Genomic DNA, 144,179 nt, shown 5'->3' on the forward strand with positions numbered 1-144,179 from the left:
GATTTGCATTTCTCTGATAATGAGTGATGTTGAGCATCTTTTCATGTGTTTGTTAGCCATCTGTATGTCTTCTTTGGAGAAATGTCTGTTTAGTTCTTTGGCCCATTTTTTTGATTGGGTCGTTTATTTTTCTGGAATTGAGCTACAGTAGTGGCTTGTATATTTTTCAGATTAATTCCTTGTCAGTTGCTTTGTTTGCTATTATTTTTTCCCATTCTGAAGGCTGTCTTTTCACCTTGCTTATAGTTTCCTTTGTTGTGCAAAAGCTTTTAAGTTTAATTAGGTCCCATTTGTTTATTTTTGCTTTTATTTCCAATATTCTGGGAGGTGGGTCATAGAGGATCCTGCTGTGATTTATGTCGGAGGGTATTTTGCTCATGTTTTCCTCTAGGAGTTTTGTAGTTTCTGGTCTTATGTTTAGATCTTTAATCCATTTTGAGTTTATTTTTGTGTATGGTGTTAGAAAGTGTTCTAGTTTCAGTCTTTTACAAGTGGTTGACCAGTTTCCCCAGCACCACTTGTTAAAGAGATTGTCTTTTCTCCATTGTATATTCTTGCCTCTTTTGTCAAAGATAAGGTGTCCATAGGTGTGTGGATTTATCTCTGGGCTTTCTATTTTGTTCCATTGATCTATATTTCTGTCTTTGTGCCAGTACCATACTGTCTTGATGACTATGGCTTTGTAGTAGAGCCTGAAGTCAGGCAGGTTGATTCCTCTGGTTCCATTCTTCTTTCTCAAGATTGCTTTGGCTATTCAAGGTTTTTTGTATTTCCATACAAATTGTGAAATTATTTGTTCTAGTTCTGTGAAAAATACCGTTGGTAGCTTGATAGGGATTGCATTGAATCTATAGATTGCTTGAGGTGGTATACTCATTTTCACTATATTGATTCTTCCATATCTTCCTTATCCATTTCTTTGTTCATGGGCATATAGGTAGCTTCCATGTCCTGGCTATTGTAAATTGTGTGAGGCAGTATAATCCTTAATTTTAGAAAGACAAGTAATTTAGTTGGGAAGAGACTTTCTCTCTTTTTTAGAAAACAATCTCTAGTAGCATTTAAACAGGAGCTGCTGGTATGTTATTATCTAAATATTCCATGAGAATTTCCAAAAGAGACAACTGACAGCCTAATAATTCAGAGGATTTTGACCGTACCCTGAGATATGAGTCTACATTTTATTCTCACAATATGTTAAAGGATCATCTTCAGGCATTATATAGTAGGACTAGAAAGTCCTACTTCATTAAAAAGTTTTTTTCCAAATGTCTTTGTTCCATTAAAAAAAAAACTCTATCATTTATAGGTCAGTTAAGAAATAAACTTCAAAAACCTCAAACCATATTTTCTCTTTCCTTTTTCTGTTCAGCTTGATACAATCGAACACTGAAGCCTGAGAGGCCGATAAGGTATGTGGGTCAGACAGCCCAAATGGAAATAACTGACCATTAGCAGTTACTGGACTCTGGGTCCATAAGGAAATGATGGTGGTTTTGTGGAAGGCAGTAGAGGATTCTTAGTTTACTGAAACTTGGGTAGGAATTAGCTGCATAACTAAGTAACTGGATCTGTTTCTTTTTCTGTAGTATGAAGAGTATGAAAAGGCCATTTTAATGTTTTCATAGAGTGGCTTCTCTTGGAAAATATCCTCGAACATACCATGGAGCCGTGTCAACTGTAATATAAAATGTCCTAGAAATCTTATAATTTATGAGTTAAATGGCACACCTGAGGATTACAAGGTTTTTTCCATCCACTTGTAACAGCCCAATGACTGATTTAGCAGGGAGGAAGCAAGATGGATAATCCCGGTCACCTCAACCTTTTCCTGTCTTGCTGACTTCAGAGATTTAGGGGTACAGAGTCTGCAGGATTTGTACATCTCTTTGGTGATATTTTAGAGTCAAACTCAAGAGATAAAGAGGAAGTATGGTCCTTAGATTGGTATCCATATTCCATTATTTGCAAATGACTTTATTTTTCAGATAGCAAGCTCTCTGCAGCTTCCTTGTTTTTCACCATCTGCTTGTAAAGATATAAGGGCACTGGACACTGTGTTTTTTCTCTGTTGACACCACTGCCCCGATAACTGAAGAATAAGGGAGCAGCAGAAGGTAGTTTCAGATTCTGGATTACTTCTTAATTTCCCTTTCCAACTCTCAGTTTTGTTTGCTCGTTTTTAAACCTGTAAATGGGAATAATAATCAGAAGAGTACTTTTCCCTTAGGGTTATTGCAAGGATTTTCCTGTAATGATGTAAAGTAGCAGACATATAGCACCACTGACTCAATGGACATGAATTTGAGCAAACCCTGGGAGATAGTAGAAGACAGAGGAGCCTGGCATGCTGAAATCCATGGGGTCACAAAGAGTCAGACATGACTTAGTGACTGAACAACAAAGCAGACATATAGTTAGCATTTGTTGTTTTACTGTACACATAGCTAGTTGTCTCTAGTGCGTTCAATCACTTGAATAAAAATGACATTTAAAATTCAGGTAATGTTCATGCATTGCAATAAAGACTAATCTCTTGTGTGTAGAGACTATATTATCAATTTTATGGGTCTAATGATGCTGAAGCAGTCTTTTCTTATTGATTTTAAGAAATTAAGGTACTTTGCATTGTTTTCTTATTTTTTAAATAGATGCAGTGTCTCTTTGTCTATGCCTCTCAGGACATAAAATTCAGAAGAACAGATGCTGTTGTGATATTTGCATTTTAAAATGTGGTTGTTCCATCTTCGTTACAGCAGCCCCAGTACTGACTCAGACTGTGGAAGAGAAGTCACTTTCTCCCCTTGATTCCAAGATGTATCTCCAGGTGTTTCTGGAGTAACGGACTTAAAAGCAGTGTGCTGGGGTTTAAGTATGAATTTTTTTTGCTGTTGTTGTCTCATAGCCTCTTATTTCACTCAGTTCCAGAGAACACACAGTTTGGGTTGTTCAGCTTGGAACCATTGATGGGTGAGGAAGGATAACTAAGGAAAGCTTGAAAGTATCCATTGTATGAATGTGCCTCCATTATCCTTCACTGTAGGCATGGCTGTAAGGCTTGATACCACACCATAGTTTTCTGTTCTTGTCATACTCTCTTTCCATATTTAAGATGGCAATTAAATTAAATACCCTGAATTTATGTAGTTGGTCTAGCAAATGAACTCTGTGCCATCTGGTGTATCTTTGCGTCACTTTTTTACATGGTGGTACTCAAAACCACCATGGTTGATATTTTGTGAATATCAACCACAGAAAAGACATAGGGAACATGATGGAGCAATTAAGAAAAAAAATAGAAATGTCTAAGTAAAACAGCAATAAAGTATCTTTCTGCCTATTGGTTTGGTATAGATTGGAATATGCGTGTAACAACCAGGGTCAATGAAGTCCAAGGAAAAGAACTCTCTCATACTTCCCATGAGGTATCAACTCACATACATTTCTGGAGAGCAATTTGGCAATGGATATCAGAATCTTAGAAAAAGTGCCAGGTGCAAACATTCTCTTTTAGAAAAAATTTAGTCTATGGTAGTAATCTAAAGGAATATGTAGCTGTTTTACCATAGTTCTGTTTATAGCAGAAAAAAAAAATCTCAAACAATGATATCTCTAACAATAGGGAATTACAACAATGCAGTAGAATATTGTAAAGCCAACAAACTCATTCTACCAAGGAACATAAAATGTTTATGAAATATAAAGGAAAATGTAGTACAGGCTCCAAAACAGTTTGAGCCCACTTTGGCTAAATTTTATATTTCAGTTGAATTTTATGTTTATATTGTATTTTGGAAAGATTTATATTGAAATAACAGTAGCTGTACTTAATGGCAATTTGAGTGATGGTAGTTATCCTTTATCAGAGAAAGCAGTGGCACCCCACTCCAGTACTCTTGCCTGGAGAATCCCATGGATGGAGGAGCCTGGTAGGCTGCAGACAATGGGGTCGCTAAGAGTTGGACACGACTGAGCAACTTCACTTTTACTTTTCATTTTCATGCATTGGAGAAGGAAATGGCAACCCACTTGCCTGGAAAACCCCAGGGATGGGGAAGCCTGGTGGGCTATGGGGTCGCACAGAGTTGACCACGACTGAAGTGACTTAGCAGCAGCAGTTATCCTTTATGATATAATATGTCTTTTTTTTTTTTCAAATTGCTACAGTAAACATGTACTTTTGCAAGATGAGCAAAGAATGGTGCTTTTTTGAGAACAGTAAGGATATTTTATTTTTTCATTCAGGGATTCCAAATTCTCTGGACTTGGATTCAGGTTGTGAAATATCGGCTAACAAACACAATAGATAAATCTAATTGTTATAGCTACTGATTGGTTTCCCAGTTAAGTGGATTGTTTTTCTAATGGAATCTAGATGAATTTCTGAGTAAAGATCAACTCTTTAAAAAACACATCTTTTCCTTTTGCTAAATGAAAACAGTAATACTGATGTGCTTATAAAGGATAGACAAAAATCACAGGGCAATAAACTTAGTTAAGCTTGTTGAGAGAACATTTATGAATACGTTCTTTTCAAAGGGTTTTGACCAACACTGCTTCAAACCATAAATCTTTCTTGTCCTTCTGGGTGTTCTCTGTTTTGAATGAAAAAACAGAAAGACTTAAATAAGAAATCCTCCTCACCATCTCAGGTAGGCACCTTGTCACTTACTGCTCTCTGTAGACTTGTGTCAGTTCCTGGGTTCTAACCAAGAGTTGCTTCTTAAGTATTTGCCTATAATTCAATATTTTTCTTAAAACAAGATAATGGAGACCCAGATGATTTATTCAACGGTGTTACCTAAAAGCCAATTTACTGAGCACAAAGTTCACGTTAGTTGTATTTGTCTGAGAACAGGGCAAGATTTTTCATACCCTGGACATAGGAATTTGGTGAATGATGGGCTAGACCATTGGCCTGAGTTTATTAATATTAGTGGATCTTTTAAAGTTTGGAGTAGCTTATGTTACAATTCTTTTCTAAGGAAATGGAAAAACTTTACCTAACATTTACTGATTGGGGCTCTGATCACCTCCCAGTTCTTGTGTCATTGCAAGGTGGGTAGAAAAGTGTGTTCTGAGCAATCCACCATTTGTTGGAAGAAAAAGACAGCAAAAAAGAAAAAACTCCTTTGTTTGTACTTTGTTCCTTTTAAGGAAGACTGGGAATACCTGAGGGCCCAAGTGGAGGACTCTGCTCCTCTATTTCCCTGCCCTGGAGACCACAGGGGATCCAGTTCTACCAGGTTCTTCTCCTGAGCCTCTTATCTTCGTGCACGTTGCAACCTTTTATATCAAAGTGATGGGCTCTTCACTTAGCACGTGTTGCAACCATCCCAACAAGAATGGATCATTTGCATGATTTATGTGGTTGGGAAATGGTGGGGAGTGCATCTTCCTTGTTCTTTTCTCTGGAAATAAAATTTTGTCTAATATTTGTATTAAGGACGTTGGAGCTTCACTTTATTAAAGTTCTACTTTCCTTAAGAGCTTAAATCACTTGATAGTACAGTTCTAGTCTTTCAAAAACTTAACTGAATTTGTTTAAAGTGTTTTTAAAACCAGCACAAATATGAAACTTTTGTTATAACATAATTTTACCCTTGATTTAAGCCAGTTTTCTAGTGTGTGTGTGTCTCTCTCTCTCTGTCTTCATGAGCTGCCTGAAGGCCATATGTCCTTTCCCCGGGTAGAAAAAATTTTCCACTCATGGTAATAAATATCCAACTTTCAAGCCTAACCTGGAAATGCCATCTTTGACTTATCATTTCTGGCTTGTGTTTCTAAAAAAATACAAAGCAGTTTTCTTAACCATAATTGAAATCATTTAAAAATAGTGTTTTTGGAGCCATGGGTCTGTGAATCTTCTCAAAACTCTTGGTAGAGGCAGCCATGAAAATTCTTGGCAATCTGTGTATTAGGGTTTCCCCTCTTTTTCTCAAGGAACATCTTTAGGCTAATGTCACAGAAAGCTGGGGCAACATTGTTTGAGAGATAGTGAAATAGCTGGAGGAGATGCAGGATTGCAGCCCATAACGTATCCTCTCCTGAGAGTGGAAGAATCTAGAAAAAAAGTTTTTTTTATCACTTATTTTCATGAGACTATCCCTAGAACACGGGCCCTCAAACTGCCCAGGGAGACTCTTTGCTTTGGGAAGATCCCTTGAAAGAACAGCACTCCCCTGAAGCCCACTTTATTTGGGGTTCACCAAGGAGAGCAGCCCCTCCAGGAGTCTCTGACTGGTGGCTCAGAATTTCCACATGTGCTAATCCCTGTTTCGTGGTCCTCACTCCCAGAGCCTACTGGTGACTCATTCTAAGAGTCCAGGTGTGGAGGGAGAGGTCCACAGAGGGAAACACCAGGCTCAGAATTTACGTTTGTCTCAGGCCACATGTTCCCAACGACTTCTGGGCTGCACAGATATTAATCTCTGGGACCATATGTCTGAAACTTTTCATCACTGGGGAACAGCTGAAAGTAGTTGGTGGTGCTTCATGTGCTTCATGTTAGGTGTTAGAAGTATGGCCAGAATAGGACCATGTGTTTCTGGGCTCCAGGGACTGTAAGGAGAAAGGCCTGCGCTTCCTTTTACTTTCGAGCATCATTTCATAGCTGCAGTGGTTAAACTGCAGGTATGTCTATTCTACAAATGTAAGGGTTGGGGTGGATGGAACAGATGCAACTTTTGTGGGGCCATCCTCTGTTTCCCTGCAGAACCTTTATAACCTAGAGCATCATCCATCAGCAAGATTTTTTTTTTTTTTTCAGATTGTGTTTTCCCAAAAGTATAATATGCCAAAGTGTGAAAGAGTTAGTTGCTCAGTTGTGCCTGACTCTTTGTGACTCCATGGACTGTGGTCCACCGAGATCTTCTGTCCATGGGATTTTCCAGACAAGAATTCTGGAGTGGTTTGCCATTCCCTTCTCTAGGGGATCTTTCTGACCCAGGGATTGAACCCGGTCTCCTGCATTGCAGGAAGATTCTTTACTGTCTGAGCCACCAGGCAAGCCCCTACAATATGCCAAAGATAACCCAAAACAAAAAAGAAGTAATGTTCTGTGTCTAGGGGAGTAATCAGAGTTGCTGAATTTCATAAAGATTCAATTATCTTTCTACAGGAGAAAAACACCTTATTTCATAGAGTTAAGAGTAGTAGTTAGTTAATCCAGGTATTTGATTTTGGGTGGTGGACATAAAAATGATACATACAAACCTCTAATATTTTCATTGAACTTAAAGCATCAGACCACATACCCATTTATCCGTCTTTTGATGTAGGGTCAAGCCTTTGCTTTGTGGGTGTGGTGATTGCTTGGAATTCCGTTTTGCCTTTCTTGCAAAGACCACACCCCAAAATATATATTTTCCAGTTTCTGGTTTGGATTTCTCTAAAGTAGAGCAAGAATTGAAAGAGATATGTTTGGGATCATTTTATATTTTTGTGATACATACTTCACCTCAGCATTAATTATTTCAGGCACAACTAAATTGAAGGTGTTTTAATAACTCATTTTAATTCAGTCTATTCAAAGCATTCAACTGAGCACTTATAGATACAATGCTCTCTTTCTTTATTTACTCAAATTTCACCAGTGTGTAATCAGTTCAGTTCAGTTCACTTCAGTCACTCAGTTGTGTCCAACTCTTTGCAACCTCATGGACTGCAGCAGACCAGGCTTCCCTGTCCTTCACCAACTCCCAGAGCTTGCTCAAACTCATGTTCTTCGAGTCAGTGATGCCATCCAACCATCTCATGCTCTGTCGTCCCCTTCTCTCCCAACCTTCAATCTTTCCCAGCATCGAGGTCTTTTCAAATGTCAGTTCTTCACATCAGGTGGCCAAAGTATTGGGGTTTCAGTTCAACATCAGTCCTTCCAGTGAATATTCAGGACTGATTTCCTTTAGGATTGACTGGTAATCAGTGGGTAATACTTAAATGTAATAATGACTACAATTTGTACACAAGTTAACACAACTGATAATTATGAAGTATACAAGCCTACTGGTGGGTACATAGGTCCCAAGGATTGAAGAGGACCTGGATAGATTTGAGGATTCTGTGTGGACATCAGTTAGTGTGTTTAGAGAAAGTAGAATGAGTTAGTTAACTTAGTGAAACCCTCAAGCAAGTAGCAGTGAAGATTCATTACATATGATGGGCTAGGTAAGTTTAAAAAATACTTCCCAATATTTGAAGAACTGCAAATATTCTTCATGGTTTGCAAGAAAAAGTTATAGATTTTTCTCATGTTATGTGAGAAACGGACTTACTGGGGGCTTTTCTGGGGCCTCAGACTGATGGAGTGGCACCATCTGGAGCAGGGCTGGTGGCTGTGATTGGGATCTTTGAGAGCCAAGTACTTGCTCTTAAAATGTCCACCTGGGAGTGACACATTATGACGTCCACTCACATTCCATTGGCCAAAATAAGTCAGTGGCCACATATAACTTTATCAGGGCAAAGAAACATGCCCTGCACTTGGAAGGAAATGGAAATATTTGGTGAATGGCTCTAATGACTGACTTGGACAGCTTTTATTTTAATTCTGACAAATAGTATAGCTCTTTCTTTCAAAGTGCTTACAATCACTATTCTAATTGCATTATTGTCTAACCTCAGGAAATCCTCCAAACCGTGGTATGAGATTGGTGCTATTATGCCAGTTTTATAGATGAGGAAATGAGACAGTCAGAGGAGAGAAATTTGCTAGAGATGTACAAATAATTGTCAGGCTTTCAGCTCAGGAGGCTTCATGGCAGTGTCCACATTCTGGCCACTGACAGCAGCTGCCTCTCAAAGGGAGTGGACTGACGAGTGGACTCAAGTGGACGAGTGTTCGAGGTGATGATGGAGTCTCAGGAATATCAGATCTAGTTTCCTCACACATGACCCCAGAGTCTTCTCTGTAAAGTGGACTGGCATTATTTTTGCTCCACTATTTGCCCTACGGATGGTTTTAGAGCCATTGTCTTATATCTGCAACAAGCCATAAAGCTCAGCTCTGCACTGACCACTATGGCAGCTAGGACCCATATGTTACTACTGAGCACTGGAAATGAGGCTTGTTTGAGTTGAGTTGTGCTGTAACTGTCAAATACACCTAGGATCTCAAAGATAATAAGAAAAAATTTATTTCACTAACATTTTTCACACTGTGTGTTTAAATGATGATATTTCAGATGTGCTTGCTTGGTGCTTGTGCTCAGTCATGCATGACTCTTTGCAACCCCATGGACTATAGCCCGCCATGTTCCTCTGTCCATGGATTCTCCAGGCAAGAATACTGGAGTAGATTGCCATTTCCTTCTCCTGGGGATCTTTCTGACACAGAGATTGGCCTTGCATCTCCTGCATTGGCAGGTGGATTCTTTACCACGGAGCCACCTGATAAAATGTTTTTTTTTTTAAGACTTTCTGAATGTGAATTTAAAATTTTTGAATTATATGTGTAGCTCACATTATATTTCTAATGGACAGTGATGCCCTAGAATCTCAAGTTTGACAAAAGATGGATGGAGTTGACATCAGTTAGTAATTTGTATTTTTTAAGTAGGAAAATTAAAATGTTTTCATGAACAAGTACAAACTTTAATGAAACCACTCAAGAGAAAACAGAAACTAAATGGTGTCCCAGAAAACCCAGAGTCTGCTGAAGGATAGATATTACAGGTTTCTTTAGCACTAAGACTCTTAGAAGGTGAAGTGGTTTTTTTTTTTTTTTTTTTTTAACCTGCTTTAGATGAATTCAGGATCTCTGAATGCATTTTTCACTTGTTAATTAATTCAGCAGCTATTTACTGAGGGTCTGTGTGTTCCCATGAGCAAGAGGCAGGGTCTGCCATGCTATGTCATAGTAACTCACCAGAGAAAGAAAAAGTTGGCTAGCCATAAAGATGTTGGTTCTATGTTCTAACACATGCAATACAAAGGGCTGCTCTCTTGAACGTTAAAAATATTTCACATGGCAGTTCTGAAGATCTCATTGGGTGTAAAAGTACTGAAGTCCACTCCCTACCTGATGGGTCCTGGTGGGTGACAACCAGCCTGGCAGGGCTGTCCTGCTGACCTGCCATGAAGTCTTGGGGACCTCAGCCCTTCTGGAATTCAGGGGCTTTCATTAGCCGGACTCTATCTGCTCCATCTCCTGGTCTATGAATTGGTTATATCAGAATTGCCTGGGAAGTTTCAGGGCTCCACCCCAGACAATCTGATGAATTAAGCTTGAGTCAGGTCTAGGGAATACGTATTTTATGCCTGTCTCCAAGACTCTGCATACCTCCAACACCCTCCTCTAGGGTTTGGAAAACTTTGAGCTGAAAGAGTGGTTTTCAGATATTTTTTTCTTAAGACCCAGAGTAAGAAATGCATTTTACTTTGAGACCTAGTATACAGATGCATAACTGAAACAAAATGTCAAGGCGGTATTTACTTTTTTTCCTATGGGCAAAGTTCTCTGAGATGTTCTACTTTGTTTTTCATTCTGTCTTATTTAACAGTTGTCTGTTGGGATCCGTAAGTTGATCCCACAACTTATAATAGTTTGCAACTTGCCAATTGAAAAAGACTGGAAATTTTGGCTGTTTTCAGCTCTTAGAGATTAAATCAAACTCAGAAATCAGAAACTATGAGCACTCTGAACTCAGAGATGATTATATAAAGCTTTTGGGGCTTTGCCTTCCACTTTGGAATTTCATCTCCTGAGATTCCTCTCTTCACTGGTAGAAGGGCCAATAAGCCTGTCCCAGTTTCTCCATCATGAGAGTAATGATCTCCTAGATTATAATGCATATAAAGTCCACATCAGCTTATCTGGGGTGAAAGTTATGAAGAATTCCATTGAGGCTCTGTGAGAGGTGCTCTGAACCTGGGAGACAGACGGATGCTCTACTTATAGCAGTCTTTGCGTTCAACTCCTTGGCATCTCCTGCTGTATCTCCAGGCCTCTGCCTGAAACTGGCCCTCTTTTCTGTTAGGTAGAGATATCTGGACAAATCTTTCAAATCGATCTGTGCTGGACCCCTCCAGATGGCCAGAGTTTACTACAGAGACTGAGTTCCCCTCTCCTGACTGCCTCCCGCCTGCCCCCCTCTCCTTTCCTCTCAGGAGCAAATGCAGGGCTCCGGTGGACCCCGAGCCTGAGAGAGAAGGGCCCCATCCTTTGTCGCAGTGACACGTTGCCTGGTAAGGATGTCTAGGGTTTCCATGTGCTGTCAGTCTACACAGCAGAGCAAGCTTGCTTTTCAGAACAGGACTTGTCCACCAAAGCCAAACAGCAGCTCTGGTCCTTGTCTGGCTTTTGTGTTTTGAGCCGAATGTTGAATTAACCAGCTGCTTCTTCCACCCCGCTCACACTGTCCATCTTTTGGATAAATCTGTTAGTTCTTCGGACCACACAAGTGAAAAGGGTACTTGCAAATAACTCTTCTGCCCTCTGACTTCACTTTAACAGCCCTCCAAGGAAATAAGGTCGCAAGTTCACTGATGGCAGGAAGGGCCCACTGGTGGCCTGAGCGATCCCACACGTTTACTGTCCCATTCCTAATTCATAAAGAACCCACAGTGCCGGGGGAGACCAACGACTTTTCCATGTGTTTGGTATTTTTAGTTCTAAGCACTGTCTTCAGCGCTCCTCCAACATGTGTTCGAGAAAGACCCAGTGGCCCCATATTAAGATAATTATTTTCACTGCTGTTTTGAAATACCACAGTGGTGCACCAAGAAACTTCTTACCCAGTAACCTGCACAGTTGGTTAAACAAAAATTGATCCCTAGTCAATCCAGTGAATCTAATACGTTGTAGAGAAATACATGATTTCATCACCTACAGTACGAGCACCAAAGGGAGCTTGCTGACCTCAGTGGAGGTGTTGATTCCCTCCGTAATAAATGGATCGGCCGTCAGCTGGTGCTAAGCAATCAATGATCTCACGAGGCTCACTGCTGCAATAAACAGGAACAATATGAGATGAAGCGGCGGCCCGCGGTGGGGGTGGGGTGGGGGGGGGCATGAAATTCTGCCCAGAGCAAGCAGGACTGCCCGGAATCCATCTTAACAGACTCAAACATAAATTAGCCTCTATAAATCTCGAGTTGTTGCTTTCTTGACATATATGTCTTGCCAAAGTATTACGTTCTTATAAGAGCCGTGTAAGTAGATTAAATGGTTTCTGTCCTTGGGAATATGAAAGCCTTTATTTGTTTTGTTAAGACAAATCCTTAGGTTATACGGCACACAGATGTCCAGGGTAAATGCTTCTGACCCATTTCAACATTTCTTAGCTGGAACTGAGGTCCAGTTTCTGCAGCTGGTGTCAAGTTGGACTCACTGGGCAGCACCTGACCAAACCATGAGGCTGGTAATGCTCTATCTGATGGCTCTGTGGTGTGACTTTTAATGGCAGGACTGAGGAAACTGAGATAAATTAAAACCTAATTGGGTATGTTAACAGTTTTAGCAGTCTGCACAGATGGATCCCAGGAGGACACTTGAAAAGATGTTACAGGGGAGCTTCTGTTGTAAGACTTCACTGCAGAATGTGACCTGCACATCCTCTTTCCAATCCATTTCTAGAGGTTGAGTTTTTTTTATATTTTGTATGTTATGTTCCCTGAGTGTAAATGTCAAATTTACCCATCCACCCTAGCCTTGTTCAGTCCATGATGAGGGGTTAGGATGTAAATGTCTCAACTTGAAAGCCAGGGAACATTCATTAGAGAGGGGAAATTTCTCAGGGGGATGGCTCAATGCTAGCAGTGCTCTTCAGGCAGAAATTATAAGGAGTCTCAGTTGCCTTCAAAGTCCTCCATTGCTTCTGCTGTCCACGTAGCCATCACCTGCAAACTGTTTTGCAACTTGAGCTCACCTTCCAGGGTGAAAACTCACTGGGTGCCTCACAAGGAAAACAAAATTAATTCCCCTTAGGTCTTCCACCAAGTCTAGGCTCCATGGTTTTTCTCTCTTTGCTATTGTTCCATTGGCTACTAACTTGGAGCAAGCTGGAGAAAGTGAAGGCTTGGACAAGGGTTTTTTATTTTTTCAGTTTCTTTGAAATAGAGCTCCTTCAATCTCTGAGTAAGAGATTGAATAGCAGCAGGATGATAATGCTGTAAAGAAGGTTGACAAAGAAATCTAAGATTCCGCTTGTTCTTGCAATGGGAGAGAACCTGGGAAGCTACTTCTTGGGGGGTTTGGTGATGTATCCTAAAGAGGCTTTCCCAGGGTGGATAGTGTTATTCAACCCAAGTTTGTAATGCTTGCTGCCTGACAGGCCAATATATTGAGAGATGGACAGCCTACAAGATATTAGTCTCCCAAATATACAAACAGCTCATACAGCTTAACATATATTATACATATATAAACTTAGTATATATATAAACTCAATCAAAAAATGGGAGGAAGACATAAATAGACTTTGCTCCAAAGAAGACATACAGATGGTCGAAAGGCACATGAAAAGATGCTCAACACTGCTGATTATTAGAGAAATGCAAATCAAAACTGCAATGAGCTACCACCCTTCACCAGTCCTAATGGCCATCATTAAAAAGTCTACAAATAAATGTTTGAGAAGATGTGGAGAAAAGGAAACTGTCTTACACTGTTGATGGGAATATGGCATATCAATGGGAGATGTCTGTCTCAATCAATGTACAGCCCAGCTTACCAAGTTTGAATGAATGTCCTTATGGATGAAGATCGCTGACGTCAGCAGTCTCTACTATCTTGTGTTTCCTTTATAAAAGGAAAGGAAACTGTTTCCCCTTTAAAAAAAAATCATTTATTTTAATTGGAGGCTAATTACTTTACAGTATTGTAGTGGTTTTTGCCATACATTGACATGAATCAGCCATGGAGGTACATGTGTCCCCCATCCTGAACACCCCTCCCCATCCCATTCCTCAGGGTCATTTTAAAAAGGACCAATAGTGATCTCTTTTCCCATTTAATGTTCTGCAACCATGCTGGGGCTGGTTGATGTGCTGGAGGGGGATCTTTCCAGTCAAGGCAGTACAGGAAGGAAGTGAAGAGAGAAAGTAACCTGAAACCAGACAAACCTGTCTCTGAAGATGCCATGTGTTCTCAGGCCTGCTCCATTTTGATTGGACTCCAGAGAAGAAGGGAAGGTCCTCACGGAGCCTCCTTTGTAAACCCTCTGTGCATCCTCCCTGCACCTTTACCAGCCCCTTTCCCTTTCTAAAGAGGAACCCCCAGAGGATGCCCATCAGAGTAGGTCTATTGGAGATCAGTCTTGCTGGGCCATGGCTATGGTTTTTAGCCAGCTTATGAGAGAGCGTTTAAGCATGCATGCTAAGTCGCTTCAGTCTTCTCTGATTCTTTGTGACCCCATGAACTATAGCCCACCAGGCTCCTCTGTCCATGGGATTCTCCAGGCAAGAACACTGGAGTGGGTTGCCATGCCCTCTTGCAGGGGTCTTCCTGACTCAAGGATCGACCCATGTTTCTTACATCTCCTGCATTGGCAGATCGGTTCTTTATCTCTAGTGCCACCTGGGAAGCCCGTGTGCATGTGTATGTATGTGAATATGTATGATGTGTATGTGCGTGTGCATGTTGGGGACGGTGAAGAGGATCAGACCCTCATGTAGACTTTTCCTAAATCATGGTTTCCCCTCAGTTCTCACTTATCCACCCCTCTCCACTCACTTGCTTGAGAATTACTGCTAAAATGACACAATTCCTTATGGGATGGGTTATTTCTCTAAAACATGTGCTGGGGAATAAAAAAAAAGGCTGGGAATCACTGCATGCAATCATCTTGAGGAAAGATTGGAGCCCAGAGAAACTCAACGACTCTTCCAAAGTCACACAGCAAATCCAGGGCCAAGCCTGACTCCCCAACTTCCCTTTCAGACTTCGTCCCACCCTATAGCATGGCTAGGATAAGAACAACTTGCCCCAGAAACGGTCATAGCCCCAGGCACATCCGCAGTCAGGTATGAATTCTCATGTTAAAGCACTCAGTTTTATTTCCTTGATACCAAAGGACACATGTACCAAAAAGCAAATACTCCCTTCTAAGTGCATTTTTTCCTTATGTGAGCTGCATGGGTGACAGTTTCTAATAAAGTGTTGCTCCAACCACTCAGATGAGGAAGACGAGGGACGTTGACTTCTGGTGGCTGGGCGAGCATGCTGTTGACTCTGGCTCTGGACGGTGCTGGGCGGGTAGACCCTCTCTACCCACAGAGCTCGCCACTGTTGGGTGGGGCCATCTGGAATCGGTGACTCAGGGTTCTGTGGGGACTGACTCAGTGTAACAACTTTTCCGGGGCTAGGAAGACCACTGATAAGACTTTCCACTGAAGATAAGAAAACAAAAGTGTCATGGGAGATTTTAAGAGTGTGAGTTCTGTACACTTGGGTTTTGGTGTACACACTTTGCTATGTGCCAATAGTACCCATTTGTGGCTATTTTCTTTTTGTCATCGGGAACACATGTAACAATTCATCGGTTGAACATTTGGTGACTTGTGTTAATAACTTTCATTTTTCTTTCTTTAGGATTAAGAGTGCACATGTGTCCACCTGCTCTTGGTGCTTGGTTGGCAGGTGATGGATCATGGTTCATCTGCTTCTCTTGTTCCAGCATCTCAGCACTGAGCCTCCTAATCACCTCCCCACCTTCTGGCTTGCCTGCTTCAATCTACTCTTTCCCTGTAACCAGAAGCATCCTTCTGAGATCAGAATATGCACAGCTTTTCCTCATGCTGGAGCCCTTCATTGGCTCCTACTGACTCTGGGTTGAGACCTAAACTTCTGGCCATGGTTCCCAAGGGCCTGGGTCATCCAGCCATTGGCCCCACCTCAGGCCTCATTCAGCACTGCCCTCTCCTACCCTCTGTGCCCCAGCCTTTCTAAGTGACTTTCTATGCCTTGGACTAACTGTCTTCTCATTGGAACTTCACCTGTAGTTTTCTTTCCTCACTTCCTGGCCATGGCAGACCACTTTGCTGGTCCAATTTCTTCATTCCTCCTACTGTCTATGTGCCTACAATGAGCTTCTTGTGGGCAGAGCAGTCAACTCTGGTCATGACCAGATGACTCACTGTGGCCAATTGCATGTGGATCTGTAGGATGCTTCTCTGGGAGGTGTGGGTGGGAGGAGTCCATCTCAGATCAAGGATCACATCTGGTAGAGGTCAGGATCTCAGGATGTGTTAGAGAGCATTCATTTTATAACAGAGTAAAAAGAGATGAGGTCCATTTCTTTTCTATTAAAGTCATTTTCCAGAAACTGTTTTTTTTCTCATGTTTTTCTTATTTTGTCCTCAAGCCATTAATGTGCATAAGTCAACTGAGTGAAAAAGTCTGTATTCAAAGCTGACCTGAAATAAGTACAGACCAGGAATCACTGTCTGTCCAGGTACCAACTGAGGGCCACCTGCACTATCATTAGTTTTAGGAAAAAGTATCTCCAGCTTCTCATGGGAATGAATAATGGAAATACAACAGGATTTTACTTCCAAAGTCAGGCATTCAGGTGTTGGCACGCCAGTTACCAATGCTGTCGTCCAGGCTAGCCCAGTATATTCTCAGAGCCTATTTCCACATTGGTAGAGAACAAATACCATCAAAGAGAATCACTCTGAGAATTAAATGAATGAATACACAGTGGATACAAACATTTGGTAAACCTTAAGGTGCAATACACATGCTATTTTCTTGCAAATGAGGATGCCCCTCTGTTAACCAGCCTGTTTTTGTTCACAAGCCAACAGGAATCATACCTTACTCTTCTGGAAAGAGCTTATCATGAGATAGATATGTCATTGTTGTTGTCATTGTTTCATTGCTAAATCATGTCCAAATCTTTGTGACACCATGGATTGTAGCTCACCAGGCTCCTCTGTCCATGGGATTCTCCAAGCAAGAATACTAGAGTGGGTTGCCATTCCCTTCCTAACCCAGGATCCAACCTGGGTCTCCTACATTGGCAGGTGGATTCTTTACTACTGAGCCACCAAGGAAGCCCCAGATATTTTCTTACTTTCTCTTAAAAATGTGTGCTTGTGAATAAGTCAGAATCCACAGGACGAACTAGTCAGTATGACGGTAAGATATTGAACAGCTAATTGGAAGTTGTTCGTACTTTACGGTATTTGAGATGTGTTTTCTGCAGCTTGGAATCAGCGATGCTTTTGATTGAATGTGTCCATCTTTTAGCTCTATGTTTTCTGTGCTGTTTTCTATTAGAAAAGTTTCTTTTTTCTCTATGTGGTGCAGAATATGGAGTTCCTGGGAAAAGAGAGAATTACCTATGTCTCCATTTGGAGTTGGTTTCATGGGCAGGAGGCCCCAAATGAACCAGCTCTTACGAAAGAGATGATAAGGTCTCTGAATGCAAAACTAGCCATAGAAAGGACCCTGGCAAGTTCAGCCACACTTAACTATAGGATGTGGTGTGAAAACTGTTTATCTGTTCCAAGAATGTCATCATCTGACCCAAACCAGTGACTCAGGAGGCATAAGTGGTTCTTCAGATAAAGGGGCCTGTACATGTGAACTGAAAAAGTCAGTTCACTCAACTCTACAAAACTCTAGAGCCCAAGTGACCCAGCCATGAAGCCCCCAGAGTGTAATAATCCACTTTCTTGTTGCTGAACTGGCAAGATGCCAGGAATCCTGAGTGGTTGGTGGCCATGCCCACCTTCAGGTGTCTACACTGGGGAAGGGAGTATTTCAGAGACCATAAGCCTGGATTTGTGAGTATGTTGGAAGCACAGAGAGCATCAGTGCTAATAGAGGCTGAATGTCACAAACATTAATTCTCACTGTTGATGTGACCTCAGGGGTACCTGGGAGGCTGGTGAAGCTTACACATATTTGAATCGCATTAGGATTTAGGTTGCTTGTTGTCCAAAACAAAAAGCACCTGAAGAGTTAAACATCCTTTCTTGACTGAGCAAATAGCGTCATCTTAGTCTACGCTTGCCTTTCTTATCAGCGTGTTAGTATGTGTGGATGCCCAGAGGTCCAGGGATGGGTGCCACTACCCTAGGGACCTTGGGGTGACCTGAAGACTGAGTCTTAGGCTGCCATGTCTTGCAGGGGTTTCCCGCCACTGCGGGAAGGAGCCAACAGGTATGCAGTCTAGTCAGAATATGCCTGTGTGACAAGAATTAAAAGCAACTTGAGAGAAGACCTAGAAGTCCAGGCAGCAAGGGCTGAGTTGGAGGTTGGAAGGGAGGCCAATACAAAGCCTTCTGAGGGCACCCAAGGTGGAGATGAGAGTCAGACCCACGCCAGGGAAAGCCAAGAGATTGGGTTCTGCCATGTCTGATGGAGGCTTCACCTTGGGACTTTTTAGGACTTCCCATGAGATCATCAGTTCTTTTTTATTCCTAGTGAAACTTGTTTGTATTTGGTTTCTGAACCCGAAAGAATACTGACAGGATCTGAATGCAGAGTCTCCTGGGGGGCCATGAGCATCAACAAAATGCACTGCAGGAAGAGGGTGGAGTCAGGGCTGCCTCACTCTTGGGTGCCACAGAGTGGCCCCAGGTGGCCTCCACCCGGCAGATGAACATGGATCCCAGCTCTTGTATTGAGACAGTGAGAGGTGGAGGGCTTGGTAGTGGACCTGGAGCTGGGCCTCTGGGTCATAAGGGTTCAGGCTCTTAAGTCTGGAGACCCCTGTGCAGTGGCCATCCTGCTGGGTGGGAGCAGAGGTAGAAGGGGTGGGTCTGGTGAGCCACTGGGGACACGCTTGGCAGATAAAGAAGAAGTAGCACATGTCCCACCCTTGTGCTCCCAAATCTCACCCCCAGGAGTCTCAGCGGGAATCCAGGCCGGGGCTGAGGCTAGAATCATTGTTTCCAGGGACGACTTGTATCTATTTCAGAGCTGATCCCCAAAACTTGATCTGAATTTCATTTATCACCAGGCATTGAACTTCTACTGCATGCCAGCAATAAATTTTCGAAGATTCTCTCAACTTACCTACAATCTAGGCCATGAGTACAGCTAGAAGAATGTGATATTAAGGATGTGATAGAGGCACAATGATTCAACAACTGCTGACTCATCAGAAAGAATGGAGACCAGGAGACAGGGGAACATCTTCAAAGCATCAAAAGGGAAAAAATCAACTATCAAAATAGAATTTCATATCAAGCAAACACATCTTGCAGGAACGCAGGAAAAATAAGAATGTTTTAAGATAAAAGACTCAACCACAACATATCCCTCCAAAAAGGGATTCTTTAGACAGTAGGGAAATAATACCAGATGGACGGTCTCTTCTGTAGGAAGATAAGAATTAATAAATACGTGGGTAAAAATTATTTAAGAGAACAGTTGATATTTCCTTCCTTTATTCAAAATACATATTGCTTTCTAAAGTGAGGACTGGGAAAGTACAGCTTGGGGCCAAATTCAGCCCAATACTTATTTTTGTGATAGTTTAGTTGCTAAGTTGTGTCTGACTCTTTGCAACCCTGTGGATTGGTAGCTTAGTTTTATAAATAAAGCTTTATTGGAACACAGCCATGCCATTCATTTTCCTGTTGTCTGAGCCTGCTTCTGTGATACAACAGCAGAGCTGTGTAGCATAGCATAAATTGAACAGCCACAGAGACTGAAATATTTGGCTCTTCACAGAAAAAGTTTGTCAACTCTTGGTTTAAAGCAAAAATAGTAACACTGGGGGTTATAACATGTGTAGATGTAAGACATATGACCGCCACCTGGACCGCATGGTCGCAAGGCTCTTAGCATCAAAGAAGAGGGACAGTGTTAACACTGATGGATAGATATTGAGGATAGATTCATCTCTAGCACAACTGCTGAACAATAATGCCAAGAAGCATAGCTGTATAGCAAATACACACAGTAAAAATGGAGTCCTAATATTTTAGGACCTTAAATCCATTGTGCTTAACCACCAGTCACGTGTCGATCAGTGTCCCTCATCTTAAGTGGAATCCAGCTTTTGCTGTGCATGCTCCCTGCTCCCAAGATAATTAGCCATAAAAAAGGGGGCCTCTTTGGTTACAGATACAAAATAGCTTTTTAATATACATTTTTAAAAATTGAAATATAGTTGATTTACAATGTTGTGCTAATTTCTGTGTACTGCAAAGTCATTCAGTTACACATGTATATATTCTTTTTTATATTCTTTTTGTTATGGCTTACCACAGGTTACTGAATATAGTTCTCTGTGCTCTACAGTAATTACAAAATGTTTTAATAGAAAATTAACACATTGGTAGAACTGATCTCTTGATGCCCAGGAAACTTTGTTTTTCCCTCCCTGACACTTGGCAAATCTGATAAAGACATCGAGTACCTGCCGGGGTAATTTACTGTCTTCATGTTTGTTTTGGGTTCAGGCCCCAGATGACCCATAAAAAGTTGTGGCACTCCTGGGAGAATGGAATAATAAAGTACAGACTTTCTTGAAGGCTTTTTCTTATTTTTCAAACATGCCTTAGTTATTCGTTATCACCTAAAGCCATGAAATACTTTTTAAAAGATGTGTTCTTTTAAAAGAGAATCTTCCTTTCTCTTTTTGCAAGGATATGCTAGGGCAAGTGCTGTTTATAATTTTAGTTTTTATTTTTAAAATATTTAAAATGTCTCATGCATCCAAAAGTAAGTGAAATAACCTTACATTCCTATTTGATAGCTTTCTTACTAGACTCTCCTAAGTTGTTAGAACATGTTGTAGAAGACTGTTCTATAACAGAAACTCGTAAACTATTTTGAGGTTTCTCCTACTAACAAGAGCTGTGAAAGGGAATCACGGATATTTAAAAAGTAGTCTCTCTGCTCAGATCAGGTGATGCTCTAGTGTCAACTCTGATGGGATTGTCTCCTTGGACACATTGCCCTTTTGCTCCTAAAGTTCAGGATTCAATTTCTCCTTCCTACAAAATGGATTTTTAATAAAAGCTGTATAGTGAAATATCTGATGACTGTTTTCAAGTTAGCCAGCTGTCAGGATTCCTCCTGAACCAGGATAAACCTGGAGGAACCAGGAGGAATCCATGGAACTAGGGCATCCATGGACAGCTTACAAGGAAGCACTTTTAGGTCCTCCTGAAGGGTCCCTGGGAAGACCCTGGCCTTTGTGGTCTTCAGCCCCACAACATCACAAGCTACACAACTCAGGACTTACTGCCCAGCTAGGGCTTATTCAATGTCCCTCAGAATGAATTCTAAACTAGTTTATCCACAAAATCACATGTTTTATACATAAAATATCCAGCTTCCTGTCTCATCAGAAATGATGTCATTTCACAAAGCATGACGTTATATTGTGTAATTTTCCATTCTGTTTCTTAGGAGACATGGCACAGGATGGAGGTGGTTAATTTAGTTAATTGAGGATAGAATTCAAGAGTGAATATTCAGTACAAGGACTTTAGAGAGTGACGTCACTGGCATTGGAGTTGGTTTGCCTTTTCATTTATAATTCAGCCCTTTGGTAGAGGGGAGTCTGAGCTTCATACAAAGCTGAAATAGACACCTGGAGGAAATACCTCTTTGCAAGGCTTTGCTTACAAACCTCGGTCTGCAATAGCCTTGAACTCCCCACCCTGCCATGTGTGGACAGGCTTCAGATGGGCTCACCGGAAGGAATCCAGTGCCTACAACACAAGGAAAAGGCAAGTCTCTCTGGGAAGCACAGGGTATCCGTTTTGCTGCCCTATGGTGTTCAGACTAAAGATTCGAAGGAGTTCCATGGTGCTTCTCTAAGACAAAAGCAGATGTGCTGTCTGGTTGGGGTTAACCGGTATGCAGGCAACTGTAGTTTTCCTTTTTTAAAAATAAATTCCAGAGGTTTCCCAAAACTTCCAATAACATTGCCTGTTAAGGTGAATTAAGCTGCTTCAGACTTTGCCATGTAAATATTTCTAAGCCCTAATAAAGTAACATGACTATTGGCAGATAAACTAGGTACTGGGTAAGAACTATCCAATTTAATCCTTACATCCTTGTCATTGAGACAGTAATATTATCCCTATTTTAAACTGAGGCATGGGGTAATCAAGGAACAGTCCAAGATGACAGAGACTGCAACAGCAATGGGACTTCCATCCAGGAAGCCCGATTCCAGAGCCAACCTTCTTACCCATCATCTAGTCAGCAGGAGCTATGAAACTCTGCAGAGATTAACATCCAAATATTATAAATATTCACTTGCACTGAATGACTGGTTATAAGGCAACTATCAGCAAACCACAGATGACATTGGAGCAAAGAGAACTGCCGTTTGTCATCATCAACTTCTCCACCTCCACTGTGACCGTTTGCTGTCTCAACTACAGTTTGTTGAATGATAATTGAAACTGCAATGGCATTTCCTCAAGAGAGTTCCTGAGATCCACAGTTACAGCTGCTTCCCCATACTGGAAATTCTTCTGTGGTTTACAGAAATTCTCACAATATTTATTGAGCGCCTGTGAAGAATCAGGCATTGTGCTAGGAACTGCAGGAGATCACAAAAAGAATAAGGGCAATCTCCGTCTTTCAGACACTTAGACTCTTGCAGGGAGAGAGAGAAGTTGACTCAAGTGATCACTGAGGTCTAAGTAAAGTGCAAGTGGAGTAGAAAAGAACATGATTGGAATTTCCTGTGGCAATCTGGGGAGCCTACCTGGAGGAGGTGAGATTTGCTCAGGGCTTTGAACAATGGAACAAGTGGAACTTTGAAAAATAAAGTCAGGCAGTGTTGGTAAAATAAGAAAAACATTGGACCAGGAGTGAAAACATAAATTTTAAAAAAATCTAGGCTTACTTATAGTTCTTACAATTACTGAGAATCTTTTGCCAAATCATTCAATTTATTTGTGTGTTAACTTTTCCAGTTGAAAAGTGGAAAACTGCATCATAGGGTTCTAGTAAGAATGAAGTGAGATAGTATATTGAGAATAATTTGTTAATGAAGGGACCATAAAACACTGAATCTTTTTATTTGTTGTTCAGTTTTTAGAAATATTATTTAAGAAAAAAACAACATGAGCAAAGACACATAGCAATTACTTTATAAATTTCTCCCTAGTAAATGCCTGAGAATGTCTATATTGGATACCCATTATTTGCTGGGCACTTTGCACAAATTGTTTCATTTCAACAAAACTTTCTGTCCATTTCATTAGATGTGCTGCTGTTCTTTCCCTGCCTCTGGAGGGTGACAGAACCATGTTTTTTCTCTTTACATTCCAGAGCCTGTAACTCTACTACGAGCTTGGCTCGTAGTAAGTGCACAGGACAAACTCAGTGAATGAAACTTTGGCATTATCTGGCATGTAGTAGGGGTTTTATGAAACTTCAACTGTTCTAAACAAATCGGAGTAGGTGGAAAAATGGATGGATGGCTAGAAACGACCTCTACCCTGGACCATGGGCTCAGAACAGAAATAGCATGTGAAGATACTGTATATCTCAATTCAGTGGACATTTGCATTGAGACACAGTGATGCTTCTTTGCCTCATTTGGAGTGTTTTGCATGTTGAAATGGATGTGCCTTCATCTCTTCCATGCTGTTCTTGGGCACCAGAGCACCAAGCTCACTGCAGCAGCACCCCTCAGTTGTGCATTGCCATGCCCTCTTTGAAGGCAGCAAGTCCCTCTTTGGGAAGTTTCCCCAGTCACCCTCTCCCTAGGCTGGTGCATCTGTGAGCTGCCCACGTGCACCAGAGACTTCGCACCCTTGTCAGATATCACAGCTGGTTTTCCTTCCGAAGTTGTAGCTGCAGCAGTGCTGGTAAATAGGAATGTAAGCCCAGACAAGATTTTGCCTCAGTCTTGATGGCATTGCTTCATCTTGGGGATGGAAGACAGCCAAGAGGAAATATTTCTGTTCCAGGGAATGGCACTATGGGTGACCACCGTGAGGCTAAGGCCAGATGCATAGTCCAACCAATAGCATCACCAGCATCCTGGCAGTTGAACAGCCTGAGAGAGGCAGCTAGAAACATCAGAGTGGTAGTCAAAGATCAGAATTCACAGACCGTCTTCCTAGCTTTCCCAAGCCCTTTGTGAGGGAGACCCAAGAAGAGGAATTAATAAAAAAACAAAACAAAACAGCAGGGGGAGAAATGAAAAGTCAACCTCCTAGATCTTCCTTGTTAACTTCTGTGTTGCAAGACAAAGAGAAGGGGCTTCTAATACCACAAACTGACATAAATAAGACAAATCAGATTAAAGCCAACCTAAAGCAGCTGAGCCTTTTGAGTTTACAGGGGATTAATATGGCACTGGTATTTACGTGTCCTTTTCCCCAGGATGAAGTGACATATTGTCTACCACTGAACCAATGCAATGAAATTGGTCACCATGCTTCACTGGTATTTACAAATGTGTCATACTCACCACTATGGAAGCAGATACAGATGTGTGATAAAAATGATCAAGTGAATGCCCCTTGATAGGGCATCTTGCCATGGCTTCAAGATAAACAGTTTATACGTTTATCATGTGAACACAAAAATCCTCTCTTTTGTTCTTGCTGGTGTAAGTCATCAAGGTCTATTAATGCTTTTCCTGTAATATACACATTTGGAGAGGATTATTTCTTGGAAATGAAAGTAGCTTATTCATAAAATCTTTCCAAATGTGTCAGAGTATCAACACGCAAGGGATAAAAACAAGTGCACCTCTTTGTAACCAGCAATTATAGCCATCAAACGTAATTGCCCTGAGCCGTGGTTGCTGCCACATTTTTGAGTGTGTGTGTCAGCATAACTACAAGGGTAAGTGGTTTCTTGGATGAAAAATTAGTGTGCACAATTTCCAAAACATGTAACATTTATAATTAATCTACATATTTCGCTTCGGTCAAGATGTTGACAGGGAGGTAATGCTGTTGCATTTATGGTGAATTCAAATATGCGATGATGCTTCTAAAGTACCAGAGCTCTGGCCTCCTGTCTGCTCATGAAAGGGGCTCTGCCATACCCCTCTCCCTCCTCTGCAGAGGTAGTTGTTGTTTAGTTGCTAAGTCATGTCTGACTCTTTGCGACCCCATGGACTGTAGTCCACCAGGCTCTTCTGTCCATGGGATTTCCCAGGCAAGAATTATGAGAGTGTGTTGCCGTTTCCCCCTCCAGAGGATCTTCCCAACCCAGGGATCAAACCCAAGTCTCCTGCATTGGCAGGTGGATTCCTTACCATTGAGCCACCAGGGAAGCCCCCCTGTAGAGGTTGCTGCTTTTAAACCCAAGCATGTGTTATCATACCTGCATTCTGAGGCTTGGTGGACTGGCCATTCTGCTAATGAGAGGAAGGTCCCAGGCTCGCTCTCTCATGGACTCAGGTGCTGTACAGAGTAAAAGTCCTTGTCACTATATCGACATCCCTGCCCTGTCTGGGGAAATGTGTCTTTGTCCACAGAAATGGGGGCGCCTGAGTGGGTGGGTCATTATAAACCCAACACAGCTCCTGGAGGACCAATATAATTGGCTGTTTCTGTTGTGGAGGTCTTAACGAGGGCACATTCAGAATGCATTAGTTCCCTGCATGGATTGTCAAGGGCATTCGCTTCTTTACTCGAGTGAATATAAAGAACACTGGAAGCCCGGGGGCAGCTCTGTCTCTCTGAGGACTTCAGTCATCCCTTGCTGTGGCCACCGTCTGGGATTTCTCCACATGGGAACAATGCAGGGGATGCCTCCCTGTCCATCTTGTAACTTCAACTTCAATCATGTTTCCCAGAAGGTCTTGTTCTCCACAGGCACGAGGAGTGAGAAGTAAGGGTTACAACGGGTAAACCATTCATAATGGAAATGAAAAAAAAAAATTATTCAGTTGTTTTCTGGCCAAGCAGGGTCTGTGTGAAACCACACTAATTGCTTTAATCCTGGTTAGAAAGCACTTAGAGAAATTCATTGCTTAACTTAAAGGCAAGAAGAACTTCAGAATTCTCCAACAAAGTTTTCTTCCTGCCCCTTGGCAAATGGGGCTGAGAGTTTTAGGGGTGCAGTAAATGTGCAGAAGGAATGTGTCCTTGTGAAGACTCTACCTGGAAGGTTGTTTGGGATTCTAGTGGCTTAAAAAGTGGAGTGAAGTTATTTTTGAGGACCATCTTTATCAAACTTCTACCACAATTATATCAAACTATATTTAATGCTCTGTTGACTGTATTTATGCCATTATATATGTAGGTTTTGATTTAATGTTAAATCAGCCATCACCGATGATTGAAACTCTACTAATCCCATGCTTCCCCAAGTGGTGAGGGACAAGTTTTTGAGAATGTCTAATCAATCATGGATCCATGTGTGGCCCTATTATACACGACCCTTGTCCACATGACACCACATCCTTGGAAATCAGCGAACTTGTCCGTAGTCATTTCAATGATGAATCTACTGACAACGTATTTCAGTTCAGTTCAGTTCAGTTTAGTTGCTCACTTGTGTCCGACTCTTTATGACCCCATAGACTACAGCACACCAGGCTTCCCCATCCATTACTAACTCCCGGAGCTTGTTCAAACTCATGTCCATTGAGTCAGTGATGCCATCCAGCCATCTCATTCTCTGTCATCCCCTTCTCCTCTTGCCTTCAATCTTTTCCAGCATCAGGGTCTTTGTCAATGAGTCAGTTTTTGCATCAGGTGGCCAAAGTATTGGAGCTTCAGCTTCAGCATCAGTCCTTCCAATGGATATTCAGGACTGATTTCCTTTATGATAGACTGGTTGGATCTCCTTGCAGTCCAAGGGACTCTCAAGAGTCTTCTCCAGCACCACAGTCCAAAAGCATCAATTCTTTGGCTCTCAGATTTCTTTATAGTCCAACTCTCACATCCATACATGACTACTGGAAAAACCATAGCTTTGGCTAGATGGACCTTTGTTGGTAAAGTGATGTCTCTGCTTTTTAATATGTCGTCTAGTTTGGTCATAGCTTTTCTTCCAAAAAGCAATCGTCTTTTAATTTCATGGCTGCAGTCACCATCTGCAGTGATTTTGGAGCCCAGAAAAATAAAGTCAGTCACTGTTTCCACTGTTTTCCCATCTATTTGTCATGAAGTGATGGGACCGGATGCCATGATCTTAGTTTTCTGAGTGTTGAGTTTTAAGCCAACTCAAACAAAACCTTGTGTGCACCAGGAGACCCCACAGAGACTGAACCAGACCTGTCTTTGAGTGTTTGGGTGTCTCCTGTGGAGTTATGGGTCAGCAGTGGACTACCGCAATGGTAGGGGCTCTGGGTGCAGCAGACCTGGGTATGGCATAATCTCTCTTGGAGAATGTAGCCATTAACACCACCATAGAGCCCCCAGAACTTAAGACTGGGGAAACAGACTCTTGGAGGGCACAAACAAAACCTTGTGCACACCAGGACTCAGGAGAAAGGAGCAGTGACGCCACAAGAGACTGACCCAGACTTGCCCATGAGTGTCCAGGAGTCTCTGGCAGAGGTGTGGGTTGGTGGTGGCCTGCTGCAGGGTCAGGGGCACTGAGTGTGGCACTGTGTGCACGGCATCTTTTGAAGGAGGTTGCCATCATCTGCATTATTTCCACCATAGTTTGGCCTCAGGTCAAACAATGGGAGGGAACACAGCCCCATCCATCAGAACAAGACCCAGTTTCCCCTTCAGTCTCTCCCATCAGGAAGCTTCCATAAGCCTCTTATCCTTATCCATCAGAGGGCAGACAAAATGAAAACTGCAATCACAGAAAACGTACTTGGTCGTTGCAATAATGTCAAAGTGCAATATAAATTTCTGCGAGCATCTGGCTTGTGATTTCTCACTTTGCTGCAAACCAATAGCAGGCCAGGTAACAACCTGGCAATGGTTGAAGCCCGCACTTTGAGTGGTGCTGTTCAACCTCCCACTTGCTTGATGTCCTGCAAGCGTTGGGGCAAAGTCCTGGGGGAATTGTGAACTGCAACTGGGCAGAGATGCTGTATTCAGAGTGGTGTTTTCTAAAGATTATTCATCTGGAGGTTGACACGGAGCCTACAGTAAGTTTGAGGGAAGCAGGGAGTTCTCCAACCTAAGGTAAACCAGGTGAGTGTTTACAAAGAGCTAAAGAGCAGAGTGAAAGGAGATGCACAGGGGTCTGTGATCTTCAGTGCGCCAGTTTTGCACGGCGATAGAATAGCACAGGACCATTGAAGGGTTAGAAACCCGACGGCTTCTGGAGGTTTCTCCGGCATCACAGATGGGAGAACAATGCCCATTTATAGGAGATAACACTCAATTCTAGAGAAATCCACTTTTCAAAAACAAAAGAGAGAGAGAGAGAGAAATTCTAACTCTTTATATGGATGCGCCTAATTGCTCAACTATTGCTGCTATTGTTTAGTTGCTAAGTCATATCTGACTCTTTGCCACCCCATGGACTATAGCCTGCCAGGCTCTTTCTGTCCATGGGATTTCCCAGGCAAGAATACTAGAGTGGGTTGCTATCTCCTACAGGAGATCTTCCCAACCCAGAGATCGAATCTATATCTCCTGCATTAACAGCCAGTTTCTTTGCCACTGAACCACCATGGAAGCCCTCAACTATTACTAGCTATCAGCAAATTTAAATCATTTAAAAATCCTGTGTAGCAAAAAGCAAACAAAACCTAACCAACCAACCAACCACCACCACCACCACCACCACCACCAAAGCACATGGCTAGACAGCTGGTATGTGACCCTTGAAAACTCTCTTGAGTTTTCTACTCAGGAAACATATTCTAGCAAGTTCCATGGAATGTTGGAATGCAAAGTTATCTGAAGATAATTCAAAACATAATTTTATATTAACAGGAATAGGAAAATATATAATGACATGAGTAGTGGAATTTCCGACCTGGGGAGTTCATCTTTTAGTGTCCTATCTTTTTGCCTTTTCATACTATTCATGGGGTTCTCAAGGCAAGAATACTGAAGTGGTTTGCCATTCCCTTCTCCAGTGGACCACATTCTGTCAGACCTCTCCACCACAACATGGCCGTCTTGGGTGGCCCCACATGGCATGGCTTAATTTCATTGAGTAAGACAAGGCTGTGGTCCATGTGATCAGATTGGCTAGTTGTCTGTGATTGTAGTTTCAGTCTGTCTGAAAAAGTTGGCTTAAAGCTCAACATTCAGAAAACTAAGATCATGGTATCCGGTCCCATCACTTCATGGCAAATAGATGGGGAAACAGTGGAAACAGTGGCTGGCTTTATTTTTCTGGGCTCCAAGATTGCTGCAGATGGTGATGCAGCCATGAAATTAAAAGACACTTACTCCTTGGAAGGAAAGTTATGACCAGCCTAGACAGCATATTAAAAAGCAGAGACATTACTTTGCCAACAAAGGTCCGTCTAGTCAAGGCTATGGCTTTTCCACTGGTCATGTATGGATGTGAGAGTTGGACTGTGAAGAAAGCTGAGCACTGAAGAATTGATGCTTTTGAACTGTGGTGTTGGAGAAGACTCTTGAGAGTCCCTTGGACTGCAAGGAGATCCAACCAGTCCATCCTAAAGGAGATAAGTCCTGTGTGTTCATTGGAAGGACTGATGTTGAAGCTGAAACCCCAATATTTTGGCCACCTGATGCAAAAAGCTGACTCATTTGAAAAGACCCTGATGCTGGGAAAGATTGAGGGCAGGAGTAGAAGGGGATGACGAAGGATGAGATGGTTGGATGGCATCACTGACTCGATGGACATGGGTTTGGGTGGACTCCGGGAGTTTGTGATGGACAGGCAGGCCTGGCGTGCTGCGGTTCATGGGGTCGCAAAGAGTCGGACACGACTGAGCGACTGAACTGAACTCAGTGAAATTTCCAGATAGTCTTAAGATGCATTAGACTTCAAATAAGTGTCAAAGTTATACTATAGCTTCAGCTATCCAAAACTCAAGAAATTATTTTCCTTTCTGTGTTCCTTGGAGGAATATTCTGAGAAGCAGAATGTTATGTTAATAGTTTTGTTAAAACACCTACAGGGCTTTAAATATATTATTTATAATATTTCATATTAGAATCAAAGTGAGAGTAGAGAGTTTTAAGGAACCTCCACATAGAAATAAATAGCTATATAATTCTGTTATTTCACAGACATCTTGATATAAGTCTCTTCAGAATATCCTTTCCTAAGTGGTTCATCCTTCTGAGAGATCCGTAAAGTTTCTGGGGAAACTTTACACTGAAAATTGGTAAAAAAAAAAAAAAAAAAAAAACTCTTGCCAGATGGGCTTACATTTTTCTCTAGGACATTAACTAGGGGCTGGCATGGCCTCTGTGGCTGCCAGCTGACTGGCTGAGAGATTACATACCTGTGACAGGTGAGTGCATGGACATGGTCACTTTTATATCCTTTCTAACCCATTCCTTGTAGGCAGCCCACCAGCCCATCCTGACCTCCTGCGTGCAAGAGACAGTTTTGTTGCTTCTGAATCAGAAATGAAAGTATATGTGGGAGGTGCCAGGGGTGATGCAGGGGTGTGAACTAAGGCTCTGAGTGGTAGCAGCTGGTGAGTAACATCAGCCAGGAAGAACTGTCTGAGTGGAGACTGGCTCCCAGGCCAGTGGGACCTTTGCTGGGCCCTAAACTCCAAAGGCAGCAGAAGCACAAAGAAAGTCTGAAAAGATCAGGCGGGGCTCTGACCTTTGGGATCAGAGATCCCAAAATTTGGGATATCCCAGAAGGCAAACCTGAGACAAGAATTTGAGTGTGAGCAGTTTATCTGGGCTATGAATGAAATAAGAGCAGGAAAGAAAAGGAAAGCCCCTCAGAGGTGCATCACGAAGCCAGCAGACTGAGCAGCTCAAGCTCAGGCCCTGCGGGAAGCTCTGAGCCTCGGGGTTAGCCCACCTGCCAGGAAAGAGTGGGGGTGTCTCTCCACCCAAGGGCTGGAAAGCCTTAACAAAAGGAAGCAGGTCCTGGCAGAAGGGCGGATGTCTGGGGGGTGCTTTGGAGGGTAAGGGCAAAGGGGACCAGGACACCCCCCAGTATCAGCTGTGGGACTTTCAAAGTCCCTAAAGCCACCAGTGCCTGTGAGGCACAAGGAACCTACTCAAAGGGCCATGCTCACTATGCCCGGTCAGGCATTCAGAGCCTCGACATCCTCCAGTTGCAGATTTCTGGATATGTCCATTGAAATGAAACTTTCTTCTACCACCACCTTCTCTTCCTTTGCTTTTAAAAACCAGCAGGTGCCCTGAGTCCTTTGTTCATCTGCTTCATGTAGTTGATGACTGCTTAAAGAACATAGGAGACGTAGCATAAAGTGACACTGAGGTGGGGACTTCCCTGGCTGTCCTGTGGTTAAGACTTTGCCTTCCAATGGAGGGGGTGAGGGTTTGATCCCTGAGTGGGGAGCTAAGATCCCACATGCCTTGTGGCCAAAAAAACCAAAACATAATATGGAAGCAATATTATGATAAATTCGATAAAGGCTTTAAAAATGGTCCATGTAAAAAAAAAAAGTCTTAAAAAAAAATGACACCAACCTGTCCACTGGACTCGGAAAGTGAAAGTCACTGAGCACTGGCGTGATGGGATGTGATGAGGCAAGGGCTGTGCTAATGACCAGAGTCACCCCAGTAGGGGCTCAGGCTGCCTCTTTAACTGTGTCAGAGCAATCACCTTTTTTTTCTCCTGGAGAGCCACCCTTTCTCCCCCAACACTCTGGCTTGGAGCAAAGGCAGATGACAGCATTTTTTGAGATCTGAAGGTTACCCAGCACCACTCTGAATGTTTTATGTGCAGCTAGCTCATTTTCATCCACACACAGTTTTCTGAGCTCTGGCCTCTTATTCCCTTTATTTTGCAGATGAGGAAACTCGGGCAGCAGAAGCTAGGTGACTTGCCCACAGCCAACACCAGCGTCAATCTGAACTCACATCTTCTGTCTACCGAGGCTGCCCTGAAGCTACCAGCTGCTGGCAGCCCCAGTGAATCACTCACCTGTGAGGGGAGAAAAAACAAAGGTGGTTTTGCTGGCAACAAGTTGCAAAGGTCTCCTCTAGCAGAGATGTCACTGCTGTCTCCCCCTTTGATATCAAAAGCAACATGGGCATTTGCAGATACATTCTCTGTGGGCAATCTGCCCAGAAAACTGGGAGCAGAGTCCTGGATCTGGAGCAGAGGCAGGAAAGAGCCCCTGACGTTTGGAAGGTAAGTGGCTTAGGCAATCAGTCCAGGGCTGGTTGCAGCAGAACGCCTCCTAATACAACACGTTTATTGACCTGGCATCCGGGGACGGTTAGCTTGGAAAGCAGGGAGAACCTTGATATTGATTCTTCTCTCCTTCTTGTGATGGCTCAGCCGTAGGGGTCTGGGTGGATAATAGATTTGGAGAACCTTGGGCAGCATTTAAGTGAAAGGCTTGCACGAACCCAGATGGGAAGGGATTCTGAACCTGGGTCCATGGAGCAGTCTCCTTCCCGTCTGTATTTTACGGTGAAGGTGCTGTGCACATCTTCACCGTCAAAATTCTAAGGATGAATTTTTTAAGAAAAGGAAACACAGTTGACACAGTTCGTTTCGTCCAAAGTTTGCAAAGTAGGTGACAGCTCTCCCTCCCAGGCAGCGACTTCCAGAGAAAGTCAGGAATATCTTCCCACTCAGGGAGTGTGTCCTACCCAAATCTCCCTAGACTTCGGCTCCTAAACTTTGAACTTCTGAATCTTGTTTCTTTTTCTTTCCCCACTGGTCGTTTTTCATCTCCAATTCATTGCCAAGTGATGTTCTGGCCGGTGAGCTTGGAGGGCCCTTTTCATTTCTTCCCTTTTGACTGACCTCAGGCACAATGCTTGTTCTGGGACACACGATATTGATAGAGTGGATTTAAAATTCCTGCAAAGCGAGCTTCTCTCAGTTTTTATATGCGGGAAGAACTGCTATGTGGGCTGGCAATCATTTCAAAGCTAACCTCAGCCTCACAATTAGTGATCCAGAGAAGGACACTGCCTTCTGGACACTGGATCACTAAGGTTCACAACCCACCCTGAGTGTGTAGGATGCTGGTACGTTTCTTTTTGGTTGAACAGCACAGTGTGCCCTAAGAATTGCAGTTTGCCTGCACTGAGTCAAATCCTGAATAAAAAGAAATACTGCCTGCCATCATGTTCTAGAGCCTTTAAACTTCCCTGATGCTCCTGCCACCCCTGGGGTCCGCCTGCATCATCTGTCTGGATGCTCACAAGATGCTGCTTCATTTTCAGGCGCAGATAATTCACCATCTCAAGTCAGCACTATAGAGAGGGCACATCAGAGCAATTTGTTCTAAATTCATTATCATTAACATGCAAGGCAGCTGCAGGAAATTATACAACTGCAAAGCACTTCACAAAAATGTTCCAATGTGATATCCGGACTGTTTGATTCGGAAACAAAGGGAAACGATGATCTTGCTGGCTATAGCCTGACTAAAAAAGATTTTTGCTTTCCTTAATCATCATTTGTCGTCCAAGTTATTTTTATTCCAGTGACACTGGTGCTCGCCAACGATTTTGAGTTGATAATAAGAACCATGTCCATGGGTTGGAAGTGCACAGCCAATATTAGTAAGGATTGCATAACTGCATCCCTTCATGTTTGGAATGACCTCTGAAAACAAGAGTGTGCCAAAAACCCGGATGGAATCATGAAGGAAAAAAAGGAATCTTCTCATCTATAGAATGGAGTGAATAAGGAATACAGTGTGACTGTGTGGAATGAACTAGGGCTGTGTAATCACAGAAAACAAGAGTTACATGGTCTTTGATGTAAAACAATTACCAGGAACTCTGGTTCAGCCCAGAGTATTTGGCGATTCAGTCAAATGACCTTTCTGAGGGAATGTGAGCTTTGTGGGGCTCAGAACTCAGTCCAACTTTCGGGTTTTGAAGTTTTGAAACAACTTGAAACCTTGCACGTTGCCAGTTTTGGATCCATGTGTTTCAAAAATTCTTGATGAAAGGATGGTGGGTTTCTGGGAAAAGGAGCAGTGGAAGATCAGATAAGGGGCCCTGGACCACCGGGATGTCCGACTTCTGCAGGGCCCATCCCTCTCACCCACCTTCTCTACTTTCTCTCCGCATCCCAAATGTGCTCCAGATGTGCAAAAGCAGCATGTGAGGTTGGTTCTGATTTGAGGTTTCTGCTCATCTTGCATCTACTTTCTGATTGTGAGGTACCCAGAGTCACAGAGGGGTGGGGGAAGGTTGGGTTAATTGGCCCTGTCTTTGAGAGCTGCTGATGTGAGATTTAGGAGCTCTGAAAAGTCACTCCTCAGAATTCTTGAAATTCTCATCACTAATAACTCCTCTGTGGTAAAGACTCTGAAAGAATAGAGACACCTCAAGTGAATGTGGGAACTTCCCTGGTGGCTCAGATGGTAAAGAATCTGCCTGCAATGCAATAGACCCTGGTTCGATCCCTGGGTTGGGAAGATTCCCTGGAAGAGGAAATGGCAACTGACTGAAGTATTCTTGCCTGGAGAATTCCATAGACAGAAGAGCCTGGCGGGCCACAGTCCATGAGGTTGCAAAGACTCAGACGTGACTGAGCAACTATGAAAAAAAAAAAAAAATTAAGTAAACATGGAGGGGAGGGTTACCTGTCTCACTGCTGAGTGGCCAACCCTACATCTGGAAACTGAGGCTGTGGGGTTCAGGGAGTCTAAGGGGCTGGGGTTCGTGAGACCTGAGATTCTGGGGGGTCTGGGAGTCTGAGATTCTGGGGGAATTGGATGAAGATGAGCTTATACTGGCATCAGAGGTAGGAGGGACAGTTCTGGGGCTTGGGGAAGCGATGGGAGTTGGAAGGGCTACATTGAATGGGAGGGATGCCTCCAGGGGGAGCTAGGGGCTGTGGAAAGGCAGCAAAATCTTGGAATCAGAGACTGTATAGGAGCCAGACAGTAGGATGTATCTAAAACTCATGCTCTTTAACTCAATTATATTTCTACACCATCTCTAGTTACACCTTTAAGTAGGCTTACTGGCTGCCCTTTCATCTAGCTGCCCATGTATCCATGGACCCCTCTAGAGATTGGCTTTGCTGTTTCTTATACTTCTAACATGAAGAATGGAAGTTGGTGAATACAGGAATTGCATCTCATTTACTTGGATGTTCACCAGTCCCGCCCCTAACGTGTGGGGTGGAGGGGTGGGGTTACAAACAGAGGCACAACTGTTATGAGAGCAATATTCAAAAGTTATAAATTAAACTGGCAAGCTGTTCAGTAAAACAGTTTCTATTCTTCCATACTGACAAATACATCTTCACAATGACAAAATAGAAAACTATGTGTCAATTATGGTTTTTATGTGAAAGAAAGTCAGTAAACTATCAAAGATGATTAAATTTCATTGTAATTGTTCATATGCCAAGTATCTTCTTGTTGTTGTTTAGCCGCTAAGTTGTGTCTGACTCTTTTGGGACCTCATGGACTGCAGCCCACCATGCTCTTTCTGTTTGTGGGATTTCCCAGGCAAGAATACTGGAGTGGGTTACTATTTTCTTCTCTACGGGACCTTCCTTACCCAGGGATCAAACCTGTGTCTCCTGCATTGACAGGGGGGTTCTTTACCATTGAGCTACCAGGGAAGCCCATGCCAGCTATTTAGATGTGTAATAAAACAAAGACGTGCATGATTCATAAATAAGTTATCCATTCTTAAAATTTTCTTTCTGTCATTTCAGCAAAATCACAAATCCTTTTTTTTAAAGTCAAGATTTTTATTTGCGTTTATAGAAATTAATGCTAAGTTGGCAAACTTTTTCCAGTCATCATGGTTCTTCAGTAGTTCCTAAAAACAATTTCAATTTTGAGAGACTTTCTGCTGCTGGGGCCAAGCAAATGGATTTTCAATACAATTCTCATTTTTTTTTTTCTTCAATACAATTCTTCAAGGGACATTTACATGGCATGTCAAATTCAAATACTGTCATGCTGTCACAGATGATATGCTAATGATAATAGCATATTATTTATTTAATATAATTACTAAAATATATTTAATGTTATCATGTAGATTGCTATCACTTTTATAGAAATTTTCACTTTTTTAAGTGATATCTAGATTCATCTCAAGTTCTACTTTCAAATTTTTCAGTGCTGGGATATTACAAAGCAAACCCAAAAGCAATCTATTATTCAATTTATTGAAATCTTTCTTCAAGAAGCTATGAAAGTGAAGGGAAAGTGATAGTTGCTCAGTTGTGTCTAACTCTTTGCAATCCCATAGACTGTAGCTCAACAGGCTCCTCTGTTCATAAAATTCTCCAGGTAAGGATACTGGAGTGTGTAGCCATTTCCTTCTCCAGAGGATCTTCCAGACCCAGGGATTGAACCTGGATCTTCCTTATTGCAGGCAGATTCTTTACCATCTGAACCACCAGGGAAGCCCATCTACAAAATCTTGTCAGTAGACACTTACTTGGGGATGATTTGTACCTGTACCTTCCCTTTCATAATTGTAAATGTTTTCTTTCTTCATTCCAATTTCTCTCCCTTTTATTTTCCTGAGGAATTACTTTGCTACATAGTGTACATATACTTTTATTTTATCTAAAGTTAACAAAAAATGAACCTTCATCAAATAAAATAGCCAAAGAGATTTGTTTCTATTATCATTAACATTAATAGTAACCACAGTTCATACCAAATAGCTTTAGATAGTGCAAATTCAAAATTAAGTCCATTTTCTTTCAAAAGCCATGATTCTCTCTTTGGGCACCTTCTACTTTTCACTGAACTTTTCTGATACCTTTTGCCTTTTGTCTAAATTAAGTCTGATTTCTTTATCAACGTTCAGTCAGCATACTGTTTGTGTGACCAAAGGAAGTCATAAAGTTAGAATTGATAGTGTTTCATCAAGATGTTCTATTTTGGGGCAAGTCCAGAAAATGTCACATACAATTTTGAATTGCTCCAAAGTATATCATTGCTATTGGCCCAGCTGAGACCACGTCTCACAGTAACAAATTCAAACCATGTGCCTCGCATGGCACGAGGAACGCTGCTGGTTTTCAGCCAAATTTATGGCCCTACATCTTTTTCTTTACCAACCATGTCAGCACCATTATCATAGATTTGCCCTGTACAATCTTTTAAATGGTTTGAATAAAGCTGACATTTAATATTGAATTTTGTAAAAATTTAGCCATATGTTTCAAAAATATTTTCATAAAATATAACCAGTCACAATTTTAGCATCTAACTTGATGCTCACCTAACAGCACTTTTGTATGTACAACTTTAAGTTTCATGTGATGTTTTTAAACCCTGCAAAATTCCTCAGCTGCTTCTTGCAACGGTTGCGAAAATGGCTGAACGCACACGCACCTCTGGATCCAGAGGTTGGAATGTGGAGAAGAACAAGAAAACAGATGCTCCCACCATCGGGTTCATTCTGTCTGAGGAAGAATTCTGCAGATTAACTGACTGATTTTTTTTGTCTCCAGCCAAGTGCTTCCGCTACTCAATTTCTCTCTGCTTCTGGGCAGTGTATATTTCTGACTTTGACAACTGCAAGATTCAAAACCTCAATGACTTTTAGGCATAGCTGCTTTTTGTTTTAAATATTCAGGGCAAAGGATGTGAGGTCATCTGATCAAACTCACTGGCTACAATCTGATTGTCTGAGTCACTTTACCTGGGCCAGCTGACCAGATAGAAGACCTGGGCTTGTCCCTGATATTGAGTCCAAGGTGGTGATGCTGAGAGACGTCCTTGTGCTCTCATGGGCCAGGTTTGAAACCGCATGATAAAAGTTTTTCTTTCTTCCTTTTTTGGTTGCATTTATAGGGAACAGTGGCTCATACATACTTAGAACTTGGCAAATACTTGTTGAATACTTGTTGAATAGAAAATACTTGCTGAATAGAAAATAATAACAATGATAATAATTATAATTCCACATCTAAAAGTGAAATTCACTCAATCATGTCCAACTTTTTGCAACTCCATGGACTGTACAGTATTCTCCAGGCCAGAATACTGAAGTGGGTAACTGTTCCCTTTCCCAGGGAGTCTTCCAAATCCAGGATCAAACCCAGGTATCCCGAATTGCAGGCGACTATTTACCACCTGAGATTATATTTGTAAGAGGATTCTGCAGCTAACATGAGAATGTATTCAGCAACTAAAGTGTAGAAAATAATGGAAGACAAACATTTCATTTACAGAGTGATAATCTATTCAAATAAATTGTGGACCTGTAGGCCAAAATCAGAGTCTTCTAGTGGATTCTAAATAACTTACTCTGCTCAGTGGCTGTCGACTATCATGTGAGCATACCCAGATTCAGATTGAAATTCTCCTAGCTTTCTTCTTTTACTTGTCCCATCTGACTATGTCCATGGATGTGGGGGCAATGATGAAGAACAGTAAGCGACGCTTATGAGACTAAGGGGTAAAAGCACATGACAAGGAGAAAGGAAAAGAGAAAGACCATAACTCATGGCAGATGCTGGAGGCAGCTCTAGTTGCCTCAGCTAAGATCAGACTGTTCTCTGGTCTCTCAGTATTATGCTATGGAACATTCAGAAAAGGCTTTCCTGATGGGTCAATGGTAAAGAATCCGCCTGCCAATGCAGGAGACATGAATTTGATCTCTGGGTTGGGAAGATCCCCTAGAGAAGGAAATGGTAACCCACTCCAGTATTCTTTCCTGGGAAATCCCCACGGACAAAGGAGCCTGGTGGGCTATAGTCCACGGGGTCGCAAAGTGTCGGACACAACTGAGAGGCTGAGGAGGAACAGGACACTTCTGAGTGACTGATGGGGTCTGTCTGGGTTGAGCCACATGTGGTTTGGATAATCTGAGTCTAACTCAGATCTCTGGAAACAAAAGAATTAATCTTGAAGAAACACTGTGATACCTATAGGTGAACTTTATGTACTTGTTAATTTAACTACTTATATCATTAAATCCAACAGAGAGAGCTTTCATTTTACTTTGATACTTGTCTTTTCTGCTTTGAACATTGCGGTTCAAGCTTGAACAAGCATCAGAATCCACCGGGTGGTGTGGGGGGTGGTGTTTGTTAACACCCAGCTCCCCAGCCTCTGTCCCCAGAGTTTTTGATCTGCGGGTCCAGGGCTGGGGGAGAGGAGGGGAACAAAGTGTGCATTTTGAACAAACTCCCAGCTGGAGCAGATCCAGGACCACCCTCTGAGGCCACTGCCCTAAAGAATTAGCAGATGCAAAGTCAGTGGTGGTAGCAGTTAAATTCTATTCGTCTTTCTCTTTTTAGAAAAGTGCCACCGATTTTTCTCTAGTCCTTGTCTGTACCTGACTTGCTGAGAGTCTTCCGCTGATGGTGAGGGGCGGGCGTGTGGGCTCTTCTGCAGTTATTTAGCTTCTGTTTCTAATTGACAAGGCTTTCTTGCCACATGTGACCCTGCACTGTCAAACTGTGGTGTGGTCCAGGCAAGGCTGTGGACCTGCCTCAGCCACATGCCACATCTGTGCATTGTAGGGGACACACAGATTTGCACGTGACTTAGACTCTGAAACGAGAGAAGGTGAAGAGGCCCTGGGTCTTTCCTGCCCTGCTCCAAATAAAATACTTCTGCTCTGGAATGTCGTCCCATGACTTTGGACTTCAGTTTTCCTGGTACCTTCCAGGACAGTTGAGTGGGGGAAACAGATGGGGTGTTTCTACCCCTGAAACAGCTGAAGTTTTCCAAAGTGTCTGGTACTCAGGTTAGGACTCTAAGCGAAACCATGACACAGTGGGGAGGAATGGTCACACTCCTCGAAGGTCAGCCCCCCAACCATGATAGCACTGTAACTCTGTCACTTCCGGAACATCTATACTAATTCAAATTGGGGTGAGGGGTGGGGATGACACAACTTATCACTTAATTTAGGAACTAGTTTAGGCATGAGGGCTTCAAATTTCTGGCAAAGTCGTAGTCACTATCTTTTGAATGACTGATTCCAAATGGATCCAGAAAAATAAAAATGCCTATTAATTCAGAAAATTTTGAAAGCGCCAGAGAGATGTCTCTTCAGTAATACAAGATTTGTCGGAATAGAAGACGCACCTTCTGACTGCATTTCCTGGGTTCAGTTAGAGTTTTGCCGACTAAAATCTTTGTCAACTGGAAAAAAAAAAAAAAGCAAAACCTAAAGGTTGAGAATTATGTTTTACTTGGGGACAAAACTGAGAACTTAAGCCTGGGAGACAACCTTTCAGATAGCTCCGAGGGACTGCTCCAAAGAGGTAAGGGAGGAGCCACGATACATAAGAGTTTTTGCAACAAAAGCCAGGTAGTTGGAATATCAAAGACTTCTGTTAATTAAAGACAGCCAATCATCTCAAGTTAATGAATTTAGTACTTTGCTATGACAGATTTTATTTTCTTGGGCTCCAAAATCACTGTAATGGTGACTGCAGCCACAAAATTGAAAGACACTTGCTTTTTTTTGGAAGAAAAGCTATGGCAAATCTCAATAGCATATTAAACAGCAGAGACATCACATAGCCAGCAAAGGTCCATATAGTCAAAGCTATGGTTTTTCCAATGGTCATGTACAGATATGAGTTGGACCGTAAAGAAGGCTGCGCACCAAAGAAATGATGCTTTTGAATTGTGGTGCTGAAGAAGACTCTTGAGAGTATCTTGGATAGTATAGAGATCAAACCAGTCCATCCTAAAGGAAATCAACCCTGAATATGCAGTGTAAGGACTGGTGCTGAAGCTGAAGCTCCAATACTTTGGCCACTTGATGCAAAGGGCCGACTCATTAGAAAAGACCCTGATGCTGGGAAAGATTGAGAGCAGGAGGAGAAGGGAGCAATAGAGGATGAGATGGTTGGATGGCATCACAGACTCAATGGACATGAGTTTGAGCAAACTCCAGGAGATAGTGAAGGACAGGGAAGCCTGGTGTGCTGCAGTTCATGGGGTCACAAAGAGTGAGACACAACTTATTTATTTATCTATTTTTTTGAGACACAACTTATTGACTGAACAACAACTTTTCTACACATGTGGAGATGCAAGAGTCTGGGTTCATTAAAATCATTCCTTTGATATGCACCTTAACTCTCTGGGGCCAGTATCCTGCTTTTCTCCATCCTGAATCCCCTTGGGATACACAGTCTAGCTGCAGTGGCTGAGGTCTTGATGGCTACAACATCCATTGTATACTGATACGGTTGGTGACATTTTCCATTCCCAGCCTTCTGTAATAACAATGTCAGGTCCTACAGATGACCCGTCAGCAGTGTCAAAATGATTAAAGAGGACAATTTAGGTAGTACAGACTTTAATACTCATGAAGCAGGTACTCTCCATTTGCAAGGATTCAGAGAACCATAGAAAAGGATGGAAGGCTTGATATTTTTATGGGATGAAGAATAAGTGACAAGAAGAGAAAAATAGGATGTGAAAGTGGAGCAAGGAGTAATTAAGGAACCAAGACCTGGCTTGGCATCTGGGGATTGGCTGACTGGTCAAGCCAAACACTTATCCGTTCAGTTCAGTTGCTCAAGGACACTTAAAACTTGCATGTTTCAGGGTGCTGAGTAGCACCTTGGGCAGGAATTATTACATCATCAGTGACCATTTCAATCACACCGCTTGTCTTGGCCTGAGCACTTTCTCCCATGGCCAGGGCTGGGTGTTGGAAGCGGAGAGAGCTGGGGAATATCAGCTGCTCCCTGTACTCCAGTGATGGACAGAAGCTGGGATATATATACCTCAACGCTCTCCTCTTGGGGAGAGAATCAGTGGAAACTCTGTCCCCAGGGAGTTGCGTTCTAGCTGCCCCTGGCTGTCCTACTTCCCACTTTGCTGCCTCACATTCTCACCAGGGTCCCTTGCTGTGACCTCCTATTCTCATTTCCCAGCCAGGCTGAGCCCGGATCAAAAAAGAGAGACCTCAGGCAACTCTGGGTTTTTTTTTTTTGTTGTTGTTGTTGTTGCTGGCTACATGATTTCTATCATCTTCTGTCTTGAAAGCAGAGTGAAAAAGATAGGAAAGTCTATGAACTCAAGACCAGACTACTCTTCTGGAGCTCAGTGTGGTTCCAACAGCAAGCTCTTCAATGAAGTCAGTGCTTAAGGAATGCATTGGGCCCTAGATTACTTGCTTTGATGCTCTTATCACTATGTGAGAAGAAAATCTATTTATAAAGACAAAGGAAGGTCTTTGTCTTCAAACATTCCATGTCAACGACCAGGGTATATTATCTATACTTTTAATTTCTTGTTAGGTTAAAAAAAAATCAGTTAACATTTGTCTAACAAACATGACAAAAGAATTTTAAAGCTATTGGGAGAAAACCAATTAGAAATTTTCAAAATTTCCAATTCCTTTGTCAATAAAGACCGTCTTACATTTTTAGCATTTATATCCCCCTTAAGAAAATGGGAGGGCTTCCCTGGTGGTCTGGTGGTTAAGAATCACCTGCCAATGCAGGGGATACTGGTTCCATCACGGGCCTGGAAAGATTCCACATGCTGCAGGCAGTGAACCTGTGTACCACAACAAGAAAAGCCACTGCAATGAGAAGAAGCCTGTGCACCACAACTAGAGAGTAGCCCTGGCTCTCTGCACCTAGAGAAAGCCCACACACAGCAACGAAGACCCAGTGCAACCAAAAATAAATAAATATTTTTAAAAAAGAATTCCACTAATCTCTTAAAAAAAAAAGAGAGTGAGAGAGAATGTGAATCACTTGTTATCAAAGATCAAATATCTCAAAACATTTTCAGAGATTTCATAAAATCACTGATCGGTTGCCTTGGGATTCTTTACCACCCGAAGCTGGATTAAATCAGAGGGTGATTGGCTAAGCTTGGCCACCATTCTAAAACTGCAGTTTTTCACTAGGATAATATTTATTAAAATGGGCTAGGTCCTACAGATAATATTAGTAATACTCTAAACCTTCAGAAGGCCCTTCCTTTCTCCAGGGGTCTTTCTAACCCAGGGATCGAACCTGGGTTGCCAGCACCGCAGATAGATTCTTTACCATCTGAGCCACCAGGGAAGACCCTCAGAAGGCCTTAGGGAGCTGGAAATAGAACATTTTCTTAGGCAAAATCCATGGTAAGGATAGGCAAAGCTGGCATCAGGCCAACCGTATCAAACCATGCATCAAACTTCTGAGGTCAGGCAAAATTGAAAACACATTCATAGAAGTTAATTCCCCTTAATTTTGAAACCCATGTGTATTTCAAGGGAAATTTAATCCGTGTGTTTCTAATTCATTTACACTCAACTCATCAAAATGCTATTTTGAAAGAATTATTTCATTTTCGTATCCTGGAAATACTATGAATCTCTTTAACAAGATTCTTGAAGGCTTGAAAGAAGTGTCTTTTGGTTAAGTAGTCGTGTTTGGGCTGCCCTAAGCAGGACTTATAAACAGAGGTAGGGGAAAGCTGTGTCTTTCTAAAGCCCCCCACCCGCCATGTTCCAGCCACTGTATGTCTTGACATATTAGATGCTGTTGGTTAAGAGTGCCATGTAATTTTTGATTTCACCTCCTTTTCCACCGTTTTAACAAGGAGTTCCTCAGGGGCCTGTTATAGATGACATAGAGTTGACCCTTAGCTTTGGTTTTCCTTAGGGGATGGAAGTATATGTTGATAGACTCCAAGGGTTAAGGTATTGATATGGGTTGGATATGACAGAGACTATGATTTTCCTTATTCTATTAAGAAGAGCCCAGAGATGCTGAATCTTGCTAAGCAAGAGAAACCCTGGGAAAAAGGGGACAAAGGAAGTGAGCAATTTTGCATAATTAATTTAATTTGTCAAGAAACCTAGTGGATGGGATTAGTTATAATTTTACATACAATTTCTGGGACGAGAAACAAAAACACTTTTATGAGATCAAAGCCTGGAAAAGCAGCAGATAAAACGTTAGTCTGAAACATGGGAGAAAAGAGAATTAATTTTCCTTGTTTCTGTTTCTAAAATATGACAATTAGTAGAAGGCTCCAAGTCAAAATGTGTTTGCAGCTCCTGATGAAGTCAGTGTGTGGTGAGAATTCCCCTCAGTTCCTGAGAGCAAAGGAAAAAATCTGTGCTGTTCTTGAGGGTTTGATTTATAACCAGTTTGGGAAACAGAATTGTCTGAGCTTCCCTACTTGGGGGGAGGGTGGGGTTGCCAAGCTGTGGTGGCCAAGCTAAGGATCTTGAGTGATGATCTACTGAGAACCCCAGCTCTGCCAGCCATCATTTACCACCTGCACATTTTCAGTAGTGCTTGGAAAGCCCTCAGGTAGCAGGAGCTCTTGTGAGAGGCTCAGGAGTGAATTAGCAGGCAGGCTTTCTTTGCATTTAATTTGCGGCATGACAGGAAGTCCCTGGGTCTTATGAGCTCTGTAACAAGAAGCTACAGCAGGTGATAGCAGTTGGTGGCAGCCAGCTTCCTGTTATAGGCCCCAAGGCGTCAGTGAAGGTCCCTAAAGAGGTCTGTGGTCTCTTTCTCACTCCTCATAGTAAATGCTAATTTTTCTCACTCCTCATAGTAAATGCTAATTTTTCTCACTCCTCATAGTAAATGCTAGTTTTTCTCACTCCTCATAGTAAATGCTAATTTAATTTCTTTTTTTTTTCCCCTCTGGAGTTGGTAGAGGTTCTGAAGGCCGGTTCTTCTTGAGGAGGTTAATACAAGCATTGGTTTGGTTTGCGAGCTCCCTGTGGCGCCAGAGAAGCTCACCAAGTCCATGTGGAAGGCTACGTTGATTCTAAAGATCTGGTACCAGTCTGGGTGGAGGGAAGCATGACCTTCAAGTGACCATATCCATATGTTCCTTTGCCTTAAGTTGGGGAAATGTCACCCAACTCAGGAAACCTTCTGAAAGCCTGAGGAAGACTGCTAATGCTTCTCTGTTCACCGTTAATACTTTTCTGGGTAGAATGGTGGGAAAGTTCCCCAGATACCACATGACAGGAAAATTTAAAGATCCCTGGTTCCTTCTTGGAGATGATAACTCAAACTGGTATGAAAGTGAAAGTGTAAGTTGCTCAGTCATGTCTGACTCTTTGTGACCCCGTGGACTGTAGAGTCCATGGAATTCTCCAGGCCAGAATACTAGAGTGGGTAGCCTTTCCCTTCTTCAGGGGATCGTCACAACCCAGGGATTGAACCCAGGTCCCCCTCATTGCAGGCAGATTCTTTACCAGCTGAGTCACAAGGGAAGCCCCGAATTGGTATACCAGTACAGTTTATGAATTCCAGTCATTCAGTGAGTGTCTCTGGCAATTTCAGTGGAAATAAATATGAAGGAAAACTGCCCTTAAAATCCTAAAGTTCAAAAAAAAATCCTAAAGTTCATTTACCCACAGAAACATCTTTCCTTTGTCCATTTTTTTCTAAAGTGTAGAAGTATCATGATGATGAAGGTTTTTTTTTTTTTTAAGATAGTATTGTTTCATTTAAAAATTTTTCATATTTATATTTATTTATTTATTTAGTTTGGCTGCACTGGATCTTAGTTGGGGCATGCGAGCTCTTAGTTGCCGTGTGTGGGATCTAGTTCCCCAACCAGGGATCAAACCCAGGTCCCCTGCATTGGGAGTTTGAAGTCTTAGCCAGTGGACCACAAGGGAAGCCCTGATAATGAAAATTTTAATTGCAATGGCCCCTCTTCATACATAACCTAGTTTTCTTTCTTTCCTTTTTTTAAAATTATCTGTTTATTTATCTATATATGCTGGGTCTTTGTTGCTGAGTGCAGGCTTTCTGTAGTTGGGGTGAGTAGGGGCTGCTCTCTGGCTGCAAGGCTTGGGCTTCTCATTGTGGGCTCTCTTGCTGCAGAGAACATGCTCTGTGGTGCTTGGGCTTCAGTAGTTGTGGTGCACAGACTTAGTTGCCCTGTGGCATGTGGAATCTTCCTGGACCAGGGATGGAACCTGTATCCCCTGCATTAGCAGGCATATTCTTAACCACTGGACCACCAGGGAAGTCCTTGTTTTCTTATATAGATAATGATTATAATTTTAAATGGTGATGCCAATATATTTCTTCAGATATGATGAAATATGAACTTTATCCATGGTAGGTTCTATAGAGAGCCAGCACAGAGCCCAGAAGACACTCAGGAAATGTTAACTGCATCTCACCTATGTGGATACACAGATTTTTGAACTCGCTGTATTTTTGAACAGCTCGTATTATGTTTCGTCTTATTATGTGCTGGTTTTGAAAGGTAATTCTGTGTTAATGACTTGGTGCTCAATTCAGTCTCAAAAATGCCTTCTTCCAAATTCAAATTTAATCATAAACATATGGCCTGCTTCTTATTTAACATTATAAAGGAATGAGTGTATGATCATAGGTTTATATTTTTGGAACATGCTCTGGTGGCCATTACAATCAGAATAATTTCTGAATCTTTTTTTGCACATCTGCTTCTGAAGAATTGATTGGAAGTAATGAAATGCCCTTGTTGATCTTTGTTTTATTCAGATTTGATTACCTTATTAAAATTGAGAATGTGATTTTTATTCTCTTCATAAAGCACCACAACTGTGTAGCATGGGCGGTTATAAAAAGAAATAAAATGCAGATTTGATGCTAAGTCAGGTCCTGCTGCTCATGTGGATTCCCCAGATGCAAGGTTCCTGCGAAAATTCATGAGTACTCCAGGGGTGGGGTTGGGGGAGGTCATGGGGAGGGAGTCTGCTTAACGTAGGAGCAGTGATGCCATTTTGTCATGGTGCCCAGGTTGGGAATCTGCAGCTGAATGAATGTGACATTATGGAGTTCCTTAAAATCACCAAGCAGGTGTCCTTGATGGGAAGGAAGGGAGCTAAGCCTTGCTGGGAGCCCTGGCTCTGCTCTCAGGAGATGGCTCTGGGCTAGCAACCCAATTCCCCCTACTTCCTTTGCATTCTCCTTCCTCGGCCACTGACCTTTTCCTTCTTAAGGAGACTTGCTCACCTGTAGGCTCTAATCTCTTTGAGGTTTTGTGCTGGGCACACAAACCTGCCCGCCACTGGTGCCCAGCTGAAACTCCCAATGGCAGCCTCTGGAGAGAGGCTCCATACTCACACTTCCAGTTCCTGTTTCCTCACAGAGATTCCTCACTGTGTTGGCTTGTATGAGTATGAGACTGGTGCCACTTAAGATCATAGCTCCTTACTGGCACACAGATGAGTGAGTGGCCCACAATCTCTGCAGTGAAGGCTATCACATCTTTAAAAAGCACTGATGGAGAAATGTCTGTTTAGTTCTTTGGCCCATTTTTTGATTGGGTCATTTATTTTTCTGGAATTGTGCTGCAGGAGTTGCTTGTATATTTTTGAGATTAATCCTTTGTCTGTTGCTTTGTTTGCTATTATTTTCTCCCAATCTGAGGGCTGTCTTTTCACCTTGCTTATAGTTTCCTTTGTTGTGCAAAAGCTTTTAAGTTTAATTAGGTCCCATTTGTCTATTTTTGCTTTTATTTCCAATATTCTGGGAGGTGGGTTATAGAGGATCCTGCTTTGATTTATGTCAGAGAGTGTTTTGCCTATGTTCTCCTCTAGGAGTTTTATAGTCTCTGGTCTTACATTTAGATCTTTAATCCATTTTGAGTTTATTATCTGGGCATACACACCGAGGAAACCAGATCTGAAAGAGACATGTGCATCCCAATATTCATCGCAGCACTGTTTATAATAGCTAGGACATGAAAGCAACCTAGATGCCCATCAGCAGACGAATGGATAAGGAAGCTATGGTACACATACACCATGGAATATTACTCAGCCATTAAAAAGAATTCATTTGAATCAGTTCTAATGAGATGGATGAATCTGGAGCCCATCATACAGAGTGAAGTAATCCAGAAAGATAAAGACCAATACAGTATACTAACGCATATGTATGGAATTTAGGAAGATGGTAACGATAATCCTATATGCAAAACAGAAAAAGAGACACAGATGTACAGAACAGAATTTTGGACTCTATGGGAGAAGGCAAGGGTGGGATGTTTCGAGAGAACAGCATCGAAACATGTATATTATCTAGGGTGAAACAGATCACCAGCCCAGGCTGGATGCATGAGACAAGTGCTCGGGGCTGGTGCACTGGGAAGACCCGGAGGAATCGGGTGGAGAGGGAGGTGGGAGGGGGGATCGGGATGGGGAACACATGTATATCCATGGCTGATTCATGTCAATGTATGACAAAAACCCCTAGAATATTGTAAAGTAAGTAGCCTCCAACTAATAAAAATAAAGGAAAAAAATAAAAATAAAAAGGACTGATGCCTGGTCTTGCTCCCGGAGATGTTCAACTATGGATCTGAGAATGTAACTCTGGCTGGGGAGATTTCATGGCTTCCTAGATGATTCTGTTGTGCAGTCAGAATTGAGAATCACCGAGCTCATTGTCTTAATATCTGAAATACATCACTTCTAATTAAAAACCCAAACTCTTTAGCTGTTGGACAGGGTCCTTCAGACCTGATTCTCTCTCTGCCATTTCCAGGCCCCCAGACTTTCAGCTGCGCTGAACTCCAGCCAAACTCTTGCCCCCTACTGGTTTCTCCAAACTCCTCCATCCTGGGAACAAGCCCACGGCAACCTGACAACACTCAACAGATTCTCTCTGTCTCCCTCGTTCCTGTGACACTGAAAAATTTCCATCCGTCTGCAAAGTTTCTTCTAATTTCTACATGAGTTTCCCAGATGGTGGCTAATATGTTCTTCTAATTACCCTCCCCCAGTAGATGGTGGTTTTCTAGAGGGAAGGGGCTGTGTCTTTTCCAGAGGAATATTGTTGGTACTTCCTTGCAATTGCTGACTCTGAATATGTGTTGAATACGTGAATACATTATGAGTGAGTGAATGAGTGCATAAGTGAAATAATGAGTGAATGAATGAATGAATTTATGAATGAACACCACACAGCCACAATTTCATGCTGCCAAGTCCACCATTGAGCTTTGCTATTGTTCTCCTTGTACAGATTTCAGACTGCTTACTCATGATGACTCCTAGAGGGGAGTGTGTGTGTATATGTGGTGTGTCTACGCATGTGTAGGTGTGTATATTTGTGAGTGCATGTGTGTTGGGGGCGGTGCATGGACCAAGCTTGTGAACCTTCCCTCCTTGTCCCTGAAGATGTCCACCCCACAGATGACTTCTGTTCAGGTGACCCGGCTAGTCCTCTGCGCACATTGAGCGGCTGGGGTGTCCGAGCTCCGCCTGGAGGTGGAACCCTGGCTGGTGCTGCTTGCTTGTAGCCTCAGATGGGGTCAGGTTGAGAACTGGCAGAACCTTCAGGAGGCGTTTCCTTCTGGATGTTCCTGGTGGGGGCTGCCTTCTGAAAAGATGACATTCCAGACTGGGGACTGAACCCTCCCCACAGACACCTGAAGGAGGCACTGCTCACCCCATTGGTGAGTTGGCATCTCCTTCTCATTTTGAAAGACAGACTTCAGGAGTCCTCCTGAAGTGCAATGCTGGGCATGGGATGGCTCTTAGTAAGCATCACACTGAAAAGTGAAAATCGCTCAGTTGTGTCCAACTCTTTGTGACCCCATGGACTATACAGTCCATGGAATTGTCCAGGCCAGAATACTGAAGTGGATAGCCTTTCCCTTCTCCGGGGGATCTTCCCAACCCAGGGATTGAACCCACGTTTCCCACATTGCAGGAGGATTCTTTACCAGCTGAGCCACAAACATCACATTAATCTATAACAAATTAGTGACTAATAGATTGATTGACAGATTGAATAATCCATAGCCTGATAGTGAACATTTGGTGATTTTGCCCTGGGAGAGCTGCATTTCGGATGGGGATCACTGTCCATAATTCAGAAACTAGAGACAATTGATCTTCTGTTTGTCATGCGTGGTCCCTGCATGAACATCCCTTCAGAGGAAGGTCACTGGAATCCACGTAGAAGGTTCTGAAGGCCGGGAAGTCTCTTGTCAATGCCCAACCTGCTCAAGGCACCAGCTGCTAGCTTTGTGGGGCTGTGAGCAGTTGAAATGTGGTTAGTGTGATTGAGCAACTAAGTTTGCAATTTTGTTTAATTTTAATTATTTATTTTCAAATTTAAGTTTAAGCACGGATATTGAGCTCAGTTCTTGGAAGACAACTTAGGTGGGCAAATCTACCTCTACAACTGTCAATTTTATGAACTCTCAGTATACTCCAAACATTTCTGGTGAAACTTTATCATCCTTCTTGAGATGAGCAGTAAAGGTCAAGGACTCACTGGATTTCCAAGACTCAGTAGGAGAACAAGAAGGTGAGAATGCAGAATACCACTAATAATTGGGAGTGGGAGAGGGTGTTGGTTACATGTCGAGGTGGTAATATTTGATATATTGAGTTCCATATAACAAATCATAAATTCATTATACCTGTTTCCTTTCACTTTTAGTAATGTGGCTACTGGAAAAGTTGCTATTGCCTTTGTGGCTCACATTGTGTGTCTATGAGACAGGCTGGCATAGGACTTGCAGGAGTCAACTGTGTTCTGAGCTCACCCTAGTAGATTTAAGGGGTGACTTTGTCTCCACCCCAGAGCATCTGTAGTGGAAACTTTGCTTTGAAAGAAGCAGGAAGTGTCCCGGGTGGACTCTGAGGATTTGCTTAACGCTTGTGTATTCAGTGGCAACTAGGATGGTGTTAACCTTGAGCTGTCTGAAGCGTGACACTCACATTTTCAACGTTATGAGTGGAGATTAAGTGTTAAAGATGATGTGGCTGATGTGGTGGTTAATTTATGTGTTGATTTGACTGGCTTGAGGGATGCCCAGAGACTGGTACAGTGTGATTTCTGGCTGTATCTGGGGCAGAGGGTTAATGAAAAGATTAGCATTAACTCAGTCTCAGGTGGCTCAGTGGGTAAAGTATCTGCCTGCAGTGCTGGAGACGAAGCAGTCATGAGTTCGATCCCTGGGTCAGGAAGATCCCCTGGAAGAGGTCATGGCAACCCACTCCAGGATTCTTGCTTGGAGAATTCTATGAGCAGAGGAGCCTGGCGGGCTTCAGTCCATGGGGTCACAAACAGTCAGACAAGGCTGAAGCAACTGAACATGTATTCATGCAGCAGATGGAGTCAAGATTGCCCTCATCACTGTTGGAGGCGTTATTTAATTCTTTGGGGCCCTGAATGGAACCAAAAGGCTATGAAAGAACAAATTCTCTCTTCCTGAGCTAGGATGTCCACCTCCTCCTTCTCTTGGACACTGTGGCTCCTGGTACTTGGACCTTGGACTTGGAGTGAATTACAGCCCTGACTTTCCTGGGTCTCCAGCTTGCTGATGGAAGACCAGGGGACTTCTCGGCCTCCATCACCATGTGAGCCAATTCCTGTAATAAAATCTCCTCATAAGTACTTGTATGAATATTTCTATATGTCCCAATTGCTCTGTTTTTCTGGACAACCATGTCTAATGCATCCAGGCATTTTGCCAGGGGTTTTAGGTTCAGTATACCGTCACGTCCTGTCAGCAATAAGCTGACAAGGTAGCTTCTGTTATTATCTCATTTTACAGAGAGGGAAACAGAGACTCAGAGTAGTTAAATGACTCAAAGCCATAATTTGAATATAAATTTGTCTAGTCCAAATCCTTCCTCTTTCATATGCTAAGTTGACCTAAGTTGTTTCAGTTGTGTCCAACTCTTTGTGACCCTATCGACTGTAGCCCGCCAGTTTCCTCTGTCCGTGGGATTTTCCAGGTAAGAATGCTGGAGTGGGTTGCCATGCCCTCCTCCATGGGATCCTCCTGACCCAATATTCTGTTTTACCCAAGCTGACTAAGATAGACAGGTTTTGTGTGTGTGTGTGTGTGTGTGTGTGTGTGTGTAAGTATGAATGTATGTTAATGTGATTTTTAAAAAACTTTCATTTATTTGGCTGTGTCTGGTCTTAGCATGTGGGATTTTTGATTGCAGTGTGAGGACTCAGTAGTTGCCCCTTGGTATGTGGGGTTTTAGTTCTTCGAGCAGGGATCAAACCCCCATCCCCTGCATTGCAAGGTGGATTCTTAACCACTGAACCACCCAAGAAGTCCCGTTTATGTGAGTTTTGAGCCATTTGAAATTAAGGTAGAGGTAACATGCCCTTCAGTCTATATTTCCTAAGATAAAGGATATTCTTTTATGTAACCATAATCTAGTTATCACAGTCAGCACATTTAGCGTTGAAACAGTACTGTTGTTCAATCCATATTGTGTGCTCAGTCGCTCAGCTGTGTTTGACTCCTTGTGACCCCATGGATTGTAGCCCACCTGCCAGGCTCTGTTGACCATGGAATTTTCCAGGCAAGAATACTGGGTGAGCTGCCATTTCCTACTCCAGGGGATCTTTCCGACCCAGGGATAGAACCTGTGTTTCCTGCATCTCCTGCATTGGCAGGTGGATTCTTTACCACTGTGCCACCTGGGAAGCACTGTTCAATCCATAGACCACTTTTAAATTCTGTCAGTTCGCCCATGAAGTAATGTCTTTAGAGGAATTCTCTTTTTGGTTTTCTTTAATTTTGGACAGCTCCTCAGTCTTTTTGCATGATGTGACATTGGCATATCTGAGGAGTACAGGCCAATTTATTTTATAGAATCTTTATCCAATGGGTTTTGATCCTTTGAGCATCTAAATAAAGAGCGAGAGAGTCTGGTCCTAGGGAAGGTGGAGGAAGTCCACTCCTCTCCATTTCTCCCTCCGAAACCTGGACAAGTGCCCAGGCCAGCTCACCAGGGATCCTGAGAAGCAAATTGTGGAAGCTGCTCAGGATATGAGCTACCTTGGGCTGTGGGGAAGTAACTGTCACTCTTTATCTCTGTGCTTTTCTCACGGCCCTGACTCAGGTGCAAGTGCAAAAGAGTGCATCAGAGCAGAGTAACCAGGAGCTGAAAAATGCTGGTGACATGGGGGGAAGGGCTGAGGACGGTGACCCATAGAGTCACAAGGGTCTTGCGTAATAAGTGCAGGAGTATGCTGAGAGCTGACAGGAGATGGAGTTTGGCCCAGTCCTGGACTAGCCTCGGGGAGGAGGGAGTGAAATGACACTGCCAAGGCTTTTTGTTGCCTTCTGAGTTTATTTTTCTAATTATCAGACTTTATTTTTAGAGCACTTCTAGGCTTACAGAAATTTGAACAGATGGTACAGAGAGTGTCCATATCCCCCCTCCACACCCCCCAACTCCCCCTGTTATTAGCATCCTGCATTGGTGTGGAACATTGGTTACAGATGAGAAACCAACACTAACATATTAACTCAAGTCCATAGTTCACATTAGGGTTCACTCTTGGGGCTGAGCATTCTGTGGGTTTGGACAAAAGTATCATGACACATACACATCATGACAGCATCACACAGAAGAGTCCGCTGTACTCCACCTAGTCATCCCTCCCCATTCCCTTTAACCTTAGACAACTCCATCTTTTTATTATCTCCATAGTTTTACTTTTTTCAGAACGTCATGTAGTTGGAATCCTATAGTATGTAGCTTTTTCAGATTGGCTTCTTCCACTTAGTAATGTTCATTTAAAGTTCTTCCAGTCTTTTCTTAACTTTATGAATCATTTCATTACCAAATAGCATTCCATTGTGTGGATATGCTATTTGGTGATAGCATTTACTGTTTATCTAGTTATCTTTTGAAGGACATCTTGGCTGCATCAAGACTTTGGCAATAATGAATAAAGCTGCTATCAACATTCATGGGCAGGTGTTTGTATGTATGTACATGTCAAGCTTATTTGGGTATATACTAAGGACTGGGACTGCAGAATGATATGATAACGCAAATTTTAGTTTTGTAAGAAACTGCCAAACTGTCTTCCAAAGTGTCTGTACCATTTTGCATTCTCATTGACAATAAACAAGAGTTCTTGTTACCCCACATCCTGGCCAACATTTAGTATTGTTGGTTTTATAAAAGTTTTTAGTCATTCTAATAAGTGTGTAATAAATGGTACTTCTTCACTGCTTTAATGTGCAATTCCTTACTGACATATGTATGATGTTGAACCCTTTTATCAGACATGTGTTTTGCAAATAATTTCTCCTAGTCTTCAGTTTTTCTCTTATTTTTTTCTTATTTTCAGTTTTCTCTTATTTTCTGTTCTTTTGTAGAACAGAAGTTTTTCATTTTAATAAAGTCCAATTTGTCAGTTTCTTTCTGGCATTGTACTTTTGGTATTGTTCCTAAAATTTCATTGCCAAAGTCAAGATCACCTAGATTTATCTACATTATCTTCTAGAAATTTTATAGTTTTGCATTTTGCCTTTAGGTCTATGAACATTTTGTGAAAACTCAGTGTCTAGATTATTTTTTTTCCTCACATGTGATGTCCAACTGTGCCAGCACTGTTTGTTGAAAAACTATCCTTTCTCCATGGAATTGCCCTACAAAACTTTGAAAACTGAACTGACATTGAAACCACAAGCCCACAGAAGACAAATTGGAATCTAACCAGGTCAAACGCTGCTAAAATAAAAACATCGACATTCTCTATGGGATGAAAGCAAGATCCAAAGTTTTGCAACAAAATGAATATGATGTTTAAAATATGCTTCAAAATTACTCAGTACATAAACAGCTGGGAAAACCTCTGCTGTGTGAGCAAAGACAATCAATAGATGACAACACATAGAGATGCTGGATTTGTCCGACAAAGATTTGAAAGCAGCTATGGAGAATTGTTGCCCCAAAGCAACTGTGAATGCTCTTCAAATGAATGGAAAAAGGGAACGTCCCAGCAAACAGTAGTTACAAAGAAGACATGGGGGCTTCCTTGGCAGTCCAATGGTTAAGACTTTGTCTCCCAATGCAGTGGGTATGAATTCGATCATTGATCAGAGAGCTAAAAATCCCACCTGCCTCGTGGCCAAAAAAAACCAAAACATAAAACAAAAGCAATATTGTAACAAATTCAATAAAAAGACTTAAAAAGTGGTTCACATAAAAAAAATCTTTAAAAAGAATATATGAACTCAGTTCAGTTCAGTTCATTTGCTCGGTCATGTCCGACTCTTTGCGACCCCATGATCTGCAGCACACCAGGCCTCCTTGTACATCACCAACTCCTGGAGTCCACCCAAACCCATGTCCCTTGAGTCAGTGATGCCATCCAACCATCTCATCCTCTGCTGTCCCCTTCTCCTCCTGCCCTCAATCTTTCCCAGTATCAGGGTCTTTTCAAATGAGTCAACTCTTCACATCAGGTGGCCAAAGTATTGGAGTTTCAGCTTCAACATCAGTCCTTCCAATGAACACCCAGGACTGATCTCCTTTAGGATGGACTGGTTGGATCTCCTTATAGTCCAAGGGACTCTTGAACTCAGTAGACGTATTTAATAACAATAAAAAGATGAAGGAGAAAAGAATCATTAAAACTGAAGAGAAATCAATATGTTAACTGCCTCTTGCTCAGAAAGCTACCTGTTAAACAACATTCTTTGAGAAATTCTCCTGGAAGTTTCAGAATTCTTTGCAGAACAGTCACCCCGGGCTTGTATCTTACATACCAGGCTTTACTTTTAAGAAAAATGCATTGCCAGTGCTCTCAATGACCTGTCTCCCCAGCCAGACCCCAGGAGTGAGTGGGGCATTTCATACAAGGGAGGTTACCTGGTTGTGATGCAGCCCAACATGAACAAGAAGGCAAAGAACAATAGATTCTCGAAAGGCAGAGTCCCGGGGGTTTAAGTGATTTAATATTGCGTCCTGGCAGCACCAGGCTCCAGAGAGTTGGTGAACATGAGATCCAGCTGCAGAGAGAATCGGGCAACCTGCATAGGCCGGTGGCAGGGCTGCCTTGTGCAGCCTTGTTCAACCGGTTCACTGTCAGGTTCCCGGGACCTTCCTCATGTCTGCAGCCCCAGCCTGGCCAGGCCCGCTCCGCCCACTGCCTGGACATCCAGGAAACCTCCCCATTAATGTCAGTGTACTCTCAAGCTGACTCTCCCTTCCCCATGCATCTACTACCATCTGGGACAACTTAGCCATTGTCTGTTACGGCCTTTGAAGCTTGATTATAGGAGAAAGGGAAACATCAGTTACAACAGAGTCGTCTGCCCTCCTTGGGACAGTAGTCCCAACTTCTTCCTTTCTCTCTCTCTCTCTTTTTTAATCCGAATATTTTTGATCATCACGGAGGGCAGTGGAACGGATTCTAGAATTCTTTCTCTTGAATGGAATGAACCCCATGACTATTTTCTGGTTGCCACAAAAACAGTTTTACAAGCACGATCATGTGGATGGAAGACTTATTCCAGTTCTCTCACCCCATTTTCCCTCACTGAGTGCAGAAGGAAGCTAAGACGTGAAAGCGGCAGTCGGATCGTAAATGTGGATGGTATCATTTTCCCACTCGCTTAGTGCTGGGTCTCCACCCCACCTCCAGCACTATTTCCTTGAGAAACAGTCATGGGGATAAATAAAGCTTGTTCTCAATGGTTAATTTTCCATGTTCAATTAATAAGATTAAAAAAACCCCACATCCTTATGATGGTCTATTATGATAGATACTAGCAGTGTTTCTGCAGAAACATTGTTGTGCTCAAATGAACTGAATCTTCACTGTAGTGTTAAGTGGTGATGCCGAAGGCTAGGTTACAAAGTCATATCCATTTTGTGAAGGCTCAGGGTAGATGCTGGGCTATCTTAGACACAAAAGGCTATTGCTACCAAGCATGATGCCACTCTGTTAAATGGATTCCAAACCTTTTGCTCTCATCAGACCCCCTTTTTTGGAATCATGATAGAACATTAGACTATAGAATTCCAGGCATGTCTAAAATTCCCAAGTTGACTTTAGCTAAGCTTTGTTCACATGGGGTTAAAACAGGCAGGTCAGACACCTCCCCAACCCGGAAGTGAACATCTTAATGAACTGGGTTTCCCTGGTTTTTCCTGCACAAGATACAGCTGGAGTTTCTAGCTCTTATCTAAATCCCTCGGTGATGGAATCTAGGTATCATCTATCTCTGTCCTCTGTGTCTTGGGGTCTGCCAGGGTGTGAGGGGTGCCCACCATCCCAGATACAGGGGTCCCAGAGCTGTTGTGAAGATTTCCACACAAACATGCTCTCTCTGGGCTCATATCGACTCACCTGAGTGCCTGTCTTGTCTCTTCCAAAACAGCCTTGCCCCTTCCTCCTCCCTCCTTTCTTCTTACCCACAAGGGACTCCTTTTCCTGATCATTAAATTTCTCTGTTTAGATCACAGGCCAGGTTACACCCTTTGGGCCACCAGACAAGGGAGCAGAATTACTTTTCTTTTCCCTGTCCCGTGTGATGGGCAGGGACATGGGGGTGGTTCCTTACCATCCTGCTTTGAAGTTTCTACTGCCCTTTTGACTCTCAGTCCCTTTCTCTCCTCACTTGAGCAACCTATGTGACTTCCATTCTGTAGATTTCTGCAGTGTGGAAAATTTATGGCCTTTGCTCACTCAAAACCACAATTTGATGTGTGTAATTTTTCATGTGTTGACTCTGGTGGTTTGAATGGGTGGGCTTGTTATTGCACAGATGGCTGGACCCCTATCCCATGGTTTCTGCAGGTCTTGGATGGAACCCCAGAAGGCACACTTCTAACAGATTCCTGGTGGACTGCAGGATCATGTGGTGAGAACAACCGGGCCGAAACACCCCTGTCATGAGAACACCTTCATGCTTTGTTGTCATGTGGGAATTTCTCCAATGTGTCCTAGTATCTTGGGGCTCCTCTTCTGTTTCAGCGACGTTTGGATGGCATGTGGAGGGAAGATATTGTTGCTGGGGTGTGGAGAGGAGACAGGACAGTTGTGGTGTCAGGGATATAGTTAGCATGGGGGACTCAGCAAGGTTGATAGGACTGCAACAACCCTCTCCTCAGAGCCTCCCAGGGAGCTCAAGCAGCACAGCCATTAGGTAAAAATCGTTAGGAAACATTGACATTGGATCCCCACTCAATGTTTGTTCTACAAACTTGGAATGCTCGCTCCATCCAGAAACCTCAAAATTACTCTGCCATTAACACCTGTGGTGAGTGGCAGGGCTTGCATCACTAAAATGACCGGAGAAACATGCTGCCTCCGTTTGAATGGAGAAGGTATTCAAAGTTCATGAGGCACCAGCGCTCACAGTCCATGAAGCCTCTCTTGCTCGCCTCCACTTTCTGCAATGCCTCCACCAATCTCTTTACGGAAGATGCTTTCAACGGCCAAATGTCAACTGTAGGGCTGTGGAAGTCCCCAGGAAACAGGGAGGGGAAAGGAGTTCGCACTGTTGGCTGAGCATCATGGACACACGACACGCTTTATGCATTTTATTTGAGGGATCAGACCACACAGCGTTTAAACTCCATCTTTCTGTTAAGTGAGTCAGATTGGATGGAAAGGATAATCTTTTGGAGTGGAAGGGTCAGTGGCTCTGAAAGCAGCTGTTAGTGACTGAGGACAGCGGGGGTTATGGGCAGCCTCGGGACTGGTGTCCACTGATCACCCCTCCTGGGCCGGTATCAGGACATTGAGAGCTTAACTCTAGAATGCTTTGAGCACACCACAGGAGGCCTCGTAGGTCTAGAAATAGCCCCAGTGTGTTCTTCTCACCAGAGAGCATGTGGCTATGACCTTTCTTATAATGGGGACCTGGTTTTGTTCCGCTCTGATGTCAGCCCTGGACAGTGTTGATAAACCCACTTCCCTGGGCTCAGCAATGGCGCCTCATGTTTTCTTCAAGAATTTGGAAGGTGTATTTACCCATCATGACTTGTTGTAGCTCAGAGCTCTTTAAAGGTGCTTTCTAAGGTATATTTTCAATGTCCTTTTGTAATCAAAAGTGGGGCCCAGCTGCTTGCCACTCAAAAGCCAATAAAGAAGCCAGGTTGGGAAAGGGAGTGGGGGTGGGGGAGTGGATGCCTTTCCAAAGGCTGACGTCCGCTGATTCCCGACTGACAATCAATAGGCAAGAGCTTTTTTAGGCTGAGGGAGGGGGCTACACGCAGAAACAGTATCGCCATCTCGGATGGTCATCTTGAAATCGGTCCTTGGTGGTCTCACCAACATCATCTTGATTGTTTTAAGTACAGTTAATCTTCAATTCCAGTGTCAATTTGTTGCCATTTCTTTAAGCCAGTTCTCAGAATTGTGGCAGCTTGTGTCCATGGTTACAGTCTGGCCAACAGGTAGTTAACTTCTCCACCTGGTGAGAATTTCAGTATCTACAAGACAGCTCACAGGATATGGCTCAGAATATTATCCGTAGCTCTTGAGAAGGAACTAAAGGTCCTTGACTTTGCTTAATGACTGAACTATTATTATTTGATTTCCTTTGGCTGTTTCCCTCTGTTTCTGCATACTCTCCCTGCTCTGAGGAAACTCATTCTTTGGCTAAAGTTTTTCCACAGACAAAAGATGCTCTGAGGGCATGGGGGACAAGGACCATAGGGTGCTGTTCTGTTTCACTTTAAACGAGGTTGTTAAGTGTTACAATAACACCCCTTTTGAATGTGTAACTATTATTCACTACGTGTGGCTATTGTGAAGATGAACAGTAATAATTATTCTAAGAACTTTCCAGAGATTAACTCGTTTACTTCTCAGACCAATCTATTGAAGTCAGTGCCATTTCTATGCCCACTTTACAGGTGAGGAAACTGAGGTATCATCTGTAACCTGCCCAGGGTTATGCAGCTGGTGAGTGGTGTCGTTGGAACTGGAAGCTAGGAAATTGAGACCCTGGGCTCTCCCTAGCCCTAGCCCTCATTGGGTCACTCTGCCTACAGGGCTGTCTGTCGCTCCTTTGTCAGAATCTCTGTGTTTAAACTATAGTGTGAATTCTCTCTCCTATGGGGACCCTAAGCCCTGCAACCCCTTTCTCCCCTACTATGTCTGGGCCTGGGCTTCCAGCTCCCCAATGGTCATTACACACACAGAACTTGCATCCCAACTCACAGGAACACAGACATCTTTGAACACATTGGAATTCCAGTGTCAGCTCAAGAGCCCATCAGATTCTTTGATTTTTTAAAATATATAGTTTAAAATTAAAAAAAATTTATTTATTAGGGGATAATTGCTTTATAATGTTGTGGTAGTCTCTGTTAGTTCAGATGGTAAAGCGTCTGCCTGCAATGCAGGAGACCTGGGTTTGATCCCTGGGTTAGGAAGATCCCCTGGAGAAGGAAATGGCAACCCACTCCAGTGTTCTGGCCTGGAGAATCCCATGGACAGAGGAACCTGGCGGGCTACAGTTAATGGGATTGCATAGAGCTGGACATGACTGAGAGACTAACACACAGACAATTGCTTTATAATGTTGTACATCAACGCAAATCACTCATAATTAAATATATGCTCCCTCTCCCTTGAACTTCCCTCCCCTGCACTTATCCCAGCCCTCCAGGTCATCACAGCGCACCAGGATGGGCTCCCTGTGTTATGCAGCCGCTTCTGACTAGTTGTCTATTTTACACATGATATTGTATATATGTCATGGTTATAATATGTTCTTATTTTCTCCTAGCCTCTCCTTCCCCTGATGTGTCTACAAGTCTGTTCTCTACATTTGCTTCTCCATTCCTTCTCTGTAAATAGATTCATTGACCAATAAATACTTGAAAGATGTTCAACATCACTCATTATTAAGAAATGCAGATCAAAACTACAATGAGGTATCACCATCAGATTCTTGAGAAGGTGTGGTTCTGGGTTCCTTCTACTCCCCTTCCTGACCACACCCTCTGAACGGTGGGTGACAGGGACATGTGACCATATAACTGGCATCCTCCCTTTAGCCAGAACACAAGCCAGGGGTCCTTGGCTTATTCTTCTTCCCTTAATGTCCACATGATTGTTGAAACATTTGTCTTCCCTGGAAATTTATTAGCTCTACCAGGGGGAGGGTGGGTATCTTGAAGACTAGTTCAAAATAAATGCTTCTTGAATCAATGAGTCTCTGGATTGTTGTTGTTTAGTCATTCAGTTGTGTTTAACTCTTTGTGACCCCATGGACTGCAGCACACCATGCTTCCCTGTCCTTTACCATCTCCTGGAGCTTGCTCAAACTCATGTCCATCGAGTTGGTGATGCCATCCAACCATGTCATCCTCTGTCATCCCCTTCTCCTCCTGCCTTCAGTCTTTCCCACCATCAGGGGCTTTTCTAATGAGTCAGCTCTTCATATCAGCTGGCCAAAGTATTGGAGGTGAGGAACTGGTAATGATGGTCTTATTTACAAAGCAGAAATAGAGACATGGACATAGGGAACAAATGTATGGATACCAAGCGAGGAGTGGGGTGGGATGAATTGGTGTATACACTATGCGTAAAATAGATAATTAATGAGAATCTATTGTGTCTCACAGGGAACCCTACTCAGTGCTCTGTGGTGACCAAAATGGGAAGAAATAAAAAAAAGAGAGAATATATGTACACATATAGCTGATTCACTTTGCTATACTACAGAAACTAACACAACTTTGTAAACCAACTATATGTCAATAATATTAAAAAAAGTGCAAACACATGCCTGAAAGACCTTTAACATGACTTGGAGTTCATCCTGTAGTCACAAACCAACAAAGGTAAGGGCCGCCATCCTGATCCTCAAAACCACAGAAGGGATCAGCCCTCCTTTCCATGGTGCCCCTCACATGTCGCAGCCCATCCAGAGGTCCCTCCTGTCTTTGGCCTGCTTCCCTCTGGGCCATCAGGAGGACAGTGGGGCATCGAGCGCCTCGCCCCAGCTGGACTCACAGCTGAACAGAGAAGACCAGTTCCCGACACCCAGTCCGGCCCTCTCTTAACAAAACCACACAGGCTGTTTTCCTCTGCCTACTTGGACCACTCAGCTCATCCTGACTCAGACATCACTCATGCCTTTCCCAGGATACACACCCACCTGCTCCCGGAGCCAAGCTGTGTCGGGCCTGTGGCTTTCCTTGGAATGTTCAGTCACCTCAGAGCCTGGGCCCCTCGGCCCAGGGTGGGAGCATTTGCATCGACCGAGTCTCACACCATGGACCCCTGTGAGTCTCCAAGGCCTCAAGCCAGCCAGAGACTGTGGGTTTTCTTTAACTGCCTTATGTTGTGCACAGTTGACAAGAAGGAGAAATCCAGGCTTGTAGGGTTTAACTCTTCTTCGTAGTAAACCCACTTTAGAACTAACCAAGGCATACAGTGACACGCAGAACTGACTCATTGCAAAAGACCCTGATGCTGGGAAAGACTGAAGGCAGGAGGAGAAGGGGATGACAGAGGATGAGATGGTTGGATGACATCGCTGACTCGATGGGCATGAGTTTGAGTAAGCTCCGGGAGTTGGTGATGGACAGGGGAGCCTGGTGTGCTGCAGTCCGTGGGGTGGCAAAGAGTTGGACACGACTGAGCGACTGAACTGAACTGAAGGCATACAGGGCACCAGAAAAATGTGTGAATGTTCTAGGACAGACAGTGTGGCCTCCACTCACATTTTTTGGTAGGATATTTTAATTTTTACTATTATTATTTAAAAATTGATTTTTATTGGAGTATAGTTGCTATACTCTACTTAATGCACTGCAGTTACCTGAATGGGAAGGAAGTCCAGACGGGAGGGATATATGTGTATGTATGGCTGATTCATTTTCTACGTACAGTAGAAACGAACACATTCACTTTTTGGGCTTCTCCTCCTTTTAGTTCACCCTCGCCTACCCCTCCACCTCCTCCTCCTCTTCTTCAATAAACCACTTCTTTCCTGGTGCATAATAAAGTAAACAGAAAATGAAAAAACTGTAGAATTTGAAGGAGAATGTTTCAAGCTAGAAATCTGAGGGAGGTGAAAAGGCCACAAAAACAAGGCCAACAGTTAAGGCGAATATTTTAGACTGAAATAGCCAGTCACTTGGGAGATGGACGACACTTGCTGGTAAGGTGGGGAAAGTGGATGGAACTGACTACGAGAGGGTTTGGAGATAGCAAAGCATTTCATTTTCTTGTCATGACTCTTCAAAAAAAGTATGATGTAAGGTTATAGTTTTGTCTGAGCACACTTTTGAGGTTTCACTGTCTGTTGCTACTGTGTCTGGGCTTTACATTAGATGTTGGTTATAAAATATACTTTTCTAAGTGCTTATGTATATGCATAAATAGATGTATATATATCACAGTAACTATCTATATGTACTTCTTTTCTTGTTGAACCATGATAGTAAAAATGATTAGTGGAGTTGAAATCTGCAGCCTTGCCCAGCTCACTAACTACAGTGTTTAGGATCGCTGAAATATGCAATAATTGATTTTAACATGTGCTGTAATTGGCTCCAGATGCATTGCTGTCAACTGTGATGCATCATAATTAAACTGATATGTTAAAAAACTGGCCACTGAAATGAGCACTCACTGAATTTCTGACTGCATGCAGCTGCTGCTTCTCTGACCCCCTGGGTTTCCCACTCAGGACCCACATTGCTGGGTTTCATTTGGCTGCTGGCCTCCTCCACGTTTTCTCTGTTTTGCCTCCTCAAATTTTCAGTGACCTCCTTGAGTGAATTCAGGCTCTTTCTCCACATCCACGTTCACGTGGTCACATATTTCGGCAGTGATAGATCCATCTGCAATTTCCCAAGTTGTCATAAATCAGATAGAAAATTGTGAGAATAGTCAAAAACATGATATAAAATATGACACAGCAACAGATCCATGAACATTGCTTATTTTAGTGTGTCCACCCCCAACTGAACCACGCTTGAACTCTTACTAGGCAATTCACTCAGAGAAAGAAAGTGTAGTGGGTCACATGTGTCCACCTCCTGCTCTGCATCATATAAATGAAAATGTTCCTACTTATGATGATCTTCCTTTTTTACTGCTATGGTCATCAGAATGCTAATGGTCTCACCTCAGTAGCCTGATCATCTTTCTTTTTTAAAAGCAACATGATAATAATTGAAAGGGCATTGAACTAGGGTCTGGGTGCCCTAAGGTCTGGTTCTACTCCATGACCACTAACAGAGTTTACAGAGCCCTCTGAGTGTCAGCCTTCTTCCTGGAAAAATGGGAATGACAATACTCTAACAGATTTAGAACAATAGATGATGATCTAAAAAGATGAACAGATTCAGGGCCCTTCAGTTTCTGAAATATTGATCCTGAATTAGCATGAACCATGTCTGTCTTTGGAATTTGTGTTACCAAAATTTACTGTTTTGATTTAATGAAGAACTTCATCTCTGCCCTGCCACTACCCCTAGCCCCAGTGTCACATCTTCTCTAATCTGTGAATCACATGGATGGTTCTTGTGATGGCAAAATATTTAATAACAAAAGTTAGTTTACATCCATCCATAATTAATGAGAGTAGCACTGACTGTGATTCTCCATAGTACCATTTCTGCAAGGAGGAGAAGGGAAGCCATTTCCCTATCACTTCCTTTAGAGGGCAACATCCTCCCACTGATTTCAGTCACATGACCCTTGCGGGGCTCCCTTATTTGCTTATGGGAAATTGAGGCTGGCCAATTGTGGTGTCTCCTTTGTCTGTTAGCAAATCATAGTCTAAGCTATGGATACCATCCTCTCCTGGTAGAGCTAATAAATTTCCTGGGAGGACAAAGGTATCAACAATCACATAGACATTAAGAGAAGAAGAATAAGCCAAGGATCCCTGACCAAGCTGGACCAATAAAAGTTCTTCCATCAGTTTTGATAGCCGAAAGTCATGAGATTAGCTTTTTTCTTCCTAGGAAATGAGCAATGAGGACAGAAGCCTGGTGATTCTCCATCACAAGAAGGACGCCATGCTGTCCACTGATGAAGGAAGGTGAGCTTGAGGTCTACACGCAAGGAGAACAGAGTTGATGGGAACTGCTAATGAATGGCTTTGGAAACTGTCAGGTGAGTCTGTCAGATGAGTTCTAGGAGAGTAGAATCTATTCCACTTCCCATTGTCTTATTTTTTGGTAAAATCTTATAAAAGTTGAACAACCAAGGATTAAAGAAGATCTGGATTGAAGGGTTCCTTTAGCTCCCTGTGTCTTCTCAAGATTTACTTTCTTAAGGGGAATAATCTCTATTCATGTCCAAGTTCTGGGTAGGGGACTGACAGCTGTTTCCTAGATGTCCTGACAAGGATCCCTTTGACTTCCAGGACATTCCTTCTTACTCCACTTCCTGGTCAACATAATCTTGGAGTGATGAGACTTGCCCCAGAGTTTGAGCAACCATAGAATGGTGTGTGGTACATCGGCAGTGCTTCTCAAGATTGGGGTGCATCTAACCCCCCAGAAAGCTTGTGAGAACAGATTGCTGGACCTGACCCCCAAAATTCTGATCCAGTGGATTTGACTGGGTGGAAAGTCTGCTGTTCTAAGTCCCTAGGATATAGTGAGGCTGCTGATCAGTGGACTATACTCTGAGAATCACTGCTGGGAGGAATGTCAGATGGAAGACCCAGGTCTTGTCCCCTTAGGCAGTTCATCAAGTCAGGGTAGGGAGCTGTCTCACATTAACCATCTCTAAGATGGGAGATTTGATCCAGGTGATCTTTAACTTCCTTTTAACTTGCTCTAAGTCTACCAGTAGTTCATCAAACAGTTCATCAGTTTCTCCTGGGGAAGGCTACCATCATTATGGTCATTGTGAGGCTTCTTTTCTTTCCTTTTAAGACAGCTATGACTTAAAAAAACAACATCAAACTTCTGCAAAAATGGTGGAGGCGGTCAGAGAGCAGCCATAGAATGGGGTAACTATTAGATGCTGTGAATTCCAAGGCCCTGACAAATCACTTTGCAGTCAAGCAATATTTTTCACTCAAAGGATGTACGGTCTTATAATAGTTTGCTTGTGAATCAGGCACTCATTCTAGAATTGAGGCAACACCAGCTCGATACTTTAACTCCAGGGAAGAGTAGGCAGGACTGGGGAAACACAGGGATGGTAAGCGTTTAGGGGCAGGAAAAGACAATCCCTCAGCACAAAGAGGGCCTCCCAAACTCTCCTCCCACCATGTTCTGCTTCTTCCTAGCAGCAACTCTGGGCGAACAGCCAGGAGAAGGTCTGACAGGTAATGTCCAGAGCCCACATGAGTGGTTAGAAAAGAGATGGTTGTGGTAGTTTCTAGGAGATCCCACTTAAATTTGAAAAGAAAGAGAGAAAAGGACATATCTCGAGGGATCTTCTAGAGTGAAAAAGAGAAAAATCATGGAGTCCGCCGGCTTTTACTCTGTGACTCCAAGTGCCTGCATAAAACTTCATCCCACCAGCAACCCCAAATGGCTGCTTTATGAGTGTGAACAGGAAGCTGTGGCTGTAACATGGTTTCATTTCCCCTTCCTTTACTTCTGAGGAAGAGTAAGTGATGAATGTAAAGAAAAAGAGAGAAATAATTTAGGAAATAATTCTTTTCACATAGGTGCCCATTTATGACAGCCTACTTAAGGATGCTAACCAATGAGTATTGTAGAGCATTTGTTAATTCATTCAATGTACATATATCAAGTGCTCAACACCCCCCTAGCAGTGTGGGAGGCAGCAGGAAGTCAGACTGTAACAAGATCGTGTCCACATTTAAGGGATTTCCAGTCTCAATGGAAAGATGCCAAGTAAGCAGGCAATTTCAAGAGTTCCAAAAGGAATGAACCTCAGAAACCAGGAGAGAGGCGCAGTCTGCAGGGAAGTGTGTGTCAGCAAAGGTTCCTTGTTAAGAGTGATGGGCTCAAGAGGTTGGGTCAGACAGCCAAAAGGTATCCTTTTCAGATGCAGGCTCTAAGAGGTGAGTCCGTGAAACTTCAATGGTTTGGCAGGACCACTGGTTTGGACTGAGGCTGGAAGGGAATGCACAGGCACCTGCTGAGTGCTTTTTGACACTATGGTCCAGAACTGCTTCCTGTTTTCAAGGCTTGAATTTTTATTGGCGAGATGTGGTGTGGGATCATGGAATTAACTTCCATTGGCATCAAAGAAACTGAGTGGGCTCAGAGTCCTTCTTTCCCTGTTGACTTTTTCCTCTCCTCTTCCTTGCTCATGTTTTTTTTTACGATGCTTTGCCTCACTTCTCAGGCAGGGATACTCCATCACCTCCATCCCTGACTCCCTCTCTTTTGGCTTTACTTTGAAGCTTCATGCTGGGTGCTCTCCTTCCTCTAGGTATAAGTTCATTTATTAAATAGATAAAATAAGCATGACTAATGTCTGTAGGGAAATGAGATATCTAAAGGAGCAGAAGGGAGACTCAGAAGTTTGCTACAATTGGAGAATGATTTTTCTATCTTGGCAGACCTGGATCTTCTTCTCAAATGATGATTGATGAAATCACATTAGGCCAAATAAGTCTTAGGTTCCTAGACTCTCTCCTTCCTAAAAGGAAGAAACTTTTTATGTTAGAAGAACCATTTCTGAAGGACCCTAAAGCCTTCCTGGTACATTCTCCATCTTCATAGTTGTCAATAAACTGAATTCTTTCTGGAAAACAGAATAGCGGCAAGGACAAATCTATACCCTAGAAGAGTTTAACCAGTCTTGGGAACAATAAAACCATCCTGGTGATCACGACTGCCATTATTTCCAATGTAACCCTCACTCTGCTGAGTATTGGGTAGCACATGGCACTGGTAAGGCAAATAACTTCAAGTCACGAGTCCCACTCTCAAGAGAGAGGTCATATTGGAGAGCTGACATCCACATGCAAAGATTTATGATAATAAACGGTGGCTTTTGGGAAGTCATCATGGCCTCGTGAACGGCTTACAAGGCTCCGGCACACCATTCTGCACGTTTTCAGATTTCAGAATCCAGAAGGCATTGAATGTGTCCCTGTCTGAGTGTGACTAGCCAGAGATGTGGAGCTTCTGTTTTAATTCTCTTTAGCATTTTGCTTTCAGCTCAAGAACTTTCAAAGGGACCACCTGATTTGGACCAAATTTGATATATTACTAGAGACTATCAAGTTACGTGCAATGTTCCATATGTTTTTTAGGCTGATATTTTGTAAAAAAAAAAGTGTTCTGGAATGAAGCCAAGTACAGCCTACAGTACGAACATCAGGGTAAACTGTGCCCTGCCAAAATAAGAACTACTCCTCCACAAAATTTCAGAGGGACGGAAATTCAAGAGACCAGGAATTGTATGTTTGGACAGCTCAGATGCCCATTGGCTGTCTTCCCGTGAGCAGCTCTGAGCTGTGGAAACTGCGGGGAGGATGGAGTATCTCTAGCAGACTTTCTGAGATGAGTGGCTGTTGTTTACACCCATGCTTCTCATACTGTATTGTGCCTGTGAATTGTTGGAGTTGCATGAGATTAATGCTCAGATCCAGTAGGTCCAGGTGGACCTGAGCTCCTGATGGCCAAGCCCCTAGCTATGCCGGTGCCTCTGTCCTTGGACTGTCCCTGAGTAAATAAGTTTAGAACAAGGTGGAACCATATTAGAAGGGGCAGGGTGAAGCCAAGGGTCCATCTGTTCAAAAACTGAAAGTTGGCGATCAGATGCCAAAGCCTCTCAATAAGGTGGCCAGGGGTGGAACCAGCTCCCTAGGACCAAGCAGACCAGGTCGATCCCCGGGGACCACCTCTGGCATCGAACCTGGCTCTGCTTCAGGCCCTCATGTCCTGCTGGGCTCTCCGGCTGTTCAGGGTCAGGACTCCGGGAGGATGGACGCTGCAGCGGGGAGAGGGTGACACTCTGTGCCCCCACTTCAACCTGGTAGATGACTGGGATCTTCCTAGAGCACAAGGTGCCCAGGGCACAGGTGGGAAGCCCAGCTCTTCTGGGGGGAAGGGCGTCCCTGTCCCTACACCCCCAAACGATGACCCTCCATCTGCTTGTGGATGGCGGGAACATAAACAAGAAAGGGTCATCTCAAGTTAGCCTGCCTATATGGAGAAGAATCCAGACCTAGTTTCCACTTTCCATTGGTGGGCCACTTCTCAGGAGGCTGAGAACCCTGCCCACTTCCAGAAAGCCCCTTGAGTCCCTAAAGTTGGCTCAGAGCTTTCTCTCCCAAGTAAGAGAGGGGAGCCCTGGGCTTGCGCTTCTCAGCCTCTGATGCACACAGAATCACCTGGGGAAATGTTAATATCAGCTCCCATGGGTGGGTCTGGGGGGAGCCCAGGAGTCTGCATTTTTAACATGCTCCTGAGTAATGCTGATACTCCATCTCTAGGAGCAAGGGGACAAGGAAGCTCAATGACCACCCTCAGGCATCTCCTGAGTCAAGGATGAAGGATCTGTCAGGACCAGCGCTGCTGGCTTCAGGGAGCTGGCAGCTATGTAAGATGTGAATCTCAGTGTCTGGCACTGTGGGTCAGGGCCTGGATAACAGCATCTTTCATTGTATTACCAGTAACTGCGGCCGGCAGTGTGGGTGACAGACCAGGCTGTGTTGACTACTGTGTCACTGGTTTGTGTTGGACATTGGGAAAGCATCTGACTCCTCAACCCTTAGCTCTCTCCTGCCTCTTGCTGGCACTTTCGGAGCTCTTGGGCTGATTTCCAAATTCTCAAAGTGCAAGTGTGGAAAAAGCCAACTAATCTCCTGGAAAAAAAACCCTCCCAATGTGTATTTTTCTTTAAAACTCCAGGCCGATTTAAACTTAGCACTCTCTAAATTGTGCTCACCAGGCATTATGGCTGTGGACGCGTGTGGCTCTGTTTCCCAATGAACTCCCCTCCCCCTCACCCCACCCCCCCTCAGCCCAGTATTGATACCAGATTCAGCATGGAATTTGTCTGGGTGAGTCGCGTGTTCCTCCTACAACAGTTAACTCAGTTAGTGCACTGGAAGTAGGAAGGCTGATCCTCGCATGATATCCTGGCTGTCAGGCCTGATTTGAGTCAGCTCAATGAGTGACTTCTCACTGAGGATTCCATATCAAAGGCTGGGATAATGGAATTACAGGACGTTAGGATGTCCAATCTGGAAGGGTCCCTGGAGATGATTTAGTGCTGCCTGCTCACTTTACAAATGAGGAAACTGTATTTTCCCCCTTAATAACTTGAGCAAATACCCGGCTTTTGATAGGCATGTGCACCCTGCCTTTGCTGGGAGTTCTGTGCGGGGGTAAAAATGCCCCAAACAGGTCCCTCCTATTTAGTTATGCTTAAGCTTGACTTTCACTTCCTCAAAACCTGTTAGAGCCACCCTCTGAACTGCACTCACTTTGCAATCATATGCAAATGCCTTGGCTCCTGGCAATCATTGGGGAAGATGTGTAATGCTTTTGCTTGAGGGACACTTTATACAGCTTAATAGTGACTGCATCTCTGGCATTTACAACAGATGCTATTTTGGTGCAGGCAACTTTTTCTAAGTCATGTAGCTGGATTTTAGCTGCTGAAATTTTCTGTATCATTTGGTGATCATATTTCATTTCAGACTTTTGAACCCGACAGATTGTCCACCTGGATTTCATTTTGCCACATTTTATTGATGGCCTGACTCAGATCTTTCAAGTTTGTGCTCATTGACCTTGAAAGAGTAGCTTGTTGTTTAAATTTTATGACACAGAGATGTAAACTGCCTGCAAATTATGCACCACAATGGTGATGAACAATGAGTGAGGACTTTTCCTTAATATTGATTGCCTGGAGTTAAGGGATTAATAAGGACTGTTACACTGGACCCATTCCTGAGACGAAAATCCCAAATGAACTTTACTACAAGCACATGTGGAACGAGTGAGAACCGTATTATGTGTGCTAACCCGAGCTCTGTAGAGTGATATTGCACTGTTCCTCTATGCCTTTCTGTTGCTGCTTTAGTTCTGGGAATAATGGCATCTTCCCCCTCCCAGCCCTGTTTTTCTGGGTGACCTAAGACAGCCACGCCCATCAGTGTGGCCATCAGTGTGGCCCATCCCCAAAGACCTGATTGACTGGGGTAGAAACTACAGAGAGAAGGCAAATACGAACACCACCCATAGGCCCTCTGACCATGAGAAAAACATCCTGCAAACCCAAACAGGAGGACATTCCTGCAAAACACCTGGCCAGCACTCCTCAAGGCTGCCAGGTCATGGAAAACAAAGAGAATCTGAGAAGTGGTCACAGTCTAGAGGAGACAAAGCAGACACGACAACGGATGCCACGTGAGGCCCTGGATGGAGTCCCGAGATGGAGAAGGACAGGAGAGGAAAGCCAAGGAAACCTAGATATTGTGTGGAACTGAGTTCCTAATGACGGATCAGTGCTGATCTATGAGTTGTGATAAAAATAAAATGTGAACAGCAGGGAAAATGTTGTAAAATGTTGACAGCAGGGAAACTGGGTTTTGGGCATTTGTGGACTTTCTTTACCATTAATACCTTCACTGCGTGCCGGCCAAGCCGCTTCAGTCATGTCTGACTCTGTGACTCCATGGGCTGTAGCCTGCCAGGTTCCTCTTGTCCCTGGGATTCTCCAGACAAAATACTGGCATGGGTTGCCATGTCTTCCTCCAGGGGATCTTCCCAACCTAGGGATCGGATTGAACCCGCATCTCCTGCGGCTCCTGCATTGCAGATGGATTCTTTACCGCTGAGCCACCAGGGAAGACACAATATCTTCAGTACTTTTCTATGAATCTGAAACTATTCTGAAATTGAAAATGTCTTAAAACTAATCCTTTGGAAAAAAAAAAATCCTTTGAGGTCACGCCCTTTCAGCCACAATGGAAATGTCACTAGAAACGCTGACATCAGGTGAGTGTTTAGGTCGTGTCAGGCTTTCACCTCCATCATCTCCTCAAATCCTTGGAGCAACTTTATGAAATATTTATTATTCTCTCCACTTCACAGCTTTGAATGGTAAAACTATGTGTACAAATATCATTCATGAATCCAGTTTGTGTGAATCTGAGGTCCAGAGAGAACAATCTCCTATTTGTTGATTAAAACCCTCAGGTCAAACATGGCAGACCTGTGATCAGAACCTCGTTGGCCTGACTCTAAAGCACATGTTTATTTCAGTTCCCCACATGTTCCCCAGAATCCCAGCCTTTGGGATGGGGTGGAGGTTGGGAAAAGTGGGAGGGACTGGTGGGAACAGGCCGTGTGGACCCTGCCACTCCGTGTCTGGCATCTGGGGCCACCGAAGTTTTCATGGGGAGGATCCTTCAGCGTCTGCTTTCCCCAAGGGCTGGGGTCCAGGTCAGCTCTAGATTTCATCACACAAACATCAGAAAGGAAGCTCCCCCTCCAGTGACAGCTCAGGATGGAGGAGCAGGTGCTGGCAGTGACAGCAACACAGACACTCCTGGAAGGACATGTGGGGGACTTCAGGTGACCCCAGTGACCACACGCAGCATCCTTTTTCAGGGTCCCCACTCCTGCCTCTGCATTTGTACCATCAGGGGCTTAAGGAGGGTCAGAGCCCTGGTCCGTGAGCTCTTGAGTCAGAAGATGAGAAGAGGGTCCAGAAATCTGTATCCAGAATTGCGTGTTAGTGATTCAGCCGAGAATCACTTCCAAATCTGAGCCTCAGAAGGTCCACTCTTGTTCTTACCTGAACGGAGCAAAAACCCCACTCAACACTCTTGCCTGTTGAGTAATTTACTGTCTAGACTAGGAGCCCACAAAATGATACCTGTGGCCCAATGGCTCATAACCCCACCTATTTTGTAAATAAAGTTTTATTGGACCCAGCCACAGTATTTGTTGATGTGTTGGCTCTGGTTGCTTTCTTGCTCCTATGGCATAGTTGGATAATTTGTGACAGAGACCATAGGCCCACAAAACCTAAAATAATTATCTAGTCCTTTATGGAAAAAAAGTTTGCTGAGCTATGATGTGGAAGATGGAAAGGTATCTGAATTAATAATTAATCACAGTAAAAGGCAAAGGGAGTCCTTCTGCTCTCAAGTTTCAGAGCACCCAAGGATCCCCTGGGATCTTATCTAAAACCTTGCAGCCTGAAGCCCACCCCTGGAGATTCTGAGGTAGCAGGTCAGGCTGAGGTCCATAAATACCCTTTTTTTTTAGCAAAGCTTTGAGCACACAGCCCTACACATTAAGAATATTGATGCTGACAGCAACTGCACCTGGATCCTTAACCATCTTTAGAGGCTTCAGTTCAGTTCAGTAGCTCAGTCATGTCCGACTCTTTGCGACCCCATGAATCACAGCACGCCAGGCCTCCCTGTCCATCACCACCTCCCAGAGTTCACTCAAACTCATGCCCATCCAGTCGGTGATGCCATCCAGCCATCTCATCCTCTGTCGTCCCCTTCTCCTCCTGGCCCCAATCCCTCCCAGCATCAGTGTCTTTTCCAACGAGTCAGCTCCTCATATCAGGTGGCCAAAGTACTGGAGTTTCAGCTTCAGCATCAGTCCTTCCAATGAATGCCCAGGACTGATCTCCTTTAGGATGGACTGGTTGGATCGCCTTGCAGTCCAAGGGACTCTCAAGAGTCTTCTCCAACACCACAGTTCAAAAGAATCAATTTTTCGGCGCTCAGCTTTCTTAACTCTCACATTCATACATGACCACTGGAAAAACCATAGCCTTGACCAGACGGACCTTTGTTGGCAAAGTAATGTCTCTGCTTTTTAATATGCTATCTAGATTGGTCATAACTTTCCTTCTAAGGAGTAAGTATGTCTAATTGCTGCATATCATACTTGGACCAAAATATATGAAATAAAACTAAATATCACCCCCAGAGATAAATCCACGAACCCATGGACACCTTATCTTCAACAAAGGAGGCAAGAATATACAATGGAAAAAAGACAACCTCTTTAACAAGTGGTGCTGGGAAAACTGGTCAACCACTTGTAAAAGAATGAAACTAGAACACTCTCTAACACCATACACAAAAATAAACTCAAAATGGATTAAAGATCTAAATGTAAGACCAGAGACTATAAAACTCCTAGAGGAGAACATAGGCAAAACACTCTCCGACATAAATCACAGCAGGATCCTCTATGACCCACCTCCCAGAATATTGGAAATAAAAGCAAAAATAAACAAATGGGACCTAATTAAACTTAAAAGCTTTTGCACAACAAAGGAAACTATAGGTAAGGTGAAAAGACAGCCCTCAGATTGGGAGAAAATAATAGCAAACGAAGCAACAGACAAAGGATTAATCGCAAAAATATACAAGCAACTCCTGCAGCTCAATTCCAGAAAGATAAATGACCCAATCAAAAAATGGGCCAAAGAACTAAACAGACATTTCTCCAAAGAAGACACACAGATGGCTAACAAACACATGAAAAGACGCTCAACATCACTCATTATCAGAGAAATGCAAATCAAAACCACAATGAGGTACCATTACACGCCAGTCAGGATGGCTGCGATCCAAAAGTCTACAAGCAGTAAATGCTGGAGAGGGTGTGGAGAACAGGGAACCCTCTTACACTGTTGGTGGGAATGCAAACTAGTACAGCCGCTATGGAGAACAGTGTGGAGACTTCTTAAAAAACTGGAAATAGAACTGCCATATGACCCAACAATCCCACTTCTGGGCATACACACCGAGGAAACCAGATCTAAAAGAGACATGTGCACCCCAATGTTCATCGCATCACTATTTATAATAGCCAGGACATAGAAGCAACCTAGATGCCCATCAGCAGAAGAATGGATAAGGAAGCTGTGGTACATATACACAATGGAATATTACTCAGCCATTAAAAAGAATTCATTTGAATCAGTTCTAATGAGATGGATGAAACTGGAGCCCATCATACAGAGTGAAGTAATCCAGAAAGATAAAGACCAATACAGTATACTAATGCATATATATGGAATTTAGAAAGATGGTAATGATAACCCTATATACAAAACAGAAAAAGAGACACAGATGTACAGAACAGACTTTTGGACTCTGTGGGAGAAGGCAAGGGTGGGATGTTTCGAGAGAACAGCATCGAAACATGTATTTATCTAGGGTGAAACAGATCACCAGCCCAGGTTGGATGCATGAAACAAGTGCTTGGGCCTGGTGCACGGGGAAGACCCAGAGGGATCGGGTGGAGAGGGAGGTGGGAGGAGGGATCGGGATGGGGAATACATGTAAATCCATGGCTGATTCATGTCAATGTATTGCAAAAACAACTAGAATATTGTAAAGTAATTAGCCTCCAACTAATAAAAATAAATGAAAAAAAAAGTAGAAGGGTTAACCCTATTTATTCATAGTGTGAATAGAAAATGGAGAGAAGAATTGGGCAAGAAACAGATGAACAGAAATTTAGTGAACCTCTGATGAGTAATAAATGCTTTCTGAACTGCTTTTAGGAGTTTCATTAAGATGTAGTAGGTATGTAACAAACGATTCTTATTTAAAGTGTATGCTTTGTTGTATGAAGTCAGCATCACAGTCAAGATAATACATAGTTTCTTTGTGCAAATTGGTAAATACCTCCCTTGCCCCTTCTTGCAAATACCTCCTACCACTCCATAAAAAGCAACCACCTATCGGCTTTCTGGCACTATGGATCTACAGATGAGCTTGCATTTTCTAGAATTTTATGTAAATAAGAATCATATGGGTTGTGGGCTTTCTTAATTGGGCTTCTTTCACTCACTATAATTTTTCTGAGCTGCATCCATGCTGTTGCACGTATCATGACGTTATTCCTCTTTATTATGGTTGAGTCACTAAGTTGTGTCCAAATCTTTTCAACCCCATGGACTATAGCCCACAAGGCTCCTCTGTCCATGGGATTTCCCAGGCAAGAATACTGGAGTGGGTTGCCATTTACTGCCTCAGGAAATCTTCCTGACTCAGGGATTGAACCCTGGTCTCCTGTGCCGCCGGCAGGTTCCTTACTGAATGAGCCACTTAGGGAAGCCCCATTCCTTTTTATTACTGAGTGATATTCTGTTGAATGGACATACCATTCTATGTACTTACCTGTGGGTGGATATTTGGTAATAGCCCAGTTTTAGGCTATTACAAATAAAGTGTGGATGAATATTCATGTATAAGTCTTTGTATGGGTGTATGGTTTCATTTTTACTACATCAAATAGAAGGTGTATATTTAACTTTTTAAGAAACTGCCAAGCTGTTTTCCAAAGTGATGGGGTACCATTTTATATCCTCACAAGCAGTACACATTTGCTTCTCATTTGCTCCTCATCTTTGACAACACTTGTCATGGTCAATATGTTTAACTTTAGCCATGAGATAGCTAAATGGTGGTTTTAATTCAGATTTCCCTAGTGACCAGTGATGTTGAAAATCTTTTCTTGTGATTGTTTAGCATTCATATATCTTCTTTGGTGCAATAGCTGTTTTGCCCATTGTTAATTTAAGTTACTGAGATTTGAAGGTTCTGTATGATGGATACAACTCCCTTATCAGATATATACTTTGCAAATATATTTTCCCAGCATGAGTCTTGCCTTTTCATTTGTTTATGAATAAAACAATGTAGGTCCAGAAGCAAGTCTTTGTTTTGATGAAACACCATTTACTGATTTGTTCTTCATGGACCTTGCTTGTGGTGTCTGCTGAGAAATCTTTGCTTAACTCAAAGTCATGCGGGTTTTATGCTATGTTTTCTTCTGGGAGTTTATAGTTTTAGGTTTTACATTTAGATCTGCAATGCTTTCTGAATTAATTTTTCTATGTGGTGTGAGGTACAAATTGAAATTTATTCTTTTTGCATACATCCAATTGTTCCAGTACCATTTGTTGAAAATTCTTTCACCACTGAATTGCCTTTGAACCTAGAATGTTGGTTGTCTCTATATGCATGAGTCTATGTTTGGATTCTCTCTTCTGTTCTGTTGATCCATTTGTCTATCTTTGTACCAACTATAGTCTTGATTATTGTAGCTTTATAACAAGTTGTGAAATCAGCATGTTTTAGTCCTCCAACTATTTTCTTCCTTTTCAAAGTTATTTTTGCTATTCTAGGTCCTTTGAATTTCCAAATGAATTTTGGAATTAATTTTCAATTTCTACCAAAGAGCTGCTTTGATGCATTTTCACTGCATTTTGGTGCCTTAAGCAGTGAAGATAATGGTGCTTTTACAAAGAGTAAGTGACTCATCTGTTCAGTTATCATTTCATGACAAAGGGAGACATGAAAACATGTACACAAACAATCAACAGACTGAGACAATATACTTTTGTTACCAGGAATCACAGAACAAAGATTAGCCCCAAATTCTGATACCCTGATTTATTTTAGCTATCTGGGAGATTCCCACACTAGTTTTCTGTTAGATATTCTTTTTTAAAATAGAGGTAAAATTGACATAATATAAAAGTAACACTTTCCATTTTAAAGTGAACAATCTGATGGCATTTTGCACTTTCACAGTGTTGTACAACCACTTCTTTCTAGCTCTGAAACACTTTCAACACTCCAAAAGAAAATTTCACACCCATTAAGCAGTTGTTCCCCACTTTCCAATACTCAACTCCACCAATCTGCAATCAGTGTCTACTGCTTTAATTATTCTGGATATTTTACATAAATGGAATCGTACAATATGTAACTTTTTGTATCTGTCCTTTTTTGCTTCAGTCCGTTCAGTTCAGTCGCTCAGTTGTGTCCGACTCTTTGCGACCCCATGAATTGCAGCACGCCAGGCCTCCCTGTCCATTACCAGCTCCCGGAGTTTACTCAAACTCATGTCCATCGAGTTGGTGATGCCATCCAGCCATCCCATCCTCTGTCGTCCCCTTCTCCTCCTGCCCGCAATCCCTCCCAGCATCAGGGTCTTTTCCAATAAGTCAACTCTTCGCATGAGGTGGCCAAAGTACTGGAGTTTCAGCTTCAGCATCAGTCCTTCCAATGAACACCCAGGGCTGATCTCCTTTAGGATGGACTGGTTGGATCTCCTTGCAGTCCAAGGGACTCTTTCAAGAGTCTTCTCCAACACCACAGTTCAAAAGCATCAATTTTTTCGCTTAGCATAAAGTTTTTAGGTTTCACTCATGTTGTAGCATGTTTCAGTACTTCATCCTTATAAATGAATAATCTTTCATTGTATGTATATATCACAATGTATTTATCCATTCATCCATGGAGAGATATTTAGCTATCATGAATACTGCTTCTGTGAACATGTGTGTCCATGTATATGTTTGACTGTTATTATGGGTTATACCTGTGAGTGGAATTGATGGGTAATAAGGAAATTCTGCATTTGACTTTTTGAGGAATTGCCAAACTTTCTTCCAATATTTCAGTGGCTGAAATATTTTATGGTCCCACCAGCAATGTATGAGGGTTTCATTTTCTTCAGATTCTTGTGATAATTTATTTTCTGATTGTTTTTATAATTGCTGTTTTAGTGGGTGGGAAGTGGTACTTCATTGTGGTTTTGATTTGCATTTCCATAATGACTAAGAATATTGACTATTTTTAATGTACTTACTATTCATTTGTATATATACTTTGGAGGAATGTCTGTGTATATATTATATATGCCTGATATGTATATTTATATATATAATATATATTACATATATTTTACATCTATAAATATTTCCTGAAACATATAAATATGTGTATACATATATATTGCTGGGAGAAATATCAACAACCTCAGATATGCAAATGACACTACCCTTGTGGCAGAAAGCAAAGAGGAACTAAAGAGCCTCTTGATGAAGGTGAAAGAGGAGAGTGAGAAAGTTGGCTTAAAACTGAACATTCAAAAAACTAAGATCATGGCATCCAGTCCCATCACTTCATGGCAAACAGGTGGGGGGACAATGGAAACACTGACAGACTTTATTTTCTTAGGCTCCAAAATCACTGTGGATGGTGACTGCAGCCATGAAATTAAAAGATGCTTCCTCCTTGGAAGAAAAGCTATGACAAATCTGAACAGCATATTAAAAAGCAGAGACATCACTTTGATGACAAAGTCCATATAGTTGAAGCTGTGATTTTTTCAGTAGTCGGATGGGAGAGTCAGATGGATGGATGTGAGAGACCATAAAGAAGGCTGAAGAACTTATGTTTAAAAAAAAAAAGAACTGATGCTTTCGAACTGTGGTGCTGGAGAAGATTCTTGAGAGTCCTTAGGCTTCCAGGAGATCAAACCAGTTAATCCTAAAGGAAATCAACCCTGAATATTTATTGGAAGAACTAATGCTGAAGCTGAAGCTCCAAAACTTTGGCTACCTGATTCGAATAGCCAACTCACTGGAAAAGACCCTGTTTCTGGGAAAGATTGAAGGCAGGAGGAGAAGGGGAAGACAGAGAATGAGATGATTAGCTAGCATCACAGACTCAATGGACATGAGTTTGAGCAAACTCTGGGAAATGGTGGAGCAGAGAGCAAAATGGGGTCATAAAGAGTCAGACACGACTTATCAACTGAACAACAGCAACAACTATGTACTTCCGTTTTTATGTCACTTAAGATTAAAAGCCTTCTAGGAATTGGTGACTTCCAAGCCAAGTGACAAATTATAATTCATGTTACAGGCCCTCAAAAGCATTCAATAATTTTGCACACTACTACACTTAGAATTGGATTCCTATTATCCACTGATACTACTATTTTTTTCAGATTAATTGACTAATAAAATATTTTGCTCTTTTCTATTTGTGGTTAACTGGTGTGTGTGTGTGTGTGTGTGTGTATATATATATATATGTACATATATATATTTGTCCATTTGTTAAGGTTCTGATTAAAAGTAAAATTGATAGTTGCTTAGTCATGTACAATTCTTTGTGACCCATGGATTTTAGTCTGCCAGGCTGCTCTGTCCATGGGATTCTCCAGGCAGAAATACTGGAGTGGGTTGCCATTTCCTTCTCCTGGGGATCTTTCTGACCCAGGGATGGAACCTGGGTCTCCTGCACTGCAGGCAGATTTTTTACCTTCTCAGCCACCAGGGAAGCCCAAGGTTCTGTTATACATGCATTATTTTCTGCCTCTTCCCTGTGATATGGCCCAGTCTTCAACAGTCACAGGGAAGAAAGGACAGACAAATCTGGGCTCTTATCACCATCTCTGTCTCCTTATCTCCAGTGAGAGAGCACCATCTTCCAATGCTCTCACACTGACCAGTATGATGGCTTACAAGTTGCAGAGTCGGTGCCAGGCATACTCACCAGGTCAAATTGCCAATGAGACCAAGTCAGCTTCATACCATCATCTCACTGCTGAGGGGCTGGGCAGCACAGATGAATCAGCAAATAAAGAGCAGCTTAACTTCTCAACATGCTTTCTTCTCTTTATTACGGGAGGCACACAACTAAGGACAAACAAAACATGTTGTGTGTGTGTTAGATTCCTTGCGATCCCATGGACTGTAGCCTGCCAGGCTCCTCTGTCCGTGGGATTTTCCAGGCAAGAATACTGAAGTGAGTTGCTATGCCCTCCTCCAGGGGGTCTGCCTGACCCAGGGCATGAACCCAGATTTCCTGCATTGTGGGCAGATTCTTTGCCATTTGAGCCCCAAGGGAAGCCTGAAAAACCTCTGCTTCTTCATAGTCACATTTATGCAGCTTCAAATGCTTTCAGACTGTTACAAGTTAAAAATGAACGTGTCCATCTTGCGGGTTTCTTTTTTCTTTTTTGGTTTGCCTTCTTTGCCATACAGTTTCATAAAACTCCATGTGCTCTATGAAAATATAGATTGGAAACGTCTAGAGATGTAATTATTGCACCACTTTCCTGCAGATGCAATAATATGTAGTTAATCAAAAAATAATTATACTTCCTGACAAATCACCTTTTCTATTAGTGCCTTGTCTTAAGAAAAAAGAATTTTTATACAGCCCTGCCTAATGAAAACAATATATGGAACCTTGCTAAATGCTCCAGCAGAGCCATTCTTTTAAAGGGGTGATATTTCTGTCCAACTTCCAATAATGGGGGTGGGAGGCAAGTGGAGTCAGAGTGCTTTTCTGATTTTACTATAGCCAGAAGTTAATCTGGAAGAAAATAAATATAAGACCAAGGACGAGGTAAGCAACTCTGGCCTCAGAGGAGCCAGGGCAGAAAAGATCCTAATTTTCAGGACAGCTGTTGGGGGCCACTGTATGTCTTCTTGAGTTGTTTTGAGAAACCAAGGTTCTTCTGCAGAGAAGTGTCTTAGGATTCAGAGGAAATCCTGAGTCACCTGAGAACTGAATATTCACAGAGAGGCTGGTCCCGCCCTCAGAGGCTCCCTCTCACTCCAGTACTGACTCCACGTGGGCCTGCCTTGGCTCAGTTCTAGGGTTACAGTTGTGGGTTCCCTGACTGAAGTCATAACTCATGGGGATTCTACTGATGCATGACTCCTCAATTCATGGCCTCAGGCAAGATCTGAGACATTCATCATCAGCATTTTTTTTTTTTGGAAATAGTCTGAGAAGAGGCTAATAGTCACACTATAGTCTGTCGCCTGAAAGTCCTCTCCTAAGGACCCACCAGAGCTTCATTCAACCACAGGATTTCTCAGTGAGTCACAGTCAGGGTCTTAGTCTGTTTGAGTTTCTATCATAAACAAAATACCACACACTGGGTGGCTTATACACAACAGAGATTTATTTCTGACAATTCTGGAGGCTGGAAGTCCAACATCATGGCACCAGCATGGTCAGGTTCTGGTGAGGAGCTTCTTACTAGTTCATACCAGGTACCTTCTCACTGTGTCCTTAGATGATGGAAGGGGGTGTTCTCTTTGATAAAGGCACTGATTCCATTCCTAGAGGCCCCACCCTCATGGCTTCATCAGCTCCCAAAGACCCCTCCTCCTATTACATCACATTGGGTATTAGGGTTTCAACATCTGAATTTTGGGGAGACACAAGCATTCAGATCATAGCAGACAAGGAGATTTTGGAAGAGAAGATATAGAAGAAGTGTCTGTAGGGGGAAATGATGTTTTCATGCTGTCTAATGTGCATTGTTTCTGCATATTTATGGTGCTCAGGTCAGAGTAATGAGTGTCAGATTGACACGTAAATATTTAAACTACCTGAGCTGTGAACCAGCATGCTTTCATAAGAATTCGACTTAGTGCTATTCAGTCTAATGTATACTTCAGTCTGAAACTCCTGGTAAGTGTTCATTAATTTTATTTAGTATGCTGTCACAAGCTCAATTGGTAAAGAATCTGCCTGCAATGCAGGAGACCCCAGTTTGATTCCTAGGTTGGGAAGATCCCCTGGAGAAGGGATAGGCTACCCACTCCAGTATTCTTGGGCTTCCATTGTGGCTCAGCTGCTAAAGAATCCACCTGCAATGTGGGAGATCTGGGTTCAATCCCTGGGTTGGGAAGATTCCCCTGGAGAAGGGAAAGGCTACCCACTCCAGTATTCTGACCTGGAGAATTCCACGGACTGTATAGTTCATGGGGTTGGAAAGAGTCGGACATGACTGAGTGACTTTCACTTTCACATGAAGATAACCTGCTGCAGTCTTTTTGCCTGAAAAAAATCCATGGGCAGAGGAGACTGGCGGACTACAGTCCAAAGGGTCACAAAAGAGTCAGACATGACTGAGCAAATGAGCATGCACACACATGAAGATAAGTATATAGATGGGCCCTCAACTTAATGATGGTTCAACTTACAACTTTTTACTTTACCAGGGAGCGAAAGTGATAGGCATTCAGTCAAGATTGTACTTTGACTTTGGATCTTTTCCCAGCTAGAGACATGGGGTCCAGTCCCCTTGTGATGCTTGGCAGTGGCAGCAGCCACAGCTCCCAGTCAGCCCCACCATCACCATCACGAAGGAAACAACCCAATACTCACAACTGTCTGTGCCTAGACACTCGCTCTGCTTTTCACATCCGGTATTGTATTCAGGAAATAACACTAAGTATTCCATACTTTATTATAAAATGTGTTTAGATGTTTTCCCCCAACTATAGGCTAATCTAAGCATTTTGAGCATGTTTAAGGTGGGATGGACTAAGCTGTGATGTTTGTTATATCAGGTGTATTAAATGCATCTTCAACTGATGCTATTTTCAATTTAAGATAGATTTATGGGGATGTATCTCCATTGTGGGGCTTTCCAGGTGGCTCAGTGGAAAAGATCCACCTGCCAATGCAGGAGACACAGGAGACTTGGGTTTGATCCTCGGTTGGGAAGATCCCTTGAAGTAGAAAATGGCAACCCACTCCCGTATTCCTTCCTGGAAAATTCCATGGGCAGAAGAGCCTGGCGGGCTACAGTCCACAGGGTTGCAAAAAGTCAGACACAACTGAGCACACACATATCTCCACTATACGTCAAGGAAGATTTGTATTAATATTTTCTTTCAAAAAATAGTAGCAAAATATGACTATCGATCAGATTTTGGACAATTTGGCAAATATGTTTTGTGTCAATGAACTGTAAAGCTTAATAGATGAGAATATATTACTTTGGTTGAATAGTTTCCTTCAAAATAGCACAGAAGGATTAATGTGTTGGTAGGAATAATCCGGAGAAGCAAATAGCACACACGAGCCTTCATGCCAGGGAAGATGGTTAAGCTATAAATACTTTAAGATGAGCTTTCCTTTGACTGTTTTGTTATCTGGTTTTATTCAGTAACTTTGGTTCTGCTCCTTATTAACAAATATTATTCACTTAAAGTAAACTTGACTTTAAAAAAAATGGAAAGAAAGTTTGTTCCTGTTAGTTTTCTTTTGTGAATAAGTATTTACCCAAAGTTCCCATTTGAACTACAGATTGAAGAAATGTTCCAAGTCACAGCATATTTCTGTGGTATGGTTGCTCACTCAAATGTCATTGTAAAACATATGTGTTGTGATAATAAGTAATAAATATATAAATAAATAAAATGTCACAAACAAATACATGCACATGTGGCACCTACTTACTTATTCTCATTCCCTGAGGGAGTGAGACGTCTCTTTTAAAAAATTCCAACTTACTAAGATTGCCCACTTTTAGAATAGCTAAAGCAGCGGGCATTTTCTGAGATATAATTTGATTGCCTGCCATTCATGACTTTTCTTGTGATAATTAAATTTGCTTATGTATGTGAAAAAACTGAAAAAGACAATTATTATAAACAGACTTCTAATAATTAAGACACTAATACTTTAAGTTATTAAACTAACATAATTACTAGTCACCGCAAAATAGCATAATTTATGCTAAACATTTTTAATTACCTTTAAATCAGCAAATAATTTCTTAAAAAACTTTTTTTTTTTTTACTATATCATGTGGCATATGGGACCTTAGCTCCCCAACCAAGGATCAAAATCGTGCCCCTTGAATTGAAAACTTGGAGTCCCATCCACTAGACTGCCAGGGAAGTCCCTCAGCAAGTAATTTCCAGAGAATTATCCCATGACTGTTTGCAGAGCTTTGATGGTAATGCTATTTATCTCAACCCTGGTTTTAAAAGCAAAAACTGGGAACAACATAGATGTCCAGAAATGGGGGATTAGTTAGAAATTCTGTTGTAAAAGACAATGTTCATACTACCATATTAAGCAAAAATGTAGGTTACATATGCCTCCTTTGTCCAACCTGATTGTGTTACTTTCAATTCCTATAACAGATACATTCAATGTCCATCTTAAATGTAAGGAATCATGTTAGGTACATACATGTACACACGTACATGTATGTACATAAGTATATGTATATATACATACATACGTGCACATTTATGTGTAAAATGTAGGTACTTACTTTACATACATTTTACATAGATTTAATATAAATACATTTTATGCACATACATTTTATACATATGTAATTAAAGGTTCTATGAATCATTTAATATTGTAAATGTTCCCTGAGAAAATATGGAAATGTTGAAAATACCATGAAAATTCAAGAATGCTTCTGGAAACACAAATTGGAACACAGAGAGAAGGAAGAAAATGGATGGCTGGCACCGTTGGGAAATAGTGCTTTGTTATTTGAGAATTTGTCTTCATGCCTTCTGAGGAAAGATTCATTTGTCTTTGTTCACTTATTATTTTGCCTCAGTGCTTCCACAGATTAAAACCTCCACGTTCTCTGAAGCCAAGTCTGTCTCTGAGGTTGGCAGAGGCACAGGCCACTAGGGTTCCTTTGCTCTCACCCTCTGTTTTGAGGCTATAAGGCATGAAATTCAGAGAAACACTTTGGGGCCTGAACTGTATTACCCTCAGGATGGACAGGTCATGCTAGGACGGAAGTAGCCAATGCTTGGTAATGCTGGTTTGTTTGTAATATTGGGGACTTCTTCAGTGTAATCTCTCTTGCTCAAGTGAAAAATTGGTACTGTTTACATGTAGCATTTAATCCCTTTACCCACACAATGACAATGTTCTTTACATATTTTTATTTCTTTCTCCTTTTTAAAAAAAAACCTATTAAAAAAAATTTTTTTTTTTGGCCGCACCTCACCGACTGTGGACCTGCAACCCCTGGAGTCAGCACGCGGAGTCTTAACCACTGGACAGCCAGAGAAACCCATATAAAAATCAATTTTCATCTTTGAGTATAAAGTGCATCTTTTGTAGACAGCATACAGTTGGGTCATGTTTTTTTAAAATTCGGTCTGACTTTTGATTGGATTATTTAATCCATTCACCCTTAATTGCATTATTGATACAGTTGGACATGCATCTACCATTTTAGTTTTTGATTTCAATGTCTCATTATTGTTTTTTTTTTTGTCTGAGATACTTTTGTTTCTCTATTCTGTCTTCACTGCTCTGTTTTGTTGGGTATTTTCTGATGTAGCATATTAGTTTCTCCAAATGACATTTCCTGATTTTTCAAGCCACCACTCTAGGGTTTGTTATTTGCATCTTAACATATCAGAATCAGCTTCATATTTACCCTTGCACAATTACAGTTATATGTATGGATGTGAGAGTTGGACACTGAAGAAAGCTGAGCACCAAAGAATGAATGCTTTTGAACTGTGGTGTTGGAGAAGAATCTTGAGAGTCCCTTGGACTGCAAGAAGATCCAACCAGTCCATCCTAAAGGAGATCAGTCCTGGGTGTTCATTGGAAGGACTGATGTTGAAGCTGAAACTCCAATACTTTGGCCACATCATGCGAAGAGTTGACTCATTGGAGAAGACCCTAATGCTGGGAAGGATTGGGGGCAGGAGGAGAAGGGGACAACAGAGGATGAGATGGCTGGATGTTATCACCGACTTGATGGACATGGGTTTGGGTGGACTCCGGGAGTTGGTGATGGACAGGGAGGCCTGGCGTGCTGCAGTTCATGGGGTCGCAAAGCGTCGGACACGACTGAGCGACTGAACTGAATTGAACTGAACTGAAAGGGCTTCCCTGGTAAGGAACTCGCTTGCCAATGCAGGAGATATAAGGAGATATAAGGTTCCATACCTGGGCTGGGAAGATCCCCTGGAGGAAGGCATGGAAACCCACTCCAGTATTCTTTCTTGGAGAATCTCATGGACAGAGGACCCTGGTGGGCTACAGTCCACCAGGTCCCAAAGAGTCGGACATGACTGAAGCAACTTAGCATGCACTCATAGAAACGTTACTCCTATATAGATCTTTTCCTTTCTTTTTCATGATGCTGTTATATCTATTATATTTATTAATGTTGCAAATCCAAGAATTCATTGTTGTAATTATGACTTTATCATCTGTAGTCTCTTCTTTAAGTTCAGGAAACGGCTTTGTATTCTCCACCCCTTTTGTGCTATTATTGGCCAGTGTATTGCATGTATATTATATTTCTATATCTGCTAAGCCAGATACTACATTATATTCATATTATTTTATACAATTGCTTTAAAAATAATAAAGAAATGGGAAAGGCATGCATTTATGCTGTTTCATATAATGACAAAATTCCCCTTACTGGTGCTTTTTTACTTTTATGTGTGTGTGTATGAATTCAAATTCTTAAGCTGAGGCAGGATGAGAAATGGTGTCCTGCTCCTTCTGGGAAGAAAGCCCTCTGCCTGGGAGCTGGTGGGGGGTCGGGGGAGGGAGCCCTGTGTTTTTTGTGGCAGCTTTCTAGAGTGGAGTCTGAACCTTGCTGAACTGGGACAGGGGAAGAGAGAAGGGTCATGGTTCATTTACCGTACGCTTTCTTACTGGAGTTCCATGGATTTTCTTCAATAGATGTCTCTTCATTTGCTATTTGCCCTTAGGACCACATCCAGAAGCTTTAAATGGTTTTTAAAAAGATAATTCTCATCAGTTTCCTTGGAGAGCAGGTCATCAGAGCTCCTAATACTGTCATGAGAGGAGTTGATTTCCCTTGGCCTTCACTTTTTACCCCCCATTTTTGGACACTATTCATTTAGAAATATGAGGGTATACTGAAGAAAGTTAAAAAAAAAAGAATTTCTTGAAATGCCACTTTCCCAAGATGCATAATCTTAGAAACAGAGACTTCAGTGCTGCCAAGATTCTCTCACTTACTCCTGCTTAAAACTAGAATTTCACTGAATAATAGTAAGTAGCTTATATTTATGTAGCATTTATTATGTCCAAAGCACTCTCCTAAGCACTTTTTAGATATTGACTTATTAGCTTCTGCATCACCATAGGAGCGCTTCCCTCATAGCTCAGTTGGTAAAGAATCCGCCAGCAATGCAGGAGACCCCGGTTCGATTCCTGGGTTGGGAAGATCGTCTGCAGAAGGGATAGGCTACCCACTTCAGTATTCTTGGGCTTCTCTTGTAGCTCAGCTGCTAAAGAACTTGCCTGCCATGCGGGAGACCTGGGATTGATCCTTGGGTTGGGAAGATCCCCTGGAGAAGAGAAAGTCTACCCACTCCAGTAATCTGGCCTGGAGAATTCCACAGACCCCAGTTCATGGGGTTGCAAAGAGTTGGACACGACTGAACAACTTTCACTTAACCATATGAAGTAGCTATGTAATTACTCCCCATTTTATAGAGGATATTACTGAGGCATTAAAAAATAATCTGCTTCTCTGTCAGCTTCATTCTTTTCCCTCAACCCAGGAAAAAATCTTGGCTGTCTGAGTTTCCTTTACTGGAAACTTCTTGACTCCATTTCTTATTTCTAATTTAAAAATTCTAAGATTGGCCTAAATCGGGTCAGACACCCAACTCTCTATCGGTCAAGTATTCCTGGCCTTCATTTTTGAAAGATAGCTTGCTGGCTGTGAGATTCTTAGTTGAAAGACTTATTTTGAAAATTTTACCTGTTTCCGTAGACCTCTGGCCCTTATCAAAGGCAGTTGCTATTTTCCACAGTTTTCCTGATGGGAAAATAAGGGAAAAGGTCACAGGGAAAAGGAAAGGGGTAAGGGTCACGTCTTGTTTATTTGCATCTCTCTCTCTCTCCCTCAATCCCTCTGTCTCCCAATGAAAGCTGGGCATTTAAAATCATATATTATATTTGTCTTTCTCTTTCTGACTTACTTCACTCTGCATAATAGACTCTGGGTTCATCTACATCATTTGTTGTGTGATACAGGGAGCTCAACTCGGTGCCCTGTGACAACCTAGAGGGGTGGGATGGAGCGGGAGATGAAAGGGGGTTTCAGGAAGGAGGGGACATAAGTACACCTCTGACCGATTCATGTTGATGTATGGAGAGACCAACACAATGTTGTAAAGAAATAAGCCTCCAATAATAAAAACGAAAAGAAAATCTTAAATTGTAGCATCTCTGGATTTTCAGTAGTGATCCCTCCTCCTCCTTGGGGCCTTGTTGCTATTGCTGGTTTTGTTAGTTTATGTGTTTAATGGTTTGTCTGGACTAATTCTACAAAATCTACTTTCTCCAAAGTGTGTTGCCTGGAGGTCACAGCTCAGCTGCCCCTGTCCCCATTGCCTTGTTTTTATTTTTAATCCTGGATTCCTGGAAGTCACCAATGGCTCAGCATAACTTAATGTTCAGCCAGTGACTGGCCAGACTGTAAGTTCTTTGTCCTTTGCCAGTAGATCTGTGTGTAGCTCAGGGAGTGATTTCAAGCCTATACCACATTCAACCAGGTGCTAGTAGTTCTTATGTGCCCAATCTCATTTTGTAATTTAAAAATAGTAGAACACATTGCTATAAAAGTAAATATAAAATATAAACATGAATTGAGAAGTTTCTCATAGCAGTATGGAAATTTGTTGCCCCACAATTTATCCAAAAACATAAGTATGAAACTCAATGCATTGATTTTGCCAAAGAGAATGTTGTTCTAAAAATTAAAAGGGTGTGACGGAGACAGTATCTTTAAAACAACAGAAGCGGGAATTGATGTGAGTTGTCCAACTAAATTTATAATTATTACAATGAGACTCTAATCAAAAGTGTTCTGACAAGCAAGCCACATGAGTTTCTGGCAGCCTTAATTTGTTCTAGGATATTAGGTAGGCTTCATTCTCTTTTGAAAGTCCTGTCATTCAATTCTACTTCCTCTGGAAATGAATTTCCCACCACTCCACTCTACACAGAGTTTTTTCCTTTTCCTTTCCATCCAGTTCACCCCTGAGTATTTTAGAATTCTTGAGCAGTCTCCAAAATGGGGCTGCCCTTTGTCCTTTGACCTTCCAGCTGGTGGAGCAGGTTGAGGTGGACAGAGGGCGCCACTGGTAACTATAAAGCCAGGGTTGTATGGCTCTGCTCCTGACACTGAAGACAGAGAAATTAAGGACAGAACTCGAATCTTTCCCTCAGAGTCCCCTTTGGGTTGATGAGACTCAGCTCATGTGCAGGGAATTTTCAAAGAGCTGTCAGAAGCTCCAGGGGCTGAGCCATCCCTGGGGAAGGGTCTTCGCTGTGGGACAGCTCTCCACATAGGATACTGGCCCCTGGTTTTGGGACTTTGTAGTTTGTTAAGGCTTTTGTTTTTCTTGGAGAAACTATATTTCATGTTACTTTTTGAGCTGCCTTTACACCTCATCTTGGAGTTGTCTCCGTGTAAAATAGGGGAGAGTCTTCTCTGCATCTGGGGCTTCCTTGGTAGCTCAGATATGGTAAAGAATCTGTCTGCAATGTGAGAGACCTGGGTTCAATCCTTGGTCCTGGAAGATCCCTTGGAGAGGGGAATGGCAACCCACTCCAGTATCCTTGCCTGGAGAATCCCACGGACAGAGGAGTCTGGTGAGCTACAGTTCATGGGGTCGCAAAGTGTCGGACATGACTGAGTGACTAACAGACACCACACGCTACACACACACGCACACACACACACACACATACACAACTCTCTGCATCTGACTGCAGTTGGCTTCACCATGAGCTCTGGTGGCCCATCTGTCAACACCGGCCGTTGCTTTGCTGGCTGAGGACTCCAAGCCCTGCGAGGTCCTCGGCCTTCAGTGTCTGTACAAGGCCGGGAAATGAGGCTTACTGTTCCCAGGGGGCCATCCACTTCCCTGTCCTCTAAATTTTCCCCTAACTCTGGCTTTAGTTTTCAACAAACCTTAGCTGGTAGCCAAGAAAAATACTTTTAAGAACGCCCCTTCAAGACTGAAAGGGACAAGAATCATAAATTTAAAAATAATTATAACGAAGCACGAAGTCTAATCTTCTGCCCTTGTCTCTGCCTGCCACCTGCACAGGGACTCTGAGGGTGCCCTCCGTCGCCCCCAGAAGGACGTTCCTGGGGCTTGGGTACATGGCATGTGCAGAAGAGGAAAAAATTCTGGCTTTGACTTGAGACCTCTCATTCAAACCTGAGAGGAAAATCTGTGCAGGAGTCTTGGTTCCCCCAAAGGGGAGAAAATGAGAAGGCACTTCCTATCCATTAAAGTATCCAAAACATCGCCGCAGGAAAGTTAAGCTGGTCCAGATGCTAAGTGCGTTAAGTAAAGAAGCTCAGAAACCTTGTAGACTGCCAGAAAAATGTTAGGGTCGAAACCTCATCTTGGCCATTTCCAGCTGGTTCTGAGAGTAGGAACAAACATGCTTGTAACGATCGAGAGCTAAACTTGGGCCCTGAGAGTCTGGCCCTTTCTCCTCCTTCTGTTCACACAAGGAACATTCTGGAAAAGATATGAGTGGAAATCAAAGAGGTCCAGAGTGCCTCCTCCAGAAGGGAGAGACTTACACCTGGAGGAAGCAGCCCGCCGTCCAGAGACAGCCACCCTTCCGGGTTTCACTTGCCGCCCTGGAAGACAGAAAGCCAAGGAAGCAATAAATCAGTGCAAAGAAGTTCGCTACTTTAAGGAAAACAAAGATCTCAAATATCAACAAATGCATAAGTAATAGCAGAGGCTATTTCTTACTCCATCAACGTTGTAAATAAATTACATGTTAAAACGCTGGCCGGTATCATTGACAAAGCACCATATATATACAGCCTTTGTTTTTGTGCTTAGTTATATAACTGCATTGCATGCCCTACAGTTGTGTAGCAAGAAAAAAAGAATACTGAAACATGCTGGAGGTGCATTGGAAAAGTATGTGAGCTTGTAAGCAGGCCATGAGATGCTGTCTCCCAACCAAGAGTCTGAACTGTGAGGATGGTTCTAGGTAACCTGTTCCCTTCAAGGGTGTTTTATAGAAAGTTTAATACAAAGGCCTGGTGACTCAGATGGTAATGAACCTGCCCGCAGTGCAGTGGACCCAGGTTTGATCCCTCAACTGGGAAGATCCCTGGAGAAAGGAATGGCAACCCTCTCCAGTATTCTTGCCTGGAGAATTCCATGGACAGAGGAGCCTGGTGGGCTACAGTCCATGGGGTTGCAAAGAGTTGGGCACAACTGAGCGACTAACACTTTCACTTTTCATAATACAAAGGAGTACCAAGTGAAAAAAAAAAAAACCTCACCATTTGTTTACATTAAGACATACTAAGTGGGACTTCCTTGGTGGTCTAGTGGTTAAGAATTTGCCTGCCAGTGCAGAAAGCATGGGTTTGATTCCTTGATCTGGGAAGATTCCACATGCCGTGGAGCAGTTAAGCCCGTGCATCACAACTACTGAAGCTCTTCAACCCTACAGTCTGTGCTCTGCAACAAGAGAAGCCTGACCACTGCAACTAGAGAGTAGCCCCCCGCTCGCCATAACTAGAGAAAGCCTACAGGCAGCAATGAAGACCCAGCACAGCCAAAAATAAATCAAAATAAAATAAGACTTACTAGGTTATTTATATGGATTGATTTCATTCTCAAGAAATAATCCCTTTAATTATATAATTTTGCTAATCTACAGGAAGTAGGTTGTGGATAGAAACTTTGATTTTTTGTTTTCATTTGCAAACAAGGGGGATGTTCAGATTGTGTTCTCCTTTCTGGAAAATGTACCCTTGCATTCTTCATCTTCTCAGAAGGAATATGTTTCTTTCCTTTCCTTTTGAATTTTTTTAAAGATAGCCATCTGTATGTCTTCTTTGGAGAAATGTCTGTTTAGTTCTTTGGCCCATTTTTTGATTGGGTCATTAAAGATAGGTAGAGTAGCATGTGAATGAGTGGGTGAGGTCACCGCAGACAGTGTCATGAAGACGTGGTAGAATCCTCCGATCGTAAAAGGGACCCGTTTTCCTTGTGGCAAGCTGTGTTTCCATCCTCCTGATGAATGCTTTTCATCAGAAGAAACAACAACCTTGGATTCCTGCCTTAACTGAATTGGTGCTCACAGTGGACTGGATCATGTTCAAAGACGGCAAGATTAGATACTCATTTGTGCTTAGATTTTCAAGTGGAGCTTTCTGAGTTCTCTCTGTTCAGTATTCACTACAGTTGAGTGGATTTGGAGGGAGGGAAATCTGTATTGTATTTGTGCAAAATTACAAAATATCAGTGGTCTAGATCTGCTGTTGTACTCATACGCTTTCCCTAATTTTCTTTTTATTACCCTTTGCATAACTGGAAGGCAAGACAGCTTCCCAATTACAGGGGCCACTGAGAAACACAAACAGCCGCTAAACACCAGTGGGTGTTTCCTGCCATTCCGCTCATCACGCTGCTGCTCCGAAAAGCGCCCACCACTTACTGACGACCACAGATCCCAGGGAAGGGACCAGGACGTCTGAACCTACTGGCCTGTGTGGGGAAGTGAGCCTATGTGGTGAAAATGAGAAAACAAAAACTATTCACGGTTGAATCTATTGGCCACATTGTTAAGGTCAAAAATCTAACCACCTAAGGCCAGATTCAATAAAAATCTGTCTGGCTTTTATGCCAAGCCATGCAAGCCTGGAAAAATCAATTTTGTTGAACTTGTAAAGTCTTCGCCGGTCAAGGTACAGTCAGAATTCCTCTCTGTTCTTCCTCCCAGAGCTGGCGTTGGGGATGCTGGAAGGACCTGGGTAGCCGGGGGCTGGCGGCTCCACGTAGGTTCTAGGAGATGCTGGGGGAAGAGAAAAGCGGAGAGCACATGACTATTGCCTGTTGTCACACTGTACATGCACATGCCTATCACGATCAGGCCTCATTCGTTCATATTTCCAGGTATTCATCGGACACTTGGGGGCTCCCACCAGTGTCAAGTGCTTAGCTCTAGGCTGGGACTATCAAGATGAAGACGCATGACCTGTGTGCCCGATGAAGCCACGTGGTAATGTAGAGTTGTGAGGATTCTTTAAAGGGATGCCAAGGACCCACAGGAGCATCAAAAAAGAGGTGTCTCAGTAAGTCTGGAGGGTAACAGCCTGTTCTGGAGTGTATCTCCCAGGAGGGGACAAGTGAGACCAGCCTTGAGGTTTGGATATGGAACAGTGGCCTGGGGAAGGTTAAGCATCTTTGACTGAGAGCATCGGGGACAATAGTGCGGAGATGAGTATGTGTGTGTGTGTGTGTGTGTGTGTGTTTGTGTGTGTGTGTGTGAGAGAGAGAGAGAGAGAGAGAGAGAGAGAGAGAGAGAAACAGGGAGACAGAGAGAGCAGCAGAGAAAGAAATGCCCTCCTATACAGTAAGTGAAGCAGAAGCAGATGGACTGGAGGTGAAAAGTCAAAGTTACCATCAAGTTGAAGCAGAGTAGGTGCACATTATCATCACATTTTAGGAAGAATCTGCAAATATGTGAAAGATCAACTGGAACAAAGATGCAGCCAGAGACAGAAGAGAATTGAATGGGGACAGCTGTGTTCATCATTTTATCCTGTGGACCCATGGGGCTGAGTGGAGAGCCAGTGGTGTGAGTACAGTGTTCACCTTTGTTGATGAGACGAGGGGCAGGGCCTTGCAGTGTGGGGAGGAGATGCAGGGGGAACAGGTGGGTGTGGAGGGCAAGGGAACAAAGTGGATTGTGCATTTATGTTGGAGGCATTGGTGGGCAGCTCGAAGCATCACCCCGGGTTGAGGAGAAAGTGAAGGTTGATATTTTATGGTGATAGTTGTAGAATGAGGCAAAGAGACCAAAGAGAAAACATCAAGGAGAGAGATAAGTCGTGAAGACAAAGCCCTGGTAAGGACCTGGATCAGGCACAGATGGTGAAAAAACTCAGGGGTTCCCTGGAAGGCGGGTGCGGAGGGAGAGTCAGTAGTTAACTGTGGGGAGAAGGGAGAGTCAGTAGTGAAGAAGGTCCCAGAATGTAAGGGAAGAGAAAGTTCCAGGTGAGTGGAGGTCAGTGTTACATTCTGCAGAACAGTCCAGCAAGGAAAGGCAGGAGTAGCTGTCCTTACACGGGCTGGGTTGGAGGCCCACGTCAGTTTTCCTGTCACATGGGTCAGCTCCAACCTAGACTTCCTGCCGTTAGGGCTTCTTCAAACTCGTCTCCATCAGTTAACCCCCACGTGTCCTCAGCCACGTGGGAAAACAATTGGCTGCTATCAGGACCATGGGGATGCTTGGAGACTCTGGGTGGGCCTCATTAGTCCATCTGTTTGAATATCACCTTCAGCCATCTTTTTTCCTTTTATAGAATCGAGGTATAGTTGGTTTACAATATTACATTATTAATAGTTTCAGGTGTATAGCATAGTGACCATAGTAATTTTAAAGATTATACTGCATTAATAGTTACTATAAATAATAAATAATAGTTACTATAAATAATAGTTACTATAAAATGTTGGCTATGTTCCCTGAGCATACGTTCCCTGGCTATATCCTTGAGCCTATTTATTTCATACATAGTAGTTTCTACCTCTTAATGCCCTCCCCCTATCTTGCCCCTCCCCACATTCCTTCTCCCCACAGTTAACTACTAGTTTGCTCTCTATATCTGTGAGTCTCTTCCTGTTTTGTTATATTCACTAGTTTGCTTGAGGTTCCACATATAAATGATATCATACAGTATTTGTCTTTCTTTGCCTGGGTTATTTCACTAAACATAATACTCTCCAGGTCCATCCATGTTGTTGCAAATGGCAAAATTTCATTTTTTTGTGGCTGAGTAATATTCCATTACATATATCACAACTTCTTTATCCATCCATCTGCTAATGGACACTTAGGTTGCCTCCATATCTGACAATTGTAAATAATGCTACCATGAACAGCGTGATGTGTGTATCTTTTTGTTTTTTTTTCTCATTTATTTTTATTAGTTGGAGGCTAATTACTTTACAATATTGTAGTGGTTTTTGCCATACATTGACATGAATCAGCCATGGATTTACATGTGTTCCCCATCCCGATCCCCCCTCCTGCCTTCCTCCCCATCCCATCCCTCTGGGTCTTCCCAGTGCACCAGCCCTGAGCACTTGTCTCATGCATCCAACCTGGGCTGGTGATCTGTTTCACCCTTGATAGTATACTTGTTTCAATGCTGTTCTCTCAGAACATCCCACCCTCGCCTTCTCCCACAGAGTCCCAAAATCTGTTCTGTACATCTGTGTCTCTTTTTCTGTTTTGCATATTGGGTTATAGTTACCATCTTTTTAAATTCCATATATATGCATTAGTATACTGTATTGGTCTTTATCTTTCTGGCTTACTTCACTCTGTATAATGGGCTCCAGTTTCATCCATCTCATTAGAACTGATTCAAATGAATTCTTTTTAGTGGCTGAGTAATATTCCATTGTGTATATGTACCACAGCTTCCTTATCCATTAGTCTGCTGATGGGCATCTAGGTTGCTTCCATGTCCTGGCAATTATAAACAGTGCTGCGATGAACATTGGGATGCACGTGTCTTTTTCAGATCTAATTTCCTTGGTGTGTATGCCCAGAAGTGGGATTGTTGGGTCATATGGCAATTCTATTTCCAGTTTTTTAAGAAATCTCCACATTGTTCTCCATAGCGGCTGTACTAGTTTGCATTCCCGCCAACAGTGTAAGAGGGTTCCCTTTTCTCCACACCCTCTCCAGCATTTATTGCTTGTAGACTTTTGGATAGCAGCCATCCTGACTGGTGTGTAATGGTACCTCGTTGTGGTTTTGATTTGCATTTCTCTGATAATGAGTGATGTTGAGCATCTTTTCATGTGTTTGTTAGCCATCTGTGTGTCTTCTTTGGAGAAATGTCTGTTTAGTTCTTTGGCCCATTTTTTGATTGGGTCATTTATCTTTCTGGAATTGAGCTGCAGGAGTTGCTTGTATATTTTTGTGATTAATCCTTTGTTGCTTCGTTTGCTATTATTTTCTCCCATTCTGAGGGCTGTCTTTTCACCTTGCTTATAGTTTCCTTTGCTGTGCAAAAGCTTTTAAGTTTCTTTAGGTCCCATTTGTTTATTTTTGCTTTTATTTCCAATTAGTGTTTTTGTTTTTGCCAGACAAGGCAATTCTGTTCTTCCATCTCTCTTGACCTCTGTTCCTGTTGCCAACAAGTCCTGCCACTCGCTGGTGGGAAGGACAGTTAATGCCTGCTCCACCCTGGCCCCCGGCAACCCTCTGCCACCAGTGGGTGGAGTGGAGATGGGAGTGGGGTGAACTCCCTGTCTTCCTGGAGTTCTCTAGGGACAACTGAGTGTCTTCTACTTGTTCTGAGTTGTGTTTGGATCCATGGGACTGAGGCCCCAGTGCACATAGTGGGTCAACACCTTCTTTCTTGGCACTTTCTTCTTCCTTGTCTGGCTTTCCAGGTCACTCTCTCCAGAGTCCTGGGATCATGCCTCTAAGCAGCTTCTTGTGCCCAAGTCCTTGCTCCGGGGTCACTTTTCACCCAACCTAAGACACAGGATCTCCCACTCTGGGGTCTTGCAGACACACATGGCCATGCCATCCTCCCCGTTTTGCTGTATCAAATGTACTGGGGTTTGTGGTCATGGGAGGCATATGGTAGAAACAGGTGTCACTGATACAGATTAAACCCTGTTTCAGGGCAATGCTGCCTCCGATGGCAGCACACCTGCTCAGCAGAACCTCTGGAGGGAGGACAGTTTGCTTGGATTTTTAAGACCTGTTCCCGCTGTGGAGGGGTGTGTGGGTGGCTGTGAGAGTGAAAATTTGAGCCAGTCAACATCCAGGTGTGGGGCAGGGAGGACAGGTGTGTGTGTGTGTGTGTGTGTGTAGGGTATCCCACAGTGGAAAGGTAAGAGGACATTTCAGACTCAGAGTGAAGTCAAAACATAAAATAAGTGCAGAGTGAGGTGTGCCAGTTCAGAAGCTCGTGTGGTCAGCCTCTGAGACTGAGCGATCACCGACCCCAGGAGGGATGGCACAGGCGGCTTCCTGTGCTGCACACGCAAGGCCAGGCAGGGGGATGGCCAGCCCCAGGGTCTCCCATTCAGAAACGGGGACCCTCGTCCACCAGGGCAGCCCTGTCCCGTGGGTCCTGGGCTGGCTCCCCTTAGAGGGAGCAGGACCACATTCACGTTTCCCATCTGGGAGGTTGGTACCAGGACAGACCCCGCCCCTGGGAGCAGAAGCTGCCTGCTGGTGGAAAGTCTCGGTCCCCTTGCCACCAAGTGGACAGCTGGGCTCCATTAATTTGCCACAGAGGCACAACGCCGGTAACTCACCACGAAGCCAGCAGAGCAGAGAAAATATTTGCCTAAAGATTAACAGGGGAGCCCCTCTGGATTTCCAAAGTGCGGGGCCTGACAAGCTCCAGGCTTTAAACACCTCGGGCCGACTGGGGAGCCACAGGCCAGGCCCATCTATGTGTGTGTGTCCCTGGCCACAGCAGCACCTGGAAGTTCTATGCAGGCGAGGCCTCTGATCACCGAGGAGTCTGCTTTGTTAGTAGCGGAACAGACTCTTGCTGCTGCCATGGAAACTGGGCAGGGCCTTGATGAGATGATCCCAGAGGCTGCTCTGCTGACTGAGTCATTGGTGAGATCTGCTGTTCCTGGGGCCTCTCGGTGTTTCTAACTGAGAGCTTCTGCTTCCAGGGAGCCCCCAGGAGACAGTTCCCAAAAGTCCTGACAAGTGCAAAGTGTCTTTCAAGCCTGCTTCTTTTCTTCCGCATTACTTTGTTATTATTTTTTAATTTTTAAAACTTTTTGGAATGAAATATTAAATCCCACAGTACTTGACAATTGTCAAAATTTCACACACTTGATTTCATATAATTCTATAATGAACTTTTTTTTTTTAATCCCCTACACCTATATTGCCCCGCCCTCCTTCCCTGCCCCCACTGGTAACCACTAGTTTGTTCTCTAGATCCTGAGTCTGCTTCTTTTTTGTTTTATTCAGTGTTTTGTATTTTTTAGATTCCACATATAAGCGATATCATACAGTATTTGTGTTTCTCTGTCTTATTTCACTTAGCATAATGCCCTCCAAGTCCACCCATGTTGCTGCAAATGGCAATATTTCATTCAATTTATGGCTAGGTAGTATTCCACTGCATACATATGTACCAGTTTCTTTATTCATCTGTTGATGGACACTTAGGTTGCTTCCATGTGTTATGTTAGTTGCTCAGTCGTGCTTGACTGTTTGCAATCCCTTGAACTCTAGCCCGCCATGGTCCTCTGTCCATGGGGATTCTCCAGGCAAGAATACTGGAGTGGGTGACCATTTCCTGCTCCAAGGGCTCTTTCCCATGCAGGGATTGAACCTGAATCTCCTGCATTGCAGGTAGATTCTTTACAGTCTGAGCAGCCAGGGAAGCCCTAGGTGGCTTCCATACTCTAACAATTATATATAATGCTGCTGTGAACACTGGGGTGTATATATCTTTTTGAATTAGTGTTTTTTTTTTTTCAGATACATAGCCAGGACTGGAATTGCTGGTTTTTAAATTTTGAAAATTGAGGTAGATTTTACATATGTTTATGTTAGTGTAATACAATATTCTGAATTTCTTGCTATAAGACAGGAGTGCACTGGGTTGTTCTGTATTTTCCTGTCCTTGGGGCCTGACCTTGCACCTTCAGTGTCCCCAGCTTGAGGAGAAAAGGAGGGAACGATGTCCTGGACAAAAGGCAATTTGGACATTTTTACCTGGTTCTGCAACTAAGTGGCTCTGTAAACTTGACAGTCATCAAAGCCCTATTGTTTTCCTTTTCTTCATCATCTGAAGATGGGTGGAGGGTGGGGAGGGGGGGACAGTGTTTGAATGATGACTTCTAAAGCTTCTGTGCTGCTTATGGTAAGATTGATTTTCCACATTCTGATCAGACTTTCTAAACATGTCCTCATCAACTGATTATTAGAAGGGAATCTACAAAACGTATTGAAGAATATGAGATCTCAGAGGAATGACATCATTAGGTAACACCTCCCCTAGGGTCTTCCAGGAAGACACTGACAAGCTGGGAGTCCGAAGAGCAATGGTGAGTAACTTACAACAACCGATGCACTGGCTGAAACAGAGAGGACAGGGCTGCTTTATGCGGGATCGGCTTTGGGTGCTTGGTTTTAGTAGCTGGGAGGAGAAGCTGGTCCAGGAAATGAGAAAACATAACTTCTTGCATAATTTTAATTTTGATATAATTTTGACATATGTAAAGTATCCAAGCCATATTTTTTCAACTGAACATTTGAGAATAAGTTAAAGGTGACTTCATGATGTCCTTTTCCTCCAGGTACTTCAGGAGACTGTTCCTAAGAACCAGGCGTATGTACCCCCTTACATAACCAGAGTATCATGATCAGAATTGGGAGATTCAGCATTGATGCAACACTATTATTTGGTTTATAACCCACCTTTGAATGTGCCAATAACTGCTAATGTCTGGCATAGCAGTTTCAGTCTCTTGATTCAGAGGCCACACAGGACATTTATTTATGTCTCTTGAATTTCATTTAATCAGGAACAATTCCTCACCGTTTGCTGGCTTCCCGACTGTGATATTTTTGAAGGGTACTGTCTGGATGTTGAGTGACTGTCTCTCAGCTTCAAGAGTTAAATTCAGGTTATGCATTTTGGGCAAAAATACCCCCTAAGGTAATGGTGCATCCGACCAGGAGAGATGCAGAGTTGGTGCGTCCCATGATGGGGGCGTTCGTTTCATCACTCCCTTAAGGTGGTTACTATTTTTGTAAATCTGATCCATGAATTAAATACACTGGTTCAAACCTGGTCCCTCTGATGAACTTCAAGAGGCAGAAGAAACGCAGCCTCATGCAACAGCGCCACCTGCTGATAGAAAGGAAGCGTCTCTTAGAATGCAAGTCCCTAGATAATGGCTTATATTTTGATGCCTTCCAGAAGTTTGTTGCGGTGGTGGTGTTCTTTAGTTGCTCAGTTGTGTCCTACTCTTTTAGGACCTCATGGACTGTAGCCCCTCAGGCTCCTCTGTCCATGGGATTGCCCAGGCGAGAGTACTGGAGTGGGTTGCCATTTCCTTCTCCTGGGGATCTTCCCACCCCAGGGATTGAACCCGTTTAAACCAGGGATTGTCTCCTGCCTTGGCAGGCAGATTCTTTACCACTGAGCCCCAAGGGAAGCCCCTTCCAAATGCTACTTAAGGTTAAATCTAACCTTTTCAGAGATATAGTTATATAGTGGAGCTTGGGCTGAAGTATTGAGGGAAATTGTAGGGAAACGCTGAACGGAAGCTGATAACAGGAACTTTCACATGTTGGGATCTAGGGAAGCCATTCTGTCTTTTATATGAGTTAACTTGAATTGTATGCAACTACAATAGCCTGTTTTTGGTCTGTCAAACATACATTGCACATTTGCTTAAATAAGTAGAGAAAAGCACGCATTGGCCAAAAGTAAAGAGCATCCATGTTAAAAATAAAGATGAAATGCCTGCCTTCCTGGGACTCCCAGGCTGCTCCACCTTTGAGGATAAGACTCCCTTCCCAAGTGCAAGGTCATGCTGACTTGCTGTGCAGGTGTATCTTTTTCCTTGAAATAGATCCCTGACTTGTCTGATGTTCTTTGATTCTGTCAAGATATAAAGCAGTGCCTCAGAGTCATCTGGGAAGTGGGTTCCTGGGCTAGGCCTCAGTTTGGCTCAGATAAAACTCCTTTCTAAGGCTTCCCTCATGGGGCAGGGTCAAGAATCCTCCTGCCAATTCAGGGGACACAGGTTTGGTCCCTGGTCTGGGAAGATTCCACATGCCAAGCAGCAGCTAAGACCGTGCACCACAATTGCTAAAGGCTGAGGGCCCTAGAGCCTGCACTCCACGAGAAGAGAAGCAAGCACAATGAGAAGCCCATGGACCACAACTAAAGGGTAAACCTCCCCCTCCGCACCACCACTGCAACAAGAGTTCAATTTCTCAGTCACAGGAGCTTAGTTCCTTGGAGCCCCACACACCCTCTGAATCATGGAAGGCTCCAGGCCTGCAGTCCCCTGCTCCCCACCAGGTAACATCTGAGAACACCCTGGGCGGTGGGGGAGGGTACCCCATCCTCACTGGTCCTGCTACAGCCACCCAACACTGACCCTCACCACTTACTCTCCTTTCTTCCCTATAACATAGCTCCTTGTAAACTTTAACTTGGTCCAGCATTTGCCTCATTGCTTGTCTGGAAATAATAAGAACTGTTTGTTTTGCTCTATAATTTGAGAGAAAGCCTGGCATTCCCCTCCCACCATGGAAAACACTCTGGAATGATCCCTGTCTTCTTCCAATCGAGCTGGTCACTGACTAGCTGTTTCCTTCAAAGAAATTTTTGATCTTCTCTCTGTTAATCAGAAGTTTGAACCTGAAAAATCATACCAGATCAAGGGGAGGGCCCAGGTCCATTGTGCTTTTTGTTTCACCACCTATTTCTGCAGTATTCCTTCACGTGTGGGAGGACATGAGAGCAACTGATGACATTCGTGTTTGAACTGAGTTGTTTTTCTCTTGCTGTTGGCCATTCTTCACTCACCAGAGCTCAAACTTGGTCTGGAAGTGGAGGAGAGAAGGGAAAGAGGAGAAGGGCATTTTGGTCCTGGAGTTAAGAGTTGGAAGAGTTAACAGTGAATTTGGACACCAAAACTGAGAATATCCGAGATGATCATGTGGAGAATGTGCTCAGGTGTGTTCAACTCTCTGTGACCCCATGGATGTAGCCTTCTGTTCCTGAGATTTCCAGGGCAAGGATACTGGAGTTGGTTGCCATTTCCTTCTTCCCAACCCAGGGACTGAACCCATGTCTCTGATGTCTCTTGCATTGCAGTAGGATTCTTTACCTGCTGAGTCACCCAACAAGCTGTGAGCCATCAGGGAAGCCGATCAGGGTGACAGTCATCTAGATCTTCATTAATTATATCTGCTGTCTAGATGGATGGAGGGGTCAGGTGAATGCTTAGACTACAGCTGAGATTCCAGGAACTGCGTTCATTGTGAACAAATACACACAGGAACCCAACACAGCAGAAATAACGTCATGCCCATGAGGAAGGATTGGGAGTCCAGGAAGCATTGGCCTTGGCAAAGAGTCAAAATAAAGGAGACTTGGGCTCAATCCTTGGGTGGGGAAGATTCCCCTGGAAAAGGGTAAGGCTACCCACTCCAGTATTCTGGCCTGGAGAATTTCATGGGGACTCTATAGTCCATGGGGTCACAAAGAATCAGACACGACTGAATGACTTTCACTAAAGGGGGCAAGATGGCCATGCACAACTATTTTCAAGTCCAACACAAAGAGTCTGAGCTTAAGTCTCTTTGACTCAGGCTTAGAACACTAGTGAAGACGAAGTTTCAGAGGTGTGAGTGCTACCTTATTATGAAAAATAAAACACATTTCTAGCAGCTGGGAATGTCCAAGGATGATTTGGGATGCTCTGAGGGGTAGAGTTGCAGAAAAGGTATGTGCGACCAGGTCATGTGACCTTAGTACCCCATTTACACTGAGATCCTGCAATTTAAAGATCCTTTAGCATTTAATCTATGCTTGACCTAATCCATGGTCAACTTTTTAATCTTTAAATTCTGAACAAATAAATGAATAAAAATAAATTGTTTTGATTCTTTCATCCAAACCCAAGTCCAAAGTCATGCAGTTGACTTTAGATTTATTTGTTCTAAAAATTATGTAACACATGAAAAAATGTATTTATAAACAAAATGAAAATCTTTTAACATCAGCTCTTTGTGAAAAGAATTTGGCACTGTGTAAAGACCACATTTCTACTAAATGCTTAAACTTAATTACTGTATGATCAAGTTTAATTATTCCTAGAAAAATTCTCTATTTCATAAATTATTTAACAGTCATAAAGTATGGCTCTCTGAATTAGCACTTTGTAGCCCATGGAGAAATCCCAAAGGGGAAAATAAATAATTCACTTGGTTTTTAACATTCTGGTTGCTATTACGTTGAACCTTATGAAATTATTTGACCATTTTTTAATTAAAATTTTTATTTAAAAAGTATAGATTCATGTGAAGTTGTGAGAAATGATACAGAAAGAGCTTATGGATGCCTTACCCAGTTTCTCCCAGTGGTGACATCTTGCAAAGCTATAGTACATTTTTGATGTGCAAAATGGTGATTTTATGGGATTCAACCTAATATGTTATAGATGGATGCCAAAAACCACAAGTTTGACTGGATTAGTTTATGTGGATATATCCCAAATTTGTAAAGCATTCAAGTATCTTTGACAACATTGAAACCTGGGCCATGACAGTGGTAATGTATGTGAGTTCAGTTGTGGGAGAGGAGAGATTTCCTGGGAGACTCTTGAAGCAGGAGAACTAGATTTTAAGAAATGCTGCAGAAGGATCAAGGAAATAAGCCAGGAGAAGTAGATGTGGTGCCCTTGGGTGAAGAGGGACTGGAGGCCAGAGGGAGCTAGGGGGTGGGGAAGCAGAAGTAGCCTGGGATGGGGCCAGGGTAGAATGAATGTTCAGTCCACAGGCTGAAAGGAGGATGCTGCTAATTGAGAGGAAGAAACTAAAGATGCAGCAGAGGTTGGAAGGCAAGGAGCTGGGAGAATCAATAGGAGATTCACCCAGGAGAGGAGAAGGAAAACTCACCCCTGAGCCTACATGAAGAGAGAGACTAGAACATGTGATATGACCTTAACATTTCAAAGTAAACAACAGGGAGTGGATTGTAAAATTTACTGGTTTTCAAATGTTTTAAGAATAATGCAGTCCTTTGTCTTTTTCTATCCCCTATCTCATGCATAATATTGAAATAGGAAAAATATGAGATCAGGACTGGTCTTGTTGAAATGAGGGAAACGCCCATCTTCAGTCTCTTCTGCTTGGAAGTGGCCCCAGTTTTACCTTCCAAAGCCTGGAGTTTCCACAAATGCATTGGAAAACTAATAGAATCCATAAAGGAATTAGGTGGATAAAATATGTCAACTCTTTAAGTCCTGCTTTTATCAGGCTATGACATTTAATTCTCACATCATTCTATTATTAGGCAAATAAACTATGAGATTGCAAAAGATTTCCTTGATTTCAAAGAGAGACTGAAAGCTACAGAGAAAACTGTAAGAGGGATGAATAGCTCATCTGAACATTGTCATGATAGCAATTGGTCCTATGAACCCACAATGGGAGCAATGTGGCCCCCAACAAACACCCAAGAGGGGTCAGTTGATTGTGAGCACATCTTGAGCTAAAATGTTGTGGGTTTCCCCAAACAAATGCACTTCTAGCCTGGGTTAATGAAGATCTAATATTCAGGCCCAGAAACATGACTGCCCCACTCTACAGGCTGGCTTATCACATCTGGAGGAGGACATTCATTGGGAGCTCTCCAGATTCGGGAAGGACAGAGACACAATGAAAAAAACTGTGCGGATGAGGGGAAACAGACCAGGAATGGCCATGAAGTTGACTTGCTATAAATATTTGTTCAAGGAAAGAAGAGGGAGAGGCAGAACGAGGTGAGGGAAAAGGAGGTGGGGAGGGAGGGAAGGAATGAGCAGAGCATATAAAGTGATGACACATGGTTATGATTTAGAGAACTTTTATTTCAGAAATGGAGATGGATAAGCTGAAGGGGAGAGCAGAGAACTTGTGAAAGGGGATAAGCATATGGAGGGCAGGAGAAGTAGATATGGCTGGTGATGGTCCCACCACTGTGTCATTGGGATACAAGCCATCAGCTGTGGCTGTCAAGGCTTAAAGCTCCTTCCATCACCCCAGATGCTTAAGTGAGTATTCCAATACTCCACGCTACAGTCCAGAGTCCCCACCCCACTTTTTCCTGGGTTAACACACATGAGAGCGTTCCAACATAAATATTTATAGGGCAAAGGACCTCAGAAAACACAGTCCATGTTTTCCAAATGGTATTCCACAGAACCATCCTTTGTCTCCCTCTTTCCCCTGCTTCTCCCTCCTTCCCCCTCCTTCCTTTCCTTCCTTTCTCCCTTCCTCTCTCTCATTCTTCCTTCTTATCTTCCTCTTCCTGTCTCTGCCTCCTTCTCTCTATCATCTCTTCCTTCTTTCTCTCCTCTTAAAAAAAACTTTTAGCACATGATCAGTGAACACTACTAAATCCCTTACCCCTCACCTACAATGTTATGTAAACAGATATGTCTCTGCCCCTGTGAAGTTCATGAGAAAGTGGAGAAGACAGATCTTGGTTAAACAAGCGTCACTGTCATAGACAATAAATTGTGCTTCCTTTATTATTATAGAAGTTGAACATTTAGTCTCATATCTATGGAGGGGTATGAAATCTATGGACCTCTTAACCTAGGTAGGAAAACCAATTTACGTATATTTATATTTAATTACATATATGCATATATATATATTAACTGTTCAATCATGCCTCAGTCTTTGTGACCCCATGAACTGTAGCCCACCAGGTTCCTCTGTCCATAAGATTCTCAAGGCAAAAATATTGGAGTAGGTTGCCATTCCCTTCTCCAGGGGATCTTCCCAACCCAGGGATCAAACCCTGGTCTCCCACATTGCAGGCAGATTCTTTACTTCTACACTAGGGAAGCCCATCTATCTATCTATCTATCTATCTATCTATCTATCTATCTATCTATCTATCTACCTATCTATCTATCTATACATGTATCTATACATCTATCTCTCTCTATATATATATTTAGTTCTTTAGTTCTAAATATATATATGTTTAGAACTTTATTTAGTTCTCTAGTCCCTATAGCCCAATCTATTCAGTTTTAGACATCAAAATCAGTATAATTTCTCTATCTAATTCAGTAATGTAAACTTGGTCCATTTTGTTCAAGATTCTCTCATATTGTACAAGAGGCTCAGTCCCTCCTCTTCCTCCTGAGGTGGTACCCAAGATTCTGGGAGCTGAGACCCATCATGGCCTCAGGGACCGGCTGGAGTAGGGAGGAATGTGGGTTCCTCTGGGGCTTTGCCAGGACACAACTTATCTCATAGTGGCCCTTGGTGCAGAACCCTGGTTCCCGTCGGCTCACTGTACAGTTGTTGCCATGGGTGGTGGTTGCCATGGATAGTGGTTTCCATGGATGGTGGTTGCCACATCCCACCTCCATGCACCCTTTAGGTTGATGCCAGTGGTTCTTCTCCAATTCCCTGAAATTCTCACAGAATCCCCACCTGAACTCATATATGAATTTTACTGTTCTTCAATCCACCAAATTCAGCACATATCTATTAATTCCTTCCTTTTCCTTTATTAGGCTATTTATCCCCTCTAGCTTCTCAGGTTACAATTTCATGTCATTTGACTTTATTCTTTATTTTTATTCATAAAAAGGCTATAAATTTTGTTTTGAATACAGTATTTGCCACATGGCATGACTTAGGATTTATTATTTTCTGACCATTATTATTTCTGAGGAGACTAAATTGAATGTTTATTTTTTTGTCCCTCTCATTAGTTTTGATATTTTTTATTTCAGACTCCAAGGGGTTAGATTTTATTGTCATTATTTGTATGTTTAATGTTTGTAACAATGTCGGTGCTGGTTGCAGTTATAAACCTGTGCTTATAGAATTTCTACTTTTTGGAAAATGTGAAAATTCTTCATGGAGATTCCATAATTTTATATTTTCATAAATGTTCCATGGACACTGAAAATAAAAGATCTTGCACTGAGTTTAAGATTATATAGATATCCTATAAATCCCATGTTTCCTAGATTTTATCTCCCAAACACATCTCAACTCTACTTCCTACTATATATATCTTACAATCCCAGAACCTACAACCAAAGAAGGAAGTGTCCTGTGTTTAGGGTTTTGGGGTATCCAGGTTTAGGTTTCTCTGGAACCTCAAATCAAGTGGGGTAGTAGCTGCCAATAACAAGAACTAAAGGGAGCCATGACCTTCACCCCCACTACCTTACGTCCCCGTCGTGTGGATTCTGCTGTCATGAAGCTTGGGGTCCAACAAAGCTAATATTTTCCATTTGGTTATCCTTTGTCTCAAACACCAACCAGGAGGTAAAATTGTTAGAAGGACATTATTGAGAGTCCATTTTTCTGTTAGTTCACGTTTCTATACTATCCTTTATTCATCATTTGGTTTTCGACAGCCTTGTTTTTACAGATCATCAAGTTGAATAAAGCAGTTTTTCAGTCTAAACTGAGAAACTTTTGTATTAATAGAGGTATTTAACCCATTTTGGCCTATTGACTAAATTAATAAATTGGTCTCTGTCATTTACTTGGTAAGGTTTCTTTGATGAATCCTTTGTTTTCTCTTTAACTCTTGTGGAACATCTCTGTTTGAACGTTTGAGATGCATGTCAAATCCACCATGTTTCAAACATAGCTCTGTGCTCCCAAAAATCCTCTGAAATTGCTCCCATCTCATTAAATGGTGCCACCTTCAACATACCTCAGAATCATCCTTCACTCATGTCATTCATGGAAAACCTGCATCTAATCTATCTGTATTGTGTCTGCTCAACCCAAGGTACACAAAGTGTGACAGTGAAAGTGAAAGTTGCTCAGTTGTGTCTTACTCTTTGCAACCCCATGAACTATACAGTCCATGGAATTCTGTAGGCCAGAATACTGGAATGGGTAGCCTTTCTCTTCTCCAGGGGATCTTCCCAACCCAGGGATCGAACCGGGGTCCCCTGCATTACAGGTGGGTTCTTTACCAACTGAGCTATTGGGGAAGCCCAAAGTACTCAAAGTGGTCCCAAAGCTGACCCCTCTGGCCATTTCTTCTGCCATATATCATGCCCAATCTGTCACTATTTCTCACTGAGTTATTGCCAAAGGATCCTATCTGATTAATTGTCCTTGATCAATACTTACTGAGTTCTTATGATGTGGCAGATGTTTGATAGGTATTAGGGATACATCTGTGGATAAAACACAAAGACAGCTTATATTCTAAGGAGTGGAGCTAGACCATAAAGAAAATTGTGTATGCCTACACAATTGTGTGTGTGTGTCTTACATGGAGCTGATTTAAGTGTTATGGAGAAAAAAATAAAAGGGGATAAAGTGGAACCACGAGAAAGCTGTACTTTTAAATCAAGTAGTCAGAAAGACATCATTTTGTGGAAGAAGTGTACATTGGTGTAAGAATTTACATTGGTGTAAACTATGCAGTGGGTGAGGGAGTGAGTTGTGTGGGACCCGGACACAGAGCAGATCTCACGGTGGGCAAGCAGGTGTAGCAAAGTGAGGTGGCAAGTGCCAGGAGGTCCAACAGTTAGGAGTGGGCGGCTGACCACGCTGGACCATCAAGGCCATGGAAAGGATGTGAAATGTGAACCTGTGATAGGCTAGTGAAGGGCAAGCCACAGAGGTTTTTGTTTTGGTTTGTTCAACTTGAAATGAAAACAAACTTTCAAACTTTAAGATGGTTTTATATTTGCAGAAGTGTTGTAAAGGTGGTGTGGGTAGCCCCATACAACATCCATCCAGTTTCCCTTGCTCATCACTGCACATCACCATAGTACGCTGGTCATACATGGAGCCAGCGTGGTTCCATTACACCTAACTCAACTCCACATTTGTTTGGAAGTTCACCACTCCCCACCTAATATCTTTTTTCTATTCCAGGATTCCATCCAAGATGTCACATCATATCGGGTTGTCATGGGTCCTTAGTTTCCTCTGAATATTTTCTCAGCGCTCCCTTGTTTTTGATGACTTGACAGTTCTGAGGGCAGAATTTTGCACAATACTCTTGCATTTGGATGTGCTTCATGTTTTCTCATGACTAGACTAAGAGGTCACTCCTCACAGTTAAACTGAAGTTTTTGGGGAGTGGTGTTAGTCGCTCAATTGTGTCCAACTCTTGATGATTCCATGCATTGTAGCCCACCAGGCTCCTCTGTCTATGGAATTCTCCAGGCAAGAAAACGGGAGTGGATAGTCATTCCCTTCGCCAGGGGATCTTCTTGACCCAGGGATTCAACCCAGGTCTCCCGCACTGCAGGCAGATTCTTTACTGTCTGAGTCACCAGGAAGGGAACACAAAATACATAAAATCAAAATACAACAAATAACAGCAAAAACACCCTTGAGGGATTATAAGGTATATTTCCCTTAAAAATCATTAAGGAGGAAAACCAAGGAAATGGTACAAAATATTTCAAACAAAAGCACCTTGTATTAAAAAAAAAAAAAAAGTGGTGGGCATCCCAAGCTGTACTTCAAGGACAAATTTATAATAAATAAATCTAAGAGCTTTCCCAGGTGACTCAGTGGTAAAGAAATTGCCTGCCAAGCAGGAGACGCAGCTTTGATCCCTGGGTAGGCAAGATCCCCTGGAGAAGGAAATGGCAACCTACTCCAGTATACTTGGCTGGACGCCATGGACAGAGAAGCCTGGTGGGCTACTGTTCATGGGGTTGCAAAAGAGTGGGACATGACTAAGCGATTAAACAGCTGCATAATATTTCAAATACTAAAGGTGGGAAATGGAACAACACGAAAACCTAAATCAAGTAGCAGAAAGGAGATAAATAAGAATTAATTTAACAACAAATAAACAAAAGTAAAAGTGAAAGTGAAGTCACTCAGTTGTGTCCAACTCTTTGCGACCCTGTGGACTGTAGCCCACCAGGCTCCTCCATCCATGGGATTCTCCAGGCAAGAATGCTGGAGTGGGTTGCCATTTCCTTCTCCAGGGCATCTTCCCAACCCAGGGATCGAACCCAGGTCTCCCGCATTTGAGGCAGATGCTTTAACCTAATTGGTAAGGTCAAATGCTATTTTTAAAAGAACAGTAAAACAGAGAGAGAGAGAAGGAAAGTAAGCATATAAATAATACTAGGAACAGATAATGTTAACATACACTATGCAGAAGTAGTTTTAAAAATGATCAGGGTCAATCTGAAAAACTTTACATCAATAAATTTTTTAAAAACTCATGAAATAAGATTATTTTTTAGGAAACTGTTATTGTCAAGATTGGTCTTAGAGGAAGATTACCAAGAAGGCTCACAACCATAAAAATGTTATGATAAAAATTGAAATGGGGGTTCATGATATCTTGTCCCCTAAGACTCAGGCCCAGGTGGTTTTTCTAGCAACTATTAGCATAAATTCAAGAAACGTATTTTCCATTATGTCTTAACTGTTTCTTGGAAAAAAAAAAAACTTTTAAAGTCATAAGCATGAGTCACTTTGTAAGGATTGAATAAAACTAAAAACATAAAGATGCATGCTTTTGTTTCAGAACCATAAATACAGCAGGAAAAAAATTATTTCCTTGCTAGGTTCACTTCAGGGAAATACTGAGTCATATTTGCAGTTAATACAAATTCATCTTTGTGGTTAATACAGTTTAAAGGGGCTCTGATTCTAAACGTGCAATAAGCCAGTGTAATACTTCCATTCGACTTCTTCTGTACTTGCTCTGCAGTTACAATTGTTTAAGAAATGGACATTAAGGCAGGGATTTCTTTCCAAAGGGGCTTCCCTGGTAGCTTAGTTGGTAAAGAATTCACCTGCAATGCAGGAGACCCCGGTTCAATTCCTAGATCAGGAAGATCCACTGGAGAAGGGATAGGCTACCCTCTCCAGGATTCTTGAGCTTCCCCTGTGGCTCAGCTGGTTAAGAATCTGCCTGCAATGTGGGAGACCTGGGTTTGGTCCCTGGGTTGAAAAGATCCCTTGGGGAAGGGAAAGGCTACTCACTCCAGTATTCTGGCCTGGAGAATTCCATGGAGTGGATAGTCCATGGGGTGGCAAAGAGTTGGACACGACTGAGTGACTTCCACTTTCTTTCCAAATATTGGGAGGAGTGCTTCAGGACAGAATAACATGCACTAATATTTTTATTTTTTCTGAGTAGCTATTTTTTATTGGAGGATAATCGCTTTACAACGTTGTGTTAGTTTCTGCTGCACAACAGCGTGAATTAGTCATATGTATACATATAACCCCTTCCTCTTGGACCTCCCTATCCTCCCACCATCCCATCCCTTTAGGTCATCATAGAACACCGAGCTGAGTTCCCACTAGCCGTCTATTTTACAGAAGTTTCCCACTAGCTATATACTTTACACATGATAGTGTATATATGTCAGTGCTACTCTCCCAATTCATCACCCCCTCCTCTTCCCCTCTGTGTCCACATGTACATTCTCTACATCTGTGTCTCTATTCCTGCCCTGGAAATAAATTCATCAGTGCCATTTTTTCTAGATTTTACATATATGCATTAATATACAATATTTGTTTTCCTCTTTCTGACTTCACTCTGTATGAGAGAATCTATGTCCATCCACATTTGCTTGGCAAAATTCCAGGTTGATCCTTTAGACTGTATTTTGTTGTAAGAAGTTGGGAAAGGCTTCATCTTTATTTTTTTCTTTACTCCACCTGGTTGTGAATCTGTCCTAATTTACCATCACTGTCTTGATACATCTTCATCATAAAATAAATTCCCATTTGTACCTGCATCTATGTGTTAATTCAGATCCATCCTATGGATATGATGCCTGTCCTCACCTTATTATTTACCATTGCTGGTGAAGAATGCTTTCAGTCTCTCCACCCACACTTCTTTTTTCCCTCACAAAAAAAGGAGTCAGGAGGTAGATGGTTGTTGGTGCCCTGTATTTAGCTCAAGTCTGTCAGGACTAAATTTTCTAGGTTTCTTCTGGCCTTTCCAACATGGTAGCAAGGTGGGGTCTTTTTTCAAGGGAGAAGGAAGAAATAGGATGGAGCAACATCTTTAGCCTCTGACTCCATCATAAGAGCTGGGTCATGGGCAAGCTCCCTGGTTCTAAAGGATGCTCAGTAGGTATCTGGGTCTCATAGCATGAGGGAAAGGGGAGGGAATGGCTTTTCTAATTTCAGATTCTCATATTTCTTTGTTATCAGTAATAATTCCTTCACTTTCTCCTTCTTTTCTTTTATTTTATTCTTTCTTTTTCCTTCTTTCTTCCCTTCCTCCCTCCATTCTCCCCTTGCACCTTCCCCCGCCCCTCTTTTTTTGGCATTTAAGTGACTTTTGTTGCTTTTGTTTAGTTGCTCAGTTGTGTCCGACTCTCTGCAAACCCCTGGACTCTAGCCCACCAGGCTCCTCTGTCCATGGGATTTCCCAGGCAAGAATACTGCAGTGGGTTGCCATTTCCTACTCTGGGGGATCTTCCTGACCCAGAGATTGAACCTGCATCTCTTGCGTCTCCTGCATTGGCAGGTGGATTCTTTACTACTGCATCACCTGGTAAGCCCAGACGGCTGTGTAGGTAGACAAAATGGGTCAACATGAAACATGACTAGAAAATGAAATTGACAGAAATTCAGTGCTGAGATGACAGAGGAATATAGAGTTTTCAAAGGTAGTGCCATTTGGAAAGAAGGAAAGCTGGAAGGGGATGGGTTTGGGGGAATAGGAGATTATAAGCTTGCTTTTGGACATTTGAGTTTTCATCCATTTTTTTCTTAACTCCTTCAACAAGAATGAATGGATTGACTGCTGTGTGGCAGGCATTGTGCTAGGCTCAACCATATATAATTTGATGGGCAAGTTGGAAGTATCTTCTCCACATCCAAGAGGCGCCAATTAGGTAAGGACCTGGACTGACATGGCCTGGAACTCAGGAAGTAGGTCTGAGGTCTGGGTTACAACTTTGCGTTTATGTGTTGTTTACATGTAGGTGATAATGGAAGATGGGAATTAGATGAAATAACTTGAGTCTTAGATTCTAGGGTGAGGACATTGCATAAGGGGAAAAAATAAAGGAGTCCCTGGGACCATCCCTGAGCAACATCAACTTTTAACTGGACGTGTTAAAAAAAAGATACCAGGGACTTCCCTGGTGGTCCAGTGGTTAAAGATCTGCCTTGCAATGCAGGGGACATGGGTTCAATCCCTAGCGGGGGAACTAAGATTCTACATGCTAAGGGGCAAGTAAGCCCATGAACCACAACTAAAGAGTCAGTGCGCCACATCAAAAGATCTGCTTTCATAACTAAAACCTAATGTAGCCAAATACATAAATAAATATTAAAAAAAAAAGAAGACACCAGGATGGGATCCAGAGAAAGAGCCAGCAGAGATATAGAAGGAAAACAGGGAAGAATTGTGCCCCAGAATAAAAGCACACAGAATGTGGAGGTCAGCAGGATTGAACTGGTCCAGGAGGTCAAGTCTGATGAGGCCTGGGGAATATCCTCTCTGACATGGAACTTACCACTGACCCCCACCACCCAGGGCTGTTCTGTTAGCTTAGTGGGGTCAGAGGACAGTCTGGAGTTAGTGAATGGTGAGTGAAAGGTGAAGAAATTGAAATGGAATGTTTGGAGCACTCTTCCAAGAGAGCCAGGAGCCCAAGTTCACATCTTGATGCTACCATTTATTAGCTGGTGACCTTGGGGGGATCACCTTTGATGACTCCTTTGACACATGGGACAATGAAGGACCTGCCTCACGGAATGTGGTTGAGGCTTGCATAAGACAGTATGTGAAAAGTGCTTTAAAAAATGCCTGGGCTTAATAAATGTTAGCTTTAGTGGAAATTGTACCTGGGATCAGGGGAGATTTCTAAGCCTTTCCTTCTTCCTCCCTTCTCTTCTTCCCTCTTCCCCTTCTTTCTTCTTCTTCCCCCTTCTCCTCCTTTTTCTTTTGACTTGAGCGTTAACCTCCATATGTTATGTTTTTATTTATTCTATGAAATCGAACCCATTTTGTCCAAGTTATTTGAGAAGTGCTGATGATTTCACACACTCACACACACATGCGCACACATACACACATACAGACATCCAAATGGACATTTTTTCCAACAGAGAGTCTATAAACCAAATAAAAAAGGTATACACAAGCAACCAAATGGGGCCTAAAATTCAATGAATATTTTAAAAACAACTTTGACACTATAATGTTTATCTCTGAAGCTAATATTTTTCTGAAAAATGTTGGTCTTCTTCCAGAAAAATGAAAAATGTGATTGCTTCTCATGGTAAATTGAGAGCTGTAGGCTGGAAGGGTCTCTTCTTGAAGCTGATTTGAAATCATATATATTTTTTTAGTTTTTAAAAAAGTTTTTATTTATTTTAATTGGAGGATAATTACAATATCATGATGGCTTTTGCCATACAGCAGCATGAATTGGCCATAGGTATACATGTGAACCCCCCATCCTGAACCCCCCTCCCATCTCCTTCCCCACCCCAAGTATTTAACGTGGGATATGAGCATATACACAGATAGGCATATATGTATTTATACTGTTATGCTATCTTTATTTGTTTAACATAATTTCTTCACCTGGCACCTGACAGAGAGCTTGTGACACTAGAGTGAGGTGCAGACAAGCACATTTGCTGAGGGCTTAGCTGCTGGGGGAAAGGATGCAGGAACAGAGCCACAGGAAGTCACGGATGAGGACCTGGGATGCTTCAGCTGGACCACAGCTGTGCAGGGCACTGTCTCAGGGTGAGGCTGGCCAGTGGTCTTTCTGATCCAGGGCTTGGAGGATGAGCTGGGATGAGCTCACAAGCTTTCCCCAAGCTAGGAAAAGACAGCGAACACCCTGGGCTCCTGGAACAGTCTGTGCAAAGACTCAGACACTTGGAGGGAAATAAAAATTGGGGGACCCTGGGGGGAATTCCTGCAACCAGAGAGCGCCACTCCTGAGGGGGTGGGGGCTGTCCTAAGCCTCCATTAATCTTAAAAAACCATTTCCCCCCATCCTGAACCATTTGGTGATGCTTTGTGACCATTTCATTTCTACCCCCTGACAGTTTAAATTTCTAGGATACGTTCCCCCCAGGGCATATTTAGGTATAATAGCAGTAGAAGTTTATTTAATAATCATGAGTTGGCTGCAGGCCAAAGCGGGGCTTGTAAACACCTTTATAAAACCAGGAGAACCTTCTCAGAGTCTTCAAAGTACAAAATCTGTCTTGCACAAGACGCCCGTTAACATACCCCCACCATGCCACTGCTAAAGCAGATGTGGGGAATCTAACATAAGAGATTGTTGTGATAAAAGTTTAGACTAGAGACTTAGTAAGCTTGAAAAATAAGAACAAGTAACAAGAACTTTTGAAGAAATCAGTTTTCTTTTGTTTTTTAAGGACAGGCTGAAGCTGGCTGAGTAGCTTGAAGAGTTTGAAAGTGATGTCACATCTGCATGGTGATTTGCACTGGGTCCCTCTTGGGGGTGATCCTCCCATGGTTCTGCTGGACAGGTGCCGACTCTGTGCTTTCAGGGCTCCAGTTTGGTTTTCATGGAGTCAGGAGTGTTATCCCTGGCCAGTTGGCAGAGTTCTCTGGAAAGAGACTGAATTGAAGGGACTTTGTTGCTTTGTGTTTTCCGATGATTGTCAAGTGAAGGAAGTCCCGAATGAGGGTTCATGGCTGTGCCATTCTCTGGCAGTGAAAATGCTACATTAAAAAAAAAAAAATGTCAACAGTTCCTGCTGCCTGCCTTGCATCTCAGAGGAACGTGGACATTTTAAGTTATCCCTGCCACTTAAAAGAATTATAACCACAGAGATTGTGAGGGAGCAGCTGGTTTGCAAAGCTGCTTTGGGTAAACCTGTCACAGCTCATGAGTAAACAGAATATGAATACAGATGCAGTACGTAGGGGAAATCAATTGCTTTTTCTACAAAATAAAAGGAAGAGTTTTGCTCAGGGCGATGTGACGATGCCTTGCAACTGTTCTGCATTAAGTGCAACTTTCTTCTTGCTTTCTCGCCGCCCAACTTGCCTTTCTTCTACAGTTAGCCGCTGAGGTTGTGTATAGCGCACTGGGAATATCTAAACTGGAAATAATTAAAATATATATTTCATTTATAGTGGGCCTTATGTGAGGAGAGGGAAAGATTGCCACAGCTTCCTGACTATATGAGTTAATGATGTGTTCTGCATTTTCTTAATTTTCCACCTTTTAACAGGCTCTGTTCCTTATTTGGGGGCAGGGAACTTGGGGAGGCATGGGACGCAGACTCGTTCGGGCAGGAACTTCTAGCTCACAAGAATACAAGGGGATGACGTGGAGAAGGTCAAGTTAATAGTTTGATTTCAACTGCTTTCCTCCAGATTCTCCCTTCAGTGTCAGAGCTAGCCTATTTTCAAGGTAAAGTTTCAGACCAGAGATTGGTATAAAGCCATTGTGATATTCCATTAGAGTGTAATTTTAGAAGATGATCTACAAGGGGATTTTCAAAATGAAGTTCCAAAAATCATTATGAGTAAAATAAAGCACAGACTCCCTACAGAAAAACAATAAACCCACAACAGCATGTGTGTGTGTTTGTGTGTATGTTTGTGTGTGTGTGTTGTAAATACATTAGCTGTATGTCCACAGTGGAGTGAAGCTGTTGGTAAATTAGGGCAAATGCCCGTTTTTCAGAATTAACTTGAACATTATTTTGATGGAGACTAAGCTAGCATAAGCAAAGCCAGAAGTGGGATACAAAGGCTAAATTGATTATAAATATTGGGGCTTATCTGTATGATTGGGTTGCATGTGAAGCTTATAAAGGAAAGGATGTCTTACATTGAGTTATAAGCATGCTTTTGGGCACAGTTAACTATAAAGAGAAGAAATATGAAAGTCATTCCTGAAATGTTTGGAGATAGAAACTCTGTGGGGGAAATAAAAAAAAATCAGGTTGCATTATTATTTATCCTGTGATTTTGCAAATTGCAAAGAAATATTATTTCTAGAAAGGGTTGACTCAAAATGATATCAAGAGGCAATGAATCAAAAAAATTAAGCAGGGAACATTTGATCAAAGATAATTTAAATGAAAAGTCAGTGACAGGATGAAACCATATCTTCTTCAATTGCAACCCATAGTCTCAGGCTCAGAACTGGGGCTGGAGGGCAGATTAAGAACCTTCTCATTCAATTTTTCTGGCATCCTGGTTCTAGACAGTAGATTTCTCTGAAACTACATCCTGACATCCCTGCATAATCAGGCAATTCTGAATGTCCATCTTGTTGAATGGAATCTGAATTTACAAAGACCCATAAGAAAAAGCCATGGGGTTGCAAACAGTCAGACACGACTGAGTGACTGAACTGAACAGAACTGAACAGAAGAAGAGAAAATTTCTGATGGTTTGGAAAAGAGGAATGAATATGGAGAAAGATGAATTGATTCTGCATTCGGTTGGAATCTTCCAAAAACTAACCCTGAGACAAAGATTTGGGCACAAGTAGTTTATTGGCAGGTAATCCCGGGAATATGCTCCACCTATACAGCATATTAAAAGCAGAGTCATTACTTTGCTGACAAAGGTCTGTCTAAGTCAAAGCTGTGGTTTTTCCAGTAGTCACGTGTGGATGTGAGAACTGGACTGTAAAGAAAGCTGAGTGCTGAAGATTTGATACTTTTGAACTGTGGTGCTGGAGAAGACTCTTGGGTGTCCCTTGTGCTGCAAGGAGATCAAAGCAGTCAATCCTAAAGGAGATCAACCCTGAATATTCATTGGAAGGACTGATGCTGAAGCCGAAACTCCAATACTTCGGCCACTTGATGCAAAGAACTGATTCATTTGAAAAGACCCTGATGCTGGGAAAGATTGAAGGCAGGAAGAGAAGGGGACGACAGAGGATGAGGTGGTTGGATGGCATCACTGACTCAATGGACATGAGTTTGAGTAAGCTCTGGGAGTTGATGATGGACAGAGAAGCCTGGTGCGCTGCAGTCCATGGGGTTGCAAAGAGTCGGACATGACTGAGCGACTGAACTGAACTGAATCCCAGGAATCTATGAGAGGGCAGGAGGAGAGACAGGGAAGAAGAGAAAACAGACAGAGCATTCCACTGTGGGCCCTAGGGCACACACCTGAGGCAGTCCTGGGAAACGGAGCAGAATATGCCTCGGAGCGGGCCTACCAGAAGAAGACACAGATTGGGGGAACAAGGGTCATCGCTTAGCCTTCCCTGTTTGCTAACAAAGTGTGAGTGTGGGGCAGTAGGAAGTTTCTCCTTTGAAGGAATGAGAGCAATCCTGTCTGCCTGACAGGAGCCGAATATGCCCAGAGCTGGCTTAGGGTGGTTGGAGGACACTGGTGTGAGGCTGAGGCGCCCTCAGAATCTTCCTGTGAATCTACTGTGAACTTTTTATTTCATAGGAACAGACTGCTGTACCCCAAACCAGATCCCTTTGCTTTGTAGTCATGCGCTACTTGTTCTGGAGAGATGCCAGGCAAGAGCATATAATCTGTGTGCAAAAACATGTACATATCTGGTAAAATAGATTCACAAATGGTTACATCATGTGTGATGCGTGCCTTACTCACAGTGAATTGGGCCCTGGCTCTGTTCACTTTATTATCCTATCATCACAGACAATCCTTCACAATTATTTTGCCCATGCTTCCTGACTAGGAGAAAAGAATGCTGGGAAATGCACCTTGGTAAGTTAGAATACCTTTTGCGTCCCTAGATTCCTCCTGTGTTCCCTCCCCTTTTATCCTTAAAGGTGTGTGATCTTGTCATCAAAGGACAACAGAGACATAAGAGCATCCTGTGCGGAAAGATTATTCCATCTTTCTCTGTCATCACCCCTTCCCTGACTCAGCATGCCAGCCCCTTTACTTAGCAAGGAATGGATAGCTATGACCAGCAGGGATGGTTGAACAGTGGTAAGGGAAACTGACCTATCTCCTCTTTGCATCTGTAACCTTGCCCTCATGCCTGCAAATCCAGGTTCTTGCTCATGATAAGAAGGGACAGGAACTCTAGGTCGCCTTGTTGTGCTTGCTAGGTGCCACAGCAGCATCAGAGAAGAACATCTAATAAATGGCCCAAGTTAATTATCTTAGTCCCCTGACGAGGGATTGAACCTGTGCCCCCTGTATTGGAAGCTTCGAGTCTTAATCACTGGACCAGCAGGGGAGTGGAGTTAATGATCTGTAGCTCAAACAGCCTTAGCTGCTGCAGAGGAAAGTGCTCTCATTCTGGCCTCCCCATATGTCAAAGACACCAAAATTACAGAAGCAACCTGAGCCTCATGTTTTCCTGGTGTTTGATCCTCTTCTTCTCTAGACAAGCCATGTGAGAGCTATCTTTTCCTTCTGGGGTCCTGGCATCATGAAGTCTACAAATCTGCTGAGTGACTGGTGGGGACCTGATTCCCTCTTTCTACCAAGAGCCTGGCCCATGTGGTCCTCAGCAGTGGGCAGGACAAAGGAGAGGTATTTACTCTCTTAGTAACTGAGCCAAGGGCTGATTTTGATGTATGCCCTTCTCAAGGCTCCACTGAGGATATACACAACCATAAAACTGAGGAAGTGTTATTGGTTTTAATTCCTGACATTATTGGTGATTCATCAAAGTAACTGGTCACAGTACCCATAGATATCAGATATTTTGGTTTTCCACGTTCTGCGATACTTAACTGGACTGCACTCTGTTACGGACTGAATGGAGCCCTCCCCCCACCCCCAAACTATATTTGGAGATAAAGCCTTTACAGAAGTAATAAAGGTTAAATGATCTGGAACTTCTAGCTTCCAGAACTGTGAAAAGACAAACTTTTGTTCAAGCCACTCAGTCTGTGGTAGTTGTCATGGCAGCTCTGGCAGGCTAACACATCTCCATCTGATTTTTTTTTTTTTTAACCAGATTCTATCATCATGTAAGGTAAGGAATGAGGTGTGTATGGATTTGATTTCATCTCTTCTGCTATTTTGGAACCTGCTCTGAGAACAATTTTTTTTCTCATGACTGCATGAATCAAAATTTATATCTTAAAAAAAAAAATCAGTTTGGTAGAATTTGGTGGAGTGGGAGTGCGTTTCAACTTGAAGACATTTGAGATCCCCGATGGTACTAAGTTGGCTTCACTGGTGGCTCAGATCGTAAACCATCTGCCTGCAATGTGGGAGACCCAGGTTCGATCCCTAGGTCAGGAAGATCCCCTGGAGAAGGAAATGGCAACTCACTCCAGTATGCTTGCCTGGAAAATGATACAAAGACCTCCCCTTTGGCTGAGTTGTAAGAGGGCACATGCTGTAGAGATGCTGATGCTTCAATGTGGAACTGGTTTCTGATGAGGCTGGGGATGTGTAGATACTGGATGACTCAACCAGGAGAGTAAAGGGATCAAAACGCTCTGTATGTTTCCTCCTGATGTCTACTTTAAGATAACTTGGGGCCAGATCAAATGATCACTCTAGGAGACCAAATAGAATGGTTTGAATCTAGTACATATTTGGAGACTGCAGTTTGCTTCATGGGAACAGGCTTCTATCTTGAGTAGCAACAAGAAGCTGAAAGACAGACTCCCCTGACAGTCCAGTGATTAAGATGTCACCTTCTAATGCCGGAGGTGTGGGTTCCATCCCACATGAGCTAAGATGGTGAGCTAAGGTCCCACATGCCTTAAGGCCAAAAACCAAAACATAAAATAGAAGCAGTGTTGTTATGAATTCAATAAAGACTTTAAAAACAGTCCACATAAAAAATAAAATCTTTACAAAAGCAAAGTTGAAAGACTAGTAAGTTGCCATTGTGCTATGGAAACACGTGGATGCCAGCTGATTATTTGCTGCTATCAGCAGAGAAGTGAGTATGAAACCTCGTGACAACTGAGGCCATCACATCATCACATCTTTGTTACTAAAATGCATGGTCTTACTCACTCAGTTGACTTTCTAGGACTCTGTAAGCAGTTCCTGAAGGAAAGTTACACCGCTCAAAATAGCCTGGAGTTAAAACTCCCCTCCAGGTCCTCCCCACCATTCTATGCAAAATAAAGAACTCTCTCACTCGAAGAAAAAAACGTACATTAAGGTTGATTATGCCCAGCGCCCAGCCGGTCCAGCCTTTGGCTGATCTCCAGAATTCCTTGCCCCAGCCTTTTAAGACATAACTACTCCGAGCAACCTCGGAGAAGAACAGGCCCCCTTAAGACAGTAGCTTTCCACATATATGCCTCTATATACTTAATCTTTTCTTGGGTTAGTGCAGCAGCTCACTAATCTGACCGCTGCCCCTTTTCGCCTCATTATAGGTGATCTGTTCCTGTAAAGTGCCGGTCTCATTCTTTTTCTGAACCTTGCCTTCTCTAACTCCCTGACCCTACAGTTCCGTTCAGTTCAGTTCAGTTCAGTCACTCAGTCATGTCTGACTCTTTGCAACCCCGTGGACTGCAGCACACCAGCCTTCCCTGTCCATCACCAACTCCCGGAGCTTGCTCGAACTCATGACCATTGAGTCGGTGATGCCATCCAACCATTTCATCCTCTGTCGTCCCCTTCTCCTCCTGCCTTCAATCTTTCCCAGCATCGGGGTCTTTTCCGATGAGTCAGCTCTTCGCATCAGGTGGCCAAAGTATTAGAGTTTCAGCTTCAGCATCAGTCCTTCCAATGAATATTCAGGACCGATTTCCTTTAGAATTGACTGGTTTAATCTCCTTGCAGTCCAAGGGACCCTCAAGAGTCTTCTCCAACACCACAGTTCAAAGGCATCAATTCTTCATTTCTCAGCTTTTTTTATGGTTCTATTCTCACATCCATACATGACTACTGGAAAAGCCAGAGGTGGAATTAAAATGTAGGACCAAATTGTAATGGTTTACATATTTGTTAACTTGACTTCCCTGGTAGCTCAGAGGTAAAGAATCCTCCTGCAATGCAGGAGATGCTGGAGGTGTGGGTTCGATCCCTGGGTTGGGAAGATTCCCCTGGAAGAAGAAATGGCAACCCACTCCAGTATTCTTGCCTGGAGAATCCAATGGACAGAGGAGCCTGATGAGCTACAATCCATGGGGCCACAAAGAGTTGGACACGGCCGAGTGACTGAGCACCTACATGTAATTCAATTGAAAACACTTTGGCATTCATGGAGGTGTCATGTTTGAATATTTCTTTAAGAAAGAACTTGCTGACCTGCCATAAGGAGGAGAGACAATACCTCTGGAATCTTCTTCGGAAGCATTTGTAGTGGACCAGGTGGCCCCCGGTCAGCAACAGAGCATCCTGGGGTCTAAATGTTTCTACCAATCCCTGGAGTTTCTTTTCTAGTTCTCAGGACTGATCTGCAGTCTTGAGCTGGTCCTCTTTCCTTCCACGCCTCCCATCACAGGAGAGCTGCAGAATGATCTGAAGACATTACTCCCTTCTCCTACTCCCTCCCTGACCATTCATAGGTGTTAACTCCAATAAACCTTTTGCACTTACAACTCTATCTTGGCATTAGCTTTCTGAAGGATCCAACTAACAGTTGCTGAATAAGGTAAAATAATGTGTATTTCACCTCTGACTTTTAGAATTTTTAAAAATTATTTTGCTAATTATCTCTTTTAAAAATGTTATTATTTTTAAAAAAAAAATTTGACCATGTTGTGTGGCATATGAGATCTTAGCTCCCTGACCAGGGATCAAACTCATGTTCCTTGTGTAGTCTTAACTGCTGGACCACCAGGGTAATCCCTCACCTTTTACTTTTAAGGTAATCTTTTACTTCACTGCATCCAGGTGAAGGGCCAGGAAAACCATGGAAGAACCTAGAAATTTTGCTGGGCGGTGGTGGGGGTTGTTATTATATTTGAGAGCCAGTGAATAGCTTCCCCCCCCCTTTTTTTTTACTCAGTCTAACTCCCTAATTTCCAAAGCTACCGTGTCTTGAATTATTCTGCATTTGAAATATGGTCATAACTATCTGCTGGGCTCTTCGTAGTTGTATAACCAAAGAACTATCACACGGCAATCTGGGTTACTTTAAGTCAAATGACTCAAGCTTCAACTGGATTTCACATGGCAATATTTTCACCATAAATGTCTTTAAGGAGTTTCACCATGGAAAGATTTATGAATCATGGTACTGCTGTTTTTAGACCTTGGTCAAAAGTAAAGCAACATTTGTGACTATATATATATATATATATATATTGCCATCTTTAGATCTCTCAGAAGAGTAGCAGCCACCATGCTCAACACAGAAGAAAAGCCATGGATGGTTCTTGTCTTACTTATGCTGCATTATGCAGCCTCTCTCTGTGGGAAAAAGAGAGTCTACAGAATTCAAGAAAGCCCAAGTTTAACCATAGTCATCAGTGACCACTGCTTTATATAATGGAAGCAGCCACTCCTGGGGGTTCAGAGGCAACATATCAACTTGCTATGTTGGGTTGACCATGAAATCCAAGGGCACAATTGCCGATCTACAGGTGTCTGAGTTTGGATCATTATGAAAGGATTGATCTGGGTCTTGATAGTCAGTTTAGCACCCAGAAAACCACACTGTCTGTTAAAACAGATTGAAAAGATAACAGTTTGGCATATATGATATCATTATTTCTAAAAGTACAATTAAGAAAACAGAGGCCTAAAAGGATGATGGAGACACTCAAATACGTGAATCTTCTTTTGTTCAGGGAAAGTTATTTTGAACTGAGGAACAGCCTATATTGCAGATGTTAAAATGTGGTTTAATTTGTAAAATTTGCATATAGATACACAAGCTAGTGGTTAGCATGTTTTTTCAAGACTAGATGAAAATAAAATCCCTTGGAATAAAAATCCTTCTTCTTTCTAGTTTTGTGATTCTTGAAGAGTTAATTAACCTCTGTGAACCTCTGTTTTCTTATGTATAAAATGCTGACCCTGATACCTAGCTAGCAGAACTGCTGTGAAGATATTGGAAGGACATACATGCTCAGAGTGAGCTCTGAACAAATGATTCCAGACATAAATGGTGGTAAGGATGGTGGTGAATAAAATATATATGAAATGTGGGAACATTAGTTGAAGTCTTGTTTACAGTAACCATATTGTTCCTTGAAACTAGCTTTTAAAAGCAAAAATACAAAAAGCTCTAGCCCAGTCAAGTAAAAATTTTTATAAACTCTGAATCAGTGGGATTCATTTAATAAGGTGAATGGGAGTATCCTGAGACCCTCTAAGATCACTAAGTTTATTTGAATATTGACTGTAGGATTTGCTCCATAACTGTGATTGAAGGTATATTTCTCAAATATTTCCCAAGTAAATACATTTTGCTCCATCCTCCCAGATCTCAAGTGTATTAATAAATCTACTCAGTAAGTGGTTTCTATTTCTTCTTCTTTTTTTAATTCTGAGAAGAAAACTAGAAGATCATGTTGAAATCGAGCCAGATGGTCCAATCTGACTTTTCACATTAGGTGAATGCTCATAATTTACTCTATCCTGAAGCAACCACAAAAGCAGAAATCATGGTGAATGGCCTCCAAGAACATCAAATCCAAAAATTCTCAGGGGTTTTATGTTCTGTCAAACATTTCATCAAATGGCATGAGAAACATATCTTTCATGTCCTTTTCATTTTTAAAAAGGCTGTATCCTTTGTATTAGAGGAAAGTAGTTTTGATATGTGTTTTAAATTACCTCACGTAATAACAGTCTCTGGAAATGTATCTTTCCCTTTTTTAAGCCAATGCAAAGTTTCTTACATAAGCATAGTTTATTCATTTAATTCTCTTTCAGATAAAACTTTAAAAATCTGAAATCACTCTCTTCTACCTTAAATAAAACAAAGAAACCCTTATGACTTTTTCATCTTTTCTACTGGATAGAATTTTTAAAAAATTGATGAATAGGCAACATATAGTAGGTCAAGATGATAACTAATCTGATTTTAAAAAAATAAACGTGGGCTTGCACAGCAGAAGAATTGGAAAACGTGTTATCTAAATATGTCATGGGATATATGGACTTTAATATGTAACATATGTGAAGTTTAATCATTAAGCAATGAATTCCTCTTCTGAGGTCCGTATGGTGAGTATCAATGAATATAATATTTTTTGAGCTGAATGAAATGCCCAAGACCAATCTCTCAAGATTTAATTACCCACTTAAAAGTCCCCAGAGTTCTTGAAGGAAGCCCCAAGACTCATAGATTAAACTCCTTGATAGTAGTTGTGCTTAGGAAGGCAAGCCGACAGTAAGGGAATTTTGAAGTGGGCAGGATGGAGGAGAGAGCCCTCCCCGCCCCCATTTATTGGGGCCCTTGTGGATCCCACAAGCCCAAGGGCCTGACCTCCTGAAGATGATAATGATAGTGCTGTGAATAACTGAATACAGTAACATTGGCTTCCTATCAATGAGATTGACACAAAGGCAGAACAGAACAAAGTCATGTGATGAGGAGAAGTGGAGGTGGAGGGTGGGTCTGCCTCAGATAGAATATTCAGGAAGTGGCACCTGAGCTGAGATCAGATGGAAAGGAGGGGCCACCCTGAGGGAACAGCAGGCGCCATCCCTTGAGGTGGGACTATTTGGCAGGTGTCCCCAGGGCCAGTGTCTCTGGAGGGCAGTGACCAGCTGGACTGGGGGGACCTGTTTGAGTTTTTGGATGTTCTTGGAACAGCGTTCATGGGAGGCACAGAAGGACTGAAAGCTGGGTAGCTCCAAGAGCTGATTTATTATTTTAAAAGATTCCTCTATCTGCAATCCAAGATGGTGGAAGAGCCTCCATTTAGGAAGTCCTATAGCCCAACCCCTAGTTATGGTTGACGGTGGTGTGAACCATGGTGGAGGCAGTAAGGTGGCGGGCAACGAGCTGACATGACCAGCTGGTGATGTCAACATCTGGGATGAGAGAAGGGAGGGTTTCAACCTTCGGAACCTGGCTGGTCAAGAGACCAAGAAGTGAGATGGGGAATGTGAGTGAGGGTTTTTATGGATGACGTTCAGGGGATTTATTGTAGAGATATCAATTCTGAGATAACATTTAGCCAACCAGGCCCAGATTTCCAACAGGCAGATTAGACACTGGTCTGTTGTGTCATTCACAATTCAAGGATCCATACATCTCCAAGAAATGGAACTTTTTTCATAACTCTTTTGACAGATCTAAACCAACAAATGAGCCAGTCCTGGTTTATCCTTCTGGGACTGCTCATACCTTGGAGGCAGACTTATTGACCTGTGTGTGCTCACAGGGTGCACCCCCAGACCCCACTGGGGCTCAGCATGCACACCAGATGAATTTTCTAGAATTCCCAAGATAGAAATCTATTTGCCTCTCTCCCCTGCCCCTCAGTTTTGCATGAGGACCTGTGGGTTTCTGCAATGTCTGGAAGTAAGCAAAAGGGATAATTCTGGAGAGGCAGAGTTGGGACTTGGACCCTCAATGGGACAAGGAGAAAGGTGTGGTTTTGGGAATGTCATGATCAGTCTTTGAAGTTTCAGTGGGATTTTCAGCAAGAAGACCCTCACTTCTTGAAAACTCCAACATGCCCTGAAGAATTGGTGGGAACATGCAGGCTCTCCCTACAGGCATTATCCAGCCCTGCGAGGCGCCAGTTCAGCTCAGCCCCTAAACTCTGGTTTGGGAGTAGAAACCGTGCTTTCAGAGCCCATCAACCTGATTTTAACAGTTCAGCACAGATGTTTGACTAGGATTTTCAGGGATTGCTTTTTATGCTATTTAGTTATTAATTACAGCTTAGAAATCATTCTATGTTGTGAAGGGTTTTTTATTTATTAAAACTGGCATAAATTTTCCCATGACATTCAGGGTCTAACATGCCATGGTTCTCCACTTTAAAAAAAAGTACCAAATTAAATTCAGCTTGAGCTCCCACTTAGCAGTCTAGGTAAGAAATCCAGGATCCGTGAGTTTTGGGGGGACCCTTCCTCCATCCTCTCCCCGAGTTTCAGAGAACCTCGGGGATAACTCAGTTGGTGGAAATGGGGGAGTCCAGGTCTTCACGTCATTGCCATTGCTCCTGGCTGAGGCTCCCTGTTTCATCTGAGGCTGGTCAGCTCCCTGGAAGCCATATCCACACCCTGAGCCCTTTGCTGCTGGGCGCTGTACTTCCATCACCCATGTGGACTCCACCCCATGGGATTGACCAGTGTGGGTGGGAGTTGAAGTCATCTGGCCTTTCCCTTCGGTGCAACATTGCCCTTCTCTGCAGTGGCATCTTCCCTGGGAGCAGCCCCCTCCAGTCTCTGACTGTGAAAGCCCCCAGCTTCCCTCCACACTGTCAACCTAGACAGTCCTCCCATCCTTGCCCTCTTTCAAGGTTGGAGAAAGGCACACTTTGCTCCAGAAAAGTGATAGCATTGACATAAACATGAGCTACCAGCAAGCTTTTCATTCCCTCTCACAGACCAAACAGACCAGGCAGACAAATAACCAAAAGTCCCTCAAAATATCTGCTCACTGCTATGTTGTTGTTTAGTCTCTAAGTTGTGCCTGGCTGTTTGAGGCCCCATGAACTCTATCTGCCAGGTTCATCTGTCCATGAGATTACCCAGGCAAGAATACTGAAGTGGGTTGTCATTTCCTTCTCCTGGGGATCTTCCTAACCCAGAGATCGAACCCACCTTTCTTGTGTCTCCTGCATTGGAGGCGGATCCTTTACACCATACCATCAGGGAAGCCCCATTGCTATCTTCTCAGCATATGAAACCTAAGAATTTTGGCAGAGTTACGACTCAAAGATAAGGAGAGGAAAATGTTTGAGGAAGGATATCTATATGGGATAAGTGAGTTTTTTTTTTTTTAACTTAGCTGTGCAATATTCCACAAGTTTCCTCAGTGGTTCAGAGGGCTGGTATTCTTCAAAAACAATCACATTTATGTCTCTAAGCTGTCACCCACTGAGATACTGTGAAAAAAGATCGAAATAATGTCACAAAGTCAGATAAATGATATGCAGTGTTTTGTTTTTAAAATATACTCCCTGCCCCCACTGCTCCTGTCCCCATACTTAATATGTGCCAAATTGCAGAACAGTTAAAAAATATAGAAAGTGCTACAAAGTATATGAGTTAGGACTTCCTTTATGGTCCAGTGGTTAGGACTGCAGACTTCTACTGCTGGGGCCCCCGGGTTCAATCCCTGACTGAAGAACTAAGATCTAACAAGCCGCATGGCACAGTCAAAACAAAAAAAAGAGTAAGAGTCATATAGCCTGTAATCCCTCACAGGGATCACCTTTGTGAGATTTTAGGCTTTCTTTCCAGTTTTGTCTAGATTGCTGGCTCTGTGTCCTGCAATTTCTGTATTGACATAGCCGAGGTCTCCAAGTACATGCAGACTGTGTCTTGTTTTTCTTTCAATAACTTTGGATTGTCATGTTTCATTCTCAGAAAATATGTCTAAAAATAAAGTGAGGATGCCAATATTATGTTTACATCCAGAACCAGACAAGCAGACCTCTGTCTTCCTCCACCCAGGCACACACAATCTCAGAGAGCCCCATGAACATAAAAGGAGGATAAGAATAAAACAGGAATAAAAATGCTGTTACATGGTGGCATCTATAGGAACTGACTCTCTTAACCATTTTTCTCAATTGTTTCCCTCCTTTCACAGTATTTTTGTAACTCTCTCATTAATGCCTGGCTCTATTTCTAATTTTTTTCCATAGGAGAAACAGTTTGAAGTCAAAGACCTTGGTCAAAGGACATGAACTTTTTGGTTAGTGTTTGCTCATTATGACACTTTTCTCTGAAAATGATATATTGTCATCTTAAAATATGGAAAATACAAAAAAAGGAACCCATAAAATGAGTAACATAAGAATCATAAATATTCCTGTAACCTAGAGAAAACTACTGTCAGTACTGTGACATCTATAATCCTGTATGATTTTGTGAACATATGTTTCTACTTCTTTTATTAATATTACTTACTGTTAATTGCATTTTCCCATATTGTTAAATATTATTTGAAAAGGTGATGTTAATGGCCTGATGCATCTCACACATCATAGCATACTGAGCTATTTCCCTTTCATTGGCTTTACTTTCATTTGCCAATTCTTCACTATCTCAAATACTGGGACCATCAACACCCCCAGGTTCCATCTTTGAGCCTCTACTAGCTCAGTCCCCACTCAGGGATGAGGGCATTGAAATTGGGACATGCACAGAGACCTCTTTAGGCTGCTGTTGGCACATTTGTGTCCCCCTAGCAACTTCCAAGAGGTGCCTTTCTGGGTGGATATGTCTCCTCTGAAAGGACCAATTAGAGAAGAGGGTCTCTTCCTAGGGTTGGTACGGCCTTGCCAGATACAAAGTGGAGTGAGCAGGGTGTGGGCTAGGTTTGTGCATCCACTTCCTTGACCACATGCCTTTTTTTGCAGTCAACAATCTGGTTAACCTTACACAGCTGTTGTGCTACATGTGATTTTTAACCCAAAGCAAATGTCAGAGCTGGTTGTTAACAAATCCAAATGTAGTCAACTCCAATTCTGCTGCTCCTTTAGCTACTTCAAAATACCTTTCTGATCAGGTCAAGAGGCCAGCAGTCTGAGGTGTCTATAGCTCTTGCTATGTGGTATTTGTGACCGGTTGTTCAGCTGTTCAGAGTACATTTTATTTTTAAAAAAGCAGTCACCATTGGTTATCTAAAGATTCCATTCAGGCAACTCTATGTATTCTCTGTTTTGCTAAGGTACCCAAAATTTGTGATACTAAAAAGTCTTAAGTTTTGGGCTGCAATTAAAAAAACAAGTTACTGTGGTCTTTGGGATCCCTGGAGAATGTCCCCTCAACCAATTCAACTGGGCAAATTGTTAAAAACAGCAAGCATCTTGAGCATGACCTTAACATTCGTCAACTGTGAGGGTAACAACTCTAAGCCAGCTCAGGGATCCCTGCTGCGTTTGATGTCCCAGCAGGGTGTCCTGGAATTTTGTCCTAAACTAGTCATAGTTTTCCTTTCAAAATTTGGAAAGCAGCTTTCACCCAAAGGCAGACAAAGGATGGGAAAGTGACAGTGAAATGGAAAGCAAGGAGTTCACATGTCTATTATATGTCCTTTTAACCAGTCTTTTCTGCTGTGTATTTTGGCACATGGTTTTTAGACATGTTTGAGTTGATCTTTGCAAAGCTGAAAGCTGATCCAAAGCCACGCATTCAGAAAGAGACAGCAAAGCAGTTGTAATCTTTTCATCCCTCAATTTTTGAACAGAAACTTCGTTATAATAACTGTTCTGGATTGATGGATTCCCCATTGAAAACTGGGTTCAAAACATGGCTTTGATAGAAAGTCCCTCAGATGATAACACAGCACCTAAACACCACCGAGCAGACAGAAAAAGAAGCCTTCCTTCAGGTCTGGTGTGGTGTCCAGTGGACTTTCTCTGCACTGTTTTCTAACTTTCTGTCTTGAAATAATCTCGGACTTGAAACTTTCAAAAGAGTACAAATAATGTCTATATATCTTCACCCATATTCTCCAAACTCACCATTTTAACCCGTTTCCTTTATTGTTCTGGTTCTTTCTTCAGTGTGCGCTTTCTAAAAATAAGAGAGTTCTCGTAGGTAACCATGGCATGATGTCCCAATCAGGAAATTAGTATTAATGCAATAGTGCCATCTAATCTGCAGCCCTTATCCTATTCTTCCCTGCTAGATTTGACCTCACCCACATGGGGACCAGTTGACCGTTGGAGCCCCTAAGGTAACATCGTAAGAAGGACACACATCATCAGACACAGTACGGCCCCTGTCACTTTCCTGCCAAAATCAAAAACTGCATCTAGTCTTGAGGAAGCATCGAATAAACCCAGAGTGAGGGTGTACCAGAGCAGAACAGGACAGTCATCTTCAAAAGCTCCAAGTCACCACGTTACAACAAGCCGGTAATGACCTCAACAGAGAGTAAAGGGGAAATTGTTCCAAACGTGCAACCTGGCAGCTCCATGTGTCTGGATGTTTTGTGAAGATGAAGACTGGCTAAATGCCTTAACAACTGGATGGGGTCTTTGGAAAGGAAATCCTCACTCTTTCTTAAGAAACACAAAGGGCACTTTCATAAACACATTTCATAAACACATCCACATAAACACATCCTACATGCGACAGTGCAGACAGCTTCGATGGGCATTGCAACCCGTCAGATGTAAACTGTTACCCTGTAGATGAAGGGCTGACCAAAGCCCTGTAGCCCGAGCACCTGATCGAGGGTCTCTGTGTGGCCCCCAGAGCCTGCAGGACTCTGCACCTTTGGACTTCTGGCTCCAGAATCAGAGCAGAGCATCCCACGGACTGCCCAGCGCAGAGCCGTTTCCTTCTGCTTTTCCATATCACAGAGCACTAAGAACCATCACATTCGTGTAACCTAGCAACCAGGAGATTTAGGGGCATTTATAGAGTATTGGTGAGATTTTCATTATGTGTTCTTTATGTTATATAATTATGATAAGAAAAGTAAAATATGAGTCTTTTAGAAAACTTTTAAAATAGAATTTGTATAAATCTTCTACATAAAATAGTTTACAGTTTTTCCCCCATCCCTCCCCACCCCCAACCTTACATTTTAATGAGAAACTTGAACTTGCCCCTATAATCAAAATTTAACTTCTTCAGGTTTTATGCTTGGTGTGGCTTTATGAAATTCCCCATCAGTCACAGATTCAGGTTTCTTGGGTCTGAAGCTTATATAATACGAGAGGAAGGGAGAACAGAAAATTGCAAATATAAAACAAGGTACAAAATTCGCATTTATTTAGAATGAGAAAAGAGTCATAATATATTACTAGAGACTTGGAGATATAAGGCCTTTTGTTTTACAATCTGTTTAGATCATTGTCAGAACCATGTACATAGAAAAAGTCATGTTTGAAGCCTGGTTCCCCCTCCCAGCCTCTCTGTGACCCCCACTGACTCTGCCAGGACTCATAGGGCTGGTTAAAGTCAGACACCTTGGACCTTACTGAGGTTACCTTCTCAATAATTCCACTTTCTTATAGTCATTGTGAATCAGAAAGTTTGTTCACTCAAATAAAAATAGCCACTGTACATCATTCAAAAATGTGAAACAGTTGAACTATTAAAGACTCCAAAGTTTCTGCTTTTCCTTAATGGAAAAATAAGCTATTACAATTTCGTATGATAGTAAGCAAGAATACTGGAGTGGTTTGCCATGTCCTTCTCCAGGGGACCTTGCAGACCCAGGGACCAAACCTGAGTCTCTGCGTTTCCTGTGTTGCAGGTGGATACTTTACCACTGAGCCACCAGGGAATCTCATGATAATAAGCACAGATTTCTCATTCATTCGATTTCTATGTGTCAAATCTGGACTTTGAAAGTGTGATAGAGCTTTATTTTGCAGGATGCACAAGCCCAGTGACAGCAGGCATGTTGTATATGTAGTTTGGATGAAAAGGGCACTTGAGCCACAAAGATGTCAGTTTCTGATACACCAGAAGACAGGGCTTTGGGACTGTGGCCTGGATTGACCCTAGACAGGCATCCCCCCAGGCCCTGGGGCCCCCCAGACCACAGCCTCTCCCTCGGTTGCCCCGTCTCTCTCTTCTGGGCACAGCCTCGCCCCCAGGAGTGGATGGCAGAGCGCGAGCAGGCTTGAGTCCCACAAGGATGCCACTCGTCGTGCGGGGACCACAGGGCAAGCCTGCCTCCCTTTAGCTGCTGTCCCAACAGCTCAATTCAGGCTGCCTTGGATCAAATCCAAACATAGCTCCAGCCGAGGGGGTAGAAATAAAATGGATCCCATCACACATGAGGTGGTGGGCAGATGCTCTGCTATAGGAGACGAGGTGCTTTGTAATGGCAGATTAGATCAAAACAATATGCATAAAAAGGCTTTAGAAGTGATTAAGTAGGGACTTCCCTAGCGGTCCCGTGGTTAAGATTCTGAGCTTCTACTGCCGGGGGGATTGAGTTCAATCCCTGGTCTGAGAACGCAGACCCCTCATGCCATGGGCCATGACCAAACATCTATAAGTAAATAAAGGCTGTATTATGAATTACTGAATTTAAAAGTGAAAGAGAAAGTGTTAGTCACTCAGTCGTGTACGACTCTTTGTGACCCCATGGACTATAACCTGCCAGGCTCCTCTATCCGTGGAATTCTCCAGGCAAGAATACTGGAGTGGGTTGCCATTTTCTCCTGCAGGGGATCTTCCTGACCCAGAGACAACCCCTGCCTCCTTTATCTCGTGCATCGCAGGCAGATTCTTTACCTACTGAGACACCTGGGACCCCACTGAATTTTAAAAAAGTGTATATAATAAAATAAAATGATCATGTCATCTCACTCATTTTTGGCATAGAAATTCTAAGTAGAAATGCCCTTCAATGTAGAAAGAACAGCAGAGGAACCACAGCAGAGTGAACGAAGTAAGCAGCTTTACAACAGACTGCCAAACTGTCAGTGAAACAGGCTTTTCCCAGCAGTTTCCCTGCTTCCATCACAGGATGGTATAAAAGCCTCTGTGACTCAGGGTGAATGTCTGGGAGCTTGGGCGCATGTGGTCACAGAGGCTGTTGCATCGTTTACAAAACCAGCTTCGCATGAATTCCTACCTCCCAGTTGCTGAACATCAGATCAAATGTGGGCAGTTCCTTGTTGATGGCTGGGGAAGGTTTGTGCTTATCTTTCTTTTTAGATGATGGTAGACATGTCTAGATATGTCTGGCATTTCAACTTCACCTATAAGAGGCCATCGATAAATGCCACACATTTTTATCATTACAACTCAGTTAATTCCAGAAATAAACATGTAAGACAACTTCATCCCCAGAGGCAATGAGGGAATAAGCTCTCTCCCACCTTCCCATTAGATGGTAAAGAACTTGCCCGCAATGCACAAGACCTGGGTTTGATCCCTCAGTAGGGAAGATCCCCTGGAGAAGGAAATGGCAACCCACTCCATCATTCTTGCCTGGAAAAAAACCCATGGATAGAGGAGCTTGGCAGGCTACAGTCCATGGGGTCGCAAAGAGTTGGACACAGACTGGGCAACTCACACTTTCACTTTGCTTTCACTTTCATCTTTCCATTGGCAAGGTTGTTCTCATCCGTGTTTACCTGGATCAAAAACAGATGGAAAGGGAAACAGCACACATGGTCACATACTGGCAGCCTTCAGCAACACATAATGCTGAGAACATCTTTGTAGGGAGGATGGTTGAGCTCTTTGCAGATTTGTAGCACACATATATTAACACATTGTGGATTATTTTGCTTCATTTTATTTGCATACACAAATATTTAATTTGTACTTAGCATTAACTGAGGGAGTCCTTTTTCATTTTTATTAACTTTCCTGGGTCTCCATCCGGCTCCAGCCCTGCAGGCCCCTCACCCCCCGGCTGCAAGCCAAGACGGCTCCCCGATTTGCTCTTCCCGAGGGAGTGGCTCCGAGCCTGCTTTCACGTCTCCCCACGTCAGCCGGGATTTATACCGCTTTCCTGCAGGGTTTCCTGCTCCACGCTGCTGCAGAGCGTTCTAACTTGCCACAGTTTAATGGCCAAACTTCACATTTAAAATATTATGGATCCAAGAAGAGGAAAATAAATAATTTCCAATAATGGGCAACTGAGACCCCGCAGCCGGGCCTGCCTGTGATGCAAATCGGTGGAAGCTGGCTGCGATCTTTCCAGTGGGCCCTTTAGAGTGTGTGGTTTTCTTATGGAAAGTCTTTCTTCACTCTGCTTCTCGGGGTGAAGGAGATTTTGGGGAGATATTTGGTTAGAATCCTGAGGCTGTTAATCTCTAATACCCTGCCATGGCATCCCCTTTGCTGAAGGCGCTGTGAAGGTTCAGGCAAGCCCCATTCTCGTGAATCCTTTGTTCACACAGGCTTGGCAATCACCATCTAGACTGAAATTATAAACACAGTTTTCCTCCTGACCTTCAAAGTTTCAAAACTCTACCAGTAATTCAGCCAGTTTTCCCATTAGAATAAACCAAACACGAATGGAGAAGAAACAGCATGAAAAACAGAAATTTTAAAAAAATGATTTCTTAAGTTGAGTAAAAAAACATATTTTATTGACTCACACTTCTACCAAGACAGAGATTAAAAAGAAAAACAGATTTATTGTGAATCCAATATAAATTCTATCTAGATACATTAGGTCATTTCCTTCAAGTTCTTAGAAGCTGTTGATATGCATTTGTTTGATGTCTCTGACCTGATTTTTGACATGAGGCTGTGTGCATTTTTAGAACTGGAAAAAATAGTATACTAATTTTAAAGTAAACAGAATGAAATGACTTCTCCCCATTTAGTAATAACTTTTTTGCACTAGCCTTCCTGAAACTATTTCCATCTGCAACTTTATCTTTAGAAGTTTTAATAATTTTTTTAATTTTGCCACTTGACTTTGATGAGTGCTGTTGGCAACGGATTCAGATGGCAGGGCCCTGGTTTAATCAGTTGCAAGTGGCTTCCATAACCTTTGGTTTGAGACGTAAATGGCAGGAGAGCAGAAACTCAGTGGCACTTTCTCTTCTCTTTCAAACATATGTTCTTATTTAATAAATTCCCCCTCAAATAAAATAAGCCCGTAGTTATTGGTGGTCACTTTCACATAATAGGAGCTACTATAGTTTCCCATTAAAGAAAAATACAAGGCTGCAATAAAACAAACCGTGAGTCACTTTATTGGGTATGAAGTAATAAACCAGTGGTTATAATGATAACTCCTGTGATATGCCTTACAGGAAAATGACCTTGATTGCTGTGTTTGGTTTGGGGTAGGACTTCTTAACTTAGTCGTACAGAAAACCAGTATGCAGTCAAATTCCACTTCTCTACTCCGTGTTCTTACAGAAACTAGAAGGTTTTACTCTCAGCGATGATCATAGCCATAATTGAGTGCATAATGTGGTGTTTAATATCTCAGTCTTCCATAAAACTCTACCTAAGGGCAAGAGCTGTTCAGTTTCGGCAGCTGAATTACTTGCAGGCATGCATCGTAATTAGCATCCATTATAGAAGCAAGGCAAAAAGAATGGAAAGAAAGCAGAAGAGAGCAGGAAGAAAGAAAAAGAGAGAGAGAAGGAACAAAGGAAAAGATCAAGAGAAAATGGTAACTGGGGAAAAACAAAAGAAAAGAAAGACAGAGACCAAGAAAGAAACAGAAAAAAAAAAAAAAAAAAAAAGGGAAAAAAGAAAGTAGAAAAGAGAAAGACAAAGCAACAAATGAAAGAAGGCTCTGAATTATTGGGGACCTACCATCTTAAGATTCTGCCAAGCTCCTTAAATTGACTTTTCAGAATACTTGTATCAAATAGGTATTTCTAACTTTGGTTACCTTTTTAAGGCAAGTAAACCACAGCACTACTAGTAGAGCATTTCCAAAGCTTGTTTCCAAAATGACCTGTGCTGCACCTTACCACTAGCCTGAAACACATTATTCTTCCCCAGCCCTTCAATATGCAGAGGCAGTAAAGAAAGCAAAGGTATTTCAACCAGAAATGGTTGGTGAGTGCTGGGTGTCGGGGCCGCGCCCCGTCTCTGCGGGTTCGGCTGGCTGGGAACCCACGGGGTGACACGGCCCTCGGATCAGAGATGAAGACAGAACATCATTACCCCTGGCAGGAATCATATTTTGCCACCGACCTGAGAACTCTTGTTGGACGCGGGTTCCAGTCCCCTGGAAATGATACTGCCCGGCCGGGGAATTTCTCTTAAAGACGCAATAATTCACGGCTGGATATTAACCAGATCTGTGACATACGGGGCTGCCACATCTTCTCATTTCACTGGCTCTAACCCTGCCGAACGTTTCTAATACAGCAGGGGTGTTGGGTGAAATACGACTTTCTGATTGAGTGAATGCCTGCGGGCCTCCGTGATAAACACCAGCCCAAGCGCACTGCGGCTTCTAAGCGGAGGACAAGTGCCAGACCCTCTAGATGAGTTAGCAGCAACCCCCTGCCCACAGCTCCCCCTCCTAACCAAATTATCTCCGTTTATTTTTCATCACATCTGACTGTGACCAATAATTTGTGTATGGTGAACATCAGTGTTTCTTGCCTGCCTTGCCTGGTGCTGATTTTTCTCTGTCTCTTCGCGTTCAGACGCCAAGCTAAATTTGAGTTGAAGGCAGTTTAAAAGAACGCGAGTTTCAAAGAAACATTTGCTGTGTGGCGGGATTGATAGAAACCCAAGCATGGGATAGTTAAAGTCCATCCACCTTATCGCTGTGACTTCCCCCACCTTTTTATTACCTTTGTTGGGTTCCTATGGCTAACATATTTCATTTTCTCCTGGTGTATTTTTCCAGCACTAAAGCTCTGCTTTTTTTAGGTCTACCTAGAAAATTTTCAGTTACATCATTTGCAAAACTATGTTGATGTTAACATTGAAAAACCTCTTTGCTTGCGGTTGTATATTTTATTTGGCTAAAAATGGCTCATGTCTAATACATTACATGTCCTTTGGTGATACTCTTTAAGCGAGAAATTCCAAAACTCACAAATACCGAATAGCCAAAAGTTCCAAAGCGGTGCATGAACGCTAAACATGCAATATATCTCCTCCTTTTCCAAACAGAAAAAGATTTCTCTCTGATTTGTTTGATAAATTTGACCCAAGATTTCCATTTGCAGTTATTGGAGTTCCTACTGTTTTTCTGCGTGTTGGTGGGCCGAGGCCTAATCACCCCGAAGCCCCACGGAGACCATAAATTACAGCGATGAGGCGAAGCTTTGTGCTTCTCGGGCTGCAGGAGAAGGCCATTTTGCTGCAGCCTATTTTGACAGGCATGAATTTAATTCATTGTTTTATGACAGACGGGAAAAGTGTACATGCTCATAGTACTGATTTATGGTCATTTGGGTCTGGAGGATTCTATAATTTGCAACTAATGTGAAAACAGATGGATAGGCAGACACCAAAGGTTAGGCTGACCCCTGGGTTCTCTCCCCTGGTTACAAATGGCGTCCATATGCGTCCAATCTCTCTGGGTGAGGTCTACGCCGGTCGGCCAGACGCCATAGAGCGTGCTGCACCGTTCTTTCCTTTCCTGAGTAAGTCGGCGAAAGTGAAATTTGGAGAACATTTCTAACCTTGGTTTTCCAAGAGTCATTCTGTGCCTTCTGCACATGTGGGATTCTTCTCTTTCTTTTCTTTCTTTTTATATGAGAAAGGACTTTTCTAAGGTTTGTGGACTATTGTCCTTATTAGCCCAACATGCAATAGCATGTAGAGGCGTCGTTGGATGTTTTCATTTCAATTGACAAATTTGTTTTAAGAGAATGATTGATTGAAAATCATCGGTTGGGGAGTTTCAAAGGAAATGCTTCAAGTTGGGGACGAGCAAGCATTTTTGTGAGAAACGTATTTTACATAAATGAATTTCTACCTTACAAATCATTTTGCATTTTTAGAAAATAAATGGGTTATTGAGTAAAGTTACTCCGTTGATACTAAAAGTTTTTAATATACTTTTGTCTATTAAACGACTTCACCAAAGAGGGAACAACAGTGATCACATCTCTTTCTGAAGAAAGAAAGGCATTTTACACCTATAGTAACAAGGTAAATCCACTGTGAATTTTAGCTGAACTGGTATCTGCCATCTGTTAACAAATATAATGTTAACAAATTATATATATAATCTGTTATTGATTTTCTTGTCCAGTTATTATAACATTATTATCTTCATTTTATAATTTCAGTTTTAATTTCAATACTAACATTAAAGAAATCATTCATTTTAGTTCAGAAGATAAAGTTGTGTTTAATTCCACTTCCTATTGTAAAGTGGAAACACAGATTGTTGATTCCTAAATAAGACTACAAAATCCAGATATAATTAAAGGTTGTTTTAGTCTTGACCAAATTAGTATTTTGACAATAAAAGTCAAAAGACATAGTGTTGCACGGTGTTAAAATATTGCTGTATTTTTTTGGTTCCACTTTAAAATTACATGTGAACCAGTCTAATGGCTACACTGGAGGCTTAACCAACACAACATGATTCGTGCTGGTCCAATCAGTGGGGTATTTGAAGCTTCACATGGTGCTATGAAGACAGCAGTATTTAACCTCATTTGACATTTCAACCTTTGTACACTTACCCCAGGAAGGGAAAATTTTAAGTGACTGAAAACTAATTTTAATTGGCATCTCAAGAAAAAAATAAAACAAACACACCATATGAGTATTTCCTTAAGGCTGTGGTCTACTTGACCATGGGGCTTCCCTGGTGGCTCAGATGGTGAAGAATCTGCCTGCAATGCAGGAGACCAGGGTTCAGTCCCTAGGTTGGGAAGGTTCCTTGGAGAAGGGAATGGCTACCCACTCTAGTGTTTTTGCTTGGAGAATTCCATGGACAGAAGAGCCTGGTGGGCTACAGTCCATGGGGTTGCACAGAGTTGGACATGACTGAGGATATAACACTACTTGGCCATAAGGTCCTTTTTAACTATGGAAAGAAACATATGTGTGTGGATTTTTTTCCACACTTTACTTCCTGAAGCTATATGCTGGAGATGCTATTTTCATTTTTTAAAAAATTAATTAATTAATTAGTTTGGCTGCACCAGTTCTTACTTGCAGCATATAGGGAATTTGATCTCCGTTGCAGAATGTAAACTCTTAGTTGTGGCATGTGGAATCTAGTTCCCTGACCAAGAATCAAACCTGGGCCTACTGCCCTGGGAGCCACGGGACCACCAGGGAAGTCCTGCCATTTTCATTTCGGACAAGGCTACCACCATCTCTTTGCTGAGTCATGTAGGGGCGGCTTCCTCAGAAGATACTAACAAGAGTCACACATGAAAGTCTCTGAAATGATAAAGGGCAACATCTGATCTTACCAACTTGGCCCAAATCTTAATTTTTGTCAAGGGTTCAGACTGCTGATGCAAGAACAGGCTTATTCACAGTATCACTTGACATCAAAACAGGTATTAATACCAGGCACTTCCTTTGATCATGTACTTTTTGGAGTGGTTATGGTGACTTTTATTTATCTATTCAGGTCAGTTGCCTGGAATGGGCCGTATCTGGAACCCCTGAGCCCTGGGAAAGGAAAGGGGGCAGCGACTGGTGGCCTGGTGGAGGCCAGCCCTGCTCTCAGCCTTCATACCCACACCTGTCTCCATCTGCACCTCACTTTCCTTCATCTTCCAGAACTCTGTCTCCTACCCAACATCTTCATGGCCTCAGCAGTGTCTGGGGCTGGGACTGGATGGTGGGCAACAGCTCAGGACTCTGTTTTTCCATGAACTCTCCTGGCTTTCCCTGAGTTCCCTGTGCATCTCTGACCCGAGCACCACACTGTCAAGAGGTTGGTAGCTCAAGATCCTTCTATTTTGCTGGGAACCTGACTTGATTATATTAACTTCTAAAATTCCATTACCGAAAGAGAAAAACAAACACCGTACACTAATGCATATATGAGGCATCTGAAAAAAATTGGTATATACGATCTTAGTTACAGAGCAGAAACAGAGATACAGAGGTAGAGAACAAACATGGATACCAAGGGGGAAAGAGGGGTGGTGAGATGAATTGGGATTGACTTATATACACTATTGATACTATGTAGTAAATAGATAACTAACGAGAACCTACTTACAGCACAGGGAACTTTGCTCAATGCTCTGTGGTGACCTAAATGGGAAGGAAATCCTAAAAGGAGGGGATATATGTATAGGTATAGCTGATCAACTTTACTGAATAGTAGAAGCTAACACAACATTGTAAAGCAACTATGGTCCAAAACACTTTTTAAAAAAATTCCATGACCTACTTCAGTGTCTGGAACATAGGAGCTGTTCAATAAAAATTAGTGGAAAGTTGAATATGTTGAAAGGAATATGCTACTTAAGTCAACTGTGTAATGATAGACATCAGTCAGGATGCTGTAGATCATGGAATAAATTAATGGTATATCCATAACATATACATAGTTATAAAAGGATTTCAGAGAAATAAGAACTGTAGGTGAGGAGACCAATTCTATGCATTAAATTAAAATGCTTTAACCATCACAGGCATTTTTTGATGGCTCAAATAACAGATACATACACCCCTTTGGGTAGCCTTGCTGACAGTTCACAGAAAATAAAAGCCAGTTTCTCGGCTTCATCCTCTGCCCACTTTTTGGCTCTGAAGGCACCAAGGTTCACAATTTCTAAATCTCTCATACTTTCTTCTTTCTATTTATAAGAACGTATATTGTATATGTGGGCAAACCATTCTGTCTTGGTTTGTATGTTTTTATTTTTAACTAAATGAGTAGCTAACACTTGCAATGTGCCTGAGATTTTTGTAAGCACTTAACAGTGAGAGACTTTATTTTCTTGGGCTCCAAAATCACTGCAGATGGTGACTGCAGCCATGAAATTAAAAGGCGTTTGCTCCTTGGAAGAAAAGTTATGACCAACCTAGACAGCATATTAAAAAGCAGAGACATTACTCTGCCGACAAACGTCTGTCTAGTCAAAACTATGGTTTTTCCAGTTGTCATGTATGGGTGTGAATGTTGGACCATAAAGAAAGCTGAGTGCTGAAGAATTGATACTTTTGAACTGTGGTGCTGGAGAAGACTCTTGAGAGTCCCTTGGACTGCAAGGAGATCCAACCAGTCTATCCTAAAGCAAATCTGTCATGAATATTCATTGGAAGAACTGATGCTGAAGCTGAAACTCCAATACTTTGGCCACCTGATTCGAAGAACTGACTCACTGGAAAAGACCCTGGTGCTGGGAAAGTTTGAAGGCAGAAGAAGAAGGGAACGACAGAGCATGAGATGGTCGGATGGCATCACCGACCCGATAGACATGAGTTTGAGCAATTTCCAGGAGTTGGTGATGGACACGGAAGCCTGGTGTGCTGCAGTCCATGGGGTTGCAAAGTGTTGGACATGACTGAGCAACTGAACTGCCTGACTGTGTTTCATTCATCTCATAATCAGAGCAGCCTTAGGCGATAGGCACTGTCTTAGCACCAGTCCTAGAGGCATTAAGACCAAGACCAGGGAGGCTGAAGAATGTGCCCAAAGCAGTGACTGATGCTTGGAGGATAGGAATGCAGGCAGTCTGGGTCCAGAGCCCACATTCTCACCTCTGTGCTCTGACACATTGAAAAGGAGAACAAACTTGATAGACCACTTTGTAACTTTTTTTTTTCCATTTCATGACATGTCTTGGATATTTTTTCATTTCCTTACTTAGAGATATAACTCATTTTTAAAATTACAAGCTAATATTCCATAGCATCAGTGAATGCTAATTTACTTTGCCATTCGACATCCATGGATGTTTAGGTTGATTCCAGTCTTTTATTATTATAAACTTACAACAAATAATCTTGTATACTCTTTGTGTGTAATGTGGCAGCATCTTTAATTGCCATACCTAAAAGCGAAATGTTGGGCTGGTGGAATGTATATGACATTTTAATAGATGCTGCTAAATTTCCATCAAGGAAGACTTGGCCAGCATTTCCAGCAACCAACATTATTTGTTTCTTTTTTTTTTTTTAAGAGTAGGAAGGATCCAAAAGCAATAGTTGATAATTTTAATTCGCATTGTGCTAATTATATCAGGATTTATTTTTTACCATTTGTCTATTGATTTGTAGAGATTCTAGATATATTCTGGACACTAATTGTATGCATGTAACATATATTAACACATTTTCTCATTCTGTTATCTCATTCTGTTATTCTGTTTCTTATACTGTTTCTCATTAACAGATATCTGTTAATCTTTGTTGACTTCTATTATTCCACTGTTTTCATTTTATTTATTTATTTTGGCCATGCTGTGCGGCACATGGAATCTTAGTTTCCCAGGAATTGAACCCTGCCTCCTGCAGTGGAAGCATGGTGTTCTAACCGCTGGACCACACGGACGTCCCCACACTGTTTTAAAGGTTTATGAGAACAAATCTTTTCTGTGTTTTTTATACTGCTTAAGGAATTCTTTCTTACCGGTTTTAATTGGATATTTTATTATAACACAATTGCACTGAGATTTATTTATTTACTTGCTTATTTATATGCAGGTGTTATTCTGAAATTTATTAATGTTTATAGTATAGGTATACTATGCTTTATATTACTCAATTTCCCAATCCTATTTATTGAATAATTCTTCTGCTCTTCACTTTGGAATTCTACTTTACCATTCATTTACTACACATCACCTCTATTCTGATAACTGTAGTAAAATTAGCAAATAAAAAGCATAGAGAAGACAAAAATTATCATCGTACATTAAACTATTGTGTAATTTTTCGATGATTTCTCCCCAACCTGGTTATTACTTTGTATAGCTGACTTTTACCCTGTCACTTCTTACCATATAGCAAATGTTTTCATATATCATTAACAAAGTAATTAAAACAACAGTGGAATATTATGTCTGGTATCAAATTAGCAGAGACTTCTAAAAATACATTACTTAGAGGTGGTGAAACTGGAGATTGATTGGACTTGACAATGCTGCTGATAGCAACTTTTTTGTGCAAATGCTCTGGAAAAAAACTGATAAAATAATTGAAGAGTGTTACAGTATTTGTGTGCCCTGATCTAATAGTTTACTTGCAAGATATGTATCCAAAGGGACTAACCAGAGGTAGAATCAAAGATTAATATGTAATCTGTTGCAAGTATTTTTATAAAACTAAAAGTAATGAAAACCCTAAACTGTCCAACAAGGAGGATGGTTAGATAAACCCGATTTATCTATTTTTTGAGGTGCATTGACTCAATGCAGTGAGTGCAGTGGGCCTGGGGGGGCAGGCAGCCAGTGGTACCCTCTGCCACATGCTATCGGCTCCCGCCTCCCTTACATGGGGGAGGCTGGCACTGTCTGGAGCCCCAGTGTTTGACTGGGACTCTGGCTGCCTTACGATGAGTCATGAGCACAAGTGACACAAGTCACTTCCAGGCCAGAATATTTAACTGCCAAAAGGAAACACTCCAGGGTTAGCAAGGAGACCAGCAATGTTTGAAACAACATGCTGAGAGATGATAATCAGGAAACAATTTCTGCTAACCATGTTACAGGAAGAACGAATAAACCTGACTAGATGTTAGATTTGTTTCTTTTACTTTATTTTTATTTTTTTAAATCATTAAGTCTTTCAGAAATTTTATTTATTTATTTTTGGCTGCTCTGGCTCTCCGTTGCTATGCCAATTTCTCTAGTTGCTGTGAGCTACTCTCTGGTTAAAGTGCACAGGCTTCCCGTTGTGGTGACTTCTCCCCTCGGGGAGCGCAGGCTCTAGGGTGCAGGTCAGCAGCATGTGGAATCCTTCCGGACCAGGAATCGAACCCGTGTTGCTGGCACTGGGGTGTATTCCCAACCACTGGACCACCAGGGAAGTCCTGTTTCTTT

General features: G+C 42.5%; 1 long non-coding RNA gene across 1 annotated transcript; it reads left to right on the top strand.

Moving 5' to 3' along the window:
• The first annotated feature begins 51,471 nt into the window (after positions 1-51,471).
• On the top strand, positions 51,472-92,753 carry LOC133044769 (uncharacterized). The gene is made up of 3 exons (XR_009690054.1): positions 51,472-51,564; positions 64,540-64,690; positions 92,442-92,753. It is a non-coding gene; the product is annotated as an uncharacterized LOC133044769 (long non-coding RNA).
• Positions 92,754-144,179: the final 51,426 nt, after the last annotated feature.

The sequence above is a fragment of the Dama dama genome, chromosome 23 (assembly GCF_033118175.1).
Source record: "Dama dama isolate Ldn47 chromosome 23, ASM3311817v1, whole genome shotgun sequence".
Lineage (NCBI taxonomy): Eukaryota > Metazoa > Chordata > Mammalia > Artiodactyla > Cervidae > Dama > Dama dama.